The sequence below is a fragment of the Nelumbo lutea genome, chromosome 4 (genome assembly GCF_056320005.1).
Source record: "Nelumbo lutea isolate HS-2025 chromosome 4, American lotus-T2T, whole genome shotgun sequence".
Classification (NCBI taxonomy): domain Eukaryota; kingdom Viridiplantae; phylum Streptophyta; class Magnoliopsida; order Proteales; family Nelumbonaceae; genus Nelumbo; species Nelumbo lutea.
Window position 1 is genome coordinate 56,372,469 of NC_142687.1, and position 144,179 is coordinate 56,516,647.

Here is a 144,179-nt window from a genome sequence, read left to right on the forward strand (position 1 = left end):
ACCCGACTTTCGAACTATTTAATAAGTGACCTGCAATGCATATTCAAAATCTTGCGCAAGTAAGATCTAAAACTAAACCCGAACAAATGTGTCATCGATGTCACTTCGGAAAAATTCCTAGGCTACATAGTCAGCCAACATGGCATTGAAGCTAACCTCGAAAAGATAAAGGCTATCTTGGACATGAAGCCCCCTCGCAAGATAAAATAAGTTCAAAGGTTGAATGGCCGAATATCTGCCCTGAGCCGCTTCATGTCCAAGTTGGTAGATCGTTGCCTGCCTTTCTTCAAGGCCATTAGGAAAAGTAAAGACTTTGAGTGGACTAAGGAGTGTCAGTCCGCCTTTGACAAACTAAAAAGTTATCTGACTAGCATCCCAGTTTTGACCTGGCCCGAGGAGGGTGACGTTTTAAAGTTGTACCTCTCTGCAAGCAACGAGGTAGTCAGCTCGGTACTAATAAGAGAATTAGACCGAGTCCAACGACCTATCTAATATGTGAGGAAAGTTTTGCAAGGTGCTGAAACTAGGTATCCAGAGATCGAGAAACTGGCATATGCACTGATCGCAGCAACTCGAAAACTTCGACCATACTTCCAAGCTCACACAATCGTCGTCCTTACCAATTAGCCTCTGAGGCAGGTACTACTCAAGCCCGAAGTGTTAGGAAGGCTGACGAAGTGGGCTATAGAGCTCAGTGAGTACAGCATTCGGTACGAACCTCGAACAATAATCAAGGCCCAAGCCCTACCCGACTTCATGGCAGAATGTACTTTCAGCACCACCACGCCTGAACTGATGAAGATCAAGTAAGCGGAAGAAAACTCCACCAGTGCGGAACCAGCCCCAATTAGAACGAAGTCAACCTGAGACGAGGAGCCTTGGATCCTCCACGTAGACGATTCATCGAACCAACAAGGAAGCAGAGTCGGAGTCATCTTATATGGTCCAGGCAAAGTAAAGCCTTTGTACGCACTCTGCTTCGAGTTCGCGGCATCCAGCAATGAAGCGGAATACGAAGCACTAATAGCTGGACTCATGCTAGCAAACGAAGTACAAGCGAAGCACCTCATCATTTGCAATGACTCATAGCTCGTGGTTAACCAGGTAACCGGCGATTATGAAGCTCGTGATCCCACCATGGCCGCCTACCTTGCCAAGGCCAGGGAAGTTCTAGACAACTTCCAATCGTACTACATCAAGCAAATTTCAAAATCTGAGAACGTTGAGATCGATGCCTTATCTCGACTAGCCAACACAAACAACAACTCCATGAGGACCGTGTTTACAGAGAACCTTCCTCGGCCCAACATTCTCGGGGGGGCAGAGGATGTAGCTCCTATTACGCAAGAAGAGCCGAGCTGGATTGACCCATTCGCGAGCTACTTGCTGCACGGGACCCTCCCTGTAGATCGTAATGCAGCCAGAAGGGTAGAGCAACAAGCAGCGAAGTACGTCATTATAGACAGGTGGCTGTATAGAAGATCTTGCATGCTCCCCTACTTGAGCTGCTTACGACCCTCAGAGGCCGAGCTCGTTCTCCGCGACACTCATGGAGGGCTTGTGTGGCGGACACTTGGGGGGCAGGGCCCTCGCTTAGAAAGCATTGCGACAAGGATACTACTGGCCAACGATGAAAGCGGATGCACTCGAGCTCGTCAAGAAATGTGATAAATGCCAGAGGCACGCCAATATCCATCATCAACCCGCTGCCGACCTGAAGAACCTAACTAGCCCATGGCCCTTCGCACAGTGGGGAATCAACATTCTTGGACCATTCCCACCAGCGACAGGACAAAGGAAATTCCTGGTGGTAGCAGTGAATTATTTCACAAAATGGGTAGAGGCGGAACCCCTAGCGACAATCACAGCTTGAACGGTACAAAACTTTTTTTGGAAAAACGTGGTATGCCTCTTCGGTCTACATCGAGTGTTCATCTAAGATAATGGCAAGCAGTTCAAGGATATCAAGTTTCAAGATTGGTGCACCGAGATGGGGATACAACAGAACTTTACCTCAGTAGTGCACCCTCAAGCGAACGGGCAAGTAGAAGTCACAAACAGGGCTATATTGTGTAGACTGAAGGCCCGCCTAGCCCGAGCCAAAGGATTATGGGTGGACGAACTGGTACTATGGGCCTATCGAACCACCGTCAAGACTGCCATAGGCGAAACCCCCTTAAATCTCACCTACGGCACAAAAGCAGTAATCCCGGCTGAAATCGAGGTGCCTATGCTACAATTAGAAGCATACGACAAAGAGGCCAACAATGACGAGCTCCACACCAACCTCGACCTGATAGAAGAGGTACGGGACCTCGCGTATATTCAAACCGCAGCATACCAGCAAAAGGTGGCTCAATACTATAACAACCGGGTCAGGAAGCAGCACTTCCATGTAGGCGACGTGGTCCTCTGGAAAGTAATGGTACCTGAGCTCAGAGCGGGTAAGCTGGGGCCGAACTGGGAAGGTCCCTACCGGGTAAATCGAATACTTGGGGAAGGTACATACGAGCTCGAAACGTTGGAAGGAAAGTAGGTACCCCGAGCCTAGAACATTAGCAACCTAAGGCAGTACTACATGTGACCGATGGCATGGGCAGACTAAGTCCCAGTTGCCTCTATGGCATGGGTGAGATAAGTCCTAGCCGCCTCTATGGCATGGGCGAACTAAGTCCTAGTCGCCTCTATGGCATGGGCGAACTAAGTCCCAGTCGCCTCTATGTCATGGGCGAACTATGTCCCAATCGCCTCTATGGCATGGGCGAGCTAAGTCCCAGTCACCTCTATGGCATGGGCGAACTAATTCCTAATCGCCTCTATGGCATGTGCAAACTAAGTCCAGTGGCCTCTAGGGCATGGGTGAACTAAGTCCCAGTCGCCTTCACGACATGGACAAAGCTTATGAGTGGACTCTGAGTCACTCCCCAAGCCTAAGGGCTACAAAACCGAACTAACGATGGCTTCAAGCAAAGTGTAAGAACTCACCGTCTCGCCCGCTAAAGTAAAAAGTGCAGACAACTCGTGGCAAGAAACTTAGGAAAATCTTACTAAGGTTACTCTTACTACCAAGACCGGTAGAACTGATAGTTTGGGGTAACTCGAATAATTCAGAGTGACTCCCACTTCGGTTACCCTCGTTTGTTGCCAGCTCAGCAGCTCGACGGCTCGGGTAACCTATATACGTATGACTTGGATCAGAAAGGAACCATTCTAAGCAAAAAAACAATATTTCGTCAAATACTGAGGTTCTTCATAAAAGACCAGGCCTAACGGCATGGGAAAGTACATCAGAAAGAGAAAGAAAAAGAGGAAAAAATCAGGCTCAACCACCCAAGAACATGCATCCAGAGATCAGAAAAGAAAGAGAGAAGAATCAAGAAACACCCCAACATCAAGGATCCAGCACCTCCACGTCCTCATCGGTCTCCTCAAGGGAATCGGGTTCTTCCTCCTCCACTGCATCCGCCATCTCAGGGGCCAGGCCCTTCATGGTAATTCCGTCAAGACTAAGGTCAGAAAACTTCTTCCGGACCAAATACCGGCAGAGCTTGAACCCCGAGCGGTAGGAGTTAGTGTCGTACTCGACCTGGAAGTCACGAAACTCTGAGGACTCTTGAAGCGGTCCACGGCCTTGACCCATTCCTCCTCCATGACAGCATTAAAGGTTTGAGCTCGTTCATGGAGGGTGGCCTCTAGACTTCGAACCTCCTAACAAAGGCGCTCCCTGTCCTCAGCCATCCTTGAGGTCCCCTCCCTGTAACGGGCGTTCTCCTCCATCAGCCTGGAGATCTGCGCCTCCTAGTCCTGAACGAGCTGCCCCTGGGCCTCGCTCCCCTTCTTGACCTGGAGGACCTCACCCCGGGCTCGGTCTAGCTCGCGATTGAGCCTCCGCACTTTCGTCTTTTGGGCGGTGGCATCCCTGGAGTGAACGGTCGTCTGATAGGCCATGGCATGGAGGGCAGAGTTCAACTGCCAATAGAGAGCCAAGGTAACTAAAAAAAAAAGAAAAAGGGGGGGGGGGAGAAGAATGGAAGGTACTTACCACCATACAATGAGTGAAGGCCAGCCCCAGAAGCCGCCTAGGGTGTATATTCGACCACTCCGCCATCTCCTCGTGGAAGATCGATTCCCGGCTCCTCCGCGTGGCCAAGATGGGGTTGGTGATACTCTCATCACGCCCCTCGATGGGGAACACCGGCATGGCAGAGGGGCCGGTCAGTGTAGGGGTTTCTCCTTCACCGCCTTCCGCGGCTAGCTCCTCGGGAAATGTGGGCGGGACCTCCGGTGGTGGAACAAAAATGGGTCCACAGCCTCGAACTCAATGGCCCTAGAAGAAGACGCTTCGTCCTGGCGAAACCTCTTCGCCCTACGATGGCCCCTCTGGGAGTTCGACAAGAGGCGACGTGTGTCCATGTTCGACATTGCAACTACAAAAGCAAAGAGGTGTTAGCCCAATTCAAAAAAAACCCTAAAGGTAACCTACCGGGGCTTAGGCCGGCTTGCACGAACTTGTCCTCGGCCAAGTAATCCACGCAGAGGAAGCCGATCTTGGCTCAGGATTGTAGCGTTTCCCACGTCTTTGGTTCAAGCTACCACCCAGATCTTGGATGTTAACCCTCGAATGGGTCCCTCGGGATTACGGACTACAAAGTAGCCCCGCTTCCAGGCCGGGATCCTGTTGGGCAACCCATGGAGGAGTTTGAAGCCAGGATGGGGGGAAAAATAATAGAAGCGCCTATTTGTAGGGGCTCCGGGAGAAGCATTCTTGATCGACAAGATAGAGGCAAAAATATCGAGAGAGAGAGAGAGAGAGAGAGAGAGAGAGAGAGAGAGAGAGAGAGAGAGAGAGAGAGAGAGAGAGAGAGGAAGACAATACTCGAAAAACAAAGAAATAGCTCCAAATAGAATTTGGGTGAAACTAGTCTATGGTGACATTAAAATGAGTGAGAACTTCTACTATCAAAGGGTGCAGGGGAAGGCGAAGACCAGTCGTGAGCTGTTCCTCGAAGATCACAATTTCGTCTTGACCGTGCTCTCAAGGATAATTACCAGTTGGAAGGCTGTAGATAAGCTCCCTAGGGAGGTCGTATTGAAAGACCAGGGCCCGAAGTCTCTCCATCAACATAGAAGAAGGACCGAAACTGTCTGGCTCCCGATTTCGAGAAGTGGAAGCCAGGTTACCAAAAGCTTCCCGAGTCTTTGGAGACTGCCCCTCGGGAAGTTCCCGAGCTCCCCCCGAGCCCTCGGGGGCTTCGCCCTGACTGTCAGCCCGAGAACAGACACCATCATACGGATACCCAGACATAATTGAGTAAGGCTGGAGGGACTCACCAAAGAAGACAAGCTGAAAAGAACGACACAAATGGAAGGAACTCGAGCAAGCAAGGCAAAGGCACGACCTCAGAGCCGAAAGCAAGGATGGTTAGTACGAAAAAATGAGATCCTGGGCCCTCCTATTTATAGCCACTGTGCCTGAAAAGCAACGACCCCGATTAAAATGATCCAACGGCCCACAGCAAAACCAGTTGCACGTTCTCCGAGACCAAAAAACAGTTTAGCGTGTTTTTTGGCACCCGTAGGATCTATAATCGCGTGACGTCCGCGCGTACACCTCACGCGGTCCTACAAGACAGTTTGAACTGCGGGTCAAATCCGCCCATCACTTCATGAACTTCCCACGCAAGGGCAAAACCCTTGCTCAAGGAGTGGGGGGCAATTGATGAAGGGTGATTTGACCTGACCCCTAACTAGGTGACACGTGGACATGACTCGACGCAGGTAACAACTCACCAAATATCAGCTCGCCACAAAGCGAGTGACGGGTTGTCGAAGCCCTCAATTAATTATAGTCCCACAATAAAATTTTTGTAATAACAGTGGTACTAGGTCGAATCCCACAGGGAGCTAGGGAATAATTTCTTAGCTGAATGCACAATATAATAGAGTGGGAAAATTAAATAACTAAATTTTTAAAAGAATCAAGAAAGCAATAGCAATATCAAACAAGAGAAATTAGTCTTACCAAATTCTGATTCAAGGGTTTGGATTAATCAATTGGCCATCAATCATAGGTAAACTTTGGCAATCTTGCAATTCAAGCATTTAACCTTAGATTTATTAGGATAGCCATAATTGTGTTTTCCTAAATCAGCTTACCAAACCCAGCATTTGATTAGCACTTATCACTAATCGACTGGTATGATAGTGCTCCATATTAACTAGTGATAGCATTAAACTTTGTGAAAACAGTTAAACCAAAATAACAATAATTGAGATAGCCGCAATTATCGAATATTGTTCCATTGATTCCCTTTAGGTTAAAACATGTCAATACATTGGTCAAAGGCTGTCACAAACAATTGACCGAGAAAGATATTAACCTAATTGCTACTTGTACCACTATTCATGACAATTACGGATCACCGAACCATGGATAGCAGTAGGAAAATCAACATTAATTAATTTGTCAGACTAATTGACATTAACATCCATAGAGACTAAGCACAAGAATCAATGAATACTTGAATTAAAAAGCAAGAACTTGAATTAAATACAGAACCTCAAAATGACACAATCGAACATCCCCCCTTGAACCAGAAAGAAAATCTTAATTGCTCATGATTTTCGAATCCTCCATGCTCTGATACTCAGAAGATCGAATTGATTTTTCTTGATTGAGTGCTTTAGTGATTGAGTGATGATTTTTTGATTGATGCCTAAAGCTAGTCCCCCCCCCCCCCCCCTTTATATACCTTTAGGAGGAGGGGTTCTCTCCAACTCCCTTTAGGAGATTAACTTAAAATTAGAAAGTCCTAATCCTATCTACTTCTATCCTATCCTATTTAGTAATCTCAATCTCTTATCTTTTTAGGATTACAATTGAAATTTAAATCTGATAGGACTCCTCATTCTTGAATTCGAGTTGGGCTTCTTTAATAACTTGGGCTGCTACAGGAATCTTCTGTGTATTGGGCTTCAGTTGTGAAATGGGCTTTGCTACGAACTTGCTCCGACTTCGGGCCCGATTTTGTCTTTGATGCGGATTGAATCTGTCAAAACCCAAAACATAAAAGTTGTGGGCCTATCCCTCATGTTCTAGTTCATCTTGAATTACCCAAATCGAAGTTCGGAATAGAGAATTATGCCCAGATTACTGAATGGTGCCGAAACTGTGAAAAATCATCCAATTAGCATTGTTTTCTTCCAATCGCCTTCTTGCTTACCCTGAATCGAAATACAAGATTAATGAGTCCAATTAAGTGCTAAATTAATGAAGAAGAGTGAATATTTGGGGATAAAAATAGGGTACTTTTTAGTCTCATCACCGAGCTCGAGTGTGCCCATGTCCCAAGCTGCACTCCAAGCTAAGCTCACCTCAGCCCGCGAACTTGTTCACTCCAGGCCCAAGCAAGTGGGTCATCCCGAAGACAACTCGCCTCAAGTAGAATCATTTCGGCACGTCACCGGTAGCTCGCTACGGAACCTGCTACAGAGTAGCTCGCAACGGGGTAGTTCACTGTAGGGTAGCGCGACACCCAACGAGAAGCTTCTTATCTGACAGAACCGTACCTGCCGCACTACTCCCACTTCCTTTGTTTAGCGGCGCAGCACCTGCAGATTCAGAGAACTGCGCTCACGTCTCTCGACAGGCGACGCAACGCCTGCCGATTCAGAAGGTTGTACACACGTCTCTCGACAGGTGGCATCGCGACCTGCAGGTTATCTCCTGATTGGCGGGACCGTACCAAGCAACGGTCACTGTAGCCCACCTGCCTTCAGTCCTGACAATAACGGTCAGCCACCTCGAGACATTTCCTGACAAGCATATCCAGCCACAGTGGGGATACGTGGCCAACTCAGCCGAACTCGTCGGAGCATCGGTATATAGACATTTCAACTCCCTAGGGACCGATGTATCGCATATTCACCACTCTCTAGCTTTCTCATATTCTTGCAAACCTATTCTCTCTCAGCTCGCTACCGACTTCTAACTTAAGCATCGGAGAGTCCCCGCCGGGTACTCAACCCCGGGCCCCTTCATCCTTCTTTCAGGTATCTCTTGTCCGTCGCCAGTTAGAAGCCTCGTCACTTCTAGCTAGGAGTGGCCGGATTGCGCATCATCAATAGTCATTAAAGATCACATTAAAACAATTATGAAATGACTTTTATAAATAGTATAGTATAGATAGTAATATAGATAATTGTAAAGCTTATAAATGGTAAATTAACTATTCTATATTCTATATATTTATTATACATGTATAATTTAAAATAATTATCTTTTTAATTTTTTATCATTTTATAATTTCAATCACAATAAAATATGCGAATTAAATTCGAATTTAATATCTTAGAAGCAAAAAAAAAATCGAATTTAATATCCGAAGTTTGATAATAGGATGGATGCCCATGTAGTTGGATCCGATCCGATTACAGCCCCCTCGGAGTTCGAATGATCTTCCCCTGCTCCCGCTTCGGACTGTCACCTAACGTCCCCATGCAGTATGTTACGTGGAAACAAGGGAGCGGGAGAAACTCAGAACGAAAAGAACTCATTAAAAGTAAACACGCCCCGCCCCACGAAAATAAAAGGAGGAGAGAGAGAGGGAGAGAGAGAGAGAGAGAGAGAGAGAGAGAGGACGAGGAGGTGGTGAATATTTGATTTTGACGTTTGCCTCTTTGTCTGGATCTCTTATTTGAATATCTGAGAATTCTCTGTCTTCGAAGCGGAGATTTAATCAAAACTCTCATTAATTTAATGGTAAATTCAAAGTTCAATTCGATCTTCCATTTCTGACGGATTGATTGCTTTTTTTTTTTTTTTCTCTCCCAAAATTTTGTTCTGTTTTATTCATTTATTTTCTAGATAAGGATTTCATCGATCTCAAGTTTATTTTTTGGGGTTTGGTCTCTTGAATTACCTTCAAAACTCTGATTTTGGATCATTTTGACAGATGGACAAATTCCGTTGACGTAATTTTGATAGTCTTCTTTTTGTTGGTCCACTTGCTTGAATTTGTAACGGTTCTGGAAAATTCGAATGTGTGGATGCTTTTTGGTTTTGCCCGGAATCGGAAATTTGAGGGAATTGTAGGTTAGAGGTTGACGTTGTTGTGCGGGTAATTTGAATGTTTTCCAGGTCATTTCTATACTTATAGATTCCTATCCGCAGAGATTTTAGTTATCTGGTGCTTCTCAATTGTGTTTATTTTGATATTTAGTTTGTTACTTGATGGTTTTTGGAAAGCTTGACTATCTATCTCCGATGCATTTTATTGGGGTCAGTTTTGGGTGTATATAGATAAAAAATAAAGATAGATTTGTTGGATGATTGTGGTTTGAAAGCAGACAGATGAATAGCCGTTTTCGTGACGTTGGGAGGCCTTCCCCAGGTAAGCTTGTCATAGTTTGTATTGTAGGCATGTTAAAGATCTGATTAAGTGATTTTTATATATTTTTTTAGGAAATCTCTATTTACATTATGATCCTTCATTTAAATAATTGTTTAGTTTCAGAAATTTCTGTTTAAGTTATAAAATCTTATGAAATATGATCTTCATAGAAGAAAAATGAGGTTCATTTTGAGGATGACTTTTAGAACAGAGGTTTTCATTAGTCCTCTATGTTGGAATTGTTATGTTTTTGATAGAAATAGAATTAGCTTTCTGAAAGGGAAATTGATAGTGGGATTAGTAAAATTCATCAAATTCTTAATCTGTGATGATGCTTTACTAGTGAAGTTTGCTAAACTCATTTCTTATATGGTAGGAATATTTTGTTCAAGTTAGATTAAATTATCAAGGAATGTCTATTTTAATATTGTTCAATTTGCTTGCTGAAAAAAACTGTTATCTATTATTTCAACTCGGTAATTTCTTTGCAACCAAAGAAGAATATTAAAGTTTTGAGAAATGGCTGTCTTATCTCAAAACCATCTTTCCTTCTTGTATATGCTTTTGCTCTTACCAATATTTCTTTCTTTTTGTTCTAGAACATATTATAAAAAAATTGTGAGGAGGAGCTGATGGGAAAGAACTCTAGGGAGCAAAATCATATAAATTAATTGCTTGAAGAATGAACTTTGTAGAATTTCTATTTCACTTCTCTAATGTTTCGCAAGCTTTTAGCATCTCCCCTCCTATTCCTCCATCACTGGAAACAAATGAAAAGAAGAAGACAACAAAGAAAGAACAAGTAGAAAATAATAACAAAATACTAGTTAATAACTCTGTACTTGGGACAGGGAACATATTCTGTTTGAGATCCACTATCCAAGAAGAAAGAACAATTAGATAATAATAACAAAATACTAGTTAATGACACTCAGGATTGGGAACATATTTTGTTTGTGACCTACTATCAAGCCTATGCCTTGAAGCATTTAGGCTGAGATTTTTATTTGACTTGGGAGAATAACTTAGGTTGGTTTTAATAAAACAACCCCTTTTATCTACAAGAATGAGACTCAAATCAATGTAATGTCTTGAAAGTCTTTCTTGGTTTTGTATTTGAGTAAACTAAAATTAGATTTAATATATTAATAAAGGATATGAACCAACTTTTTAACTTAGTTACATTGGGATCTATACCACTATAATATATTTTTCTTTTGAAGGAAAAGTTGTGTACCACTTTTTTAGTAACAAGTTAAGCATGTATTTGAAGAAGAACCCTTCTTGTCTAAGGGCTTTGTTATTGGCAAAATTTTCATTTATTCATAAATTCCTTGTATTATTTTTGTCTTTTGTAAGCATTTGTTTTCTACATCATAAAATATAAGCTATTTCTAATTTCTATGATCCAATTTGGTCCACTTTCTGTACAGGTAATATAAGAAGATTAAAAGAGCTTCAACTTAAAAGTGAAAATCGTTTTTGTGCAGATTGTGGAGCTCCAGATCCAAAATGGGCGTAAGTCTTAATAACTTGAAAATTCTAGCTTCCTGGTTATTCTAGTCATCGTTGAATAGGCTTCTAATTGTTTATGGTTATACATTCATCTACATCTCTACCAATGATGGTTCCACTGATGAGTAAATTTTTATTTGTTTCCTTAATTGCCTTTAAGTAATGTGTTATATTTTTCGATTTTTGTGTAAATTCTTTTAACTTTTCAAATGGTTCGGATTTCTGTCTCGTTAAGTACACGTACCCATACTGAGAATAGTTATCGATAAAAGTTATAAGGTAAGAATTTGCCTTCTAACATTTAGGATAATTTCCAAGGCATCAAGGCGAGACTAGGTGATAAGGGGTGCCTTGTCACCTAGTCACCTAGGTGGGAGCCTAGGTAAAAACATAGATTTTAGGGTAGTTCCCTAGGTACCATAATAATTATTCATAATTTTCATAAGAAAAGAAGTATAAAGTTCATATTAAAGTATAAAAAATCAACATATTCATTAGAAGAAAAAGAAGAAGGAAAATAAAATTCAAAAAATATAGGGGTCGAACCCTTATTTCTGTTATATGGAAGAAGAAGAAGAATATGTGGAAGAAGAAAATGTGCTGATCAGATAAAATTTTAAGTTCTTACTTATTGGTTCAAGTTTTGAAGTCTTTGAACAAAATGATTATTTTAGTTTAGTAATGTCTATTTTATAATTATAATCTCAAAAAAGTATTTTATAGTAGGAAGTAAAAAACTGCTTGGCGAGCCTTAGAGGGCGCCTTGTCACCTAGGCGTTGCCTTAACGACTATGAATTTAGGGTACCACATACATTTGTGACAATTACTACTATTCCAATAACAGTAATTGCAATAGTTGCAAATGTCCCCATGTAAAGCACGACCTTGTCATCATTCAATCTTTTGCTTTTCTTAAACCTTAGCAAAGTATTACATGCATGAGTTGAAGTTCTAGAGCCAATACGCTAGGATGTGGAAGTGACCAACATATTGATCCTTTTTTTTGACCAACAACACAGAAAAATATTTTATTAATTAGAAGAAAACAGGATTACAACAAGAAGTTGTGAAAGAAACCAGCTTTAGAAGCTGCCCCAATACAAATTACATTTGAGCCCGAAACATATATGTTCTATGTACCCCTTGCTTGGCTAGGCTATCTGCCAAGTTGTTGGCAGTTCTCCTCACCCATCTCACTCGGATTGACATGTCCTGTGACGGCCATTTGAATTTCCTGAAATCATTCCTCAAATGCCAAGACACCCCCTCCCCCTTAACTAGTTACTTAACCACAGTTTTTGAATCTCCCTCAATAATCAGCCTACTAACACCCAATTCTTTTGCCTTCTCAACCTCATAAAATGCAGCCAAAAACTTTGATCTTGTCACATCACCTTGCTCCACAGGGTCGGATATAAAGCAACTATATTCCCCTCTTCATCCCTAATGGCCCCCCTATACTTGAGGGGCCCGAATTACCCAAACAACTCCATTAAAAGTTTAGTTTCTTCTATCCAATTATTGGGGGAGACCAAGTCTCAACAAATTGTCTTGTCATTGAGGATTAGCAATGACACCCCAAGCTTTGAAGAAGTCTTCAATCTTAAAATCTAAGAAGAACTTCAAACTCTTTGCTGAATGTGCCACCCTCAAGGTAATTATTTCTACCAAGGCTTCCTTGCTCCTTTCCTTTTCTTCAAATATTCTTGCATTTCTTTCCTCCCATACAGTCCAAAGTAATGCTGCTCTAGTGCATCTCCACAAAGTCCCACCCCTCTTTTTTGTACAGATAATGCCAGTAGCGCTAAACAAACCATCCAACCTATCAGTAGTGGACCATCTACAGCCAAAAAGAGAAGTAAACCATTCCCAAAGAAAGCTAATAAAAGAGCAAGAGATTAGAAGATGAAAAGCAGTCTCACCATTCAACTTACAAAGAACACATTAGTTGGGGGATGAACAGCAATTTGGTCCTTTTCTTTGGAGTAAATCAAAGGTATTAATGCAACCATGAAACACTTTCGAACAGAAAGCACTAATTTTAGGAGGAATAGGAGAACACCAGATCCTTGACTGAGAAAGAAGAGGAAGTAGAGGTGGATACCAAAGAATGTAACAAGGACTTACAAGAGTAACCCATCGGAGTTAGGACCCTAGACTCTAGAATTCGAGTCACCTTCATTGAAGAAATTCTCTTCAATCTAGAATCCTAGCCTAAGTATTTCATAGGCCAATCTCCTTTCTCGCAACCTTGGGAATCTATCATGCTCCTCAAGAGATTCTCTTCAATGCTGGTTTCAACCACTAGGCTCTTTGACCAGTTAATCCTCAAATTAGACAATCTCTCAAAGAGTTTCACCACTAGCTTCAAATTTTCCACCCCCTCACTACAGTCTCCATCACAAAAAATTAGAATATCGTATGCAAACTGCAAGTGAGTGATTACAAATATTATCTCTCCCTATTGACCAGCCTTAAGCAGTTGCAAACAATTTGCTTAGAACTTTAGCAACCAAAGTGAATAGAATGGGAGAGGGGGGTCACCCCTATCTAAGTCCACGAAAGCCCTCAAAGAAATTCTACACCGTCTCATTAACAATGATTGAGTAGTGACTAGACTGCAAGCAACCCTTAATCTATCTACATCACAAATCTCCAAAACCACACCTCCTCAATATATCAATTACGAAATTCCAATCCACCAAATCATAGGCTTTCTCAAAGTCCAATCTGACAGCCACTACCTTTATCTTTAATCTTTTTTGGGCCTGCACACATTCATTAGCAATGAGAATTTGATCAATGATCTGCCTAATCTTGAACGAAGCCCCTTGAGACTACGAAACTAGTGGGGGTATCACTTTCTTAATCCTTAAAGACAACACTTTTTCTATAACTTTGTAAATATTGGTGACTAGGCTAATGGGCCTAAAGTCACTAGGCCGGATAGCATTGTTCTTCTTTGGGATCAACACTAAGAAAGTAGAATTCATCCCTGAGCTGGTTACCACTCTTCTATAGAATTCATTAAACACTCTGAGAAGATCTCCTTTAATTATGTCCGAACAGTCTTGATAAAATGCCATTTTGAATCCATTATGTCTTGGAGCTTTTGATCTATTCATAGAGAATATTGCTTCCTTGATCTCATCCTCTTTAAACCTTCTTTCTAAAATTTTTCCTTGTGCCTCCCCCAAAGTCTCCCAATCCAAGTCTTCAACCAACCACCTTTCATTTAAAGGCCTTTTATAAATGGACCTGAAATGCTCCAAAAAGCCTTTGCAATCTTTGTCCGGTTTGTAACCTCATTTTCCCCACCATTAGAGAGTTAATTGAGCTCTTCCTTCTCCTTCCATTTACAATGTCATGGAAAAATTTTGTTTTACCATCCCCTTCTTTGATTCACCTCTCTCTTGATTTTTGCTTCATACTTATTTCCTCTCTTGGCAAAGTTTCCCCAAGCTCCTTCTACAAAGATCACCTCAACTCCCTATCACCCTCATCAAGAGAACCCACCACTTCCATGCTATCAATTGCCTCAATTTGAGAAACCAATTCAGCATTTTTCTACTCCAATCTTCTGAACTTCTCCCTATTCCACTCTCTAATTTCCTTTTTCATCAGCTAGAACTTTTTTAGGATTTTTTGGCCCTCTCACAATGATGATTGTTCCAAACTATTCCACCAAACCTTAACCTTCTTTTTGAAATCAGAATGAGTGAGCCACATGTTTTCAAACCTAAAAGGAGTTGGACCACCCTCACTACTCCTCTAAAATAGACAAATGGGATAGTGGTCCGAGGTGATTCTAGGTAGAGTTCTCCCAACTAAACCTGCCCAATGTTCTTTCCAATCTAGAAAAACTAGAAACCTGTCAGGCTTGGACAAAACGGGGCTTTCTTGGAGGTTTGACCAAGTATAACAAGATTGTTCCAATTGAAAATCTCTCAACTTAAATTCCTCAATAAAAGAATTAAACTTTTTTGTGCTTGATGTAGTCCTTTACCTACCTCCAATTGACTCACCCACAAAATTGGTAACATTAAAGTATCCCCCAACACACCAAGGCCCTTCCAAAGACCACTCATGTCCCCTAGATCTTCCCACGATTTCCACCTTTCTCTATAAGAAGTTGGTCCATAGACATTTGTGAGAACCCATTCAAACCCATCTTGCAAGTACCTTAACTTGATTGACACTAAGAAATTGCCAATTAAGTCCTCCATAGGTAGAATTGCGTCTTCTTTCCAGATAGTTATTATCCCCCCCGAAGCACCCCAAGAAAGAGCAAAACTCCAATTTATATTCCTCTCCCCAAATGCTTCTTATCCATTTCCTATTGACTACCTGAATTTTTTATTCTTGGATCAATACAAAATCCAGTCTTTCTTTCCTCAACACCTATTTAACTACTCTCCTTTTTGTGACACTCCCTAGCCCCCTTTACGTTCCAATTAATGATATTCATAATCATAGCAAGAACTGAACCCAATCCCTCTCCTCTATAGTCCTCCCTTCCTCTTACCTCCTCTAGCACTAAACCCCTTATCCCCTTCCACATCAGCAATAAGTTTCTCCACTTCATTTAGCTTTCTTCTCCTCTTTCCTCCCTTTTCTTTGGCCTTTTTTTTTTTTGAGGTTTTCCTTAACTTTCTCCATTTTCAAACCCATCTTGTGAGCCAAATCCATCACTGGGTCTTGTACATTCTAGGTTTCCCCACTCCTTGTATTCCTTTCTGCCTCATTGATTTCTTCCTTCTCTCTAATTGGTTCCTTCCCCAACTCCTTCCCTCTCATTCTTTCCACAGACTAATTCTCTTTTGCAGCCCCTAATTCCCCATCCAAACCCAAACCCACAACTTCTTTGGTTACCTGCAACCTATTTTCCCTAGTCTCCATAACAACCAACCCTCCTTCCTTGTCTCCAACCGGTACCTTATCAACAAGTTTTCCTCCTTCACCGAACTCCTTTTCTATAGGCACTTCTGTTTTGGAATGGTAGAATACCGATGTATTTCATTCTATTGCCAATTGGCATATTTATACAGTAAGCTGCTGCAATAAATAGAAAGAAGAAAAAAATAGAAAGAAAAGAAAATAGAAAGTAGAAAAATAGAAAGAAAAGAAAATAGAAAGTACAAGAATAGAAAGAAAAACTTTCTAAATCAATCCTTCCACAATCCTAGGAATATATACAATTCTATTTTTACACAACTACCAAATATAAATCTACAAGTAACCCCTTGTTTTCCAACACTCCCCCTCAAGCTAGTGAATAGAGATCCTCCATTCCCAGCTTGGCTATAATTCTTCGAAAGTCTGTACTATTGAGCCCTTTAGTAAGTACATCGGCCATTTGTCCTTTTGCAGACACATAGGGAGTGCAAATCAACTTGCTATCCAATTTCTCTTTTATGAAGTGTCGATCAATTTTGATGTGCTTCGTCCTGTCATGTTGAACAGGATTGTGAGCAATATTAATGGCTGAGTTGTTATCACAATATAGTTTCATAGGCTCTTCTCGTGAAATCTTCAGGTCTTCTAGAATTATCTTCAACCAGAGTAATTCACACACTCCTTGTGCCATAGCCCTGAATTCTGCCTCTGCACTTGACCGAGCCACTACATTTTGCTTCTTACTCCTCCAAGTGACTAAGTTTCCTCCCAAGAAGGTACAGTAACCGGAAGTGGATCGTCTATCTACTGGAGATCCTACATAATCAGCATCTGTATATGCTTCAAGAGCCAGTCCCCCATTTCTTCTGAATAAAATTCCTTTTCCTGGATTGGCTTTCAAAGAGTGCAGAATTCGATGAGTAGCCTACAGATGAACTTCTTTAGGATTATGCATAAACTAACTTATTACACTTACAGCGTATGCAATATCTGGCCGTGTATGTGCAAGATATATGAGTTTTCCAACCAGTTTTTGGAACATTTCCTTGTCTACACTTGCATTCTCGCTGGCTTCTCCAATTTTATGATTGGGATCTATAGGCGTGGAAGCTGGTTTACATTCCATATTTCTTGTTTCTCTCAAAAGATCAACAACATACTTTTGTTGAGAGATAAAGATGCCTTGTTTAGAATGTGTTACTTCAATTCCGAGAAAATACTTTAGTCTCCCCAAGTCTTTTATCTCAAATTCTCTGGAAAGGCAGTTTTTCAATGCTTCATTCTCTTTTTTATCATTCCCAATAACGATTATATTGTCCGCATAGACTAATAATGCAGTAACTCCCCCTGAGGCTGTGTGTTTGATAAACAATGTGTGGTCACCTTGACTTTGCTTGTAACCTATACTAAGCATCACCTTTGTAAACCTTCCAAACCATGCTCTCGGAGATTGTTTGAGTCCGTATAGTGCTTTCTTGAACCTACAAACTTTGTTCCCCTTAATTCCTTCTCCAAAACCCGATGGAATGTCCATGTATATCTCCTCTTCTAGATTACCATGGAAAAATGCATTCTTTACATCAAACTGTTGCAAATCCCAATTATAGTTAGCAGCCAAAGACAGCAACACCCTTATTGTATTCATTTTATCTACTGGGGCAAAAGTTTCCTAATAATCTACCCCATAAGTCTGCGTATATCCCTTGGCTACCAGTTGTGCTTTGTACCTTTCTAACGACCCATCAGATTTGTACTTAATTGTGAACACCCATTTACATCCTATAGTCTTCTTGTTTCTTGGTAGATCCACAATTTCCATGTGTTGTTCTTTTCTAGTGCCTCCATATCCATTCTCATGGCTTTTCTCCACTCCTTATTAGAAAGTGCCTCGGCTAGAGTATTAGGAATTGGAATGGTGTTAAGGCTAGCCAGAAAACTTTTATGGGATTTAGAGAATCTTTGGAACGACACAGATTTGGCTAAAGGGTACAATGGGTGTTTGGTACATTCTCTGGTTCATTTTCTCAGTGCAATAGGTAGGTCATATTCAGACCGTGAAGGTGCAGGTTCAGGTTCTGCATATCCCTCAGTTCTAGGATTAGGAGTTGAATCTTGGACTTGCACAAGTTGAGGATCTGGATTTCTTCTCCTAGAGTAAACCTGCATATATCTCACATCATCATGCACATCATTGGTGGGGTTAACAATGTCTGAATTTGGTTCAATGGTCGGGTTGCTTGACTCTTGTTGAGACTCGGGAATGTGGGGCTCAGAGGTTGTGATTCTTGACGGTTGGATGACTGTGAGGAGGGTAATACATCTAAGGAGAGTAGATCTGAGGCCTTATCTTCCATTAATGAGGGCTCCCACTGAAGATAAGGTTGAGTGAAAAAGGATTGTCCCTCCTCAAATGTGACATCGATGGAGGTGTAGAATTTTCTGGTGACTGGATGATAACATTTATAACCTTTCTAAGTTGGGAAATATCCCTAGAAGCACACCTGATTGCTCGTGGATCCAATTTTTCCTTATTATGGACATGAACAAAGGCAGTGCAGCCAAAATTTCTTGGTGTGAGATTATTTGAGGTTCAAATATAAGGGTAGAATTGAGAAAGGACTTGTACTGGGCTTCGGTTGTCAAGAACTTTAGATGGTAGTCTATTTATGGTGTATGCAGCAGTAAGGACAACTTCCCCCCAATATTGTTTTGGCACCCAGCTTTGAAAGAGAAAGCTCGGGTGGTTTGCAAAAGATGGCTATTTTTCCTCTCAGCTATCCCATTTTGTTGGGGAGTGTTAACACAGGAGGATTCATGCACAATGCCTTCTTTTTGAAAAAATGGGGGCAAATTCTGATTAAAATAATCTGTAGCATTATCAGATCGAAACCTTTTAATTCTCACACCAAACTGAGTTTGGACCATGTTATGAAAGTTGGGAAGAATGGCACCCACATCAGATTTAGACTTAAGAAGAAAGATCCATGTGACCCTAGTGCAATCGTCAATAAAGGTGACAAACCATCTAGAACCAGTAATGTTGGGAATTTGAGAAGGGCCCCATATATCCGAATGAATCAAATAAAAAGGAGTTGAAGATCTTTTATTGCTGATTGGGAAAGAAACCCTTTTGTGCTTAGCAAGTTCACAAACATCACAATGAAAGGTTTTAACATCAATTCCTTTAAACAAAGAAGGAAGCATTGTTTTTAAAACAGGAAATGAAGGATGACCGAAACGGAAGTGATGATGCCAAATTAAATCTTTATTGGAGGTAGATAAGAATGACTCGTGTATGACATGCATAACAGTGTGAGATGGTTTGCTGGTTGCTTCAAGGTAGTAGAGTCCATCCCTTTCCTTAGCAAGTCCAATCTTCTTCCCCGAAACCTGGTCCTAAAATACACAGTAAGAAGGAAAGAACACAACATTGCAGTTCACATCCTGGGTGAGTTTATGTATAGAGATAAGGCTAGTGGATAACTTAGGAACATGAAGCACATTTTTGAGCAATAGGGATGGAGTAATTTGAATATTCCCAATCCCTGCCATTGTGGTGAAAGAGCCATTAGCAACAGAAATTTTTCTATTACTAGGACAGGGTGTATAGGTGAGAAAATGTAGTGAAGAGGGTGTCATGTGGTCAATAGCTCCAGAATCAAGAATCCATGTAAAAACGCTACCCGAGGCATGTAATCCTAGAGATAAAGACTTACTTGAGAGAGCAAGAGAGGTGGAACCACTTCCTGGTTTCAAGGATTTCAGGAAGCTCCTTAGCCTTTCAATTTCTTCATCATTAAATGGTCCCTGACTTGAGTGTTCTTGCTGCAGGGTTGTGGAGACATTATGGGCCTATTGAACTCCTTTTGAAACTCATCGATTTCCCCATTCCTTGCTAGATGTGGGAGGTTTCCCATGAAGTTTTCAGCACCGATCTTTTGTGTGTCTGGGCTTCTTGCAAAAGGTGCACTAGAGGTTATCGTTAGAGTCACGGGTAGTTGTGTCACGAGCCAAGTTGTTATTGTTCTCACCCTTTGAACCACTGTAACTTCCTCCCCTTGCCGCCATGGCTGAGCCTTCGGGATCTTTAGGCTCAAGCATGATTCCACGGCGGCTTTCCTCAGCTCTGACAAGGGTTATGACTTCATTCAATGGAGGCACTTCTTCTTTGCCAAGAATTTGTATTCGGACCTGATCAAATTCAGCATTCAGTCTGACCAAAAAATCATACACCCTATCTCTTTCAATAAAATTCTTCAAGATCACAGCATCATCAGGGCACTGTCTCAAGAACCCGATAATGATCAAGCTCATGCCATAAATTTTGCAGCAGATTTGCATACTCTGTAACACTTATTTTCCCTTTTTTGGCTGCCGCTGTCTTCACTTTGACCTCATAGACACGAGCAGCGTCATGAGCTTTGGAATAGGTTTGTTGGACAGCATCCCAAATAGTCTTTGCAGAGGGAAGAAACATACAAGTATCACTGATCTCGGGTGTCATTGAACTCCACAACCATGACATAATCATGGAGTCCTCTTCATCCCAAGCATCAAAATTTGGCTCGCCCAACTTTGGCCCTGTTCCAAGAAGGTGACTAATTTTTCCTTGAATGGTCTTCTTGATCAGAGTTTTATCGCTGTCGATGGCTATAATGGCTTCTTGAAGGAATAAGAGAGAAAATAGGGAAAGAAAGAAGAGGGAAAAATACTTGAAATCACTTTAGGGAATGGGAATCACTCACCGTAGTTTGATTAAGCTGAAGAAAACTCAATATAATTCATTTCCGTTGTGTAAAACGTCCATACATATTTTATAGATTCTAAACTCAATAATAGTTGTGAGCATCAGAGAACGGTTCACTTGAGCTGGTTTGGAGTTGTTGAACAAGAGAAGAGAAGAGGAAGAGAAAGAGAGGATAGGCGAGAGGACTGAGAGCCCAAAAGAATACTACAAGCGAGTGCAGTATGTTATTATTTATACTAGGCTGGTCGTACAACATAAAATATGAAGAAATTACAAAAGTACCCTTGTGGTACTAAACATGTGTACAACAACATCTGTCAACACTTCCCCTCAAGTTGGAGCATAGATATCAATCATGCTCAACTTGTCACAGAGATCATGATGTCTAGAATGGTGAAGCCCTTTTGTAAAGATGTCTGCAAGTTGGTTCTCAGTGCTGACATAGGGAGTACATACTTCGCCTTTGATGACCTTCTCTCTGATAAAATGCTTGTCAACTTTGATGTGTTTTGTTCTATCATGTAGCACTGGGTTAGAAACAATGTTTATAGCTGCTTTGTTATCACAGAATAGAGTCATAGGCTTGTCCACTAGGAAACCCAACTCACTCAACAGATTCTTTATCCACATACCTTCAGCTACTTCGTGAGCCATTGCACGATATTCAGCTTCATCACTGAATCTAGCCACTACATTTTGCTTTTTACTCCTCCATGCAACAAGGTTCCCTCCTATGAAGGTGCAGTAGCCACTAGTAGACTTTCTGTCACTTCGAGATCCATCCCAATCTGCATCTGTATAAACTTCAACTTTCAAATGCCCATGCCTTTGAAATAACAAGCCAGCACCAGGAAACTTTTTTAGATGTCGAAGGATTCTTTCTGCTGCTTCAAGATGAGTGGACCTACGTGCATGCATGAACTGACTGAGGACACCAACAACATAAGCAATGTCTGGACGAGCCATAGAAAGATATAACAATCTCCCTACAAGCCTCTGAAACTGTTTCACATCTTTGAGAGGTTCACCTTGGCTGTCACCTAATTTATGGTTGGGGTCAATGGGAGAGTCAACTAGCTTCACTCCCATATTTCCAATGTCCTTAAGTAAATCTAGGACATATTTCCTTTGGGAAATGAAGATACCCCTCTTTGATCGGGCAACTTCAATTCCAATGAAGTATCTAGGAGGTTCTAGATCCTTCACTTCAAACTGAGTGGCAAGGAAACGCTTCAACCTTTGGATTTCATCCTTCCAGTCACCAGTAACAATTATGTCATCCACGTATACTATTAAAGCAGTCATTTTACCTTCTCCTCTTTTCACAAACAGTGTGTGATCTGATTGACATTGCTTGTATCCTTTCCGCTGAACCGCAACATGGAATTTGCTGAACCAAGCTCTTGGTGATTGTTTCAGCTCGTATAAAGATTTCTTCAACTTGCACACTTTCTGTTCATTGCCTTGAGCTAGAAAACCAGGGGGTTGAATCATGTAAACTTCCTCTTCAAGGTCACCTTTCAAGAATGCATTCTTGATGTCAAGCTGATGTAGATCCCAATTTAGATTAGCAGCAAGAGAGAAAAGAACTCTAATAGAGTTCATCTTGGCAACAGGGGCAAAAATTTTTGCATAATCAACTCCGTACACTTGAGTAAACCCCTTTGCCACTAAGCGAGCTTTATACCTCTCAACCGTTCCATCAGCCCTATGCTTGACAGTGAACACCCATTTACATCCAACTGGATCCTTTCCCTTAGGAAGGTCTACAAGTTCCCATGTGCCATTTTTATGAAAGACATTGATTTCTTCCTTCATGGCATTTGTCCATTTAGGAAATGAATAAGCTTTTGCCACATTCTTGGGGATAGGGACACTGTCGATAGAGGTAAGGAAAGCACGAAATGAGGGTGAAATGTTCTCATAGAAATCAAAGTTGGAAATGGGATGTTTAGTGGTGCACAATCTAACACCTTTCCTGTGAGCAATAGGAAGGTCAAGGTCATTAGCAGCAGAGGTATCAATTTCAATAGAATCAAGAACATCATTGGGAGCCAAGTTACCTGAGTGGGTATGATCCTCCCCCGAGGAGTTTGATGGCACTGGAGGTACAACTTCTAGATTCTCCATAGCTCTTGAATTTGGTTGGCCTTTGTGATGACGAAAGAAGACACGAAAAGGCGGAGGATCAGGAAGAGAAGGAAGCTGAACTAGTTTCTCCTCGAGCCTACACTCCCCCCGAGGAGAAACAAGAAAGAAAGGCTCATCCTCAAAGAAAGAAACATCCATGGAGATATAGAATTTCCGAGAAACAGGATCAAAACAACGGTATCCCTTTTAAGTAAAGGAGTAATCAAGGAATATACAAGGAATAGCACGAGAATCCAATTTCCCACGGGTGGGAGACAGATTTTGGACAAAGCACCGACAACCAAATACATGTGTAGGAATGGGAAGAAGGGGGGCCTTAGGAAAGAGAAGCTGATATGGGGCTTTGTACTCTAACCAACGGGAGGGCATACGGTTAATGAGGTAGGTTGAACAAAGAACAACTTCAAGCCAAAAACGTTTAGGGACATTCATATGGAGTAGTAAACCCCGAGCCACTTCAAGGAGATGTCGGCTCTTCCATTCAGCCACACCATTTTGTTGTGGTGTTCGGGCACAAGAGCTACGGTGAAGTGAACCACACGAAGCAAAGAACTCTGTGAGATCACTATGAAAAAACTCTTTCGCATTGTCTGACTGAAAAATTTGGATTTCAGTGTGAAATTGAGTGAAGACCATCCGCTGAAAATCTTGGATAATTTTTGGTACTTCCTCCCTGGTTTGCATAGGATATACCTAAGTATATCTAGAATAGTCCATCAATGAGGGTAATGAAATAATTGTAACCACTCTCAGATGGTAAAGTAATAGGGCCCCATACATCAGACTGAACAATGTGAAAAGGAAATTCAGATTTACTATGTTTTTGAAGAAAATGAGTTCTACAATGTTTACTTAACTGACATATTCGACAAGAGAAATCTGAAACGGACATTGACTTAAACAGTTCTAGAAATACAACTTTTAAAGACTCAAAAGACAAATGACCAAGGCGACGATGCCATAAATAAACTTGACTCTTACAGGACTGACTCATAGACTCTGTAACATGAAGACTAGCCTTATTCTCCAGCATGTAAAGTCCATCAACCATACATCCCCTACCAATCGTTCTCCTTGAGGCTAGATCCTGTATCACACAATGAGAAGGGAAAAAGGTCACTGAGCAGTTTAAGGAATTAGTAACACTACTAACAGAGAACAAATTAATGGGAAATTTTGGAACATGTAGGACATTAGAGAGGGTAAGGCCAAGGGGAAGAGAGATTGTTCCTTGACCAGCTATGGAAGTGTATGATCCATCAGCTAGTCTCACCTTGTCTCTTCCAGAAAGAAGGTGATAGGTTTGAAAGTAAGAGGACGTACCAGTCATGTGTTTTGACGCTCCAGAATCAATGATCCATGGAGAGTCAAGGGTGTGAGAAGCAACATGGAAAGCTGTGGCAGAGTTTCCTGACGTAGATGCAAATGAGGTTGAGGGAGGAACATCCATCTGACGAATTGCTCTACCATAGAGCTCTAACTGGTCACGGAAGGAATTCATAATATCCTCCCTCGGGTCAGATCCAGAGAGATATGTCTGAGCCACAGTAGGGATGGAGGGCTGATTCTCCCGAGTAGCCATGTTGGCCATGTTGTATTTTTTTGTACCTTGCTGTCTGGACCTTTTATTCACATCTGAACCTTGCTTCTTATTCAGATCTTGAGCCCATTTTGGTTTCCCATGAAGATCCCAACAGGTATCTTTGGTGTGTCGGGGTTTCTGGCAATGAGTGCACCACAATTTGTCCTTATCTTCCGTTTTTTTTTCTGGAGATCTCCTTTCCTGGAAGAAGATCCCACATCCCCTTTTACTGCCAACACAACTGCATCCCCACCAGGGCTGTTCATCAAATTCCTTCTACTCTCTTCATATTGTACAAGAGCATAAACTTCCTGAACTGATGGAAGATCCTTAGAACCGAGAATCTGTATTCTGATAGATTCATACATAGGATTCAAACCATGTAAAAAGGCAAACACTCTTTGCTGGGAGACAGGTTTCTTGTACAGTTTTGCATCCTCGTCACACTTCCAATCCACATTCTGGTAATGGTCTAACTTCTTCCAGACAGAAGTCAAGTCAGAGTAATATACTGATAAACACCTCTCCCTCTGTATACAAGTAGATGATTCTGCCTGCAGTTGATAGATCTTGTCATAGTGTCGCAGTTCTGAATATGTAGATTTTGCTTGTTCCCAGATCTCATTTGCAGTTTCAGCCCACATGAAATTCTTCCTTATTTGAGGTTGCATGGAGACCAAGAGCCAAGACATAACCATATTGTTCTCCTGATTCTATCTATCATATTCGGCACTCCCAGAGTGTGGTTCTTTAATTTTCGCATTAATATAGCCTATCTTCCCCCTTGTAGTGATGTATAACTTGATCCCTCTTGACCATTCTAGGTAATTTAAACCATCAAGAGGGACAACAGCCATAGGAAAGGATAGGTTACCACCACCCCCACTCATTCCATTTAGCATTGAAGAAATTCCAGATGTGGCAGAATCTTCACCACTCATGATTTTAGGTTTAAAAAAAAAAACAGCACCCAAAGAAAGGAGCACTGCCTCACAGAGCTGTTACAGAAGGCACCAGGCACTTCTTGACCTTCAGCCCACTAAAAAGACTGCTATTGCAGCACACAAACAGGTCCTTATGACCTACAGTTTCATAGGGATACAAGAACAAACACTACTGTAGCAGCACGTAAACAGATCTGTATGACCTACGGTTTTACAGAGATCATACGACCCCACAACAGAATGGAAGGTGCAAGGTGAAGTTCACCACACACCTAATCGGCAGACCTGGTACAGTGCCAACTTCAGGGCAGCCGAACAGTCAATGAGATCAAACTAAAAGGAAAGAGCTACTTCAGTCCATCAACAGGGTAGCCGAAAAGCAGTAACACAAAAAAGGAACACCATAGTCGAATATTAGGGCATCAACAGTCCATCAATGGGTGCAAAGAAACACAAAAAAAAAAAAAAACTTCAGTTGAATACCAGGGCACCCGAACAGTAGATGAACAGTAGATAATACCTTCTTGAACATCAGATGATAGCCTCTCTATGAACCAGAGCTTTATCTACGAACATCAGATGATATCCTCTCTACAGCCGAACAGTCAATGTTGGCAGACTTCTTTGAACATTAGATAGAAAACTCTCTATAACCAGAACTTTTTTTCTGCGCTAGAAGATGAAAAGTTAGGCAGGCATCTTCTTGCTTAAGGTCGAACAGCAGATGGATACGGCTGGGAGATGAAGAGACTGACTGCTTGACATTGAAGGATGAACAAATCAGATTTGCTTGACATCACCCTTCAGGCCTGGACGACTTGCTCTAGTACCATGTTGAGCAAGAGAAGAGAAGGGGAAGAGAGAGAGGAGAGGCGAGAGGACTGAGAGCCCAAAAGAATACTGCAGGCGAGTGCAGTATGTTATTATTTATACTAGGCTGGTCGTACAACATAAAATATGAAGAAACTACAAAAGTACCCTTGCAGTACTAAACATGTGTACAACAACATCTGTCAACACAACATCTGTCAACAGGAGTCACCACCCATCAGTTATGGAAATGGAGGCGATAGGACCTTTGAGACTAATTTTCAAAAAAAAAAAAACACTTTGATCCGATAGTGACTCCAAAACCCAAGGCGATGTTACAACCCATCTGGGTATTTCTTGGATGGGAGAGGGAAGGGGTTAGGCACCCCTCTCCTGGGTCTAATAGGTGGGGCCCACATGGTAACACAAAAAAGCAAATATTCAAGTGGAATAATAAAAGAAAGCAAACCCAAGAACATACCAACACCAAAGAAAAAGAAAAAAGGCTACCTATTTATGTTAGTATCTATATTTATTATTATTATTATTATTATTTAGCTTTTTTAACCTTTCTCTTTTTATTTTTATTATTATCTATTTCATTTCATTTAGTTTTTTTGTGTTATTTTCTTAAGGGATCCTATTCATTTATTTGTTCATTGTTGACTCACTAAACTCTCTCTCCTCTACCCCCTCATAATTTCTTATGCTTATTATCATTTTATTTTGTTTATTGTTTATTTTCCTTTTTTATCAACATTCTAAATCAGTAGCTTATTCTATCTCTCCCCTCATCCACACTCAGAAACATCAATTTGGATTCCCTCTGCTAGCTCGCTCACTTTTCCCTTTTCCTTACAAGCTTTTACCCCTTGCTACCACCTTATCATTTTTTATATCATTTATTTCAGATTTTCCTTTGATAGATTGAGTTTCTCCATCTTTCATTACAAGTGACAGATCCAAACAACCATTCAAATTGATCACAAGAATAGGAGTAACAGAAATCCATATCTGATAACAAGGGAAGGAAAATAGCACAAATTCTAAATCCATATCTGATATAACAAGCAGAAAGTAGCCTCTCAAGATGAAATGATGAATAAAAAAACATGATGGTTGGATCAATAAGAAGGCATCACAACAAGATTAAGCTGGTGCCAGAGGATTAGGGGCTGGCTCAGCGGTAGCCTCACCGCCAACTCCGACCATTTAATCCTGATAATCTGTACTATATGCCGCAAAGGGGCATTCTTGTCTTTTCTCTTTCTTTTATGTTTTGGTAACCCTACTATTTAAATTAAAAAGCTGGCGCTGCCAGCATAGGTCTTTTTTGGCTCTCATGCTTTCCGCCTCTCCTTGCTGAAAACATGGTATCAGAGCGGGTCGGTGCTCTGTCAAATCTCCTCACTGCATCGGCTGAAGGATTGCTCTGTTCTTTCTGGACTGAGAATGAAGGAAACAAACTCGTTCTGGACCTGAGAACTGTTCGTCTGTTTTTTCCCTCTCATTTGTTCTGGGCTGAAAACAAACTCAAGTGATTCCAGAAATTGCTGATAACTGGTTGATTCTTCCTAAGAGGTCGGTTGTTCCTTTTTTGTTGCGTTTTCTTCTTTGTCTTGGACTGGTAAACCCAGAATTCTCTCGGACTGAACATGGAGACCTATTTTTGAACTTTTTTCTTTTGGTTCTTGGTGTAGATACCAAAAACAAGTTAAGGTTTTCCCCAACCAGATGATATAAGTTGGGTTTAACCCCTTCTTTGTGGGTCGGATGATCCAGAAACCAAGTTTCTTGTGGAAAATTTTATAGGTCATGAGTGACCGCTGACTGGTACAGCAATAGTTCACTATGTTTGTGACCAATATTAGCCTTGGGGGGATCTGTTACACCTGTGAGAGTGTTCAGGTGACCAGCATAGCAGCAGAATACCGATGGTTGTGGCTTAATGTTAGCCTTGGAGACCTATTTGACCTGTCAAAGTGTGTTTCTACATAAGCTGAAATTGGGTTCTGATTGTTATCACTCAGAATGAGGGCTGTGAATTTCTCTTTGTGGGTGTGTATCGACTGAAATCATGAATGCTGAAGATTCTGCAACTTCAGGAACCACCATGAATCAAAGTGGAATGAGTAGTGGTCATGACTCCATGAATTTCCCAATGACTATTACCCCGTTGGATGGTAGAAATTACCTAGCATGGTCTAAGGAGATGTGGCTGTATATCACAGCCAGGGGTAAGGCAGGATATATTAATGGGAAAATAAAGGAACCTAGGGCTGGTACTATCGAATACGATAAGTGGGACCAAGAAAATTGCATGATTATGTCCTGGCTTTTGACATCCATGTTACCATCCGTCAAACAGAATTTTATGTGGGTCGAGACAGAAAAAGAAATATGGGACCAAGTGCAAGCAACTTATTTAGAGTAGAAGCATTATGCTAGAATCTACCAGCTACAAGCAGAATCTTCGACATGTAAGCAGAGAAAAAGGAGCTTATCAACCTATTATTCTGCTCTCACTTCAGTTTGGAAAGAACTAGACTATTATAAGAACATTGATTGGGAAAGTGAAAATGATGCTAAAGCATATGAAAAGTTAGTTTCACAGCAAAGGGTGCTCGCTTTCTTTCTGGGTTTGAATCCCGTGTATGAACCTATTCGTGTTCAGATTTTGGGCAGCAAGGATCTTCCGTCTGTCCAAGAGGTTTATCCACTTGTTCAATCTGAAGAGAGTAGGAAGTTTGCCATGAATCCTCCTAAGGGGGAGACTATTGCTCTTGCTGTAAGGGGTAACATTGGGGCACCAAGAAAAGGGGAAAATGAGAAAAAGACAGATGATAAAGACAATCTGTGGTGTACTCACTGCCAAAAATCTAGGCACACCCGTGAAATCTATTGGGAATTGAATGGGAAACCAAAATGGGCATAGGAATTGGGTAAGAAATCAGCACAATAACCAAGCAAGAAGCCACACCAGAAGAAGTTTACTTAGGCTAACTTGGCATCTCATGAACATCAGAGTACTTCTCAGGGTTGTCTCCCTTATTCTGACCCAAAGAAGATATTATCAATTCCTTCCGTGACCATTTGGAGCAATATGGTAGGGCTCTCATCAATGCTGATTCTGGACCCACACCTACTTCTTTTGCCTCCTCTTCAGGTAATTCTGCCTCAGCTTTCCATGTGTCTACTGATAACCCGAAATCCCCTTGGGTTATTGATTCCGATGTATCCAACCACTTGATTGGTAAGTCAACCTTGTTTCAAACATATTCTCTTATCTCTGGTAGAGATAAAGTGAGGTTAGTAGATGGAACATGGTGGATGGTCTCTATGTGCTAGAGAACAAAGTCGGTCTTTCAGTTTCAGAGTCTTTGTGTTCATTGTGTAAGAGTTAGATTATTTTGTGGCACCACCGTTTAGGCCATGTGTCTTTTGAGTCTTTAAAGTTTTTGTTTCCAGATTTGTTTAAGTCTTTGTCTGTTAGTGATTTTCAGTGTCATGTGTGTCAACTGAGTAAACATTGTAGAACTTCATTCCCTTTACGTAATAAAAGATTAGAATTTCCTTTTCACATTGTGTATTTAGATGTGTGGGGACCTGTTAATATTCCAATTGAGAATGGTTACAAGTATTTTATTTCCTTTGTTGATCACTTCTCTCGCTACACTTGGGTTTATCCTATGTATTCATGGGAGGAAATTCCTAAAATTATGAAAGACTTTCAGTGTATGGTTTACACCCAATTTCAATTGGAGATCTGAATCTTTCAATCAGATAATGCCAAGGAATTGTTCCATGGAGACCTCACAAATTTCTTTGCAACCTGCGGCTCTCAACACAGGAGCTCATGTGCCAAAACCTCACAACAAAATGGGGTTGCAGAGAGAAAAAATCGACATTGTTGAAAGTGTTAAAATAATTGATTTTATGTTTGTTAGGGTCTGTTTGGCTGATTAAATCCTTTTTTATTTTAATTTATTATTGTACTATCACTTAGTAGGGGCACAAGGGCCATTTCCCTTCTTATTTTTTCGCCTTATATATTATAATGAAGCTGGCGCCGCCAGTACTTTTCCATTACCTCAACACTTCTTCCTTCCTTCTCTTCTCTTCTCTCCTCTTCTCTTCTCTTCTCTTCTCTTTGCTGTAACCTTCAATCAGATTTACTGTCAAGATGGTATCAGAGCATGGCCATTGAATTTGGGCGATCGAGTGTCTTCTCCAAGCTGCTGAATCTGGGCGGAACAGAGTAGTACATCTTGGTTGTTTGAATTAGACCTGCAACTGGTACCGCCCCATTTTTTTTTCTTTTCTTTTCTTCTCTTCCCTTGGTCGTGTACCAAGAGGAAAACGAATGGACCTGAACCACTGTGTTGGCACACCCTTGTGAGGTTTTTCCTCTGTTTCGGATCATGTGATTCTGTACCTGTGAAAGGCTGTTGTAGGTCACGCATGACCTGTTTTCTCTACTTGTTGGCTTGATGCCTTGTGTGTAAGGATCTCCCCTTGTGATTATTGCTTGTAGACCTGCTGAGAAAACTAGTAGGCTGGGACTGCTACTCCGTACAGGTCTGAAAATCAGATCTGTCATCTTGTTTATTTTGGAAATTGGTGCTGGTCTTGTGCTCAAATTAAGTCCAAAAACTGCAGTGTGGGTGGACTAATCACTTGTTGTGTGTGGAGTTTTTTGTTCTGATATAAGGAGGGATCCTAAGTTGATGTTTTTTGATAAAAAAAAATTCTGTGTTGACCATGTCTTTTGAGAATTCTGCTACTTCAGGGATTTCTGGAAATCAAAATGGGGTGGGGGAATGGATATGAGTTTCCCCATGGATGTCTTTCCTTTTGATGGTCTGAATTACCTTGAATGGTCTAGGGGAATAAAACTACATCACTGCTAGGGGAAAAATAGGATACATCAATGGGAAAGTGAAGGAACCGAAGAGCGGAAGTGCTGAATATGATAGATGGAACCAAGAAGATAGTATGGTGATGTCTTGGTTCTTGGTTTCCATGCTGCCACAGGTGAGAAAAACTTTTATGTGGGCTGAAACTGTTTGTGAAATATGGGAACAAGCAAAGTCCACCTATTCAGAGCAGAGACACTATGCCAAGTTATACCAACTGCAAGCCGAATTGTTCACTTGTAAGTAGAGAGAAAGGAGTCTCTCGGTGTACTATTGGGATCTGACATCAATATGGAAAGAACTTGATCATTAGCAGAATGTTAACTGGAAGTGTGATGAGGATGCAAAGGCATACAAATCACTTGTATCTCAGCAATGGGTATTTGCCTTCCTTTTGGGGCTGAATCCTTCATATGAGTCCATTAGGGTGCAGATCTTGGGAAGTAAAGACTTGCCATCAGCTCAGGAGGTTTATGCCTTGGTTTAGTCAAAAGAAAGTAGAAGAAATGTGATGAATTCTTCAGAGGGGGAGCCAGTTGCTCTATTTGTCCGGGGAGGTTCAGATACTAATGTTGGAGGTGGTTCTAAGAAGGGTGACTCTCAGAAGAGAACAGATGATAAGAGTAAGCTTTGGTGCACTCACTGCCAGAAGGCAAGACACACCAGAGATACCTGCTGCGATCTCCATGGAAAACCTAAATGGGCATAGGATTTGGGTAAGAAGCCAACAATTGATCAGGGCAAGAAACCAAGTTAGCAGAATTAGAAAAGGTATAACTCAGCTAATATGGCATCTCAACAGATTGGTCCCTTGGTAACTCAGGAAAGGCATCCCAATTCTGACCCTAAGGAAGAGATCATCAACTCCTTCCGTGACCATTTGGAGTTATATGGTAGGACTCTTCGCCAGATGGATACTGGTCCTACTCCTACCTCTTTTGCATCTGCTTCAGGTAACACTGCCACTGCCTTCCATGTGTCGTCTCGTACCTCTGACAATGCATATTAGAATTTATTAGAATTTATAATGTATTTCTATTTACTAGTGTGAAATAAACATATTAGAATTTATAATAAATCAGCATTAAAAATAATAAAAGAAAATATCAGATAACCTTGTAAAAACATCAAAATGCATAATAAATCAGTAAATTGTCATTTACTAATTTGTTATCGATCTTAGATTCATAGCTTTATATAATGGTTAGGAATAAGATAATAGTGTAGAAACATGTATTAATGCTTCTTTTATCATTTTACAAAATATCATTGCATATTTTCACATATTTCATAATATTTCCACAATGTCTCTAATTTTTACAATATTTCCCCTCGATATTTCCGACACTTCCGACATATGTCCTATATTTTGGTAAGCGGCATTTCCATCGACATCGACATTTTAAACCTTGATAGGTCCCCTCATCAGATCCTCTTCCCTAAAGCTCCTCTATTTCCTATCCCTATGCGGGTCTTTGGATGTAAATGTTTTGTTCATGATCTCTCTCCTAGTCGTGGTAAGCTTGATCCCAAAGCTATTGTGTGTAATTTTCTTGGTTATCCCCTTGCTCAGAAAGGTTATCGTTGTTTTTGTTAGAATACACAAATCAGGGGTATTTTGGTCATTTGGGTTTATCTATTTGAGAGTGAAAGGTCAATTTTATTTAAGTTTAAGTTATGTGTCCCATCACTTATGAGGGACAATATGGTCTTTCTTGTAACTATGTTATTGGAGGTAAATACAAGTGGGTCGGCTAGATGTGGACTGATTTTTCCTAATCTGGCCGACCCTTCTTCTCCTCCTTCTTCTCTTCTTCTTCTTTCTCTTCTTCTTCTCTACTTTAACCTAGAATAATAGGGATTTTACATGGTATCAGAACAATAAAAACTAGTTCTCTTTTCCTTTTTTTTTCTTCTTTCCTCACTATTTGTCTTCTTCCTGGGTTCACCGCCAACCATTTCAGCTTTCTTCGATTTTCTTCTAGCCTGAGTTGAAGCTTGACAAGAGGCCAAAAAGGAGTAGTCGTTTTTGTAGTTTTGGAGGTGAGTATGCCTCCAGTTATTGTGGTGGTGGTCGTTGAGGTTGTGTATTAGTATGCATATCAGCCTTGTTCTCTGTTTTTACCTCATGTGTGCTGAAAGTAGGGCTTTTCGACTGCTGAAATTCATGACAGCAGTGGTGTGGTGGTGGTTGTACTGTGTTGAATGGTGTGTGGATGCTTCTGAATAGTTGAAAGTGAAACCTTGTGTCATGTGGTGGTGTTTATACTGATTTCTGTGTTTGATTTAATGATTGAGTGATTTCAGCTTTTGTGTTTGATGTGCAATGTGTATTTGAAGAAGTTGGTGGTGCTGAAAGTGAGATAAGTTTTGTGGAAGTGCGTGAGGTTGTGCTGAATATTTGAAGGTGAATTAGTTAAGATGGCATCGATTGGAGAGGGGAATGACAATAAAATAGGAGTTATGATTTCTCCAGATTACCTAAATGTTCAAATGACATCTATTTAGTTGAATGGTGAGAATTATGTGTCGTGGGAAAAATCTATGGAGGTGTTCTTAAAGGCCAAGAAAAAAGTAAAACATGTAAGAGAGGAGAAACCCTCCTCTAATTCTCAGGGGTTTAGTGACTGGGAATAGGAAGGTGCACAAATAATGACATGGCTGTGGAATAGCATGGAACCAAAAATTAGCGTGAACTTTATGTTCCTAGATACAACTAAAGAAATCTGGGATCATGCTAAGAAACTGTACTCCAGACAAGACAATACAACTAGGGTGTATTAGTTGTACCAAGAGTACTTTAATCTGAAGCAAGGCAATCAAAGCTTGGAGGAATACTATGCAAGTCTGAGGAATATCCGAAATGAGCTCAATGTGTATCATCCTCTGACACAGGATGTTCAGATTCAGCAACAACAATGTGAGCAACTTGATGTGACAAGGTTTCTAGTGGGTTTGAAGGCTGAATATGAGCCTGTCCGAGCACAAATACTGGGGGGGTCTGCTCTTCCCTCACTTGAAGAAGTTTTTGCCCATCTTAGGAGGACATCTATTGAGTCTATAGAGCATTCTTCTCTCTCAGACAGATCTGGTTTTGTGGTGACTAGAGGGGGAGGCCGTGGAAATAGAGGTGGTGGTGGTGGTGGTGGACTTCCAGGTAATCGTGGTGGTCCCATGTTTAACCGTGCTGGCGATTGGAGTGGAGGTCAGGACTCAGGGGGAGGTCGTGGTAAAGAAAGAAGTAATGCCCCTAGGAAGTGTACACACTGTGGATTAGAGGGGCACACGGTTAATTTCTGCTATGATTTACATGGTCCACCCAACACTTGGGCTAACCATGCTGTGACTAAGGGTAGTGGTACAATTACTGATAGTCAGCATACTGACCTGATCCCCTCCACATCTACTGCTGTTTCTGGGAAGGAGATGGTAAGTGTACCCCGTGCAGTATATGAGCAGTTCCTTCAAACATCTCAGCAGAACACAGCTACCCTTGCCCATTCAGGTATGGCTTGCTTGGCTTCCAAGCCCTCACACTGGATCATTGACTCTGGAGCCTCAGACCATATGTCTGGGACTCCTAATGTATTTTCTTCTCTTTCTCGGTCCTCCACATCTCAAACAGCTACTCTTGCTAATGGTTCTACATCTCTCATTTGTGGTGTTGGAGATGTTGATCTCTCATCCTTGTCTTTATCATCTGTTTTATATGTTCTCAAGTTCCCTTTTAACCTTATGTCTGTTAGTAGATTAACCAAGTCACTTAATTGTTCCATAATCTTTTATCCCTCTTGTGTGTTTCAGGATCTCAAGACGGGGATGAAGATTGTGGAGCGCATGAGGCAGGTGGATTGTATTACCTTGATGGTGGTGGCCCTCCAGTAGCTTTTTAGTCATCTCTTACTCCTCTTCAATGGCACTGCAGACTTGGTCATTCTTCTCTCAAGGCTCTGAAGTTGCTGGTTCCTTTCTTGAGTCATCTTTCATCTTTGGATTGTGAGTCATGTTAGCTTGGGAAACATCATAGTCTCTTTTAGTCCAAGAGTTGATAGTCATGTCTTGAGTCCTTTTTCTTTAGTTCATTCTGATGTCTAGGATCTGATCAAAGTGATGTCATACAATGGCTATAAGTATTTTGTAATTTTTGTTGATGACTTTTCAAGGATGACATGGATTTATCTTATGAAAGATCGCATTGAATTGTTTTCTATTTTTCAAAAATTTTATGCTGAAATATGTACCCAATTTGGTGTTCATACTAAAATTTTTCGCTCCGATAATGCCATAGAGTACACCTCAATACCATTTCAGCAATACTTAGAGCACCATGGGGTAATTCATCAAACTTCTTGTGCTTACACCCCACAACAGAACGGTGTAGCTGAACGGAAAAATCGAAATCTCCTTGAAACTGCTCGGTCTTTGATGCTTAATATGAATGTCCCAAAGCATTTTTGGAGTGGTGCCGTCCTCACATCCTATTTCCTCATCAATCGGATGCCCATGTCCATCCTTGGAAGTCAATCCTCCTTCTCGGTGTTGTTTCCCACCTTGTCTCCGTTTCCTCTCACCCCAAGAGTCTTTGGATGTGTTTGTTTTGTTCAAAACTTGGGGCCTGGTTTAGACAAGTTAGATGCACGAGCTACTAAGTGTATCTTCATTGGCTACTCAAGGACTCAGAAAGGGTATAAGTGCTATAACCCTAACTTCCATAAGTCATTTGTGTGCTCCGACGTCACCTTCTTTGAATCAGTTCCTTTTTTCTTAGATATTGTGGTTTCTTCTCCTTCCTCCGTAGTTCCTCTTCCCGTCTTTGTTGCGGATCCCCTTCCCGTGGTTTCGATTCCAGTTGCAGATTCACCTCCCATGCCAGTTACTACTGAGAGGCCACCAATCAAACAAGTGTATACTCACAGAAGAACACCGGCCCCTCCTCCAATTCAGCCCTTGTCGACAGATCCTGTCATTGCTTCAAGCCATGGAAGAGGAGCTCTCTGTTCTACAACACAATCACACGTGGGAACTGATTGCTCTTCCTCCTAGTAAGCATGTTGTTGGGTGTAAGTGGGTCTACACAGTGAAGTATCTTCCAGATGGCAGTGTGGAGCGATTGAAGGCCAGGTTAGTGGCCAAGGGCTATTCTCAGTTGTATGGTGTGGACTATATGGAGACATTTTCTCTTGTGGCTAAAATTGGTTCAATTCGGGTGTTGATTTCATTATCTGCTATGTATGATTGGCCTCTTGTGCAACTTGACATAAAAAATGCTTTCCTACATGGTGATCTCATTGAGGAAGTGTATATGGAGCAACCGCCAGGGTTTGTTGCTTAGGGGGAGGATGGTAAGGTTTGTATACTCAAAAAGGAAATTTATGGACTGAAACAATCTCCACGCGCATGGTTTGGCAGGTTCAGTGAAGTAGTGAAAGACTTTGGGATGACTCAAAAGATGGGAAATTCTGCTAGTGGTGTATGTGGATGATATTGTCATAACTGGGAGTGACAGTAACGGGATTGATAGGTTGAAGAAATTCCTATAGGACCACTTCAATAAGAAAGATTTGGGTAAGCTGAAGTACTTCCTGGGAATAGAAGTTGCAAGGTCAAGGCACGGAATTAACTTATGTCAAAGAAAATATGTTCTTGACCTACTTGAAGATATAGGACTGTTAGGTGCTAAACCAGCAGAGACTCCTATGGAACTTAATGTCAAGTTGAGTGTTGATGCAGGTGAAGAGTTTGATGATCTTGGAAGATACAGGAGGTTGGTGGGAAAGTTGAGTTATCTGATTATTACCTGATCAAATATATCATTTGCTGTGAGTATGGTGAGTTAGTTTATGCAACATCCTCGGATTCCTCATTGGGAAACAGTTCTAAGGATTGTTAGGTACCTGAAGAGTGCTCCAGGTCGTGGTTTGCCATACCAAAGTGGAGGGACTCTTGAAATAGTAGGGTATACAGATGCTGATTGGGCTGGTTCTATATCAGACAGGAGATCAACTACAGGGTATTGTACCTTCCTTGGTGGCAATCTTGTAACTTGGAAGAGCAAGAAACAAACAGTGGTGGCAAGGAGTAGTGCAGAAGCTAAGTACAGAGCTATGGCTCATACCACATGAAAACTAGTATGGTTGAAGAACTTGCTACAAGAGATGGGGTTCTCGGTTGACAAACCCATGAGACTATACTGTGATAACCAAGCTTCTGTTCTCATCTCTTCCAACCCAGTCTTTCATGAGAGAACCAAGCATATTGAGGTCGATTGTCACTTTGTGAGAGAGAAAGTGATAAGTGGAGTGATAACCACATCTCATGTGAGCTCAGGGAATCAGTGGGCAGATCTCTTTACAAAGGGATTGTTTCGGGGCAGAGTAGATTATATTTGTGACAAGCTGGGACTATATGACATATACTCTCCAGCTTGAGGGGGAGTGTTTGAATACACAAATCAAGGGGTATTTTGGTCATTTGGGTTTATCTATTTGAGAGTGAAAGGTCTATTTTATTTAAGTTTAAGTTATGTGTCCCATCACTTATGAGGGACAATATGGTCTTTCTTGTAACTATGTTATTGGAGATAAATACAAGTGGGTCGGCTAGAGGTGGACTGATTTTTCTTAATCTGGCCGAACCTTTCTTCTCCTCCTTCTTCTTCTCTTCTTCTTCTTTCTCTTCTTCTTCTCTACTTTAACTAGAATCGAATAGGGATTTTACAGTTTTAAGCTTGTGTCAAAAAAATACTATCTCTATGGATGCCTCTTCTTTGAAGATGTCCCCTACTTTCCTGTTTCTCCTCAGGGGGAGATTAGAATTGAGGAGAAACAGAGTCAAACTCAAGTTTTGTTGCCTTTTATTTCTGATCCTCCTCCATTTTGTCTTTCGGAGATTGCACTACAAAAATCAAGGCCAACAGAGTTCAATTGCCATAGAGACACCAGAAACTATGCCACCAATGCCATCAGAATCTTAGGGGCTAGATCCTTCACCTCACCCAAGTAAAGTACTACTGTTCCAGTTGATGTTCCTGAACCTATTGATATTGACACTTCAAGTTATGATCTGAACCTCCCTATTACAAAAAAAGGAAGAGTGTCAGATCATGCACTACACACCACCCCATATCTCATTTCTTGTCCTATGAGAATGTCTCATCTTCTTTTCGTGCTTTTCTATCTACCATTGATAGTGTTCCCCTTCCCAAGAGTGTTGTAGAGGCCTTATTTGTTCCTGAGTGGACAGATGCAATGAAAGAAGAGATCAATGCTCTTAACAAGAATGGAACGTGGGACCTGGTAGATCTTCCTAAGGGAAAGGAGCCTATAGGGTGCAAATGGGTGTTATCTATAAAACATAAGGTAGATGGGTCTGTGAAAAGGTACTAGGCTTGGGTAGTTGCAAAAGGTTTCACATAGGTGCTTGGAGTTGATTATGCTGAGACTTTTGCTCCGGTTGCAAAAACGAGCTCTATTCGGGTTCTTTTGTCTTTAGCTGCAAATCTTGATAGGGAGCTTCATCAACTTGACATAAAGAATGCCTTCTTGAATGGTGATTTGGAAGAGGAAGTGTATATGACTCAACCCCCGGTTTTTGTGCTAAGGGAAGTGAACAAAAAGTCTGCAAATTGAAGAAATCTTTGTATGGTCTAAATCAATCTTCGAGAGCTTGGTTTAGCAGGTTTCACCAGGAAGTTCAACAGATGGGTTTTAAGCAGTGTCAATATGATCACACACTTTTTCTAAAGAGGGAACAAGGGAAAACATCAGCCTTGATTGTCTATGTAGATGATATTGTCATCATTGGAGACTGGGTCTCAGAGATTCAAGATTAAAAAATTCCTCACTACACAGTTTGAAGTAAAGGATTTCGGGAACTTGTGCTACTTCCTTTGTATTGAAGTTGCTCACTCTCAACAAGGAATCTTCATTTCCAAAGGAAGTACACCCTAGATCTCCTAAAGGATACAGGGAAGCTAGGAGCTAAACCTTTTAACACACCTATAGATGTAAATCATAAACTTGGGGATTGTAGTGGTGAGCCCTTGAAAGATCCAAGGCAGTACCAAAGACTTGTGGGCAAGCTTCTCTACCTATCCATGACCAGGCCTGACGTTGCATATGTTGTGGGTGTCCTCAGTCAGTTCATGCATGCACCCAAGGAGGCACACCTAGAGGCAATAGACAAAGTTCTTAGGTACTTGAAGAAATTCTCGGGGATAGGTTTACTCTTTAAGAAGCATGGGCACACGAGAATAGAGGTGTACATAGATGCAGATTGGGCCAACTCAGTGGATGACAGAAAATCCACCAGTAGATATTGTGCCTTTGTTGGTGGAAACCTTGTTGCTTGGAGAAGCAAAAAACTGAGTGTGGTGGCTAGGTCAGGTGTAGAGGAAGAATACAGGGCTATGTCACATGGAGTTGTAGAGTTACTGTGGATCAAGAACCTATTGAGTGAATTAAGATTTCCTTGTGATGATCCTATGTCACTCTACTGTGACAACAAAGCTGCCATTAACATTGCAGCCAACCTAGTTCTCCATGATAGAACCAAGCATATTGAGGTTGACAAGCATTTCATCAGAGAGAAAATTGAGAAGGGGCAAGTGTGCACTCCCTACATTAGCTCTGGTGAACAACTTGCAGATGTTCTTTCTAAAGGATTATGCTCACTATGGCATTATGATCTTTGTGCAAGTTGGGGATGATTGACATCTATGCCCCAACTTGAGGGGGAGTGAGGTAATCTGTACTATATGCCGTAGAGGGGCATTCTTGTCTTTTCTCTTTCTTTTATTATGTTTTGGTCACCCTACTATTTAAATTAAAAAGCTGGCGCTGCCAGCATAGATCTTTTTTGGCTCTCATGCTCCCCTTGTTGACCACTTGGAAAACACACAAAAAAAAAAAAGAACATAAAGAAAGAAAATAAAAGAAGAAAGCAAAACATCAAAAAGGATGACAGGGTTAGGGAGGAGAGGAAAACTTACAGGAACTAATTCACTAGTCCCATCGGCTTTCTTCTCCTCCCTCAACCTCTAGCCAAAGTCAAATACAAAATATTAAAACAAAGAAATGAACTAATTACAGGGGGGGTTACTTGATTGTTTTGGTTTGAAGCAGATCGCTGATCTGAGATGAAGGCTTTCATTCCTGCTTCGGCTATGGTTCTATTGCCCTCGAACAATCACCACTTCGAATGGTCTGGTTTGTCGGTCAGTGGAGGCAAAAGATACGTTTGGTCGAGCTTCTAGTCCTTCCATGGATGATAGCAACTCCCAACGTTAACTGGAGGATCTTTGCTCTGTCTGCACTATGGAGTCGATGTTGAATGAGATCAGTGATCGAGTGGGACTGAAAGTAGGTAAGAGGGGATGGAGAGGGAAATACTACAATTGAAAGGGACAAGGATTTAAGCCAGAACTGAGATGAAACCTGTCTTCTAACTCCCCTATTATTTGCCGAAGACAATGAATGGTGGTAACTGGAGAAAAGAAAAACATTGATGAATGAGATGGGGCAAGAGCTATATGGAAGGGAAGGGGAGAAGAAGATAGATATGTATGGGGGAGGTTTTCTTCCGTTGTTCATCGAAGAAGATGATGAATAGTGGCGATGACGGTAAGAGTGAGAAAAATTAGAAGAGAGAGAGATTGAAAGAGAACGGTTGAGAGGGGGTGTCGTCGTCGCAGTGGTTCTTCGTTCTAAGTTTGAACCAAAGGAGGTGAATAGTGTATTAGGGTAAATTGAAAAGTTTAGTGGGGAGATAGTGGCATTTTTGTAATTTTTGGGGAGTTCAGGGGGAATTTTGTAAATTCGGTTCAAAACCAGTACAAGGGGGTTCAGGTCGGGTTTCTAATCCAATGGTGGGTGGTTTTGGGTAAAAAAATGGAGGGTTGAGATGGGTCTGACCACAAAGAGTGGGTTTGTATGTGGACCCATGAGATTGGCCGAAATGGAATCTTTTCAGATGAAGGGGTAAATTGGGGTATTTTGGCTAAAATTTGGTAGGGTGGGGTTTTTGGACATTCTAGGTTAATTGGTGTGGTTGGATTGGGCCAATTAGGCCCGGATCGGGTAGATCTAGAAAGCACCACTTCGATCAATCTAGGGCTTCAAAATAGAATCTTGATGCGATGAAGGGGGAAATAAAGGCAATTTTGGGTGAAATTTCATAGGGTAGGGTTTTTGGAAGTCTGAGGTGATTGGTAAGGTCAAATTGGGCTAGCTGGGCCCAGTTTGAAAGGATTTGGTATCTGGTCAATCTAGAGTCTTAAAACGGAATCTAGGTGTGATAGAGGGGTAAACAAAGGTGTTTTGGGCTGAATTTTTATAGGTGAGTATTTGGAGATGTCTAAGATTTGATGGTGATGTCTAATTAGTCTTGGAGGGTTAAGATCGTAGGAATTTGGGTCAAAGGGATGTTCCAAAACGGAATCTTGGTTTGATGGAAGGGAAAATGGGAGAATTTGGGGTTGAAACCTTATGGGCAGGTGTTTTGATGTATCTGGAGTTTAACGGTGTGGTTTGATTGGTTCAGATGTGTTAAGAGCAAGGGAATTTGGGTTCTGAGTGTTTAGGCTAATGAGAGGCATCGAAATGGAATCTTCGCTTGATGAAAGGGGTAAATGGAGGAATTTTGATTTGAGATTTGTTGGGTAGGTATTTTGGGAGGTCTTGCTTTTAATGGTGGTGTCTATTATGAGGATTGAGGTGTAGACGGGGGTTGATTGGGGTCATTAAATTGGTATCGAGCATATTTAACGTGGATTTGGGGGCTTTTGGGCAGAAGGTTGGGATTGTTAAGTTTTTGGGTGTTTCGGAGAGATCCAAAGGGGTTGATAGGGCGTTTAGGGTAATTTGGAGGTTTAGGTGGTGGATCGAGCAAAAATCGGGTGCTGACAATAGTCTTAGGAGTCAAGCTGTTAGACTCAATAATCCTAATAGGACTCAAACTAAGTTGTCATATCCTATTTCAATTCGAAGAAGACTCAATAACTCTAAGGGCCTGTTTGTTTCCTCTTAACTCTTATCTCTTAAGAGGAATCTTTTAACTTTAAGAGAAAATTGGGTGTTCGTTTCATCTTATCTCTTATTTCTTAAAGTGCAATTTTATAACTTTTTGGTTTCCAATGATACCCCCAAAATGACAAATAAAAACTCTCATATATAGGGTCAAAATGGATATTTAATAATTTTCAGAATTCAGAATTCAAAACAACATTCTCTGCATTTAGATACCTCTTAATGTAATTTATTGCACTTTTAGATGCCAGACGTCAGAGTAAACGAACAAGCCGTAATCCTACATATGCAATGACTCTGAAATTTTAAACATAAAAAAACTATAACTAGGCAAATTAAACATTATCGATGGACCCCAAAGAAAATTGCAAAATGACAAAAATACCCATGCTGTCCAAAAATATAGAAATACATAAAGTTCAATAAAATTCCAATTTTTCCTCTTCAGTCCCTGCATCGCCCAATGGGATGCAAGTGGGTGTATATAGTTAAACACCGGGCTGATGGCTCAATTAAAAGATATAAACTAGGTTGGTGGCAAAAGGGTACAACCAAACATATGGATTTGACTATTGGGAGATCTTTGCCCTGTAACCAAAATGAACTCAATTCGAGTGATTATGTCTCTTGCTGCTCTCCATTCATGGCCTCAATACTAGATGGATGTGAAGAACGCCTTCCTCAATGGAAATCTTCAAGAGGATGTTTACATGAATCTTCTCCTAGTAGCAAGCTTCGCTAACAGTGAGGGGAGGGTTTGCTGTTTGAAGAAATCCCTTTATAGGCTCAAGCAGTCTCTTAGAGCTTGGTTTGCCAAATTTAGAAAGGCTGTTCTCAGGATTGGGTTCATTCAATCACAAACAGATCATACTCTTTTCATAAGAGGAGTTAATGCTCTAGTGGCTCTATTGATAGTGTATGTTGATGAGATTATTGTCATCAGAGATGACAACTCTGGAATAATCCATTTCAAGTCATTCATTGCTTAGGAATTGAGGTAAAAATCTTGGAAATCTCATGTATTTGTTTGGAATTGAACTAGCAAGGTCAAAGGAAGGGATCTTTATTTTGTAAAGGAAGTATGTATTTGACCTCCTTCATGAGGTTAGCAAGTTAGGGTGCAAGCCAGTTGAAAATCCCATCTACCCCAATCATAAACCAAGTGTTGATGAAGGAGAAATTCTTCTAGACGGGTATTTTCCAAAGATTAGTTGGTCGGCTTATGTAATTGTTCTTGACCAAGCTTGATATGTCCTATGGAGATCCACCTCTGGTTATTGTACATTGGTGGGAGGTAATGTTGTGTCTTAATGAAGTAAAACACAATCATTTATAACTCAATTTAGTATAAAGGTAGAATATAAGCTATGACTCATGGTGTATCTGAATTACTTTGACTAAAGACCTTGTTATCTTAGATTGGAATTTAGATAACAAGGTCAATAGGATTCTTGCCTACTTAAAGGGGTGCCCATGCAAAGGAATGTTGTACTCCAACCATAGGTAGTTAGTCAACAAGATTCTTGCCTACTTAAAGGGGTGCCCAGACAAGGCAATATTGTACTCCAACCATGGGAATCTCAAGGTTGAGCCTTATACGGAGCTGATCAGGTAGTTTCTGTGGATAATAGGAGATCCACCTCTAGTTATTATGCATTGGCGGGAGGTAATGTTATGTCTTGGAGAAGTAAAAAGCAATAAGTTGTAGCTCAATTTAGTGTAAAAGCGGAATATAGAGCTATGGCTCATGGTGTATCCAAGCTGAAGTTTTAATGAGACTATATTATGGTAAGCAAGCTGCAATAAACAATGCTCATAATCCAATCTAACACGATTGCACAAAACGCATTGAGGTTGGCAAACACTTCACTAAGGACAGGATAACAAGTAGAGAAATATGTGTGCCTTTTGTCAAGTTAGAAGATCAACTTGTTGATAGTCTTACCAAGGTCTCCATAAGCCAAAGCTTGATAGAAACTTAGGCAAACTGGGCATGATAAATATCTATGCTCAGCTTGAGGGTGAGTGTTGAGATTATGCATTATGTCTAGGGGCATTATTGCCTTTCTTTTTGATTTTATTTGGGTGACTCTCAACTGTAGCATTTGGGACTTCTCCTTCAATCTCTAGTTGAGAAATCTCCATCTCCATGGTTCAGCTACCCTTGGTTCTTCAACAAACTCTCGGGCTTCTTTCATTATTGATGTAAGTGGAACTTGTACTATGTGAACTTGTAATTTTGAATTGGTTCCAATTGAATTTTCAAGGTAAAGTCGAGACTTACTAAAATCTACTACAATCAACACATTTGCATCTTACACCTGAATTTCTTCAAGATGTTCCATCTCTTTCTCTTCTTGATAATTAACCTCAAGCTGACCATGGGTGTTGGAAGCTCCTTCTTCAACAATTCCTATCTTTTCTTGGCTTGCACCCTCTTGATCTTCAATATTTACACCACAGTTTTCAAGGTGTCTAGGAAATTCACTGGGGCACCTAGTCGCCTAGGTGATAAAAATATTATAGTATAAGAAACTAACTTTTGGCTGGTTCCCTAGTTTTATATACCATTTAGCATGTATATTGATTGAAAAACTAGTAGTTCTCTTTATTAAGAACATTAAATTTCCTTTAAAAATGTGGCAAATCATTGCATCTAAAAATACAAATCTTTTGCATATATTAATTTCATTGTTTTAAAAAATAGTACTTGTTGGTTCGGCTGTCTTAAATTTGTATGTTTATCTTTGTTGGGTCTCAAGTCATTAGTTATTGGGCCTTAGTTACTGGGCCTAATCTTATTTAGTGTTTATTTTTTGACTAGGTGTCCCATCACTAATCAGGGGCATTCTTGTTTATTTATGTAACATTATGTAATGCCCTTATATATAATAGATTAGGGCTGGCTGAGTATTATTCTGCCGCCCATCTCATTTCATCTTCTTCTTCTTCTTCCTCTTCTTCTCTCATTCGACAGCCCTATTTCAGCAAACATGGTATCAGAGCACTGATCTTTCGACTGGTTACAGCAGCCGCCTCTTCTTCTACTCGGAGGTAACTCTCCCATCTTTCTTTTTGGTTGCTGCAAAGAAACCCTAGGGTTGGTCGTAGAACACAGCTAGACCTACATCTAGGGTTTCCCTTGGTTGTAGGGCCCAAGGGGAGTTAGACCTAGAGGCTGACGCCCTAATAGATACAGTACAACAGATTGTAGCCATTCTATCTGTGTAGAACAGATCTAGGCGGAAGGACTAATCTCAGCAGTCCTAGAACTGTTCGTGGGTGAGGTTATAACTTGCGATAGCAGTTCTTAGCACACAGTAGAAGCCAAGACAGCAAGTTGTAGGCTGCGGCAGCAGTATTTAGAACACAGCAGAAGGTAGCACAACAGAGTATAATCTGTGACAGCAGTAATTAGGGCACAGTGTGCAGTGTAGTACTCAGTGTTTCAGCTCTGTGTCATGTTCTCAGGACTGAGTTTACAGTGCAGCAAGTTCCGTAAGTGTGAAACAGTTCTCTATATATTGCGTTTACAGTCTTGACATTTACAAGTAAGTGAAGATGTCTTCCATATTCGGGGAAGTGTCTTCTAGAGATGTTAGGGCTTGTGGGAGGTCTCCTAATCTGGAGAATCCAAATCTGCATAGCCTACAGATCACAAGTGTGTTGTTGGATGAGTACAACTTCAGAGAATGGTCTGTCTCAGCCATGCTTTTCATCACATCCCGTGAACTCACTGGTTACTTGGACGAGCAGAAGAAGGAACCAGAAGTGGGGAGTGCTGAATATGCAGCTTGGCGCAAAGAGAATGCTACAGTTATGTCCTGACTACTTGCTTCAATGACTCCAAGAGTAGCTAGGACTGTTCAACATTTCTCCACGGCTGCCAAGATATGGGAAAAAGTTTCTAAAACCTATGGGCAGAAAAAGAATAATGCCAGAGTTTACAGACTGAATCAAGACATTGCTGCCTTGAGGCAAGGAGATATGAGTGTTGCAACATATTTGGCTACACTAGGACTATGGGAAGAGTTAGATCACCACCTTATTATTGATTGGGAGAGTGCCGGAGACAGAAAAGCATGACAAACAAATTGAAGAGGGTAGAGCATTTAAGTTTATGGCTGGCCTAGATCCTATATATGAGAGCATAAGGTCCCAAATTCTGGGAAGGGATGAAATGCCAGACTTACATCATGTTTACTACCTTGTGAGGAATGAAGAGGTGAGAAGAAAAGAGATGCAGGTTGATACTCAAATAAAACTAGCTGAACAGTCTATGGAGCATTCGGCCCTAATCTCTACAAATCAAAGGGGAAACAGGCACTCTGACAAGAGACATCTGAAGTGCACCCACTGTGGAGGGTAAAGGCATGTGAAAGAGACCTGTTGGGTTCTCCATCCGCATCTGAAGCCAACTGCATTGAGGAAAGATAAGAAGCATTTGAAGGGTCAATCTGCAAGTGTGGATTTGGCTACGAGTCAAAGTGATGATGGTTCAAAACACTCATCTACAGTTACTTCCTCTTCCATGAGACAGAATACTAATTCCCCTCGAACCGGGTCCTTGGGTTTTACTGCCGATGAGGTAGAGGTACTTAGTCGGGCCCTAGCCTGTCTAAGGACCAATTCTCTTCCATCCTCCTCCGTTGCCAGATCAGGTATTGTCTCTGCCTTTAGTGCAACTAGTACTATTGATCCTACCTCTTGCATTATTGATTCTGGTGCAACCGACCACATGACACACATGTCTTCTCTGTTTTCTTCCTATCATTTAATGTCTGGCCAAGATAAAATGAGGGCTGCTGATGGTTCTCTCTCTACCATCTCTAGGAAAGGAGTGGTTGACCTAAGCAAGGACCTCTCACTAAAATTTGTCTTGCATGTTCCCAATCTTTCTTCAAATCTTTTATCTGTTTCAAAGCTTACCAAAAATTTGAATTGTAGCATAACGTTTTTTCTTACTCATTGTGTCTTTCAGGATAGATTGACGAAGAGAACAATTGGGAGCGGTCATGAGTGTGGAGGTCTCTACTACCTTGATGCAGACATCAATTCGGCCTTGCAGACATCTGCTACTTGTAGTCAGTCCAATGTGGAGTCAATAGCCAAGTTACATCTGTGGCATGCTAGGCTAGGTCATTTACCTTTTTCATCATTGGAAGTGTTGTTTCTAGAATTATTCAAAGGTGTTTCAAGTCAAGAGTTGGTTTGTGAAGTCTGTCAACTATCAAAGCAATATAGAACTATTTATTCAACTTCAACTAATGAAATTCGAGCTTCTTTTGACTTAGTCCACTCTGATGTTTGGGGCCCCTCTCCCATTATTTCCGTTGATGGCTTTCGATACTTTATCAGTTTTATTGATCACTATTCTCGATGCACATGGATCTACTTATTAAAAGCACGAGAAGAAGTGTCGCGGGTAACCATGACATTTTGCAAAATGATTGAAACACAATTTGGTACGAAGGTCAAACAATTCAGGTCAGATAATGCTGTAGAATACTTTGAAAGGTCACTGAATCTGTTTATGGAGGATGCTGGAATGATTCATCAGTCATCTTGTGCTAGTACCCCCCAACAGAATGGGGTTGTTGAGCGCAAGAATAGGCACCTATTGGAGACTACTCGAGCCTTACTATTTCAGCACAAAGTTTCAAAAACCTTTTGGTCTCAAGCAATCCTTACTGCATCATATCTGATAAATCGAATGCCATCCAAGGTATTGGGGATGAAAACTCCTTTCTCTGTTCTTTGCCCTCATCTTCCTGATTTTTCTCTTCCACCGAGAGTCTTTGGTTGTGTATGCTTTATACATGTCAAGGATCCGAAGAAGACCAAATCGGATCCTAGGGCTACAAAGGGAATCTTTTTGGAGTATTCCCCTACTCAGAAGGGATACAAGTGTTATGATCCAGTCACCAAGAAAAAATATGTCACAAAGGATGTGGTATTCTTTGAGTCTCAATCCTATTTTCACTCTTCCCAAAATCGTCTTCAGGGGGAGACTAGTGGGATGGAAGAGGATTCTTCTGTTCCCCCATTCTTTGTACCTCTCTCGACCTCAAGCCTTCCATCTTCTCCTCCTGATCCACCTAGTTGTGGTATCCCGGGTGAATCTAGTGAGGCTTCCATTGTACCAACTACTACTAGTGATGTCGCAAATATTATTGAAGACTCCAGCAGGCTGCAAAGAGATATCAGAATCACCTACAACAGAAGGAAGAAGGGTCATCTAACTCATGACAGCGACCAATTGGACTCGGATCAACCTGTCTTCGAAACTCAAGGTAATCCTATCAGTTCCTCTGACTTGGATCTTCCTATTGCCCTTCGTAAGTCTACTCGTTCTTGTACTATCAGATACCCCATTGCTGATTTTGTGTCTTACTCACATTTGTCTTCTCGTTATTGTTCTTTTGTGTCTGCTCTATCTTCTGTGCATGTTCCTACCAGGTATTTTGAGGCAGTATCTGACCCAAAATGGAAAGAGGCTATGGACGAAGAAATGAAAGCCTTAATGAAAGCAAGGACTTGGGAATTAGTGGATCTACCAGAAGGGAAAGGCATTGTTGGATGCAAGTGGGTGTTCACTGTGAAGCATAGGGAGGACGGGTCCATTGAGAGGTACAAGGCTAGACTGGTAGCAAAAGGGTTTACTCAAAAAGAAGGGATTGTCTACAAAGAAACCTTTGCTCCGGTGGCAAAACTCAACACTATCCGAGTTCTATTATCATTGGCTGCAAATTTCTCATGGGAGCTACATCAGCTGGACGTGAAGAATGCTTTCTTGAATGGCGACCTGCATGAAGAAGTGTTCATGGATCCTCCACCAGGTTATGGTTTTGGCAAGAAGGTTTGTAGACTGAGAAAAGCCCTATACGGTCTGAAGCAGTCCCCTCGAGCTTGGTTTGAGAAGCCATGTGGGGTCATGAAGAGAGGGGGTTACACTCAAAGTGGGGCAGATCATACCCTATTCATAAGGAAGAGAAATGGCAAACTTACGGCACTTATTGTCTATGTGGATGATATGGTAATTACAGGGGATGATCAGGAAGAGATTAAAAGACTAAAGGAGTTTTTGGTTGCTGAATTTGTGATCAAAGATATGGGCCAACTGAGATACTTTCTTGGGATTGAAGTTGCAAGATCCAAAGAGGGCATCTATATATGTCAGCGGAAATACATCCTTGATCTTCTTCAAGAGACAGGCATGATGGGGTGTAGGCTAGCCGATACTTCAAGAGACAGGATTGAAGTTGCAAGATCCAAAGAGGGCATCTATATATGTCAGCGGAAATACATCCTTGATCTTCTTCAAGAGACAGGCATGATGGGGTGTAGGCTAGCCGATACTCCAATAGAACAGAATCATGGTCTACAGGTGTCAATAGGAGAGGACTACCTTGATAAGGAAAGATACCAAAAGCTGGTGGGGAAGTTGATTTACCTATCCCTCACTCGCCCTAACATTGCTTATGCTGTACATGTTGTTAGTCAGTTCATGCACACTCCTAAAATCCCTCACATGAAAGTTGTGGAAAGGATCCTCAGATATTTGAAGTCTTTCCCGGGGAAAGGGATTCTGTTCAGGAAAAACAGTAAAATTGAAGTTGAAGGATATACTGATGCAGATTGGGCTGGCTTTGTTGGGGATAGGAAGTTTGCTTTTGGGTACTGTACCTTTGTTGGAGGAAATTTAGTTATATGGAGGAGTGAAAAACAAAATGTGGTTGCTAGATCTAGTGCAGAGGCCGAGTACCGAGCTATGGCTCATGGTGTTGCTGAACTCTTATGGCTTAAGATCCTGCTTGGTGAACTTGGAATAAAGATTGAGTGCCCTCTCAGGTTGTACTGTGACAACAAGGCAGCCATCAACATTGCAAATAACCCAGTGCAACATGATAGAACGAAACATATTGAGATAGACCGTCACTTTGTTAGAGAAAGAATTGTCTTAGGAGAACTCTGCATTCCTTATACTCTCTCCGAGATGCAGATTGCAGATGTTCTGACTAAAGGGCTAGCTACAGTGAAATTCGTGGACTTACTTGGCAAGCTAAACATGATTGACATCCATGCTTAGCTTGGGGGGAGTGTTGGTTCAGCTGTCTTAAATTTGTATGTTTATCTTTGTTGGGTCTTAAGTCATTAGTTATTGAGCCTTAGTTACTGGGCCTAATCTTATTTAGTGTTTATTTTTTGACTAGGTGTCCCATCACTAATCAGGGGCATTCTTGTCTATTTGTGTAACATTATGTAATGTCCTTATATATAATAGATTAGGGCTGGCTGAGTATTATTCTGCTGCCCATCTCATTTCATCTTCTTCTTCTTCTTCCTCTTCTTCTCTCATTCGACAGCCCTATTTCAGCAAACAGTACTATTATAATAAGTATTTAATAGAGCAATTTCATATCAATTAGCGGCTAAAGAATGGTACTAACTTTATATGATAAATACTCAAGATGGAAGTAAAATAGAAAAAACAAGGATGGGGTTTCTGTTTTATTTACTTAGAGAGAGAGAATAGAAAAAGAACTCTTTATAATTCTATTCTTTCTTTCCTCTTTCTTTTTTTCTTTTTTCTTTTTTCTTTCTTTCTTTCTTTCTTTTTTCTCCTCAAAATCCTTTGATCTTTTAAATTTCAATAGTAAAACAATAAAACAAAGTATAATTGATATATATATATATATATTAAATACCATATAATAAAATGTATTAACACATACATTGATTAGATACGGAAAAATGATATTATAAAAGGCGTCTGCCTTGTCATTTTTGTCGCCTAGGAGGGTTCTTAGTTGCCTAGAAGGGCACCTAGTTGCTAAAAGTCAAGGTGTTTGGGCAAAGTGCCCAGCCAAGGGCGTCTAGTTGCCTAGGTGACGCCTAGGTTGGTGCCTTAACAATTATGATTTACACCTTCTACAGGTTGAAATTCTTCATTCACAACTTTATCTCTAGAATGTGCATCAACAAGCAAGAAATTATCTCTTCTTTATCTTCAACTTTGTACTTTCTTCTCATTGGTTTAAAATTCATTGTTGTAACCAAATGCTGCTTTTCTATTTTTAGTGCCAACTCAAAAGCATGATCTAAGTCATGAATTTAAATTGTAGACACAATTCATTCTTGATATCATCCCTTAGTCCATTCACAAAATGAAATAATTTATTCCTTTAATTTTTTGTAATGTCACATCTAATATATAATTCATCAAACTTATGCAAATATTCAACTACAAATGAGATACCTTAGTTGAGATTAGTCAACTCCACATATAGATCATCATGGAAGTATCGTGGAATGCACTTTTCTTGCAAATACCTCTTCATCTTGCCCATGTAGTAATAGGACATCCACCTTTGTTTTCTAGTCATTGCTCAGCAGTTCTCCATCATACTTTAGCATGACCTACAAGCTTCATGTGTGCAAAGCTAAATCTTTGTTTCTTTAGACATATCATGTTAGTCAAAATATTCTTCTAGTTCTACAACCTAATCAGATAATGCTTGTAGGTCTTCGTCTCCCCTTGAAATTAGATATTTTCCTTTCTCTTCTAGCATTCTTGAAAACATTACTCCTATGGCTGGCATTTCTAGATCTATTTTCTTCCACCAACTTCTCATGTAAGATAACTATAGACCCTTCAGATGGGATTCAGACCAATAACTTTAGTAGAAAAAATTAAGATTAAAGAAAAAGTAGAGAAGAAGAGGAAGACAACAAGGAGGAAGAATTGAGAAGAAAGGAGAAAGAAAAGACGAGTTTGATAATCCCCTCTTTTCCCCTACTAATCTTTTATTAAACTTACTTAAGTTACATAATTTACAAGACTACCCTTAAGTAGGTGTCCACATCAGCAATATACTTAGAAAACATAAACAAGTGCTGAAGGCCCAATAAGAAAAACATAACAAGAAAGAATTAATAAGAAAGACACTAATGGGCTAGGGCCCATTTGGCCCAGTCTCTCTACACTCCCCCTCAAGTTGTGCATATATATCAATCATACCCACCTTGCTTATATAGTGACCAACTTTCCTTTAGGAACACCTTTTGTCAAAACATCAGCCAATTGTTGTTTAGAAGCAACAAATGGTAGACTGACTTCTCCTGAGGTAACTCTCTCTCGTATAAAATGCCTATCAACTTCAATGTGCTTAGTTCCGTCATGTTGAACAAGATTATGTGCAGTGTTGATAGCAGCCTAGTTGTCACAATATAACATCATTGGCGTCTCTCGGTCTGTACCTAGTTCTTCTAAAAATGATCTCAACCACAAAACTTCAGAAACTCAATATGCCATTACCTTGTACTCCACTTTAGTTGAGGATCTAGCCACCACAGACTTCTTACTCCTCCATGATACATTGTTCACTGCTACCATAACACAACAACCTGAAGTGGACCTCTTATCATCAATATATCCGGCCTAGTCAACATTAGTTTATGCTTCCAGCTTCATGTGTCCATGCTTAGCAAACAAGATACCTTTCCCTAGAGTCCCTTTTAGATAGCAAAGAACCCTCTCAACAGTTGCAAAATGTGTATCTCTAGGAGAATGCATGAACTGGCTAATTACACTAACTACATAGGAAGCATCTGGTTGAGTCATGAAAAGGTATAATAACTTCCCAACTAGTCTCTGGAACACTCCCTTATCAGTCAATAGTTCACCATCAGTAGCTGACAGCTTATGATTTAGGTCTATAGGAGTAAAATTAGGTTGAGCACCCAGTTTGCCAGTCCTTGCAAGAAGATCGAGAACATACTTCCGTTGAGAAATGAAGATACCATTCTTAGATCTGGCAACTTCAATTCCCAAGAAATATCTGTGTAGAGGAGATGGGCCGAATGGCCCATAAACTGTCATTTCATGTTATGTTGTCTTTCCCTCTGTAATGGGCCTTATTTTGGGCCCATACTCTGTAATGTTCTGTTTTTGTAATTTCTTGCCCAATCAAGGGCCTCTCTATAATATTTCAAAGATTAACTTAATAAAATGTTTAGAGTGTTAGAGGGAGGTTTAAGTTTGAACCTCTCACTCTCTAACTCTCATTGCCGCCAGCTCTCTCTCTCTCTTCTTCCTCTTAATCATCTCTTGTTTGTTTATTTTCTGGTTTGCAACTAATCTCAAGCAGTTCCATACATCAAGAGGACTGTTTTTCAACTTGGTATCAGAGCGGGCCATTGCTTGGCGTGACCCTCATGTGGTTCTAGTTTAGCCAACTACATGAGGAGGTTCTAGGGATGAAAGTTTACAGTCATTCGCCTGGTTCTTGGAGGTCATTGGAGGGTGCCCAAGTCTTTGCACACTTGGAGAGGGTTCGGTGACCAGGAAGAATCAGAGAGCACGGTGTTCGGCCTGATTTGAAATCAGAGAAAAGGATTTCGAAGTTATCTTAGAGAGCAAGGTGTTCGGCCTGGTTTGAAGTTCAAATTAGAGATTCTCTTACTGTAAGTTTTCTCAGTTTTTTGCTGGGATTTTTTTTGTTGCTTGGGAGGATTGTTAAAGCATTCAAAGTAGCACATAACCCTTTCTACAGCAGCTAGATGAGTATCTCTTGGGGAATGCATAAACTGACTAATAACACTTACTGCATAGGAAATATTTGCGCTGAGACACTCCTTTATCAGACAAAGGTTCACCACTTGTGGTAGAAAGCTTATGATTAGGATCAATGGGAGTGGAGATAGGTTTAGCTCCAAGTTTACTAGTTTCAGCAAGAAGATCAAGGACATATTTGCGCTGAGATATGAAGATACCATCCTTAGACCGAGCAACTTTAATGCCCAAGAAATACCGAAGATCTCCCAAGTCTTTGATTTCAAATTCAGAGTAGAGAAATCCTTTTAGTTTACTGGCCTCTTCAATGTGACCACAATGTCATCAACATAAACAATCAAGTAGGTCACCAGAGAGTCATTTCTCTTCAAGAACAGTGTATGATCAGATTGTGTTTGAACGTAGCCAAAGGAGACAAGAGCAGCCCAAAATCTCTCAAACCAAGCCTGAGGAGATTGTTTGAGACCATAAATAGATTTGTGTAGTTTACACACCTTGCCTTTCATTTCTTTCCCACACTCTTGGAGGTAGAGACATATAGACCTCTTCATGTAGGTCTCCATTCAAGAAGGCATTTTTAACGTCAAACTGGTGTAGGGGCCAGTCAAAAGTAGCTACTAGAGAAAGTAAAACCCTGACTGAAGTCATCTTATCTACAGGAGCAAATGTCTCAAGATAGTCAATGCCATACATTTAGGTGTAACCCTTAGCAACCAACCGAGCCTTGAACCTCTCAACAGATCCATAAGAGTGATACTTAATGGTAAACACCCATTTACAATCCACTGTTTCCTTCCCTTCCGGCAAGTCCACAATATCCCAGGTATGGTTCTTATGCAATGCATCAAGTTCAGTCATCATAGCATCCCTCCATTCAGCTTGAGATAATGCTTCCAGTACAGACTTGAGTATCACATGGGAAGAAACAGATGCAAGAAAGGAGTAGGAAGGGGAGAGAAGGCTGTAAGATAAGTGTTTGGAGATACAGTGGGTTGTACACTTCCGCTTGCCATTGCGAAGAGCAATAGGAAGGTCAAGGTCTGGGACAGTCAGAGATGTGTCAGTAGAGGGCTGACCTGTTTCCTCAGGAATGATGGGAGTGGCAAGATGCTCTGCTGAAGGAGTGGAAACAACCTGCACATGTCTGAATCTCTGCCTTTGGTACCACCTTTGGAGAGTAGGAGCAGAAGGAGGAGGAGGAGCAGGGATATCAAAGGTAGGTCCAGTGGAAGAGGTGGACACCCCATGATCGGACTCACAAGGGATGGGAAGAGGAACAACTGGAGACATAGCAAAGGGCTCACCAGATTTCTCCCCCTCAAGAGGAATACTAAAGAAGGGAGTCAACTCGGCAAAGGTGACGTCCCGAGATACAAAGCGGGTGCCACGAACTAGATCAAAACAGCAATAGCCCTTCTGTGTGGAAGCATATCCCAGAAACACACACTTATGAGCCTTAGGTTCAAACTTGTGCCTTTGGTGACTATGAATATGCACATAGCAAGTACATCCAAACACATGGAGACGAAGAGGAAAGAGATCCTCATCCGGGAAGAGAAGACTAAAAGGAGTTTTAAAGCCAAGGACCCGGGAGGGCATACGGTTGATCAAAAAGGTAGTAGTAAGAACAACATCTCCTCAAAACTTTACAGGAACATGGGATGCAAATAAGAAGGATCTGGCAACCTCAACCACATGCCTGTTCTTTCCACCACCTCGTTTTGTTGTGGAGTGTAGGAACAAGAACTTTGATGAATAACCCCAAAAGTTTCAAGATAGGTGGAGAGGGTTCTCTCAAAATACTCCTTAGCATTGTCAGAGCGGAATATTTTGGTACGAGTATTAAACTAGGTGAGGATGAGTTCATGAAAAATTTTCATAATAACTGGTACTTCATCCCTGGATTTCATGAAATAAATCCAAGTGTAACGCGAATAATCATCAATAAAAAGGACAAAGTACCTGTAACCCCCCATGGTTGGCATGTGATATGGCCCCCACACATTAGAGTGACCAATATGGAAAGGAGAAAGTGATCTTTTATTGCTAATTGAATAGGAATGTCTACAATGCTTTGCCAGCTCACATGATTCACAATGAAGACTCGATAAAGACACTCCTTTAAACATATCTGGGAACAGATGACTCAAAGCAAAAAAAGACAAGTGACCAAACCGAAAATGACATAATAAAATTTTGTTAACAGACTCAGACACGTCTGACTCTAAGGCAACTCCATGAGGTGGTCCAAAAGCTTGATCCGGTGTGTCCAGCAAGTATATTCCATTCGCTTCATGGCCACTCCCAATCATCCTCTGAGACTGCAGGTCCTGGAAAACACAATGAGTGGGAAAGAAGGTTATGTTGCAATTCATGGACTTTGTTAAGCTACTAACAGATAAGAGGTTTGTGTTAAGCTTAGGGACATGAAGAACAAAAGATAAGAACAGGGTATCAGAGGTCTTTATATCACCTTTACCAGAGATGGGGGCAAGGGATCCATCGGCAAGGGATATTTTCTCTTTCCCAGAGAGAAGGTGATATGAGCAAAAAAGGTTAGATAGACTGGTCATATGGTCTGATGCATCGGAATCGATAATCCAAGGGATTTTACGATTACCTGAAATTGAATCATGATTTGCAGAAGCACGAGTACCTAAGTGAGCAAAAGCCGATGAAGATAATGTATTGTTGGAAGGGTGAGCTGAAGAAACTGTAGCTTCCAAGTGATTTAGGAGCCTCCCATACTTCTCAAAATCCAGCTTCATTGTAGCCAACTGCTCAATGATTGATTTCTCTTCACTCTCCTTACTTCCCCCTTGAGGTACTGTAGCAGCATTAGCAGTCTTGGGTTTTCCCACCTGACTGCCCTTCTTAGGGTTATTATTGTTCTTAAATCTATCAGGGAGAAGTCCAGGATGAAGCTTCCGGCAGGTGTCCTTTGTATGTCGTGGTTTCTTGCAATATTCACACACCTGCTCTCTTTTCTCAGTAGGGCCCTTTGGTTTCATTCTCGCATGTGCAAAATGTTCTATAGGTGGACTTTGCAACTGAACCTGCCGCCTGCTCTCCTCACTACTTATTATAGCATATGCTTGTGAAAGAGAAACCTCATCCCTGGCCAAAATATTATGTTTGATAATATCAAACTCAGGGTTGAGTCTAGTGAGAAACTCAAACACCCTATTTCTCTCCACCAAATTTCTATAAATTGCAGCATCCTTTTTACTCTCCCATACCACTATCTCCATAACATCAATTTCTTGCCATAGGGATTTTAGTATAGAGTAGTAGATTGCTACGCTCTTCTCCCCCTGTCTCAGGTTTTTCACATCACTTTTCAATTTGTACGCTCTGGCTACATTTTCTGTGAATAGGTCTCAGTTACACTGTCCCATATCTCCTTAGCCGAAGACATCCAGAGATAGTGCTGGCTTATATGGGGTTGCATAGAGTTGACTAACCATCCAATAACAGTATAGTTCTCTTGCATCCATTTTTCAAATTCAGGGTCTGTCTCTTCGGGTTTCACCTTACTGCCTGTGAGATACCTCGGTTTTCCTCTACTACAAACATAGATTTTTATAGATTGTGCCCAAGAAAGATAGTTCGTCTGATCTAGCTTAATTGTGGTAACACCAGTCAAAATGGAATCTACTGAGGCAGGTTTATAAACCGGCACCTGCTTGAACTCTATAGAGGAGATGGGCCGAATGGCCCATAGGCTGTCATTCTATGTTATGTTTATGTTTTTCTCTATAATCGGCCTTATTCTGGGCCCATACTCTTATATACTCTGTTTTGTAATTTCTTGCCAATCCAAGGGCCTCTCTATAATATTTCAAAGATTAACTTAATAAAATGATTTAGAGTGTTAGAGGGAGGTTTAGTTCGAACCTCTCTTCTCTAACCCTCTCATTGCCGCCAACTCTCCCTCTCTCTCAACTTCTTAATCTTCTCTTGTTCATTTTTCTGGTTTGGCATCTAATCTCAAGCACTTCTATACTTCAAGAGGGCTGTTTTCAACTTGGTATCAGAGCAGGCCAGAGCTTGGTGTGACCCTCATGTGGTTCTAGTCCAGCCAACTGGATTAGGATGTTCTAGGGCTGAAATTTTAAAGTCATTCACCTGGTTCTTGGAGGTCATTGGAGGGTGCCCAAGTCTTTACACACTTGGAGAATAGTTCGGTGACCAGGAAGAATTAGAGAGCAAAGTGTTCGGCCTGATTTGAAATCAGAGAGAAAGGTGTTCGGCCTAGTTTGAAGTTCAAATAAGAGATTCACTTACTATAAGTTATCTTAGTTATTGTTGGGTTTTTTTTGTTGCTTGGGAGGGCTGTTAAAGTATTCGAAACCCTACTCCATTCTGCCCTACTATTCGGCTGTTGCTGAACTGATTCAACTCAGAGATTTATGGGTTATTTTGGAGTGCAGTTCGGCTATTGTTGGACTGTCAAGTTGCTGAAATTGATTTGGACTCAGTGGTACTAGTCTAAAATTCTGTCCAGCTTTTGTTTTTGGACCTATACGAAACATTATTGAAGTGGTTCCTACTAGTTAACTGTAGGGTGCTAACTATTTGTCAAAAGGCCTCTTAAGGATTGTGGACTATTATTTCTTCTCTTTGGGACAACGGTTGTTGGGGACCTGGAAAACTTTGTGTTTGGAGGTCTGCTGGTTGTCCCTTGAAGGCTGAAATAGTATTTCTTACTCTAGAAAGTGCTGCCACCGAGCTGGACTGTCATGGTTATCAAGACTGAACTGTTTTTGTGAGCTGGTTGTTGTTGCCGATTCAGCTCAAACTAAGTTCATCAAGATTCCCTGTACCTTGGAAAACTTATTAAAACCCTAATTGGAGCCTTTGCATGATGGATTTCTCGGACCTTGAAAGCAAGAGTGCTACTGAATATGGACAGACTTCGGGAACCCCAACCGATTCTATGTTGGCGGTAAATACAGTTAAACTTGATGGGACCCTACTTGGCATGGTCACAATCAGTGAAAATCTATATTTGTAGCAGAGGAAAATGGGGTTTTATTTCTGGGAGCAAGAAAGCTCCCACAGAGGATGATCCATCTTATGAGAGATGGATGCAAGAGAACTACACAGTAATTGGGTGGCTTGTGAATTCAATGCAGCCACAAATTAGTCAACACTATCTTTGGATGAACTTGGCTAAGGAAATTTGGGATAGTATTGCAGAAACCTACTCCCAGAAATTGAATGTTTCCAGAGCCTATAAACTGAGGAGTGATGTGAAGAATCTAAGGCAGGGGGAGAAATCACTTGTAGCATACTTCTCAACCTTGAAATCTCTATAGCAAGAGATTGATCTGATAGAGGCTGTGACATGGGATACCCCCAATGATGCTGAAACATACAGGAAATTAGTTGAAAGGAACAGGGTCTTTGAGTTCCTAATAGGGCTGAATCCTGAATATGACATCACAAAGCAGAACATTTTGTCCAAGGAAAGTGTTTCATTGTCATAAGCATATGCTTTGGTCAGCAGTGAAGAGAGTAGAAGGCAAGTACAGGTTCAAGGAGTCAGCACCAATGATCATTTTGCAAATATGGGAGTTGAACCCAAACGGGTTACAGGAGCTCTCAGTGGCACAGGAAAGAAGGCGGTGGTCTGTGAATATTGCAAGAAGCCGAAACACACCAAGGACAAGTGTTGGAAATTGCATCCCAGTCTTGTCCCTATCCGATTCCAGAAGAAGAATGATAGTAGAAAGACAAGAAGTGCACATGCAGCCACAGGTACGGATATAGAGGTTGAGTCTATTTGTGCACAGTTGACAGCCATGAAAGCTGAGTATGAGAAGTTTGGAAAGATGATAAGCCAGTTTGAAGGTGTAACTTCATCATCCAACCCTTCTAGAAGTTCAGCCACCGCCGCATTTGTTCACTCAGGTATAAGAGTTTCTACTAACCATGCATCCACCTTAGGTAATCCCAAGACCCCTTGGATCATAGAATCAAGTGCTTCTGATCACATGACCAACTTTTTCATTTTGTTTGTTTCATATATTTGCTTCCTGGTCGTGACAAAATCACCTTAGCTGATGGTTCTCTTGCCTCTATTTCTGCAAGGGAACTGTCAAGCCTACAAACTCTTTACTCTTATCTTCCACTCTTCATGTACCTAAATTAAATACCAATTTATTATCTATAAGTAGCTTGACCAAGTCATTGAATTGTTGTGTAACTTTTTTTCCTTATCACTGTGTGTTTCAGGATCTGGAATCTCAGAAGGTGATTGGGAGTGGCCATGAAGCGAATGGAATATACTTGCTCGACACTCCTGGCCAATGCCTTGATCATCCCAAGAATGCTGCCTTTGGTTCTACTTCTTCAGAGTCTGTCAGTTGAATTATGTTGAGTCATTGTCGTTTTGGTCATTTACCTTTTTCTGCTTTAAGTCATTTACTTCCTGAATTGTTTAAGGGAGTCAGTGTGTCCAATCTCAATTGTGAATCATGTCAGTTGTCAAAGCATTGTAGAAACAATTACCTTGTAAGAAATAAAATATCTTTTTTTCCTTTTCATATTGTGCACTTTGATGTGTGGGGGCCTTACCACTTATCATCTATGGGGGGCTATAGATATTTCATCCTATTTATTGATGACTTTTCTAGATTTACTTGGATATACCTAATGAAATTCTGTGATGTAGTCCCAAGACTTGTGAGGCAATTTCATGAGCTTGTTTTAACTCAATTTGATACCAGTATTAAGGTTTTCAGATCTGACAATGCAAAAGAGTACTTTGAGAAGAGCTTATCCCTGTTTCTCTCTGACATGGGGGTTTTTCATCAAAGCTTATGTGCTAGGACCCCTGAACAAAATGGAGTTGCTGAAAGGAAAAATAGACATATTGTTGAAGTTGCAAGAAGCCTTTTGTTTGCCTCACATGTTCCTACAAGATTTTGGGGTGATGCTATTCTTACTGCTACCTATCTTATAAACCGTATGCCGTCTAGGGTTTTAGGGTTTAAATCCCCCTTCAGTCTTCTTCATCCAGATAGGGATATTTTTTCGATTTCTCTTCGTCTGTTTGGCTATATTTGTTATGTTCACATTCCAAGTGCCCAGAGACATAAGTTTGAACAAAAAGCCCACAAATGCATCTTCCTTGGTTATTCCCCCACACAAAAGGGTTATTGTTGTTTTGATCCAAAGACTGGCACTCGACATGTCTCTATGGATGTTACCTTTTATGAGCTTTCTTCTTTTTATGGTTCCTCTTAGGATGGACATTATCAACAGGGGGAGAGTCTGTCACAAGTATTTGCTCTTCCTCTTCCTGTCCCAGTTGAGTCACTTGACAAGTTTGTATCCTCACAAAATGAATCAAAGGAGGATCAACCACTTCATTCATCTTGCCCTAGTGCTCTTATTTCTTTACCTCATCGTCCTACCCATAATCCCAAAGTGTATCAAAGGCAAAGATCCAGGAATGAGCAAGTTGCTTCCCTTACAACAGATGAGGCTCATACACTCCCAATCACAGATGAGATAACTGGTACTGCTTCAACCCCTTTGAAACCATCATTCCCAGATCTTGATGTCCTCATTGCTGTTAGGAAAGGAAAGCGGAAGTGCACTACAAACTGCATTTCCAAACACCTTTCTTATGATCTACTTTCTCCTTCATACTTTGCCTACCTCTCTTCAGTTGCTTCTAACCCTATTCCTAGGTCTGTGTTAGAAGCTCTTGGGATTCCCGAATGGAGAGATGCCATGAAGTCTGAAATGGATGCTCTACACAAAAATGATACTTGGGAACTGGTGGATTTGCCTGAAGGGAAGGATCCAGTTGGATGCAAGTGGGTCTTTACCATTAAATACTGGGCCAATGAGACTATTGAGAGGTACAAGGCCAGACTGGTTGCAAAAGGCTACACACAGAAATATGGGATTGACTACTTAGAGACCTTTGCCCCTGTTGCCAAGATGACATCTGTGAGGGTTCTTCTATCTTTGGTAGCTCGCTTTGATTGGCCTCTTTATCAGTTAGATGTAAAGAATGCATTTCTGAATGGTGATTTACATGAGGAGGTCTATATGTCTCTCCCTCCAGGAATGTATGGGAAAGATATACAAGGGAAGGTATGCAAGTTGAAGAAATCACTTTTTGGCCTCAAACAGTCTCCTAGAGCCTGGTTTGAGAAATTTAGAGCTGCACTTGCTAAATTCGGTTATGTTCAGACACAGTCAGACCATACTCTCTTTGTGAAGAAAAGTGGATCTCTAGCAGTGTATCTCATTGTGTATGCTGATGACATTATAGTGACTGGTGATGATGCCTCAGGCATTCGGGCCCTGAAGTCTTTCCTTCGCACAAAATTTGAGATTAAGGATCTGGGTGAGTTGAAATACTTCCTTGGCATAGAAGTTGCTAGATCTAAGGATGAGATTCTTATCTCTCAGAGGAAATATGTCATTGATTTGCTATTTGAAACTGGAAAGATGGGTGCTAGACCATCCATTGACACGAGTCACAAACTTTCAGCTTCGGATGGAACATTTTTAGAAGACAAAAGGGTCTTTTAGAGACTTCTTGGGAAGCTCCTGTACCTGTGCATGACTCGGCCAAATATTGCATATGCTGTCAGTTGTATTAGCTAGTTCATGCATGCTCCCAGAGATACTCATATGGCAGCTACAGAACGAATTGTGTTATCTGAAAGGCTCTCTAGGAAAAGGAATTCTATTTACCAAGCATGGTCATTTGAAGCTTGAAGCATATACTGATGCTGATTGGGCTAGAAATATTGATGATAGAAGATCTACTTCAGGGTATTGCAGTCTGGTGGCTGGTAATGTTGTCTATTGGAGGAGTAAGAAACAGTCAGTTGTGGCCCGATCATCCGTAGAAGCAAAGTATAGAGCCATGGCACATGGAGTCTCTGAATTGTTGTGGCTAAGGTCCTTAATGGAGGAGCTTGGGATTGATCATGACAAACCAATGATGTTGTACTGTGATAATCAGGCTGCCATCAACATTGCTCACAACCCAGTACAACATGATCGAACCAAACATATTGAGGTTGATAGACACTTTATTCGAGAAAGAGTCTCTTCCGGTGAAGTGTGTCTTCCATTCATTGCTTCTGAAGGACAATTGGCAGATTTCCTTACCAAGGGTATTTCCATAGCAAGGCTTCAACATGACACTGGCAAGCTTGGCATGATTAACATCTATGCTCAGCTTGAGGGGGAGTATAGAGGAGATGGGCCGAATGGCCCATAGGCTGTCATTTTATGTTATGTTTATTTTCTCTGTAATGGGCCTTATTCTGGGCCCATACTCTTATATACTCTATTTTGTAATTTCTTGCCAATCCAAGGGCCTCTCTATAATATTTCAAAGATTAACTTAATAAAATGATTTAGAGGGAGGTCTAGTTTGAACCTCTCTTCTCTAACTCTCTCATAGCCGCCAACTCTCCCTCTCTCTCAACTTCTTAATCTTCTCTTGTTCATTTTCTGGTTTTGCATCTAATCTCAAGCAGTTCTATACTTCAAGAGGGTTGTTTTCAACTAACTCACTTCCGTATGTCTCCATTAATCAAACGGAAATCAAAGAACATAAATTTTGACTATGTAAACTTACTTGAAGTCAAACCAGAACTCGGGTGCTTGAAAAACTAGGGTTTTACTCCGTCCAGCAGATGGGAGGAAGAGAGAAGATGCTATCGCACCTACCAGACTAACCCAAACTCTTCCAAACCTGAACCGCCCTCCTTTAGCAGTCACAAGACACCTTCCAAGCACAGAGCGCCACACCCGAGCTTCACCTTTCCTGGTAACCTCGAAAATCTCTAGTGTGCTAGGGTTTCGGGCAGCAGCAGAACAACATCACTTCTTGGCAAAATCTAGCAAGAACCTAAACTCTCCAAACCCTTCTACCAACTAGGCAAGTGATTCTCTATACTATAGAGAACCTATCTCTCCATACACTCTCTTCATTTTAGAGTGTATAGGAACAGAGAAAAAGAAGGAAAAGGAACTAAACCCGCTCTGATACCAAGATGTAAATCAGTCCTTTAATATCAAGATTAAATTTAGTGATTACCAGAATAAAAACAAGTCTAAATAACTGTACAAGAGAAGAAGATGGCGAAGAGAAGGAGTCGAATAATTCTCCATTCTCCTCTAACCCTATTTTATTAAGATCTAAAAATTTCATGATGACAAGAATGCCCTTAAGTGGGCGGCCAGCTTGGCAGTTACATAAAGAAAAATAAAACAAGAATAAATAACAGGCCCATTAAGTTTGGCCCATCAACATAAAATAAAAGATATTACAAGAGAGGTTGTTAGGGCCCATTCGGCCCAGTCTCTTTACATCAACCTTTATAGACCTAACTAAGGTCAGTCAAGCACTTAAAATCCCGAAACTAGGGTTTCACTATACTTGGCCTTTGGGAAGAAAGAGAGAAGAGGTAGCTGCTCAAACTAGAGCAATCCAAACCACTTTCAACCGCAGCCGCCCACTTTTGGAGATAAAAAGGAACCCTCCAAGCCTTGAGCGCCAAACCCAAATAGTCTCTTCAACCTGCAACTGGAAACTCTCTAGTCGGCTAGGGTTTTGGGAAAAAAATTCTGCAGTCCCACTTTCTTGGCAATCTGCAGCCAGATTTTGACTCTACAAACCCTCTGCCAATTAGGCAAACAAGCTCTCTGAATGATCAGCAATTTATCTCTCCATACACCTTTCAGTTAGAAAAAAGTGTATGGGAAAAGAAAAGAAAAAGAAGAAAGATGAAGGGAGACCTGCTCTGATACCAAGATGTGATTCAAACCAATAAATTTAGTAGAAAAAATTAAGATTCAAGCAAAAGAAGTAGAGAAGAAGAGGAAGACAACACGAAGGAGGAAGAATGGAGAAGAAAGGAGAAGAAAGGAGAAAGAAAGGAGAAAGAACAGAGGAGTTCGATAATCTCCTCTTTTTCCCCACTAATCTTTTATTAAACTTACTTAAGTTACATAATTTACAAGACTACCCTTAAGTAGGCGTCCACATCAGCAATATACTTAGAAAACATAAACAAGAGCTAAAGGCCCATAAAGAAAAGCCCAACAAGAAAAACATAACAAGAAAGAACTAATAAGAAAGGCACTAATGGGCTAGGGCCCATTTGGCCCAGTCTCTCTACAATATGGTTCAAAAATCTGATCATCATTGATTATAGATCCATGAGATTGTTTAGAAGATACCTTAGGCCTATAAAATCGGTCACTTTGTGAGAAGATGGTGACTAATTATTAGCTATGATACCAAAACTGATGTAGTAGGGCTGAAATAAACTATCATAAGACAGAAAGAGAGGAATATAGCAAGAGAGGAGAAAGGGTCAAGAAAGAGAAAGAGAAAGAGAAAGGGAAAGAGAAAGAGAAAGTTTTGTCATGGAGAACTAGGTATTGTCTACAGTTTTGGACTCTTTTAGAATTGAACCATTCAATGGTTCTGACTTTAAGAAATGGAGACAACACATATTGCTTACTTCAGAACAAATAGGGGTGGCTTTTGCTTTAATTCAACTGAAACCTTGGGTTGTCCATGCTGACAAGGAGGAACCAACCCATTCTACAGTTTTGTCATGGAGAACTAGGTAATGTCTACAGTTTTGGACTCTTTTAGAATTGAACCATTTAATGGTTCTAACTTTAAGAAATGGAGACAACACATATTGCTTACTTCTGAACAAATAGGGGTGGCTTTTGCTTTAATTCAACTGAATCCTTGGGTTGTCCATGCTGACAAGTAGGAACCAACCCATTCTACTATTGTTGGGCCTTCATCGTAGGCTGATAATCTTTGCAAAAATTATATACTGAATGGTTTGTGAAATGAAATATACAATGTTTACTACAGGTATGTATATGGTTTTAAAATTTGTAATACCTTAGACAAGAAATACGCTTTAGGAGATGCTGAAAATAAAAATACTAGTTGAGACTTGTGCGATGCATGAGTTTTATTCAGAAGAATTGAGGAAGGATCTTTATGACATTTTCAATTAAAAGGTGTTCATCTAAATCCATTTTAAGCATTTTATTGGGTTATGTCTAGTTTATTAGCGACCACAATTCAAGTTGCTCTAGATAAATCTGTATTATATTTTTTTATTAATTTTTAAAATTTTATGGTTGGTATTTATTTTTTGTATTATTTTTAGGTAAATTTTATTTTACCAAAATATTTTTTTTGTTTGTAATTATTTTGAAATAAAGATGGTTATGGGTAAATTTGGTATTTAAAGAAAACTAATACATTACATCAACATTTATATTTCAAGTGTTAACGGAAGGAAAGTATCTGCACCTTATTTCAAAACAATATGGGAGGCTTTTGTTAAGGTCAAAACATATAGAGGGGAGGTTAGGATTGTTAGAAAATCCAAGGAGGTTTATATAATTTTCCCCATTTTAAATAGAATTTAAGTTGATTTTGAATTAATTAAACTATATTTAAGTTTAATAAAATTAACCTTATTAATTTTTTTATTAATCCTTATTAAATTTAACTAATTATATAAGTTTTTATTTTTCAATGGAATTTAAGTTTGTTAGTAAAAATTATTTATAAAACTAATTATTGTTAGATAATTTTGTATTAGTTTTATATTAATTTTAGATGGATTATTAATTTCCCATTTATCTTATTACTTTTTATTAATTAATTTTTTATTTTATTTTTATCAATAATAATAATAATTAATAATTAATTTTATCTTATTTAAGTAATTTAATAAATTATTTTTTTACTATGGTTAATTAATTTTTATTATTTCAAATGGAACATAAATGGTTTATACTTTTTATGATGTTTTATTCAATGCTTTCAACTCATCCTTGACTTAGATGGTTGAACCATTCGAACCATCACTCGACCTCTTTCTATTTCTAGGTTTCCTAAAAGCTATTATTTTGTCAAAAAACATTGATTTGGTCAAAATCCATTCAACCATTGATCCTTTTGATGTAATCATTGGGTCATGGGTTACAATATACAATGTATTAAAAACTTCTAGAGGACTTAACTTTGTGCTTAGTTGTCTTATTGAGGTGACCTTTTATTTTGAGTAACTTTTCACAATCTTTGCAGCCCCATACAAAAAGAAACTTATTTTATGGTTTTAAATTTCAATTTCTGGCTTTTTCATTTATAAAAAATTAAAAACTAAAATAAAAAGTATGAATTGAACTTAAAATAATAAACACACAAAATGTAACTATATCATTTTATACATATATAGATGGGTGATGTTTCATGGTTTGATTTGTCCAACCTGGATAGTTGAACCGTTGACTTGTGACCTAGAGGCAAAACTATTCAGCCTCCAAGTCAAATTTTAAAACACCGGTTTTATTTGTTGAGTGAATTAAATAATATTTATCTTTTAAATTGAAGTAGATAGATTTAGCCTAACAATATATCATTGAATATCTCCATTTCAATGAAATTATTTTTTATTGATAATTATAATTTAATATAAATATATCTAATGTGTATAATATTATAGTTAAATTGAAATGGATATAGATATAGATAAATTTATATTAAATTATAATTATCAATAAAAATGAATTCTAAGAAATTATAATTGAGTTAAATTATAATTATACACATTAGATATAGATTAGATAAATCTATTATGAAATTTAATGGAGTAATGAATTGAAGAGAGAGATAATGACATGAGTTATTGAAGGAGAGAGCAATTTTTTAAAACGTGGAGGCGTGATGCGAGGTTTCGACCACCTAGAGGCATGAGATGTAGTTCAGAATGTAAGAGGGGTAAGCCTCCTTAAGAGGAGGGGGGTTTAGAGGAAGAAGGAAGATGAAGGGGGATTTCATTTTCTCTTTATTTTTAATAAAAATCTATTGTATTAAGAAGAATAAAGATGCACAACACTAGTTGAAATGGGGGGTCTTTTCGATGCCTTGACAACTATGTTATACCTTACAACATGCCGCAGCCATAACAGGAACACAACAGCCTGTGTGAAATACTCACAAACGAAAATTTGATGAAATGGGAAAAATTCTTAAAAGTTGAATGATTTCAAATTAGGAATTAAATCATTGGAAAAAAAATCCAAAGAAAAACTTAAAAGTTAAATGATTGTGACATAGGAATTAAACTGTCATGTGAGGAATGGACATGGTTGTTCCTTCTGGCACCACCAAAACCAAGCAAAACTTCCATCAAATTAAATTATTCAATGATGACAATTTAAATAAGAAAAATGTGTGCAGTGGACTTTATGGGAAAACAGGTAAAGGCCAAAAGTTTTCATACCATTGCAAACTGTAAACAATGGAAGGAGGTACCATCCAATCACCTATTCGAGTAAACAAACGATCCTCGTCTCTCTTCTTATTCTCAAACACAAATGAAGATCAGATCATTCACCTCTAAATAAATTCATAGAAAATGAATAATCCTCTATTATTATTCATTCCTTAGCATCTCCCCTGTCTCTTCTCTGAACCCTCTTCTCCTTGTAAAAGAAAAAGAAAAAATAAAACAAAATAAAACAGAGCTCTCTGTCTTTCTGTTTGGTCCGTCTCTCTCTCTATAGCATTATCTGCAATACTGTGAGCAGGGTAACCATAGGTGGAAAAATCAGGTTTGTGATAAAATGTATGATCGATCACTTATCATGTGTAAATGGTCCCAAATGTTTCACTAACGGGCTATTTGTGTTAAGTGGGGACACCAAGAAGAGTATATTTAAGTGGTTTACCCAATATGTATTGGACGAGTTGCAATAATGCTACCGACACATTATACAAGGTTACCTTCTATAGAAATACATTCTGCAGGGTATAACCTGTTTACCATTTTATTAATTGTTCTTTCCTTCCACTTTATGAATCATCCTGTAGAAGCATATTTAGTAGTTTGGATGTATATGTCCATTTGACTTGTCATCTGGAAAATGCTGTAATAAAGTTTCTTATATTTGATAAAAATGTGTTAAAGAATCTTTTAAAATACCTTTTCAGGTCAGCAAATATTGGAGTATTTATATGCTTGAAGTGTTGTGGTGCACACAGAAGTCTTGGTACACATATCTCAAAGGTATTTATTATGGGTATTTCTCAGTTAAATTATGATACGGTTAAATGTCATTTTCATTTCTTTTCCACAGAAAAGTTTTTCGTGGTATGGAAATCTAATCTTTGAGTCCTTTATATGGAGACTTACCAACTGCAGAGAAGAGAAGGATAGCAATTGCCCAATATAATTGGGATGGGCATAGAAGATGTACTAGCCTATTGACAAATTAATAAATAAATAGGATAGGCATAGGAGCAGTTGCAAAATGTGGTAACCCACATTTGTTTTATTCCATATTCAATTTTGACTAGTAAAATAAAAAAAAAAAATCAGCTTGTCCATCGTTCTATAAGCTTTCAGCGATTTGATTCTTTTCATTCTTCTTTTTAGATGGCAATTGCCCATAAAATGACTATGAAGGAAAAAACACCATACTGTCAAATGTAGTGGTGCGCTGGCTGGTAACAAACAACTAAGGATTATGGGAGTATATGTCCGTAGTGGAAGAGATAAAATCTCTGTCAAGGGATTAGAAGCCGCAGTCCAATGGATAAAAGGGTCAGCTACTGCTTTGCAGAACCACTTTCTAAGTGTTAAAGTGAGCCAAATAAGGGTAGTTTAGTCATCTTATCTTTGTTAAGTTGTATGCTTATGTGGCAGTTTTATTAGAGACACTCTGCCCCACACTTAAGTAAGGGCAGTTTAGTCTTTGTAGAAATTATTAGAGACTAATTACTATTAAGGGGTCGACTGATAGGGTTTACCAATCAGATTCAACAGTCCCTTCTTTTCCTTCTTCTTCTTCTCTTCTTCTTCCTCTTCTTCTTCCTCTTGCTGGTTCGGGATACTGTAGCAGCAGTCGAAACACTAAGCAAGGAATTTCTGGGCTACTGGAATGTACAATTTTCTTATTTTTTTTTAAAAATTCAGTTATCCATTAAAAAAACTATCCTGAAGAAACTTGGATTGAGTAAAAGTTTTGTGTTTGTTATTTGGTTGGTTTTTCCTTGTCTTATCGAGAGATACCTTATACATATTGAGAAAAATGCACATTTGCACATTGGGTGCATTTGAAGATAACTAAAATTTGGGAGAAATTTAGTGACACAGAAGCACAATTAATGAAAAAAAAATCCATGGAGAAATAAATGAGTTTTCCAATTTCTACATTTTTAGGTGATAGAGATACTGGTTTCTTTATGAGCATTTGAATTTATTTTCAAGTTTTTTTAGTGTCTTGGGAATATGTTTTTTAATTTACTATTCTTAGTTGTAGAGATGTAGATGTGTGAAGGGTATTATTGGAGTTTCTTTTGTATTTGGACGAATGTGGGTATTACATACTACGTATGTGCATTTATGACCTTTTGTCCTTTTACCATAACAAATAAAATATTATTTGGGAGGGTCACCGGACAAAGTCCTAACCCCATTCTACCATTCTTCTTCTCTCTTCAACTAATCTTAACGCATATTTCCTTTCCCTTTTGCCTGTCCTAGCAAAAGTGACAAAGAGACTGGAGACACTCCAAAAGAATTTCTTGTGGAGGGGTTGGGAGGAAGAAAAGAAGATTCATCTTGTCAACTGGGAGCAAATCTGTCTTCCTATGGAAGAAGGGGGACTGGGTTTAAGGAAAATTAAGGTGACTAATTTGTTTCTTCTTAGTAAATGGATATGGAGATTTTCCACAGAAAGGGGAGCTTGGTGGAGAAACCTGATAGCCACCAAGTTTGGGGTAGAGTTGGGAAACTGGAGATCAGGAGATACACTTCCTAATTGGGGCTGTTCTTTATTGAAAGGTATATTGAGATGTTTTCTCATGTTTAGAGAGGATTTAAGCTTCAATATAGGCAGAGGAGACAGAATAAATTCTGGAAGGATCCTTGGTGCTTGGATTACCCATTGGCTGAAGGTTTTCCTCTTCTTTATCGGTGTGCCACCAGTCAGAATGCTTCAATTGCTAACTCTTACACCATCTCGGGTAATGAGGTGATCTGGGCTCCACAGTTCAGAAGTCTTTTTGATTGGGAATTGGAGGAAGTTATGAGATTGCTGGAAACTTTACAAACTCAGAATATTGACTGCATTCAGGACGATCAGTGGGCATGGAATTGGTCTAGAGAGGGCAACTTCTCAGTAAAATCAATGGCTAGAAAACTCAGTAGCAGAGCTGCAGTGGGGGCTTTTCCTTCTAAGCAGATTTGGAACTAAATTAGTCCCTCAAAAGTGAACTTCCTTGTCTGGACTATGGCTTTGAATAAATTCCTGTCCAGAACCTACCTAGAAATAAGAGGTTTGCAGATTTCTAATAACTCTTGTTCTCTGTGTGAATCACACCCAGAAACTACTGATCATATTTGTATTCACTGTCTGATTGCTGCCCAGGTGTGGGACCATTTCCTACAGGCTGTGGGGGTTTGTTGGGTCATGCCAAAATCTGTGAAGGATCTGTTCTGCAGCTGGAAGATCAGAAATCTGAAGAAAAAAAGGGAAGCTAGTCTGGAGTACTATCCCTGCTGCCGTTCTCTGGGCAATCTGGTCTGAGAGAAACAACAGAATCTTTAATCAAAAAGTGAAAAGTCCATAGAGGAGATGGGGCAGGTGGCAGTCAGAAAATTGATGTCCTGGATTTCTGTCACTCCAGAATTCAAACATTTAAATATTTTTCAATTGTTGAGTTCTCAGTCGATTTCGTGTTTGTAATGGGGGGCGACTCCAGTCCTGCCCTGTCCTTGGCAGGTTTCTGTTTGTATCTTTAAGATGCCTAATAAAATTACCTTACCTTTTCCAAAAAAAAAAAAAAACTCCTTCGCTTTAGAGCATTATCTTGCCAAAAAAAATTACCTTACCTTCTCAAAAAAAAAAAAGAACACCTTTGCTTTAGAGCATTATCTTGATGATTTGGCTCCTCTTTATCACTATTAGCATGCTGATGTCATTTGTATGGACTAAGGACATTAGCAGTTATATCAGTTAACTCTACCTTGGATAATGAGAAGGATTATACGAGGTGAAAGCTATTGATTTGTGGAGTCTTTTGGTGCAAATGTCATGTTCAGAAGATGAAATTTAGAATTATTTGAGACTTTTTTTGTAGGAAATAGGTTAAAAATTTTTACTTTTGGACAGACCTAGGAATTGGTTGGAACATTCTTATTTTCTTCCTTTAAATTAAAGAATAAAGAAACGTGAGAAGGAATCACTTAAGAGAAGAAAAACAACAAAACTCCCTTCCAACCAAAGCACCACACCCAATCCTCATGATCATAAAACAAACAAATAAAATTTGATTTTCCATTTGAATCACAAGTCAAACAAACAAAAACTGATCTTCAACCTTTCAACTACATGACAAATCACTAAGTAGTCGAATAGGACTGCAATCAGTCCTAGGTATAATGAGTAATAAACAAGAAAAAGAATGAGAAAGAAAAAGAAAAGGAGAAAAGGAGAGAAGAAGAGGAGAACACGAAGAGGAGAATTCAGAGAATGTGAATTGACTAGTATTGTCGCCCCACCCATCCTTTTATATTAATAATCAAAATAAAAGTAAAAGGGATGAATTACCCCTACTGCTTACATAGACGGAAAAAGAAATAATAAACTACCAAACTGAAATAACTAACTGTAACTAACTACTATCATAAACAAGTAACAGTGGGGACCACATTAATGTTCTCTACACACCCCCTCAAGTTGGGAATAGATGTTTGTCATTCCCAACTTGCATAGATTTGCTTCTAACTTTGTCTTTGAAATTACCTTAGTGAGAAGGTCTGCAAGTTGCATGTTGAAGGTGATATATAGAAGACACACTTCTTGAGAAGCAACTCTTTCTCTGATAAAGTGTTGGTCCACTTCAATATGCTTAGTTCTGTCATGTTGTATCGGATTATGGGCTATATTAGTAGCAACCTGATTGTCACAATACAGCATTAGGGGCTTCTAATAAGTAATACTCAACTCCTCAAATAGGGATTTCAACCATAGTACTTCAGCCCCACCATTTTCCATGACATATGTTCAACTTCAGCACTGGAGCGAGCAACAACATTTTGTTTCTTACTCCTCCAAGAAACAAGATTACCTCCTACAAAAGCACAATATCCAGAGGTAGACCTCTTATCATCAACACACCCAGCCCAATCAGCATCTGTGTAAACTTCTATTTTCATGTTACCATTATCCTTGAATAGTATACCTTTGCCTGGACACCTCTTCAAATATGCTAGTATCCTCTCAATTGCAAGTACATGAGTAGTTCTAGGAGAGTGCATATACTGGTTGACAACACTGACTACATAACTGATGTTTGGTTGTGCGAGACAAAGATAGAGAAGTTTTCCAACTAGCCGTTGTAACATAACTTTATCTTCAAGAGGCTCCCCACCTTCTGCACTGATCTTGTGATTTTGTTCAATAGGTGTGTTAGTAGGTTTAACACCCAACTTCCTTCTTTCTTCCAATAAATCAAGAACATACTTTCTTTAGGAAACAAAAATCCCATGCTTAGACCGAGCTACCCCAATACCCAAGAAATACCGTAGCTCTCCCAGGTCTTTGACCTCAAACTCTTGATGAAGAAGTTGCTTAAGAGACTCAATCTCACGGGTATCACTCCCTGTCACTACAATATCATCCACATATATAGCAAGCAATGTTAAGGAATAATCCACTTTCTTAATAAAAAGAGTGTGATTTGACTGGGCTTGCACATAACCAAAATTTTCAAGAGCTTGTCTAAATCTATCAAAGCACGCTCTGGTAGAATGTTTCAATCCATAGAAGGCCTTATTCAGTCGGAAAATCATCTTTCTTATTTCTGCACGATAAAATCCAGGAGGCAACTGCATGTACACTTCTTCTTGCAAATCTCCATTGAGGAAGGCATTTTTAACATCCATCTGAAACAAAGGCGATGAGTAACTAGCTACAAGAGATAATAGAACTCTAATAGTGTTCATCTTGGCTACTGGTGCAAAAGTCTCCAAGTAGTCTATGCCATATGTCTGAGTAAATCCCTTTGCAACTAATCTAGCCTTATACCTTTCAACGGAACTATCAGCATTATACTTTGCAATAAACACCCATCTACATCCAACTGGTTTCTTCCCTTTAGGTTGATCAACTAGCTCCCATGCATTATTCTTCCTACACTGTTCTGGGAATGGGAATAGCAGCAATGGATGCCAAAAAGGTCTTGTAAGATGAAGAAAATGGTCATATAACAAGAACTGGAAAATACAGTAAGTTGTAGGTGAGGTACACCGGCGTTTTCCTTTACGGACTGCAATGAGAAGGTCAAGGTCATCCAATGGAGGTGAAGGCTCAACAATGGAAGGTAACTTGTCTGTAATGGGAGATGAAGGAACTGTGGTACCTGGATCTGGATTCGTAGAAGGAATTGGGCTGGCCTGGACTGCTGATGACTGAAATCAACTTGCCTCCACTGTTTGTGATAAACTCTTAAATCCTGGCACCTCTAACAGCCCTCGTCACTACACTCCCCTTCAGTGATTGGGACAGGTAATGGAATTTTCGATGAACGAACCTCCACCTCATTACTCTCTCCTTGAGAAGAAACCCTAGGATGAATCCCGACCTCACTACTCTCCCCATGAGGAGAAACCCTAGGATAATAGGGTACATGCTCAAAGAAAGAGGCATCCATAGTAGTAAACCTCTTCCTAGAAGTAGGTTCATAGTAGCAATATCCCTTTTGAGTTTGTGCATAACCAAGGAAAATGCATTTTGAGGCTTTAGGATCAAATTTGGAACGATGAGGTCCAAGGGTTTGAACAAAGCAAATACAACAAAAAGTTTTAAGAGGAATGGTCAACAACTCTTTATCAGGATATAAAAGGGTGAATGGAGTTTTCATGTTTAGAACCTGTGAAGGAAGTCGGTTGATGAGATATATAGCTGTATGAATGGCATCCCCCTAGAAACGTATAGGCACATTGGAGTTAAACATAAGGAAATATGAGGCTAATGGTTTTGCAAAATACTCTATTCTTCCAGTATGTGTCTATTCTTCCTCTTAGCCACCCCATTTTGCTAAGGTGTATGAGGACAAGTACTCTAATGGATAATCCCATGGTTAAGGAAATATGAGGCTAATGGTTTTGGAAAATACTCTTTCACATTATCGGATCTGAAAATTTTGATTTTGATCCCAAACTGGGTTAAAATCATCTGATAAAAGATCCAGGTTAGGGTAGGAACCTCATCTCGAGAACGCATAAGGTACACCCATGAAAAACAAGTATAGTCATCAACAAACAAAAGAAATATCTATAGGATCCCCATAGTAGTAATATGATAAGGTCCCCAAACATCGGTATGCACAGTTTCAAAAGGAATATTACTTCTTTTATTACTCAAAGGATAGGTTGGTTTACAATGCTTTGCAAGTTCACAACTTTCACATTTTAAATTGGACATCTTGATAGACTCAAAAAAACTAGGAAACAAGCTTTTCAAAGACCTAAAAGATAAGTAACCTAACCGGTTATGCCAAAGCATAACTTGACTAACAGATTGAGAAACAAAAGACCTCCCAACTTCACTATCTTCCCCATGTGAGCTCCCTCCAAGTAGGTGGATTCCATTCGTCTCACGGCCAATCCCAATCACCTTCCTTGTCTCCAGATCCTGAAAAACACATCGATCAAGAAAAAAGGTTACTGAACAATTTTGGGTTTTAGTGATGCTACTGACTGAAAGCCAGTCATATGATGTCTCCCTTACCAGAAAGAAATGGCATTAGACAATTTGATGTCTCCCTTACCAAAAATGGGAACAAGAGAGCCATCAGCAATAGACACTTTGTCTCTGCCAGAGTGATAGGTGATAGGTAGTAAACAATGAGGACAAGCCAGTCATATGATCAGGTGCACCTCAATCTATCACCCAACAAGGTTTAGTGTTATCTAGGGCTGAGGCATGATAAGCTGAGGCCTGTGTACCTGAATGAAAAAATGTTGAGGTAGGAGGAGCAGCTGTTGTGACTGATGGCTGAGATAATGGTGCTGAATTAACAACTTCACTCTCCAACTGAGTCAGAGCAGCCCGGACAACAGCTAAGGTGTCTAGGGATGTAACTCTTGTGCCCGATGAAGTTGCACCATCAGTGGTAACAACCACATTGGCATTTCCCCTTTCATTTCTGAGTTTTGCTGGAACTAGATGTGGATGTAACTTCCAACAAGTGTCTTTAGTATGCTTAGGTTTCTTGCAATGTTCACATACTAGGTCCCTTTTGTCTTCCTTCTTTATATATCACCCCCAAACTTTGGTTTGACTGCTGCCTAGGCTGATTCAAAAGGTTGATGCTACAACATGACCTTTCTCCTACTCTCTTCACTGTGCACAAGGGAATAGGCTTGTGATAAGGTCACACTTTCTCTCGTGAGAAGTTGCTGTCTCACAATATCATATTCAGAATTCAGACTAGTTAGGAATTCAAACACCCTATTAGTTTCAACATTCAACTTGCTTTCTGTAAGTCTGTGCATCCTTCTGACTCTCCCACTCAATCGTTTCTAGGTGATCAATTTCATGCCACAAGGATTTCAAAGTTGAGAAGTAGACTAAGACTGGTTTTCTCCTTGATTAAGGTTATTAATTTCACATTTCAGCTCATAATCCCTAGCAACATTAAGAGGTTGGGAGTAAGTTTCTTTCATGATGTCCCAAATTTCCTTAGCTGTTTTTGCCCATAAGTAGTTTTGGCTGATGTGAGGCTGCATGGAGTTGCACAACCATGTCATAACCAAATAGTTCTCTTGAACCCATTTGGCATAGGTTGGGTCATCCTTGGTTCCTTCACATCCCCCAACAAAAAATTCAGTTTCCCTCTACCCCCAATTGCCATCATGGCTGATCTGAAAAGTGTTCTCAAACATATTACCAGAACCACCAGCCCCCAAAAAACCTTCCCCTTGTTTCTTAAACTCCATTGTTGACAGCCCCTCTCAAAAAATAGGTCAAAAAACCTTTTTTTTTTTTTGTACTGAAATAGGTTCGGCCACCACCCAGAATTTGCTAACACTTGACCTAGAAGGATGAAATAGGTTTGGCCACCACCCAGAAATATTGAATTAGGTTCTTTTAGTTTCCAGACAGCAAAATCACTCAATCTTGGATGATGAAACTGATCCAAAATTGGCAACAGTCATATACTTTTAGGGTTTCAATCCTAGAACTGATCGTAGGTCAAGAAGGAAACCCTAAAACTCAGGAGAGAACTAAATATCTTGCAACTGCACCTCCCAATTTAATAAAAAATAATTCTTTTCAGGTTTGATCTCAAGAACAAGTATCAACTTACTCAAAAAGGTCTATCCGTCACCTTCAAGCCTAGGTCTGAACCCTAAAACTGAGATTTCTTTCCTTCTTCTGATACTTCCTGATTGCTGAACACTCTCCAAGGCCCTATGAACCCTTGGGCATCAATTGCACACTGCCAGCAACCTCCAAGAACCAGTCGATGATTTAATCTCTGCTGAAACTTCCAACCCTAGGAAGTTCTCATGTAGTCGGCCTGATTAGACTAACATGAGAATTCCTAGGTTAGCTCTGATACCAAGTAGTCAAATAGGACTGCAATCAGTCCTAGGTATAATGAGTAATAAACGAGAAAAAGAATGAGAAAGAGAAAGAGAACAAGGAGAGAAGAGAAGGAGAACATGAAGAGGAGAATTCAGAGAATGTGGATTGACTAGTATTGTCACCCCACTCATCCTTTTATATTAATAATCAAAGTAAAGTAAAAGGGCTGAATTACCCCTACTGCTTACATAGGCAGCAAAAGAAATAATAAACGAATAATAAACTACCAAACTGAAATAACTACTAACTGTAATTAACTGCTATCATAAACAAGTAAATAACAGTGGGGACCACATTAATGTTCTCTACACACTATATCAACTAATGCCAACCTCGTCCAATCTCCTAAACACCAAAATCAAAAGACAGACGAAAAACACCAACACCAAACAAATTACCCTTCATAACATTGTAAAATTTTCAGTAGCATGGGCAAGATCCTCTTTACTTCTCATAAAAACTTTCTTAGATTTCTTCACCTTTTTGTTAGGACAAACCCCAAATAGCCCCCCTTTCAGACTGGCGAAGACTTTTGAAACCTGAATGGGATGCCTCTTTTATTCCTTATTTGAAACCTGAACAGGGTTCCCTCTTGGGTGTTGGTTTCAAAACTCCATTGAATGTGTTGGGTTGAGTGATTATTTATCAGTCTATGTGTTAGTTCTATGGTCTGTTATGGGCCTTTAGTTATTGGGCCTAAGCTTGTTTTATTTTGTACTGTCTAAATGTCCCATCATTAATCAGGGGAATTCTAATCTTTTTCTGTAACATCTTAATGTTAATAAAAATATTAGCTAGCTTCTAGGGCCGGCTGAGATAGTATTGTTGCCCATTCACTGATCTCTCATCTTCTCTTCTCTTCTCTTCTTCTTCTTCTTCTTCTTCTTCTTCTTTTTCTCCTTCCTAGTTTCTCCTTTTTTTCTCTCTTCTATTCCTTTTTTTTCTCTCCTTGTCTTGGATACTGTGAAGAAGCCCTAGGACTGATCGTAGACTACAGAAAGGTCTGTGTCTAGGGTTTCTCTTTGGGTGTAGGGACCAAAGAGAGTTTCCCCAGACTGTTTATGCCCTGTTAGTTGTTCTGCAGTAGTAGTAGCCATTCGGGTACTAGAGAGATCTGTGTAGAACAAATCTAGGAAGGAGGAATGAGTGGACAGTCCTAGTTGTTGTCTGGGAGTTAGAACAGAATGCAGAAAGTGTTTATAGCCCAGGTTTGACTTCCAGAAGTGTTGGATTTGTTTACAGAAGCTACTCTCAGTCCAGACCTGATTACAGGGAGTGTTCCAATCCAGTTACAGATTTGAGTGCAGAGGTTGCTTTCAGTTCAGTGGAAATCTTTATCCAGTTGTATAGCTTCTTCTAACATCCATTGAGTGTGGGAAGGACTCAGCAATTACAGAAAATCAATCTCAGCAGGGTATTGACTGTTTTTCAGTACAGTAACAGCTCCAACAGGTCTTAAACGTTGTCTTTCTCCTTGAGGTTACAGCTGTAGCCTGTAGGTTGCTGTTAGAAGTAGAATATGTCCATAATATCAGGAGAAGTATCCTCTAAGGACAAAAGGACTGGTGGGAGATCCTCAAACCTTGAAAACCCAAATCTGCATAGTCTGCAAAGCACCAATGTGTTGTTAGACAAATACAACTTCAGAGAGTGGTCTGTTTCAGCCAAACTTTTTATTACTTCCCGGGAACTTATGGGTTAGATGGATAGAAGTAACCCAAAGAGGATGATACTGAATACTCAACCTGGCTGCATGCTTCAATTACTCCAAGGGTAGCAAGGATTGTTCAGCACTTCCCTACAGCCTCTAAAATTTGGGAGAAGGTGTCTAAAACCTATAGGGCCTCTGATCACATGACTGGGACACCAGGTGTGTTTTCCTCCTTTTCTCCAACCTCTACATCAAATGATGTTACCCTTGCCAATGGATCTACTTCCCCCATCTATGGTGTTGGTAATGTTAGCACGACTCTTTCTTTGACTTCTGTTTTATACGTTCCCAAGTTTCCTTTTAATCTTATGTCCGTTAGTAAACTAACCAAATCCCTCAAATGTTCTATCACATTTTATCCTTCCTCTTGTGTTTTTCAGGATCTAATGACAGGGAAGAAGATTGGTGGATGGCATGAAGTTGGCGGATTCTATTATCTTGACGGTGGTGGATCTACGGTTGCACTTCAAACCTTTTTGACTCCTCTTCAGTGGCATTGTAGACTCGGCCATCCATCTCTTAAAGCTCTCAAGCTTCTTGTTCTATCATTGTGTCATCTGTCGTCTTTGCAGTGTGAGTCGTGTTAGTATGGGAAACATCATCGGGTTCCTTCAGTCCTAGAGTTGATAGTCGTATGTTGAGTCCTTTTGGTTTAGTTCATTCAGATGTTCGGGGTCCAACCAGAATTGAGTTTTATAATGGTTACAAATATTTTGTTATCTTTGTTGATGATTGTTCAAGAATGACATGACTTTATTTAATGAAAGAAAGTAGTGAATTATTTTCCATTTTCCAAAAGTTTCATGCTGAAATGCATACACAATTTGGTGTTTCACTTAAAATTCTTCATTCCAACAATGACAGAGAGTATTTTCTTTTTTCATTTCAGCAATACTTGGACCAACATGGTATTATTCATCAGGCATCTTGTGCCCACACCCCTCAACAAAATGGGGTGACTGAGAGGAAGAACCAACACCTACTTGAAATAGCTCGGTCTCTCCTTCATCATATGAATGTTCCTAAACGTTTCTGGAGTTATGCAGTCCTGACTGTTTGTTTTCTCATTAATTGCATGCCCTCATTTATTCTTGATGCTCGTTTTCCATTCTCTATCTTATTTCCCACTTTGTCTCCATATCCTTTGACTCCTAGGATCTTCGGGTGTGTGTGCTTCGTTCAAAATCTTGGTCCTAGGCTAGACAAGTTGGATGCTTGTTTCATTAAATGTATCTTCCTTGGCTACTCTAGGACCCAGAAAGGGTACCCTATTACTCGAAAATCCTTTGTGTGTCCTGATGTTACATTCTTCTAATCAGTGCCATACTTCTCCTTCTACAAAGGTTCCTCTTCCTCTTCCAATTGATAATTCCGTCCCAGTGGTTCCCATTATGCCTGAGTCTACACCTTCCCCAATGCATACTAAAAGATCATCAATTCATCAAGTGTATACTCATCGACAGATGCCAACACCTCCACCACTTTCTACTCCGGCGGCTGATCCAACTCTTCCACAATCGGACTGCCTTCTGATCTTGACCTTCCTATTGCATTGTGGAAAGGTAAACGTAGTTGAATGCTACATCCTATATCCAATTATGTTTTTGTATCTCACCTTTTTGCTTCCCATTGTGAGTTTATTACCTTGTTGTCCTTTATATCCGCACCTAAGGATGTTCAAGATGCTCTTACCTCACTAGGGTGGCGAAAAGCTATGGAAGATGAACTCTCTGCTCTTCATCACAATCATACATGGGAACTCACCAATCTTCCCCCAAGTAAACATGTTGTTGGTTGTAAGTGGGTGTATACTGTTAAGTATCTACTAGATGGGAGAGTGGAATGCCTAAAAGCCCGTTTAGTTGCAAAAGGGTACTCTCAACTTTATGGTGTAGACTATGTCCAAACCTTTTCTCCAGTTGCAAAGATTGGCTCGGTACGTGTGCTGATTTCCTTAGCTGTCCTACATGATTGGCCTCTCTTTCAGCTTGATATTAAAAATGCCTTTCTCCATGGTGATCTTCTAGAGGAAGTTTACGTGGAGCAACCACCAGGGTTTGTTGCTCAGGGGGAGGATGGTAAGGTGTGTAAGCTCAAGAAGGCGATCTATGGTTTCAAACAGTCTCCCTGTGCTTTGTTTGGAAAATTCAGTGAAGTGGTGAAGGAGTTTGGAATGAGACAATGTCAAGTTGACCATTCAGTATTTAGCTATGACTTCGTGGCCGGGAAGATCTTGCTAGTAGTGTATGTGGATGACATAGTCATAATTGGCAGTGATAGAGTTGGAATTGATAGATTGAAGACATTCCTACAAAATCACTTCCAAACAAAATATCTTGGGAAGTTGAAATATTTTCTAGGTGTAGAAGTTTCTAGATCAAAGGAAGGCATCAACCTCTATCAGTAGAAATATGTTCTTGACTTGTTGGAAGAAACAGGGTTGCTAGGTGCAAAACCAGATGAAACTCCCATGGAACTGAATGTGAAGTTGGGAAGTGACACGGGTGAATTGTTTGATAATCCTGGAAGGTATCTCTTTTGTTGTCAGTGTGGTAAGCCAGTTTATGTAGAATCCTCGGGTGCCTCACTGGGATGCAGTTCTCAGAATTGTGCGGTATTTGAAGGGGACCCCAGGCCGTGGGTTACTATACAAGCCAAGAGGTCATCTTGAAATAGTTGGGTACACTGACACAGACTGGGTTGGCTCTATATCAAATAGGATATCCACTATAGGTTATTGCACCTTCCTGAGAGGAAATCTTGTGACATGGAAGAGCAAGAAGTAGACTGTTGTAGCAAGGAGCAGTGTAGAAGCAGAATACAGGGCCATGGCACATACTACATGTGAACTAGTATGGTTGAAGAATCTATTGTAGGAAATCGGGCTTTCAATAAGCAAACCTATGAAGCTATACTGTGACAACCAGGTTGCAATTCACATCTCATCCAACCCAGTTTTTCATGAGAGAACTAAACACATAGAGGTAGATTGCCACTTTGTAAGGGAAAAGGTCATCAATGGTGAGATAAGTACTGAGCAAGTGAGAACAGGTGATCAATGAGAAGATCTGTTCACAAAAGGGTTGTGCTTGGGAAGAGTGAGCTATATATGTAACAAGTTGGGAGTATATGATATATACTCTCTAGCTTGAGGGGGAGTGTTAGAGTCGACTAAAGAGGAGTAATTTGGTCTTTTCCCCCTAATTAAGGTGTTAACTGTATTTCTCCACATATGCAGGGGCATTTTAGTCTTTGTACTTTATTTTGTCATGTTTAAGCATATGGCCGACTGGGTTAGACGAATAGTCTTCTTAGTTCGACACTATTCTTCCTCTCTCTTTTCTCTCTTTCCTCAATTCGGTTGAACAACACTAACAGAACAATTCAAGAATTTATAGACTAACCCAAGATATTGTTGCCTTGAGGCAAGGGGATATGTCTATTGCAACTTATTTTGCAACCTTAGAAGGACTATGGAAGAACTAGACCACCATCTTGTACTTGACTAGGAAAATGCAAGAGATAAGGAGAGGCATGATAAACAAATAGAAGAAGGTAGAGCTTTTAAGTTATTGGCTGACCTAGACCCGACATATGAAAGTATAAGATCCCAAAGAACACACCTACAGTTGCACCTCCTCCAATGGGACAGACCACTAGTTCCTACACATCATTTGATTTCATAGCTGATGAGGTAGAAATTCCATGCTCGGCTAAGGAACAATCCCCTTGCATCCACCTCTCTTGCCAAATCGGGTACTATCTCTGCTCACAATGTGACTGGTCCCATAGTATCTAACTCTTGGATTACTGATTCCGGGTGCTACTGACCATATGACACACATGTCTTTTTTATTTTCTTCTTATCATTTGATGTCTGTCCAAGATAAGATAAGAGTTGCTGATGGTTCCCTCTCCATCATTTCTGGAAAGGGGGAGGTTAACCTTGGCAAGGATCTTTGTCTTAAATCTGTTCCGCATGTTCCCAATCTTGCTTCAAACCTATTATCTATTTTTAAGCTTACAAAAATTTAAATTGTAGCATAACATTCTTTCCTACTCATTGTGTCTTTCAGGATAGATTGACGAAGAGAATGATTGGGAACGGTCATGAGTCTGGAGGTCTCTACTATTTTGATGAAGACATCAATTCAGCATTACAGTCATCTGCTTTCAGTGGTTGAGATAATGAGGAGTTGGTAGTTAGGTTACATTTGTGGCATGCTAGACTAGGTCATTTATCTTTTTCTTTGATGCAAGGATTGTTTCCTGAGTTGTTCAAGTGTGTTTTGAGTCGGAGTTTGGTTTGTGAAGTGTGCCAGTTGTCAAAACAATGTAGAACTCTTTGGTTTGTGAAGTGTGCCAGTTGTTCAAGTGTGTTTTGAGTCGGAGTTTGGTTTCGAGTTGGAGGATTCATAAATACCTCCTCATTTATCTTTTGTTCATGTTCCTACTAGGTACTCAGAGGTAGTGTTTGGCCCAAGGTGGAGAGAGTTAATGAATGAGGAAATGAGAGCCTTAGTGAAGGCCAAGACTTGGGAATTAGTGGATCTACTAGAAGGTAAGAGCACTATGGGATTTAAGTGGGTATTCACTGTGAAACACAAGGAGGATGATTCCATTGAAATATATAAGGCCAAACTAGTAGCAAAAGGGTTTACTTAGAAGGAGGGGATTGACTATAAGGAGACTTTTGCTCCAGTTGCAAAACTTAATACAATTTGGGTTCTTTTGTCTTTAGCTGCTAATTTTTCTTGGGAGCTACATTAGTTGGATGTGAAGAACGCTTTCTTGAATGATGATCTACATGAGGATGTATTTATGAATCCTCCACCTGGCTATGATTTTCATGGGAAGGTATATAGGCTAAGGAAAGCATTATATGGGCTTAAGCAATCTCTTTGAGCATGGTTTAATTGTGGGGCCATGAAGAAAGTGAGATACACTCAAAGTGGTGCAGATCATTCCTTGTTCATAAGGAAACAAGTAACATGCTTTCAACTCTCATAGTCTATGTGGATGATATGGTAATTATAGGGAATGATCCAAAAGAGATAAAAAGATTGAAGGGGAGTTCTTGGCATCTGAATTTGAGATTAAAGATTTAGGCCATCTGAGGCACTTCCTTGGAATTGAAGTTGCAAGGTCACAAGAAGGCATATATATATGTCAAAGGAAGTATGTTCTTGATCTTCTAGAGGAGACATGTATAATGGGGAGTAGACCAATCCAATAGAGTAGAATCATTGTCTCCAGGAATCGGTTGGTGAGGAGTTCGAGGATTACTCTAATAAAGAAAGATACTAAAAGCTGATGGGAAAATTGATATGCCCATCTCTTACTCGACCATATAGCTTATGTAGTGCATGTTAGCCAATTCATGCATTCTCCCAAGATTCCTAACATGAATGTCATTGAAAGGATCCTTAGGTATTTGAAGACATGTCTAGGGAAAGGAATTTTGTTCAAGAGGCACAATAGACTTGAAATAGAGGCATATACTAATGCTAATTGGGCGATCAATTGGAGATAGGAAGTCTACTTCCGGATATTGCATATTTGTTGGGGGGAATTTGGTTACTTGGAGAAGTACAAAGAAAAATGTGGTTGCAAGATCAAGTGCAGAAGCTGAATATTGGGCTATGGCATATGGTGTTGCAGAACTATTATATGGCTTAGGACCCTCCTAGGTGAGCTTGGGGTGAAAGATGATGGTCCTCTCAAGCTGTATTGTGACGAAAAGACTGCCATCAACATTGCAAATAACCCATTGCAAATAACCCATCAACATTGTCTCGGGCGAACTTTGCATTCCTTATACACCCTTAGAGATGTAGATTGCTGATGTTTTGACAAAAGGACTGTCTTTAGTGAAGTTCCTAGGCTTACTTGGCAAGCTAAACATGACTGACATCCATGCTTAGCTTGAAGGGGAGTGTTGGGTCGAGTGGTTAAATGTTGGTGAGCTTATTTATCAGTCTATGTGTTAGTTCTATGGTCTATTATGGGCCTTTAGTTATTGGGCTTAAGCTTGTTTTATTTTGTACTGTCTAGGTGTCCGATCACTAATCAGGGACATTGTAGTCTTTTGCTGTAACATCTTAAAGTTAATACAAATATTAGCTTCTAGGGCCAGTTGAGATAGTATTGCCAGCCATTCTTGTATTATTCTCTAGAGATGATGTTTTCCTGTTTGTTTGAGTATTGGCAGCACTTATTTTGTCCACATTTTGGGTCCCTATAGGTCTAAGTTTATCCAAAATTGCAAATGTGTTTACTTGGATTATGCATCAAATCAAAAGGGTACTACTGTTATGATGTTGTTACTGGGAGAAAGTTTGCATCTCGTGATGTCACTTTCTCTTTGAGTTTATTCCTTTTTTCTCTCGGTCTTCAGCACAAAGGGAGAGTAGTCAAGGTGAGATTGAGGGAGTGTTTGATGTGTTCCTTTTCTAGTTCTTATTTCAGAATATTCTTGTTTCTCTTCTTAGGCCAATTTTATTTGTTTCTAACTACATTTGTGATAGTCCTGATGGATAGGTACAGGTGCAATTTAGAAGAACGAAGACTACTAGGCCTCGATCAATTTTATTTGCATATAAGTCTTTTCTTGCTTCTATCTCTTTTATATCTATTCAACTTAATGCAACTGAAGGAAAGTAGTAATGCAAGTTGAGATGGATGCACTATTAAAGAATGGTACCTAAGATGTAGTGGGGTTGCCTAAAGGGAAAACTCTTGTTGGTCATAGATGGGTCTTCACTGTGAAGTACAAAGTAGATGGAAGTATAGAAAGATATGGGGCAAGGGCCATGAGGCTGGTTGTGAAATGATATATGAGATGTCTGGATAGATTATGGAGAGAATTTTTTCTATTGTAGCTAAGATGACTTCCATCAAAATATTAGTCTCTTGCTTCTCATTCTTCTTGGCTACTCTTCTAGCTTGATGTGAAGAATATTTTCCTAAATCAGCGTCAAGAGGAAGGTCAACATTGGAAGAAAGATGTTGTTTGTGAATACTACAAGAAGCCTAAACATACTAAAGATGCCTGTTGGAAGCTGCATCCAGAGCTTATACCTTCTAGACTCAAGAATGCAAACTGTTGAGTTTGGCCGATTTTAAGTTATTGGGCCCAGCCTTTTATTTTTTATTTTTAAGTTGTTAAGTTAGGAAGTTATTGGGCCTTAGGCCCATTAGTTTATGTTATTTTAAGTTGTGGCTGTTCAGCTACTTAAAGTAGCCGCCCTACTAAGGGTATTCTTGTAATCTTCCATTCTTTTATTTTAAGTATATAAATCAGGAGGGGTTGGCGACCAAACCAATTCAATTCTGGCAACATCCCACTCTCTTTTCTTCTCCTCTCTTCTTCTCTACTGCTGAAACCTTTCAACTTCTACTTTTCTTCACAAGGCATTCATCTAAAACTGTTATCAGCAATTTCTACTTGGTATCTGAGCAGGTCGGAAGTTTCTTGAGCTGCTCTATCATTCAGCCCTAGATCGGCCGACTGCATGGTGATATGAGAGGCTGATTGAAGACCTCAGGTAAGCCCAGTTTTTGGATTTTTTGGTGGATCTGTTTTGCCCTGTAGCTGGTCTAGGGTTTCCCATCAAATTCAGGAAGAACTAGAGAAAGGGGGAGAGTTCTATTTTTGTAGGACTCTTCAATTTGGACCTAGGAAGTGGTGCCCTAATTTTTTAGGGTTCCTTGGAGTTTTTTGAAGGGGGTGGTTCAAGTCCCATCTGTTTTGGAGGCCTCTGGAGGGAGCGGATGTTTTTTCTCTCTCTTCTTCCGTTCCGCGAAAAGGGAATCTTTTGTGGAAGGACCACCTAGGGTTCTAGAAGGGTGTGTGTGGTGCCTAAAAGGGATTATTTCTTTTTTCTTCATCCCAAAGTGATTTTCTAACCCTTTGTTGGGAATAATGGAGGGTCACGGAGTTGAAAACAAACCGGGAAGTGAAACTGGACAAGGGAGAGGAGGTGTCAAAGACTTTTTCGAGGCTGGAACCATCACTACAGTTAAGTTGGATGGTACAAACTTTTTAGAATGGTCACAATCTTCAAAGTGGCCATTGGTGCTCGTGGAAAGTTGGGGTATATCACTAGTGAGGAAGTGAAACCCGAGACTAACAGTTCCCGGTGGGTACAGGAAAATTATATGGTAATGACTTGGTTGTGCAATTCTATGCTGCCCCATATAGGTAAAAATTTTTTGTGGGCAAATACAGCTAAGGAAATTTGGGATGGGGTTGTAGAAACCTACTTATAGAGTGAAAATGTTGCTAGTGCCTATCAGTTGAGGAACCGAGTTATTGTTACTAGACAAGGAGATAAATCTATTGTTGTTTATTTTTCGGCCCTTAAAACCTTATGGCAAGAGATTGACCATTTGGAGACAGTGGTTTGGGAAACCACTAAGGATGTTGCTGCCTACTAGAAACTCTTAGAGAAGAATAGGGTTTTTGAATTTCTTGCTGGTCTCAATCCCGAGTATGACATTGCAAGGCAACATACCCTTTCCAAGGATAGTGTTACTCTATCTCAGGCATATGCCTTTGTATCAGGGGAAGAGAGTAGGAGGAATGTGATGATGAGGAATTCGGGTCTCGAACAGTCAGCCACAGCCAGTACTGTGAAACCTAAACAAAGTGGAGACCAGGGTGGTAGTGAAAGCAGGAAGGAAGATAAGAAGGATCTGGTTTGCGACTATCGTAAGAAGCCTAAACACACGAGAGATACCTACTGGAATCTTCATCCTCACCTTGTGCCGAATAAACTCAAAAGCAAGAAGGGAAATGTTAACAAGGCAGCCACTGGTGACTTACCTAGCCCCCCTACTACAACTACTTTGGAGTCTGTTGCAGTTGCTGCAGTGAGGGCCTGAACTTGAGAGATATGGGCAGTTACTAAACCAGCGAGATACAGTCAGCCCTAATCCAGTAACAGGTGGACAGATAGGTACATGTGGTGGACATTCTACATCCTTTGCTCATACAGGCAGTTCACATGCCACTGCAAACTATGTTTCTAATATAGGTAAGGAGGTACCTCCTTGGATTATAGATTCTGGAGCCTTAGAGCACTGACCCATAGTTCCATTATTTTTTCTTCCTTCCAACTCTGTTTTGGCAGAGACAGAGTTTCCACAGCCAATGGATCTCATGTTCCTATTGAAGATTAATCAGTTTTATGTTGTTTTTCTTAGTAGATGTTTTATGTTAGTTGTTAGATAAGAGGTGGGGACCACAGTAGTTACGTAAGTCCAAATTTTATTATGTTTTTGAGTCTTATATATGTTGTTTTTTGTTTTGCCACCCTATAAGGGCATAGTTGTCTTTGTACTGCTCTTTTATTTTTAGTATAAATAATAAGTGAAGGGGGCGGCCAAATTATTGCTCTATTTTCTTTCAAGATCTCTTCTTCTCTTCTCCTTTTCTCTTGCTTTTCTCTTCATGAAATCACTTTCTGTTCATATTTTTTTAGTTCAACAGATTTCTACTTTTACATTGTTGGGAAGGGGTCTGTCAAGATTACTGATTCCATTTACCTACCCTTTGTCCTTCATGTTCCCAGATTGAGTACTAACTTGTCATCTGTTAGTAGTTTGACTAAGAACTTGAATTGCTTAGTGATTTTTTCTCCTAGCCATTGTGTTTTGCAAGATTTGGTTTCAAAGAGGACGATTGGGAGTGGTTGTGAGGTAAATGGAATCTACCTCTTGGATGCACTTCCTCATCATCAGAGTCATCATGTTAGTAGAGATTTTGAGTCAGAGCTTGTGGGTCAGATTATGCTTTGGCATAATTGTTTCCGACATTTGTCTTTTTCTTCTTTGCGTTTCTTATTTCCGAAGTTATTTGAGTCTGTTAATTTGTCTATCTTAGAGTGTGAAAGCTGTCAACTTGGAAAACATTGTAGACATTCATTTAAAGCTAGTAATAAAAGGTGTTCATCTGCTTTTAATGTTATTCATACTGATGTGTGGGGACCATACCATCTTCCTTCTATGGGTGGCTACCGATATTTTCTTTTATTTGTGGATGATTTTTTTCGGTATTCTTGGATTTACTTAATGAGATCCCGTAATGAGGTACCATCCTTGGTTCAACAGTTTCATCAGGTGGTGCTAACACAGTTTGGGGTACGAGTGAAGATGTTTAGATCAAACAATGCTAAGGAATATTTTGAGAAGAACCTTGCTTGGTATCTGTTAGAGTATGAAGTTATCCATCAGAGTAGTTGTTCTTACAGTCCACAGCAGAATGGTGTAGCAGAGAGGAACAACAGACACATTATTGAGATTGCAAGAAGCATGATGATCACATCTACTGTTCTAGTTCGGTTTTGGGGTGATGCAGTTCTCATAGTAGTCTTCTGGATTAATAAGGTTCCCTCTCGTGTACTTGGATTCAGCACCCCATTCAGCTTCCTTTTTCCTGAGGGGGAGATGTTCCACATCCCTCTCAGGGTTTTTGGTTGTGTTTGCTTTGCACATTTCATGGTCCTCACCGCTCGAAGCTTGATCCAAAGGCAAAGAAGTGTGTTTTTCTTGGGTATGCAGAAAATCAGAAAGGGAACTGTTGCTATGACCTAGTCTCTGAGAGTTGGTATGTTACTATGGATGTCACCTTTTTTGAGTCCACATTCTTTTTCTCGAAGGGTTCTTTTCAGGGGGGAGAGTTTTGGGGAAGTGAGTAAGCAGTCTATTCCTCTTCCAATTCCAGTCCCTATGTCTACTCTTGTGTCTGATCCTCCTATGTCACTTATCCTACCACCTCCCTTGCATCCTGCTTCTCAGTGTTACTCACAGCAGCACCTACAACTTCACAGGGAGGTTGATTCCACTGCATAAGAAGCCACATCACTTCCTATCGGTTCCTTCAAGACTTCAGATTCAGCTGACATGTTCTTAGGTATTCCTCTTGATCCCTCTAATGTTTCAGTTCCTATTGTTTCTACTAATCCCATTACAGATGACCTGGACCTTCCTAGTGCACTCAGAAAAGGGAAGAGAAAGTGTATTGCTCATTGTATCTCACAGTACCTTTCCTATAGTGGACTTTCTCCTTCTTATCGAGCTTTCCTTTCTTCCCTTGACTCCATGTCTATACCCAAGGGTGTCAGTGAGGCTCTCTCCAAACCTGAGTGGAAGACAGTTATGTAGGAAGAGATGGAACCCTTAATTAAAAATCAGACATGGGAGATTGTTGATCTACCAGAGGGCAAGGAGACTGTTGGATGCAGATTGGTTTATACAGTTAAATACAAGGCAGATAGAAGTATAGAAAGGTATAAGGCCAGTCTGGTTGTGTGACGATTTCAGTTTCAGATCTTGATGTAGAAAAGAAGTAAAAGAGAGAGAGAGGGAGAGAAGAGGAGAAATCGAAGAAGAAGAAAAACTTGTTTGAACCCAAGAGAAGAGAATAGTTCTCATTCTCTCTTAGTTCGACCAGGATATATAGATTACTAAAATGAATAGAAAAAGACTTTTATGCCCCTATTTAAGTTGGGACACATCAACACTCACTAAAAGAAATAGCACCATATTAATAAAACCTAATTGACTATTCTACCCTTCTTTACTCGACACTAACACTCCCCCTCAAGCTAGAGAGTATAACCATATAGTCCCAGCTTGTTACATATGTAATCCACTCTTGCCCAACTCAACTCTTTGGTGAACAAGTCTGCCCATTGACTCTCTGTATTAACATATGATGTACTTATCATTCCACTAAGAACCTTTTCTCTCACAAAGTGACAATCAACCTCTATGTGTTTTGTTCTCTCATGAAAAACTAGGTTAGAGAAGATGTGAACTGTAGCTTGGTTGTCACAATATAGCTTCATCGAAGTGGTAATCGAGTACCCCATCTCCTATAGGAGATTTCTCAGCCACACTAGTTCACAAGTTGTATGTGCCATGGCTCTATATTCCGCTTCTACACTACTTCTTACCACCACAGTCTGCTTCTTGCTCTTCCATGTCACCAAGTTACCCCCAAGGAAAGTACAATAACCTGTAGTGGACCTTCTGTCAGATAAAGATCCAGCCCAATCAACATATGTGTATCCCTCTATTTCAATATTTCCATCACTCTTATATAGAAAGCCACAACCAAGAGCTCCCTTCAAATACCTTACAATCCTTAGGACCACATCCCAATGCGGAACCCGAAGATTCTGCATAAATTGACTCACCACACTCACTACAAATGAGATATCTGGTCGAGTGATAGTTAGGTAGTTTAGCTTTCCCACCAACCTTCTATACCTTCCTGGATCTTCAAACTCCTCACCTGTATCACTGCTCAACTTGACATTCAATTCCATGGGTGTTTCCACTGGTTTGGCACCCAATAAGCCTGTCTCCTCCAATAGATTAAGTACATATTTCCTCTACTACAAATTAATACCATACTTGGAACTTGCCACTTCTATCCCTAAGAAGTATTTTAATTTGCCAATGTCTTTTGTTTGAAAATAATCATGCAGAAATGTTTTTAACTTGTCAATCCTAGGCCTACCACTGCCAGTAATAACAATATCATCAATATAAACCACTAACAAAATCTTCCCCGCATCAGAATCATAGTTGACTACTAAATGGTCAACCTGACACTGTTTCATGCCAAACTTCTTTACGACTTCACTGAATCTGCCAAACCAAGCGCGGGGGGACTGTTTAAGTCCATAAATAGCTTTCTTGAGCCTACACACCTTACCATCCTCCCCTTGAGCAACAAACCCAGGTGGTTGCTCCATATACACCTCTTCAAGAAAATCACCATGCAAAAAGGCGTTCTTAATATCAAGCTAAAACAAGGGCCAATCATGTATAGCAGCTAGGGAGATCAAAACACGAACAAAACCAATCTTGGCAACAGGAGAGGTCTCTATGTAGTCAATACCATATAATATAACTGTTAATAACCCTTGGCAACCAATTGATCTTTCAATCTTTCAACACTACCATCAGGCAAATACTTGACCGTATATACCCACTTACATCCTATAGTATGCTTACCTGGGGGAAGAGTGGTGAGATCCCACGTATGATTATGAGCTAGAGCATAGAGTTCTTCCATCGCCTGACGCCAACCCAGAGAGATAAGGGCTTCCTGGACATCCTTAGGAATAGAAACAAAAGATAACAACGAAACAAATTGTCGATGGGAAGGAGATAGGTGAGAAACAAAAACATAATTGGAGATAGGATGAAAGGTACAACTACGTTTACCTTTTCGCTGGGCAATGGGAAGGTCAAGGTCAGAAACGAGGGGTGATGGTGTTGCGGAAGTCACTTCTGGATCCGTCGACGGTGAAGAATCTGGAGGGGCCAGTGCATGTTGATGCGTATATACTTGATGGATAGGTGGCCGTGTAGGAGGAAGTGGCACCGGAGGTGAAGACTTAGGCGCAGTTGGAACAAGAGGAATGGGGTCTGTGATAGAAACTGGAAGCAGAAGGAAAGGAGAGACATCTGACCCAGAAAAGAACGGAACCGACTCAAAGAAGGTAACATCGGGACACAAAACAACGCTGAGAACTAGGATTGTAACACTTGTACCCTTTCTGGGTCCTAGAATAGCCAAGAAAGATGCACTTCGTAGATCGTGCATCTAGTTTGTCTAGTTCGGGACCAAGATTATGAACAAAGCACACACACCCAAAAACCCGAGGAGTAAGAGGAAAATGAGACAATGTAGGAAACAAAACAGTAAAGGGAGATTGACCATCAAGGATGGACATAGGCATTCTGTTAATAAGAAAGAAAGATGTAAGCACAACATCACTCCAAAAACGTCTGGGTACATTCATATGGTGCAATAGGGATCAAGCGGCTTCTAAGAAATGGCAATTTTTCCGTTCAGCTACCCCATTTTGTTGGAGGTGTAAGAGCAAGAGGTTTGATGAATAATACCATATTGTTCTAAATATTGCTGAAAGGGTGTATAAAAATATTCTCGGCCATTATCTTAACGTAGGATCTTAATGTGAATACCAAATTGAGTGCTGATTTCAGCATGAAATTTTTGGAAAATAGAAAATAATTCACTTCTTTTTTTCATAAGATAAAGCCATGTCATCCTTGAATAATCGTCAACAAAAATAACAAAGTACTTGTATCCATTGTGTAACACTACTTTATTTGGACCCCAAATGTCCGAATGGACCAAAGAAAAAGGACTCGACCTATGATAATCGACTCTAGGACTGAAGGAAACCTGATGATGTTTCCCATACTGACACGACTCACAATCCAAAGTAAAAAGACGACTCAATTCTGGAACAAGTTGCTTAAGTTCTTTAAGAAACGGGTGCCCAAGTCTGCAACGCCATTGGAAAGGGGTGAGAGACGACTGAAGAGCTATTGAAGAACCACTAACACCACCACCATCAAGGTAATACAACCCACCAACTTCATGCCCTCCACCAATCTTCATTCCCGTCTTGAGATCGTGAAATACACAAGATGAAGGGTAAAAGGTGATAGAGCAATTAAGAGACGTGGTCAATTTACTAACAAACATAAGATTAAAATGAAATTTGGGTACATACAAAACTGAAGACAAAGATAATGAACCAATTTTAACATCACCAATACCACTTATGGAAGAAGTGGAACCATTAGCAACAGTGACAGTGTTGGTCGTAGAGGATGAAGAAAGTGAAGAGAACACACTTGGAGTCCCAGTCATGTGATCGGAAGCTCTAGAATCAATGATCCAGTGGGAGGGTTTGGATGCCAAACAAGCCATACCTGAGTGGGCAAGCGTAGTTGTACTAGGCTGAGAAGTAGCCTGGATCAACCACTCATATTCAATACGAGAAATACTCATCATCTCCTGTCCGGAGGCATCTATAGGTGAAGGTGTCAGACCGGTTTGTTGACTCCCTTATTCCATATCACCACTTTCCATTGCATGATATCCCCGGGATGATGGTGGGCCATGTAGATCATAGCAAAAATTAATAGTGTGCCCATCCATACCACAATGCGTACACTTTCTCGGACCATGATTATGTCTTCTACCACGAGCTCCCCCTGAATCTCGACCGCCAACACACCCACCACCATGACTGTGCATGTGTCCACCTTTACCACCACGGCCTGGCTGGCCCTGATGAGTTACTCCTCTACCACCACAGCCACCCCCTCTAGCCACTACAAGGGCAGTCCTATCGGATATGGTTGGGTTCTCTGGAGAAATAACAGAAATCCTCCAGAGACGGGCAAACACCTCCTCGAGAGAGGGGAGGGCAGACCCACCTAGCATCTAAGCCCTCACTAGTTCATATTCAGGCTTCAATCCCACTAGAAATTTGGTTACATCTAGCTGCTCTCTCTGTTGTTGCTGAATTTTAACATCAGATGTAAGGGGGTGATATGCACTCGACTCATTCCTCAAATTTCTCAGACTAGCATAATACTCTTCAAGACTCTGGTTACCTTGCTGCAGACTAAAATACTCTTAATAGAGCTAATATACTCTGGTGGTGTTATCCTGTCCTAAATAAAGCTTCCTTGCATGATCCCAAATTTCCTTGGTTGTGTCTAAGAACATGAAGTTTACACTAATCTTAGGTTCCATACTGTTCCACAGCCAAGTCATAATCTGTGCATCTTCTTGCTCCCAATCACCATACTCCTGGGAATCAACTGGGGGTTTTTCTTCTCTTATATGCTTTGCTTTTTTCTTGGCTCTGAGAAACACTTCAACAGATTTGGCCCAAGGTATGTAATTTTCTCCATTCAATTTAATTGAGGTCATTTGTACATTCAAGTAGTCTTGGGGGATCATAACTGACTTATGTTCATTATCGCCCATGGCTGTAATTCTGTTTTTGTTTGTTTCAACTTGCCTTACCCAATAACCACTACACTGTACTTCACTCCTCAAGTTAATCACTCACCACCATATGACTGACCATTGCTGAAACATACATTGTCACAGGTTTCAGCAATGTTAACCTCTACTATTGTCTCTTTCGGCACCTCACAAACACATCACACACGAGTACCACACATCTGAACTTGCTACCATACGACTGATACTAAGCTTCACTTACCACACATCTGCACCTACCACACATCTGCACCATACAACTGATACTAATCTGAACCACACATCTGCACCTACCACGAAACCTACGGTTGCAGCTCTCTTCGTTCCATTGAGTAGAGGGTTCTCTACCAATCACCTGAAACCACAGCTTTACACCCAACCGAACACATTAAAAACTCCAAAATGAAGATATGGCAACTCCTTTTCAGCCCTTTTTTCGAAAATCCAAAAAAAAAGAGAAGAAAAATGAGAGATTACGAATAGAACAGATCTGGACCGACTTAACCTGGCTCTGATACCATGTGACGATTTCAGTTTCAGATCTTAACTTGATGTAGAAAAGAAGTAAAAGAGAGAGAGAGAGGGAGAGAAGAGGAGAAATCGAAGAAGAAAAACCTGTTCGAACCCAAGAGAAGAGAATAGTTCTCATTCTCTCTTAGGTCGGCCAGGATATATAGATTACTAAAATGAATAGAAAAAGACTTTTATGCCCCTATTTAAGTTGGGACACATCAGCACTCACTAAAAGACATAACACCATATTAATAAAACATAATTGACTATTCTACCCTTCTTTACTCGACACTAACAGGTTGCAAAAGAGTACACTCAAACCTGTGGCATTGATTACTTAGAGACCTTTGCACCAGTTGGAAAGATGACTTCTGTTCGGATCCTTCTCTCTCTCTGAATGGGGATTTGCAAGAAAGAGTGTATATGGATCTTCCTGTTGGTTTCTACAGTGATGCTGAAAAGGGGAAGGTATGTAGATTGAAGAAGTCACTTTATGGTTTAAAACAGTCTCCCAAAGCATGGTTTGATAGGTTAAGGAAGGCTTTGATTGTTTTTGGCTACACTCAGACTCAATCAGGCCATACTTTGTGAAGCGGATGGGGTCCTTGATGTTAGTTCGGATTGTTTATGTGAATGATATTGTAGCTACAGGAAATGACCTGAGTGAGATTGACAGTTTGAAGAAGAATCTGCATAGAGAATTTGAAATTAAGGATCTTGGGGAGCTGAGGTATTTCTTTGGCATTGAGGTTGCAAGATCAAAGCATGGAATTTTTATTTCTCAGAGGAAGTATGTTTTGGACTTTTTACAAGAAATAGGGAAACTTGGAACAAAGGCAGCCAGTACTCCCATTGATCAGAATCATAGAATTAATGCACCAAAAGGTGAGTTGGTAAAGGACATTAGAAGACATCAGAAACTTGTGGGGTGGCTGCTATATTTATGTATGACAAGACTAGACATCTCCTATGCAGTGAGTGTGGTGAGTCAATGCATGCATTCCCCACGAGTACAGCATTGGGAGGCTGTTGACAGGATTCTTGCTTATCTGAAGGGACACCGAGGCAGAGGTATACTATTTGCTTACCATGGACAGTTGAAGCTAGAGACTTATACAGATGTTGATTGGGCAGGATATCTTGATCATAGGAGATCTACATCAGGAGTTTGCACTCTTATTGGGGGTAATCTAATCTCGTGGAAAAGTAAGAAACAGACAGTTGTGGCAAGGTCAAGTGCAGAAGCTGAATATAGAGCCATGGCACATGGAGTTTCAGAGCTTCTCTGGATCCGTTCCTTGTTAGGAGAGATTGGTGTTGAGGCAGAAGAACGTATGATGTTGTACTATGATAATCAGGCAGCAATTAACATTGCCCACAACCCAATTAAGCATGACAGGACAAAGCACATTGAAGTGGATAGACATTTCACAAGAGAAAGGGTGACTTCAGGGGAAGTTTGTCTCCCATACATTACTTTTGATTTGTAGCTTGCTGATGTTCTTACAAAAGGTGTTGCAAGGAACAAGTTGGAGCATGATCTACACGGCCGATTTTAAGTTATTGGGCCCAGCCTTTTATTTTTTTATTTTTAAGTTGTTAAGTTAGGAAATTATTGGGCCTTAGGCCCATTAGTTTATGTTATTTTAAGTTGTGACTGTTCGGCTACTTAAAGTAGCCGCCCTACTAAGGGTATTCTTGCAATCTTCCATTCTTTTATTTTAAGTATATAAATCAAGAGGGGTTGGTGGCCAGACTAATTCAATTCTGGCGACATCCCACTCTCGTTTCTTCTCCTCTCTTCTTCTTTACTGCTGAAACCTTTCAACTTCTACTTTTCTTCACAAGGCATTCATCTAAAACTGTTATCAGCAATTTCTACTCAAACAGTGGGAAAAGAAATGAGAATGGGAAATGTTGAAATGAAAATGTACCTCCTCACAGAGTGAACAGAGGGGCAGGTGAGAAGTCAGTGGGAGAGCAACTAGCACCCATCAAGGCCGAGTATGAGAAGTATGGCTGAAGTGCCATCTCCTCCTTTGTTCTTCTTACATCTTCTTCTTTCTATGGTGAATATTTCAAATAGTGTCCAAGTCTGAAGAGGAAGTCTCTACTTTCTTGAAGTCTGAATACAAGTCAGATTTAGAATCCAACTACGAATTGGAAGTTGCTATCTTGGGTCCATAAAAGAGTTGTAACAGGTCTTGTAGAAAACACTATTCTATATTTATTGTTTTTCCCCACTAAGGACTGAATAAAGAATTTTTTTTTCTATTTTTGTCATAGATAGCAGTTATAGTAGAAGTGATCCTTGCTTCCTCTTCTATTTTCTCTTGTTAATACTTGTAGCTTAAGTCTATTGTTGCATAGATGCATTTTTGTAAATTTGTTTATAAGCAAATAGGCATGTACATATTCAGGAAGTTTCTTGGTAACATTGTCAACCATATAATTCTTAATATGGTTAACAGAATGTATAATATAAATTTATGTATGTATAAATGTATTTATGTACATTTTCTTATACAGGAAACAATCTTGATAACATTGTCAACCATATAATAATTAAAATGCCTTGCTGCCACTATAATTCAGGTTTTATCTGTGGCATTAGATGAATGGTCTAATGATGACATTGACGCCATGGTTGAAGTTGGTGGAAATTCTTCAGCTAATGCAATCTATGAGGCTTTTATTCCTCAAGGTTACTTTAAGCCCAGACCAGATTCAAGTCATGAGGAACGTATGAAATTCATCAGGTGAATGGTTTCTGACCACAGAACTCTCTATCTTTCTCTCTCAAACTTATTTCTGTTATTTATTTTGTTAGCAGGATGGTTTAGGAAAAGCTTTATGTGATGAGTTCATTAAACTAATTTCTGTATCATGATGGACATACAAGTTCATATTCCCTATTTCTTATAGTGTGGCAATCTCCTATGATGAATTAGATCACTTAATAGTAATCTTTTATGGATGGACTTTGTCTAGAAAATTATAGTAAGCATACAGATAAAAGTGTTGTTTCTGTCCTTGTATATGAGTAGTTTATTTCATTATTCTCTATCTTTTCAGTTGATTCACATTTGTCTCAACCCCTCCTGACACCCCAGATAACCAGGACAATCATTAGCTTTTTTTAAACCTCAAACTTTACTCCAGGTGGAGGGGGCCACCTTAAAATTTTATTAAATAATGCGCTATTTTCAGAGAATATAGGGGAGGATGTAGCCCGCCTTGTCCTAAACCCGAATACAATACACTCATTGCACTCATAAAAAGAAAAAAACCCAAAGCTTATTTACAATGCAGTTTAGGAAGAGATGTAGCATCATCAATAAATAGAAACTGAATATGACATGGAAAAGAATTCTTGGAATCAAAAAGTAAACTATCCGCTACTGCATTCCCTTCTCGGAGAATGTGGGTGAAATCAATCTGCATGTCAACCATTATGCAATGTCATCGATCCATGTGAGAATAGTCCATTGGGGTGGGGAGGATCCTGAGAGCATGGTTCAAAGTATCGTTACATATCAGCCTGTATCAGCCGATATGTATCGTTCCGGGACCCTTTCGATATGCCTCTACAACGGGTGTATCCGGGGTCTGACCAGTTCAGGGGATGGAGGGGTCCTAGACCGTCTCCCCTGAACCAGTTTTGAAAATAAAATAAAAAAAAGGTAAAAAAACAAGTATCAAAATGCCCGATACGCCCCTACCGGTGTATCGGGCGTATCGATATTTTGAACCTTGCCTGAGAGGACCTGAATTACTACCTTGGAATCGCTATCAACAAGTCTTGTAATGCCCAGAGACTTGGCAAAAAATATAGCATCACGGATTGCTCTGCACTCAGCCACAATGTTGGTCATGAGACCACAGAAGGAAGCAAAAGCAAACATAAACTGTCCATATTCATTGCTGAAGATACCTTAATCTTCAGATGACAAGTCTGGCTTTTGGGTGTCAGGTCTGCATAACTCTAACATTCAAAGTTTCTAGAATCAGCTGTTCCACGAAACTTGGTCCGTGTTTGGGATTGGACCAATGAGTTTCATGAAACCATTTCAGCACCTTCAAGATTACAATGCATGCTGTTTCAGACTGGCCTTCATATTTACCTTTGCACCTCTCTTTCCAGATCTCCCAGATAATGAAGAGAAGGGTAGAAACAAAGATTTCTTTCACCTGAGAATGGCATCCCCTACCTTTGTTTAACCAGAAGAGAATTCTGTCCTTAGCCAACTGAATTTGAATGTGTGGGATGCCAAGCATGGTACTAAATGTAGTCCAAACTTTAGAGGCTAGTTTGCCAAAAAATAAGAAGATGATCTGTAGTCTATATTCTCTGGTTAGCACAGCAAACACAAGCTGAAACTAAAGGAAATAAGGAATGCCAAGGCCTTGTATACTATCATCTGGGGGAATATTCCCTCTCAATAACTTCCAATCAAAAAAAGATATTTTTGGGGGTATCCTTTTATTCCAAACCAGAGAACACCAAGACGTAGGAATGCCTATTTGATGAAGAGAGCTCCATGCTGACTTACATGAGAAGGTGAGATTCCAAAGCCACACATCCAAACCATCTTTAATAGTGACCAGTAGAGAAGTAAGATAAGCCAAAATATGAGGCAGAAGATTATTTTCAATTCTATCCCAATGCCAAATTCCATCTCTGTCTAAAATATCATTGATTTTCAAACCAGGATTTGAGAGGGGATTGAGCGCAAACCTAAAAAGAGGCTCATTCCCCCACCAATTTTCAAGCCAAAAAGAGATATTACCAGAAAAAGATATGCCAAGTGCTGCAATTAAAAAAATAATCAAGCATACCCATGGTAGTTTTACAAGTTGAGGAGTCTTTGTAGTCTCCCTGCAAGTGCCATTTAGAATAAAACTTTGCTCTGAAGTAGTTGGCCCAGCAGCTATCTTGTCTCAAAACTCGCCATAGCGATTTCAGTCTATTGACTTTGTTGAGATCAGCTAGACTTCTTATACCTAAATCACCCTCTTCCATAGGCTTACAAACATTAGAGTGATTTAAAAGGCACACCTAGGTGCACAGGTGAGGTGCATTAGCGCATTAGACAAAGCTCCGAGAACCCCCTATTTACTAATGTTGTTCATTCATTCATCCTAATAAAATATCTTCTTAAAAAGCAATTAAAATTATAAAATCATTGTTTTTGTGTGAAAATTAAGAATATAAGACCCTAACATGGACTTGTTTGGATTTGCCTCGAAGGGTGTGAGACAAAGGCGGTTTGTAGAATGAGGAATGTAATATGTTTTACATCACATTAGCTACTTCAATCAATGCAATTGAGGAAAAAAAAAGAGATTGTGGGTTACATGCTTGAAAATGTTTTATATGTTTGATTTTATTTTTAAATTTTCATTTGACTACACTTTACATGTTACGTTTATGTATTTAATTTTAGATAATAGGTTTTATAAAACATTAATTTTAAAATTTAAGTTTATATTTTTTATTAATATTATGTTTAATATTTTTTATTTTTTTGCATTTTTTGAATTTTTTGACACTTTTTTTATTTTTAGCATTTTTTTGTATTTTTGTGCCTTACTTCAAAAAGATGCCCATCTCGCCTTGCACTTTTAAAACATTGCATTAGACCAAGTAAACCAACTATGTTTGGAATCTTCCTCAGACCCGGTCCACAGGAAATGCTTGAATTTGTGCTCCAAGCTTCATATGATAGACTTAGGAATATCAATGGCCATTAACAGGTGCATCGGCACTGAGAGGAGGCCATGCTTTAACAGAATGATTCTTCCTCCAGTTAAGAGTAATTTCCCCTTCCAGGATTCAATTTTTGCATTTATTTTCTGCATCAAATTATCAAACATATATAGCCTTGCCTTGCCTTTGTGGGAGGGTAACCTCTTGGCACATCATAAATCAGATCTAGATTGTTAGTAACTGAGAAAACTTCTGCTCAACACCTCTTCAGCAATGATAAAAAGGTAGGGAGACAAGGGGTCCCCCTACCTAAGGCCTCTGGTGGATTTAAAGTAGCCATGCAAAGTGCCTTCAACTTTAATAGAGAACCAGCAACTGCAGACAACTTTGCAGGTCATAGAAATCCAATCATTAGAGAAACCAAATTTAGATAGCACCATAAAAAGGAAGTTCCAATCAAGCCTATAACAGGCTTTTAACAAATCCAATTTAATGATAACATTATTTCCCCTAACTTTTACGACCAATCTCCTGAGTCAACTCCTGAGCAAAATTGATGTTATCAAGGATGTTTCACCCCTTGATAAAACCAACCTGCTGAGGGGAAATTAATTTGTGCCGAAGGCCACTAAGTCTATCAACCATGATCTTGGAGATAATTTTGTAAGAGAAATTACAAACACTGATAGGTCTATAATCAGAAAAAATTTTGCGGGTTCTGGCATTTAGGAATTTAGCAAATATAAGCAGAAGTGTAACTCAAAGGGAGATCCATACCATTGAAAACATCTGTAATAGCTGTCGTAATGTCTTTGCAAATGATATCCCAACAAGAAGTGTAAAAGTATCCGGTGAAACCATCGGGGCCAGGAGCCAAATCCTTACAGAGAGAGAAAACTGCCGATTTAATTTCCTCAGCTGTAGGAGAGAGGAGAAGCTGTAAATTCTCCGTTTCTGTCATAGTAGAGGGAATAACATCAAGTAGGCCTTCAGGTATATGACACTGTTCTGCTGAGAGAATATTTTCAAAATACTGGATACCCTCTGAAATATTTTGATCCTGAGTAAGAGGTTTCTGGCCAGTGGGCCAAGGTGAGATATGTAAAATATCAAGAAATAAACTGATTTTAAGTATTTTTGGTGATTACTAACATAATTTCAGTCATGTTAATTATGTAGATCTAAGTATGAGCTTCAAGAATTTTTGAAACCAAGCCTGCGGATTGTCTCACTTCCTGCTGCTACTACGAGGAGCACTCTCCGGAGTACTCTTTCTAGAAAGATTATCGACACTTTTCGAAGTTCAAACACATCAACTGAAATGGTAATTGCTTACTAATATAATAGTTCTTTCACTCTATATGTGGCACTGGATGCAGCCACTTCTATATGTGGCACTGGATGCAAGTCACATCTTGCACAAATTGAATAACATTGTTTACATTTTTCCTGAGGAAATTATGATTTATATAAATCTAGAACACAGGAAAAAGATGGTATGGTATTGTTTTCTTGATAGAGCACAATTTCTAGAGAGCATTTCTTGCTGGCCCCATATAGTTGGGGTTAAGGTTGAGTTTAGCTGAGCAACACAAAAAAGAGAGAGTGATAAAAACCAATTCACTGTATTGATATCTTGCAGGTGTTTCTGTATATGCATATTATAGTGGGAATAGTGGTGAGACATTCCTACTGTATGGTCAATCTATGCTGTTTCTTATTCCACATCAACAGATAATGAAATTAACTCAACATGTCATAAACTCAACTATGTGCTGCAGAGCTGTCCCTATGTGAGATTAATCATCCAAAACATAGTTTTTTATTTTTCAATAGAGAAAGTTCTCAGAGTTTAGATTGGATTCATGGAAAAAAGATTTGAGATTGAAATTTTCCTGGGGATTACAGGGTTAGTGGTGATGAGAACATGGAATATTCTTGTTTGCATAAACTGTTTTCTAAATGACTTGACTAGAAAGCAACACTGGCTATTATGCATGAATTTTGATTGCTTTAATTCTTATACTTTTGAAATTGCAAACAGGATGGTATGAAGGAATTCATTGGCTTACTCAAGGTCAAAGTCATAAAAGGCACAAATTTGGCTATTAGAGATATGCTGTCTAGTGATCCTTATGTTGTCCTGACTCTTGGGAAGCAGGTTAGCTGCTAGTTCTATTTCATTTCTTATCCTTTGGGTCAACTGTGGGGATGGTATATGATGCATTACACATAAATCCCATTCATGTATTCGTGGACTTTGGACTATTTACTCCATGTTCTGAATAGTCCAAGGAACACATTAAATCTGATGATTATTGTCATTTGATTGGGGTCAAACAGTGGATCCACATTTGTTATATGTCACTACGTTTGTTGCTCTTTTTGTAACCCGGTGCCATTAGCTAGAAAGTTGTTATTTCATTTTCAGTTTGTCATAATTCTCTCTTATAATAAACACTTGGAATTTCTGTAGAAGGCCCAGACACAAGTAATAAATAGCAACTTGAATCCAATTTGGAATGAGGAGCTCTTGCTTTCAGTTCCTCAGAGTTGTAACGCCATAAAACTGGTGAGCCTCCATTAAGTCTTGGATTTTACATTTGTTCCAAAATTCTAGTTTCCATAAAAGATGCATCTCTCTATTCTCTTACAGTTTTTAGTTTGCTTCCTCTATTAAAACCATATTTTTTACATTTTTTCCTTCTCTTGCTGCATCCATTGAAACCATATTCTAACTAGTGTTTTTCTTCAACTAGAAAATGAACTCATGAAAAATGATGGATACTGATTCTACTATTAATACTTCAATGATACCTTAGTATGATACTTTTAATGGGGGCTCTTTTTCCATATAATCAAATGAATGGTTGCTTTTAACACTTTGTTCCTTTTCCTAAATATTGAAGCATTTATATTAGGAGGAAAAGGAATGTATATCGATTGAAAAAAAATTAAAAACGGAACCTTGTGTTTACCTTTAGATGGGCATTATATATTTGGTATACAAACAAGCTGAATTCCTTAATTCAGATATGAGTACAGATCTAAAACTTAACAGTTTAAGAGTAAATCAACTGAAAACAGTGCAGAAAAGAGCAGGAAGAAGAAGAAGAAGAAGATAAAGAGTTGTAAGTTAGAGGTTTCCATATAGCAACAGTATAATAAAAGGCAGCCCACATTCTAATAGACCAATTCTATTCGAGTATGGCATCAACTAGATAATTTTGATCCTTCATCACCCTTCTCCAGGAAGTCAAATTTGGTTGGGCCTATTAATTGTACAATGTGGAAGATGATTGGTTAACATATTTCTATAGATAGGCTTACCTCCGAACCTTAACAATCAACAGGAAAAAGAACTGGGAGGGGCTTTCCTCATAACCTCAATCCCTTTGTTTGGTTCTACTCATCCAGTAACCATGGGCTTTGTTTTTAACCACCAAATAGAAAGTTCAGTAAGTTTGAGATTAAGAACTCTATTTTCGATTGGGATTCTGAATAGGAGATACCTCGCCTGTACTGTTGATTGGAAGAACTTGACCAGCAGACAGTTTTATCACTGATATTCTTTTGCTATGTTGATATATTCTACTCTTCTCTCTAGCTACTGATACCACTCCTCAATGATCATATTATCTCACTCTCATTGGTACAAATATGAGATATCTGTATCAAAATCTTTTATAGGTTTGTGGTATAGAATTGAGAGAGCCATAATGTAATAAACAAAATAGAAAATAAAGAAAGTGGAAGAGAAGAGAAGAAAAGAGAAAAGAGAAAGGAGAAGAATGAGAGACAAAGCTAACTGACCTGCTGGGAGAAAATTCTGACTGACATGTATACACACACACACATTACTACCCCTGTTATGTTAGAATCTAAGTTGTGTTCCCCATCACTTATGAGGGGCAATATAGTCTTTCTTGTAACCAAACTTATTTTGAGATAAATACAGGTGGGTCGACTAGAGAGGACTGATTTTCCTCATCTAGCCGAACCCTTCTTTCTCCTCCTTCTTCTCTTCTTCTTTCTCTTCTTCTTCTCTACTTTAACCTAGAATCGAATAGGGATTTTACATGGTATCAGATCAATAAAACCTAGTTCTCTTTTCCCTTTTTTTCTTCTTTCCTCACTGTTTGTCTTCTTCCTGGGTTCGCCGCCAACCATTTCAGCTTTCTTCGATTTTCTTCTAGCCTGAGTGGAAGCTCGTCAAGAGGCCAAAAAGGAGTAGTCGTTTTGTGGTTTTGGAGGTCAGTATGCCTCCAGTTACTGTGGTGGTGGTCGTTGAGGTGGTGTACTAGATGCCCTCTATTCTGTGATACGAAGAGGGCTGTTTGTGGACAGGTATGAACAGTTTTGTTTTTTGCCCAAATAGTGGATTGTAAATGCTGTGTTTTGGTTCAAAATATTTTTTTGTGGAGGTTTGAAGTGATTAGTATGCATATCAGCCTTGTTCTCCTCTGTTTTTACCTCATATGTGTGCTGAATGTAGGGTTTTTCGACTGCTGAAATTCACAACAGCAGTGGTGTGGTGGTGGTTGTACTGTGTTGAATGGTGTATGGATGATTCTGAATAATTGAAAGTAAAACCTTGTGTCGTGTGGTGGTGTCCATACTTCCTTGTGAGGTGAGCAGATTTAGTTGAAAATGTCGTCAACCAGAGATGGTAGTGACAACAAAACTGGGGTGATGATCTCTCCAGATTATCTAAATGTTCAAATGACATCCACTAAGCTGAATGGTGAGAACTATGTGCCTTGGGCCAAGTCGGTGGAGGCGTTCAAAGGCCAAGAAGAAGGTGAAGCATGTGAGGGAGGAAAAACCTTCCTCTAACTCCTTAGGGTTTAGTGACTGAGAGCAGGAGGATGCTCAAATTATGACATGGTGGTGGAATAGCATGGAGCCAAAAATCAGTATGAACTTTATGTTCCTAGATACAGCTAAAGAGACCTGGGATCATGCTAAGAAACTGTATTCCGGGCAAGACAATACAACTAGGGTGTATCAATTGTACCAAGAGTACTTCAATCTGAAGCAAGGTAGCCAAAGCTTGGAAGAATACTATGCAAGTTTAAGGAATATCCGAAATGAGCTTAATGTGTATCATCCTCTGACACTGGATGTTCAGGTTCAGCAACAACAACGTGAGCAACTTGATGCAATGAGTTTTCTGGTGGGTTTGAAGGCTGAATATGAACCTGTCCGTGTACAAATACTGGGGGGGTCTGCCCTTCCCTCACTTGAAAAAGTGTTTCCCCATCTTAGGAGGACATCTATTGAGTCTATAGAGCATTCTTCTCTCTCAGACAGATCTGGTTTGGTTGTGGCTAGAAGTGGAGGCCATGGAAATAGAGGTGGTGGTGGTGGTGGTGGTTGTTGTGGACTTTCAGGAAACCGAGGTGGCCCCATGTTTAACCGGGCTGGTGGCTAGAGTGGAGGTCAAGACTCAGGGGGGGCCATGGTAAAGGAAGAAGTAATGCTCCTAGGAAGTGTACATATTGTGGATTAGAGGGGGACACTATTAATTTCTGTTATGATTTACATGGTCCACCCAACACTTGGGCTAACCATGTTGTGACTGGGGGCAGTGATACAGTTAGTGAAAATCAAGAAATGGATCAGACTCCCTCCACATCTACTGGTGCTTCTGGAAAGGAGATGGTGAGTGTACCTCATGCAGTATATGAGCAATTCCTTCAGACATCTTCTCAGTAGAACACAACTACCCTTGCTCATTCAAGTATGGCTTGCTTGGCTTCCAAGCCTTCACACTAGATCATTGACTCCGGAGCCTCGGACCATATGTCTGGGACTCCAAATGTATTCTCTTCTCTTTCTCAGTCTTCCACATCTCAAACAGTTACTCTTGCTAATGGTTCTACATCTCCCATTTGTGGTGTTGGTGATGTTGATCTCTCCTTATCTTTATCATCTGTTTTATATGCTCCTAAGTTCCCTTTTAACCTTATGTCTGTCAGTAGATTAACCAAGTCACTTAATTGTTCTATAACCTTTTATCCCTCTTCTTGTGTGTTTCAAGATCTCAAGACGGGGATGAAGATTGATGGAGGGCATGAGGTAGGTGGATTGTATTACCTTGATGGTGGTGGTCCTCCAATAGCCTTTTAGTCGTCTCTTACTCCTCTTCAATGGCACTGCAGACTTGGTCATCCTTCTCTCAAAACTTTGAAGTTGCTGGTTCCTTTTTTGAGTCATCTTTCATCGTTGGATTGTGAATCGTGTCAGCTTGGGAAACATCATAAAGTCTCTTTCAGTCCAAGAGTTGATAGTCGTGTTTTGAGTCCTTTTTCTTTAGTTTATTCTGATGTTTGGGGTCCAATCAAAGTGATGCCATACAATGGCTATAAGTATTTTGTAGTTTTTGTTGATGACTTTTCAAGAATGACATGGATTTATCTTATGAAAGATCGTAGTGAATTGTTCTCCATTTTTCAGAAATTTTAGGCTGAAATACGTACATAGTTTGGTGTTCATATTAAAATTCTTCGCTCCGATAATGCAAAAGAGTACATCTCCACACCATTTCAGTAATACTTAGAGCACCATGGGATAATTCATCAAACCTCATGTTCCTACACTCCACAATAGAATGGTGTAGCTAAACGCAAAAATCGACATCTCCTTGAAACTGCTCGGTCTATGATGCTTAATATGAATGTCCCAAAGCGTTTTTGGAGTGATGCTATCCTCACATCATGTTTTCTCATCAATCGGATGCCCATGTCCATCCTTGGAAGTCAATCCCCCTTCTCCGTGTTGTTTCCCACTTTGTCCCCGTTTCCTCTTACCCCGAGAGTCTTTGGGTGTGTTTGCTTTGTTCAAAATTTGGGTCCCGGTTTAGGCAAGTTAAATGCATGAGCTACTAAGTGTATCTTCCTTGGTTACTCCAGGACTCAGAAAGGGTATAAGTGCTATAACCCTAACTCCCATAAGTCATTTGTGTGCTCCGATGTCACATTCTTTGAATCGGTTCCTTTTTTCTCAGACATTGTGGTTCCTTCTCCTTCCCCTGTAGTTCCTCTTCCTATCCTTGTTGAGGATTCTCTTCCCATGGTCCCCATTCCAATTGCAGTTCCCCCTGTAGTTCTTCCTCCCGTGCCAATTACTACTGAGAGGCCACCAATCAGACAAGTGTATACTCACAGAAGCGCACCGGCCCCTCCTCCAATCCAACCCTCGTCGACAGACCCTATGGTTGCTTCTTCTCCCTCGGACCTTGATCTTCCTATTGCCCTATGGAAAGGTAAACGCACTTGTACTTCTCATCCTATTTCACACTATGTTTCTGTTACTCACCTTTATGCTTCTCATCGCAACTTTATATCATTGCTATCATCTGTTTCCATTCCCAAGACTGTCCAGAAAGCCCTTACCTCCCCAGGGTGGTGGCAAGCAATGAAATAGGAACTATCTGCTCTACAACACAACCATACGTGGGAACTCACTACTCTTCCTCCTGCTAAACATGTTGTTGGGTGTAAGTGGGTCTACACAGTGAAGTATCTCCCAAATAGCAATTTGAAATGATTGAAGGCCAGGTTAGTGGCCAAGGGCTATTCTCAATTGTACGGTGTGGACTATATGGAGACATTTTCTCCTATGGCTAAAATTGGTTCAGTTCGGGTGTTGATTTCCTTAGTTGCTATGTATGATTGGCCTCTTTTGCAACTAGACATTAAAAATGCCTTCTTGCATGGTGATCTCATTGAGGAGGTGTATATGGAGCAACCACCAGGGTTTGTTGCTCAGGGGGAGGATGGTAAGGTTTGTAGACTCAAAAAGGCAATTTATTGACTGAAACAATCTCCACAAGCATGGTTTGGCAGGTTTAGTGAAGTAGTAAAAAACTTTGGGATGAAATAGTGTCAGGTAGACCATTCTGTGTTCAGCCATGACTCAAAATATGGGAAAATCTTGCTAGTGGTGTATGTGGTTGATATTGTCATAACTGAAAGTGACAGTAATGGGATTGACAGGTTGAAGAAATTTCTACAAGACCACTTCAATATGAAAGCTTTGGGTAAGCTGAAGTACTTCCTAGGAATAGAAGTTGCAAGGTCAAGACATGGAATTAATGTCAAAGAAAATATGTTCTTGACCTACTTGAAGAAACAGGGTTGTTAGGTGCTAAACCAGCAGAGACTTCTATGGAACTGAATGTCAAGTTCAGTGTTGATGCAGGTGGGGAGTTTGATGATCCTGGAAGATACAGGAGGTTGGTGGGAAAGTTGAATTATCTGACTATTACCCGATTAGATATATCATTTGTTGTGAGTATGGTGAGCCCGTTTATACAACATCCTCGGATTCCTCATTGGGAAGCAGTTCTAAGGATTGTCAGGTACCTAAAGGGTGCTCCAGGCCGTGGTTTGCTATATAAAAGTGGAGGGCCCCTTGAGATAGTAGGGTATACAAATGCTGCTTGGGATGGTTCTGTATTAGACAGGAGATCAACTACAGGGTATTGTACCTTCCTTGATGGCAATCTTGTAACTTGGAAGAGCAAGAAACAAACAGTGGTGGCAAGGAGTAGTGCAGAAGCTAAGTATAGAGTTGTGGCTCATACCACATGTGAACTGGTATGGTGAAGAACTTGCTACAAGAGATGGGGTTCTCAGTTGATAAACCTATGGGACTATACTGTGATAACCAAGAAGCTGTTCACATCTCTTCCAATCCAGTCTTCCATGAGAGAACCAAGCATATTGAGGCTGATTGTCACTTTGTAAGAGAGAAAGTGATTAGTGGAGTGATAACCACATCTCATGTGAGCTCGGGAAATCAATGGGCAGATCTCTTTACAAAGGGATTGTCTCGAGGCAGAGTAGATTATATTTGTGACAAGTTGGGACTATATGACATATACTTCCAACTTGAGGGGGAGTGTTAAGAGTTCACAGAACAGGGGTATTTTGGTCATTTGGGTGTATCTGTGTGAGAGTGAAAGGTATGTTTTATTCAGGTCTAAGTTGTGTGCCCCATCACTTATGAGGGGCAATATAGTCTTTCTTGTAACCAAAATTATTTTGAAATAAATACAAGTCGACTAGAGAGGACTGATTTTCCTCATCTGGTCGAACCCTTCTTCTCCTCCTCTTCTTCTTTCTCTTCTTCTTTTCTACTTTAACCTAGAATCGAATAGGGATTTTACAAGTTACGATTAAGAATTTGAGTATTCTTTTTATGCTAATGAAATGTCAGAAGTACCCTTCATCATCAATACTACTTACAACATAAATAAGCATGGAACTCCACTTGTTAAACATATTACACACTTCAACACTCCCCTAAAGCTGGTGTATATATATTATATAGACCTAGCTTGCTAGTAATGAACCCCATATATACACCGGCTTGAACAAAGTGGGAAAAAAATGGAGAGTAACTTCAAAAATAGAGTAACCATATCACAATGCTGAATCTTCTCTTGAACAACTTGGAGATCAAAGTGTAATCACTGAATAAGCTATGACCCACGGAGTAACATAGTTACTGTGTGGATTTTACATAAATATGTATCTGTTACATGCATCTACCCTTTTATCTGGATGGATCGTGGACCTCTTCTAAATTATTGCCTTTTACATCCACGCAGTAGGCAAATAGTTTACCTTCAATTAGGTATCGTTCTTGGTACATATCCTAGGTGAAAATTGATCCGAGGAGACGCTATTACCATCCTCATCTTTGGAGACAATTTATGTAACTGCATCTATTTGTAGACTGCTTATGAAACAATAGCCTTAACTTTTGCGGAATTCATGTAAAACATGTGTTCTATCTTACCTCCGAACACCATGATACAGGAAGTGTTTGATTATGACACCTTCTCAGCGGATGACATTATGGGGGACGCTGTGGTTGATATCCAGCCATTGATCACAGCTGCAACTTCGTTTGGAGATGCAAGTAAGTTTGCAGATATGCAAATTGGAAAATGGTTAAAATCACATGACAATGCCCTCATCGATGATAGTTCCATTAACATTATTGATGGAAAGGTGAAACAAGAGATGGCACTCAAGCTTCAAAATGTGGAATGTGGAGAGCTAGAACTAGAGTTAGAGTGGCTGCCTCTGAACAACTAGCTTCACCAATGTTAATTTGTCCATACCATCTATTATTGAATAGTTTCTGAGTTATTTATGAAATATAATATTTGTCTTATGTATTCGCTGTTTTTTTTTCCTTAAATATATTCGTTTACCTTTTCCTGTAAATGCTATTTATTATTGTATAGAAGTGCATTCTTTGAATTAATTATAAAATATAATATTTGTCTTTATGTATTTGCTTTTTTTTATTTCCTTTTCATGTATTCATTAACCTTTTCCCTGTAATTTGCATCATTGTAGAATCTTTTCTTCCATAGTCGAACTCGGCGTTAGCGGTTGCTTTAGTATGGTCCCTTTAGGCCAAATTCAAAGCAATATTTGAAGACTTATTTCATTAAAAAGAAAAATGCATATCATGATGAAGATTCAGGATAGAGGAAATCTAACCAATTCAGACATTGTTGTTTTGTGAAAAAGGGAAACATGGAGAGGTGGAATGGCCTGGTTTTAGTGGCACGAACACGGTTGTTAGGCCTGACTAATTCTTTCTAAGGCCATGTTTAGGAGTGCTTAAAAATAAGTGTTTATTTGGGCCATTAAGCACTTTGTATTTGAGACATAAGTCTGAAATAAGTGCTTATTTTAAAAATAAGCGTTTATTTTTTAAGCCCAAATTTTCAGGTTTTTTATAGTAAGTGCTTATAAAATTTTTCTTCCAAAATTATTCCTATTTGAATTTTAAAATACTAATAAAATTACCCCAATTAAATTTTATAAAAATACTTTTATGCAAGGTTCAAGTATTGACACGTATCAGTTCATATTGGCCGATATGTATATCGTTCTGGGAGCTCCCTGATATGCCCCTTTAGAGGGTGTATCGGGATTTTGACCGATTCAGGGGGTGGAGCCTTAAACCGTTCCCCTGAACCAATTTTGAAAAAAAGTATCGATATCGCCGAATATGCCCCTAACAACATATCAGACGTATCGATATTTTGAACCTTGCTCTTATGAAAGCACTTTTACAAAAGCACTTCTATATAAGTACTTTTACAAAAGCACTTTTAAAAAAGTACTTTTATGAAAACATTTTTATGAAAGCACTTTTATGAAAGTACTTTTACGAAAGAACTTTTATAAAAGTACTTTAACGAAAGCACTTTTAGAAAATAATTTTATAAAGTCCTTTCGTAAAAGTACTTTTGTAAAAATGTTTTCATAAAAGTGCTTTCGTAAAAGTACTTTTATAAAAGTTCTTTCATAAAAGTACTTTCATAAAAGTGATTTTGTAAAAGTGTTTTCATAAAAGTGCTTTTGTAAAATGCTTTCAAAGTGTATATTTTGAAAATTTAAAAGAAAATGAAAGATAAAATAATCACAAATGATTATTTAAGTGTTTATTAGAGAAAAAACTATCAAACGCCCAATATAAAATAAGCACTTGAAAAAGTTGGGTGCCAAATACAAATAAGTGTTTATTTGAATGAAAAAGTTAGGCCCCAAGCATGGCCTAAATTGAACTAAGTAATAATTTTACATCATAATTATTATGTTAAGGTACACGTCAGGAGTTTGTTGGATCAAAGAAGTATGAAATCTATACATCATTTTTTCCCCTTGTTGATTCCACATCTATGAGGGAGCCTCTATCATAAAATCCATTAATCAATATTGTGAAGCTTTTGTAAATCTGAGATCTATTTTAGTAGAAGTACGTGCTTAAGGCTGAAAAAAAATCATGGCCAAATAGCTAAGCCTTAAGCTTACCTCTAATCAGGAGCCAATCTTGGGCTTGTCTCTCACCAAAGAAAATCTAAAAGGGAGCTGTTTGGTTATAGTAGTGAGAGATTCACCCAAAGAGCAATTAACTTGCAATCTTCTTTCTCTTAGGCTAGAAGATAAGTCTTAATCAAATCAGTGGTGGAAGTAATTCCTTCTCATGCATTGTCTTGTTTCTTAATCCTAAAAGAAATTTGCAATTAAGGCTAAGTTTGGAAAGAGTACAAATACAAATATGTAGAGTGCAAAACTATGTATTTTTTGGTATATTTTGTATGTATTTGTATTGTACATACTTTAGTGAGACAATCAACCAACTAATCTTCAGACCTCACAAAAGGTAATCTTTCCATTGATAACTCTTTCTCTAATGGAGTGCCTTTAACTTTCATATGATTTTTAGGATCTTATTGAATTGGATTGTAGGCTATATTTTTGGCAGCTTTGTTGTCATAATATAACATTATTGAAGCCTTAATTTGTACTCCCATTTCTATCAACAAGCTCTTCAATGATAACAATTTAGAAACTCCATGAGCCATAAGTTTGTACTCTGCCTCTATACTACATTGGGCCACAACAGATTGCTTCTTCTCCAAGATACAACATTACTACCCACCAAGGTACAATAACCAGAAGTAGAGTGCCTATCATCAATAGAACCAACTTAGTTAACACCAAAATAGGCTTTAACCTTGAGATGCCCATGATCAGAATACAACATTCCTTTTCCTAGACACCACTTCAAATAGGCAAGTGTTCTATTCATTACTTGCATATGAGAAGATCTAGGTTATGCATATATTAACTGACCACACTCACAGCATATAATATATCAGGTAAACATAAGTAGAGAAGACGACCAAAAAGTCTTTGAAACACACCTAACTAGAGTTTTAGTTGGTTTACAATTTTCTTACTTCCTAAAGCAAATCAAGAACATATTTCCTTTAAGAAATACTAGTAATTAAGCACATGTGTTGCACGTGAGAATTTTTTCTTCATACTAATTACTTGAAGTTTAGATATATCATAGTTGTTGCCACGCGGTTTGGCCGAGGGCAATGAGGTAAATTTACTCTTCAAGTTTTGAGCATGGTACAAGGACTTCGAGGCTTCGGAAGAGGTTGACCGAAGCCGAGGACAGTAAACCGAGGCAAGGACTACAGTAGTTGAGGGCTACGGTAGTCGAGGACTACTGGCTGAGGCGAGGTCCCTGGCGACCTGAGGCACTGCAAGACAGAGAGTGTTAGAGGTCTCGGGGTGGATACTCGAGGTGGAGGCTCCGATGTTCAAGTTAGTACGAGGTGTGGAGTTGGGGAGAATGTGAGAGTGCTCCTGGAGAAAGTCCTTGGATGCACCAAATCTCCCAGAATTAATGCTTGGTAGATAATATGCGTACAGGAAGTAAATGAGTGAGTAAATGTTGGAGTTACACTGTTCTGACCCCTTTTCAAGGGCAGTTACCTCTTATTTATACTCGAGTGTGTTGGTGGTAGGTAGAGATAAATGCCTCGGATGAGAGTCATACGAGGTCAGACTGCAGGCCCTGGCGGTACGTCAAATAGTTATGTGATTGGCTCTGTACAAAGGCAACAAGGTCGCCTACCGTGGCTAACGTTAGCAGGCGTTAGTGGGCTGGGCCAAGCTAACCCACATCACTTGCCCCCCACTCCTGAGACCGAGGTGAGGCCTTGGCTTTTGCCCATAATAAGGGTGGTCGTCAAAATGAAGCTTCGACTTCGGTCATCAGGAATAGCAAGAGCGAGGGTTGCTACAGGCGGGCCTTTCGGTTCGCTCGGTGGGTTGCTACGGGCGGTCTCTACAGCTCACCCGATGTTGTTTCACCTTCCGAGGGGATGCGCTAGGAGGTACGGTGAGACTGGTTTACAAGAGCGAGGGACTCCCACGTTCGTTGAATCTACATTGATCTGAACCGTCGTTTCGTTTTTTGAGGGATTGCTCTAGGGGGCTCCCGTGACCGTTGGATCTGCGCCGATCTGAACCATTGCCTTGGGCATCATTTCGTCTTTCAAGGGCCTGCACTAGGTGGCACATCGCGGTTGGATGGCAGGAGTGGATTAGTTTTAGTCGTCGGATTTGGAGAAATCTTGGCCATTCATTTTCATTTAAAAAGGGGCCCTAGCAGTGCCTTTCTTCTCCATTTGGACTTAGACCCCCTTGCTCTTAAGTGAGCGCAACTCCCTAACTCCCAAGTCTCCATAACTCCTTTGCCCCTTTCTTACTTCGGGACACTCCATCATTTTTAGGTAATCTTGCGATGTCGTTTTCAGACTCTGGTCCCGAGTGCCATGAACTCCCGAACATCTCAGAAGGGAGCTCTCTTGCAACCTCCTCTCCCTTATCTTCTCTAGGTTCCTTAGTTGTAGTCCCCCATCGACGGGAGGTGGCTGTTTTGAGGGAGAGACTAACCTTGGGGGGTAACGAAGGCAGTCGTCGGGGACGTGACTCTCCTCATGAAAGCGCTGCATCGGCGTTGCCAAGGGAGCCTGAGGGATCTCCTCTCTGAGGATGATACCACGAAACTCTTCACTGGACTAGTAGGGGGGAGTGTTGCCCGAAGGGTGGTTGATGCAGGCGTCCCACATTCGGAGTTTGATAGCTCCTTGGACGTATGCCAGGTTAAATCCCTGGTGAAGAGGTTCCATATACCTCGATCTTATAGCTTGAGGGTCCCTGATATGGGTGATAGGCCGTGGACCCCTGAGGAGGGGGAAATCTATATCTACCAGCAATTTTTAGAGTCTGGTCTTAGGTTTCCCCTCCTGACCTTAATCTTTGAACTGCTAGAGTGGTACGACATCACTATCAACCAGCTCATACCTAACGCCCTCAGGACCATCATGGCAATGATGGTGTGGGCTCGACTCAGGGGCGTGGAGTTGACGTTGAAACTATTCCACATCATGTTCATGCCGAGGAAGCACACTTCCGAGGCCAACATGTACTACTTCCACCCAAGGAGAGGGAAGTCGGTGCACAACCCCTCTTCCGTTCATGGGTGGAAGGACATGTTCTTCTACGTCTCCTGCCCCAAGGGCTAGTGCTTCAGGTCTGATTGGGGGGAGGCCCGGGTCGTCATCGAGAGATGTCCCCCACCGCTCTAAGATGAAGAGGCTGCAACAATGGCTCATCTACTTGTGATGGGGACATTCCAAGCGAAGCCGTTGGTGGAGGAGGTCCCCCTAGTCTTCGTTGGGATTAGCCCAGTCCCCCCTCGATAAGAGAGGTTTCGTAGATAGTGTGTCTTCCACGTTCCTTTCTTTTTCTTTTTGCTGATGTGCTAACTGCTTTCTTTTGCTTTTTCATAGAAGTGCCAATGGACGTCAAGGAGCGCTTGCTGGCAAAGGCCCAAGCAAAGCAGGCCGAGAAGAAGACCGGTGAACAAACATCGAAGAGGCCTGGCAACGAGGTTGCCCCCCTACCCCAAGAAAGGGGGGGATTCGCAAGTACTCGCCAAAGGGAAGCAGACGGTGGTGGCACCGAAGAGGATGGTGGAGTTGCCGAAGAAGCCCACCACCGGAGGGGAAGTGCCTAAGAAGCCCACCACTAGGTAAGAGGTGCCGAAGAGGACCACGGAGGGGCCCAAGGTGGGAAAGAAGAGGCATGCTGAAGATGCACTGAGGTAAGATGTTCTTCAATGCTTCACCGTGTGTATGTTCATTTTATTTGTTTTTTGTTTTTGCTGATCGGTTTTGTGGCAGGCCTATCTACACTTTGTGGCTTGGGGGACCGGACAAGGCTTGCCATGGGCTGCGTCAACAAGGCCGAGAAGGAGAAGAAGGCCGCGGAGGAGAAGCTCCAGAAGGTAACCGTTGCCGCTGAGGAGAAGCACCAGAAGTTCCACAAGGCGCTTCTGGACAAAGAATCATTTCGGGACCGCCGAGAAGTTCAGTTGCAAAAGGCACGACAAGGGCTCTCAAAAGAGCAGATGGAGCGAGTAAGGTTGGAGAGTATCACCACAGAGGTGGAAAGATGGACTGCTGAAGCCCTAAAGAGAGCTACTGAGGCCCTAGCTTCGGCGGAGAAGTCAAAGAAGGCAGCGGCCAAGGCAATGGAGACGTACAAGAAGTCTTCCGATTACCTAGACGCGTTGGCGAAGTACGCTTCACCATCTTACCTCGACGGCATAGAGGACACTAAGACAACACTCCTATTGGTGCTACCGGATTTTGATGTCCAGGGACTGCAGGTGATCCCCGACTCTCCTGTCGAAGACATCGTTCCTCCTCTGGTCCATGACGAGGCGCAGGCGTAGACTTCCCACCTTGTCACTGAACTCACCAGTAGGTCCTCGTGGACCAGGCTTTGCACCAGGACCCCTAAAAGATGATTGTTAGTCAGGCGGGAATCCTCCCTTCTTATTTTGTGTACACTGTGTTTTGTGTATGTTGTTTCTTTCCTTCTTCTCTCTTTTCTTTTCTTCTCTCTCTTTTTTTGTATATGAGAGGTCCTTGCCCATCCGAAAGGTTGAAACTACGATACACAAGGCACATACGATTCAGCCGCAACATTCGTTTATTTGCACGCTCATCTCGGCTTGTCTGAATATTGGAAGCCGAGGTGAAGCTCGCTTGGCCTCTAAGTCCCGTGCTATCTCAGGCAAGGCCAAAGAGACCTGGCACTTTGGCCGAGGTCCGGGGCCAAAGTATGCCGCCGAGGTACTTGGGTGGATGAAGAGCTACAGCGGAGTAGCACCTTCGGTCTGCAACTCCCTTGACTAGTTCTTACCAAGTGATCTCTCGGGGGAGGCCGAGGTGTTCCATCGATGAAGTTGAGGGCTCTGCCTTGTTTTCTTTGTGCTAAATGTAGATAGCCGAGGTGGTCACCAGACTCCAAGGTGACAAGGTGACAAGGTGAAGTGAAGAGGAACTTTGCTTCATTCATTCATTACTTTTATCAAAAGGTTACATTCATATGTAATACATCTGGAGGTTCTCCAAGTTCCACGTCCGAGGGATGGGTCTTCCATCTAAATTTTCCAGTTGAAATGTGTTGGGGCCAAGGGCCTACTTGATACGGTAGGGGCCTTCCCAGTTGGGGCCCAGATTCCCTACTCCAGGTTTGGGAACCATGACCTTCCTGAGGACAAGGCCTCCCTCTTTGTAGTGTCTTTCTTTTGACCTGGAGTTGTAGTAGCGGGCCACTCACTACTGATAGGCAGTCATCCTTATCTATGCTTTCTCTCGGCCTTCTTCTAGTAGGTTTAGATTTGCTTTGAGTGCCACGTCATTCCTATCCTCAGTATACCCTTGGACCCGAAGCGTTGGTTGGCCAATCTCCGTTGGGATCACTACTTCCATGCTGTAGGTCAGACTGAAGAGAGTTTCTCCCGTCGTTGTCCAAGGTGTGGTTCGATACGCCCAGAGGACGCTGGGTAGTTCATTGGCCCATAGGCCTTTAGCTCTATCCAGCCTAGTCTTTAGCCCGTCCAAGATGGTCCTGTTTGTGACATCGGCCAACCCATTCGTCTAGGGGTACCCCATCGAGGCGTACTATTGCCTGATGTCGAAGGAGGTGCACCATTCTTGGAATTTAGCATCGTCAAACTGTTTTCCATTGTCCATGACCAACATGTGGGTAAGGCCGAAGCGAGAAATGATGTTCTTCCAAAAGAAGCTTTGAATTGCCCCCGCAGTGATAGTGGCTAAGGGCTCAACTTCTACCCATTTAGTGAAGTAATCCACAGCAATGACGAGGTACTTCCTGCCTCCCGTAGCCTAAGGGAAGGGGCCGAGGAGATCCATCCCCCACTTGGCGAAGGGCCAAGGGCTGCTGAGGGCTGAGAGGGTGGTCACTTGTTGATGGCAGAGGTTGGCATGTCTTTGACATTGATCACATTTTCGCACCAGCTCGGCTGCATCCTTGTGAAGTGTTGGCTAGATGTACCCTTGCCTTAGAGTTTTCTGGGTTAGGGTCCAACCGCCGAGGTGATTGTCGCAGATGCCTTTGTGAATATCCCAGAGCACGTTCTCGCCCTCCCCCTATGGAGGCATCGGAGGTAAGGCAACATGAAGGACCTCCTATACAACTTTCCTTCTAGCAAAGTGTAGTGCGTTGTCTGTTGTCTGAGTTTCCTGGCTTCGTTCCTGTCATCGGGTACCCTTTCTGTCAGTAGGAAGTCAATGATAGGATTCATCCAAGACGGTTCGACTTCCATGGGTAGGATTTGGATCTCTTCTATGGAGGGTCGGGCTAGTCTTTCCATGCGCACAATGTGGTTGAGGGTCGCATCCGAGGTGCTCACCAATTTGAAGAGGGCATCAGCTCGGGAGTTCTCGGCTCGTAGGAATTGCTGCAGAGAGAGGCGTTGGAAGTGGCATGCCAACTCTTGAACTTTGACGAGGTACTTAGCTATGCTTTGTTCTCTGGCCTCGTACTCACTGTTGACTTGGTTCACCACCAGCTACGAGTCGTTGAGGACTTTGACGTGCTTGGAGACGAGGTCTCAAGCGATCTACAACCCCACCAAGAGGGATTCGTACTCGGCTTTGTTGTTGGATGCAGGGAACTCGAATCTCAACGCATACTCTATGACGGCATTGTCGGGGGTGAGGAGAATGAGGCCCGCTCCACTCCCTTTGGCATTAGATGAACCATCGACAAAAAGTCTCCACGCGGGGGGGACCTCCTTGGTCGGTGGTGCTTCTTCTGGCTCATCTTCACGAGGCTGGCTGAGGGGCTTGCTAAAAGTCCTTTCTGCTACAAAGTCAGCCAAAACTTGAGCTTTGATCGTGGGCCTCGGCTGGTACTATATGTCAAACTCCAACAATTCTATTGCCCACTTAATCAGGCGTCCTGAAGTCTCTAGCTTGGCGAGGATGGCCCTAAGGGGCTGATTTGTTAGGACTACTATGGAGTGGGCTTGGAAATACAGCCTGAGTTTTCTGGCAGAGGTGACGAGGGTGTAAGCTAGCTTTTCCACTTTGGGGTACTAGGTCTCAACGCCGTTGAGGACCTTGCTGACATAGTATATGGGTCTCTGAACTTCGTCATCATTCACTATGGCCGAGCTAACGGCCTCGTCCCTGGATGATAAGTATAAATACAAGGTTTCTCTTTAACACCGGTCAAGCGAGGAGTGGGAGTGAGGCAAGGTACAGTTTAAGCTCGTCGAAGGCACGTTGGCATTCTTCCATCCACTGGAAATCTTTCAGCTTCTTGATGGCGTAGAAGAAGGGAAGGCGGCAGTCTGCCAATTTCGACATAAAGCGGTTGAGGGCGACTGTTCTACCAGTGAACCTTTGAGTCTCCTTCACTGACCGAGGAGGTGCCATGTCTAGTATGGCCTGTACCTTGCTTTGGTTGGCCTCGATTCCCCTTTGAGTGACGACAAAGCCTAAGAATTTCCCTGAGGTAACCCCGAAGGCACACTTGCTCGGGTTGAGCTTCGTGGGTCGGGTTGGGTCGGTTTACTGGGGTTTTCCCAACCGACTCGACCTGGTGGGGTTACCTGAGATGGAAACCAAAACCAACCTAGTGTTAAGTGATGAACTTACAATTTATCTATAATTTTTGAGGACTTTAGCATGGATTTTTATGCCGGTTTTATTAATTTTTGCCTTAATTTAGCTTAATGCTAAGAATAAGTTCAGGGATAATCAATCCAAGAAAAGGAAGGAAAAAGGCAAGAAAAGAAGGTTCAAAAAGACCAATTTCAGTCCAGCCCGGTCATGGAAGCAAGAGAGAGCACTTCGGCCCAAAAAGAGCAAGTGAATTCCTTGAGAAAACCCAAGAAAATAAAGCCTAGCTATGAAGAGAATTCGGCCCAGCAAGGAAGGCCCATTTTTAGCCCAAATAACAGCCTAGAGTGTAGCCCACATGAGCTCAAAAGCAAGCTAAGTTGTAGCCCAAATAGCAGCCCAAAGGGAGCTAGGGGCGGCAACTTCTAGGAGTTTCTTGAAGAGAAGGAGGGAGCACTCTAGAAGGTTCATGAGGGGTGTAATACACCCCATTCTAGAGGCTTCAAGAAGGGGCAAGAGCCCCCTTGAAAAACTATATAAGGAGGCCTCTAGGAGGGGAGAAAGTTGTTCAATTGCTTGAGAGGAAAGCTCTCCCACTCTTAGAGGTTCGGCCACCTTGAGAGAAGAGAAGAGAAGAAGGCTAGGCGCAAGGAAGAAGAAGAAGAAGGGCTGAAGGAAGTTCAAGACAAGCAAGCTAGAAGAAGAAGGTGAGTTCGAATTGAGAGTTTGTGATTCAAAGATCTTCTGTAATAAATCATTTGTAGTTTCATTCTCTTTTGATTTGAATTCAGTTTCTTAGTTATATGTTCTTTCTTCTTTCTCCTTGTTTCCATTCTTCCTTGATGTATTTCAGCTTGTAAAATTTCAGTTCAGCAATCTAATTCTTTTTTATTCATTCAAATGGTCATGCATTGTATTTGAAGTTTCTTGAATAAGGGTGTGATTGTAGATTAATTCGGCCAACTAACCTTCAAAACTCAGATCTGAATTCTCAGATCTGAGATTGCAAGATCTGAATTGCTTGAAAGAGAATTCAGATCTACAATTTTCAGATTGGGCGAATTAATCTTCAGCTTGGAATTCCTAGAGTGCTTGAGAGAGACTCTAGGAATTCAGATCTACTATTCAAGAACTGAATTGAGTGCAAGGTTAGAGATAACTTGCACAATTCAGTTGGTGATCAATTCAGATTTGAATTGATGCCTTAGAAGTGTTTGAAGAAATGCATGCATGAGGATTAGATTCTTGCTAGAGATAGAAGAACCGTCACTCATGCATAGGATGAACATGCACTTGAGAGAGGCTGTTCATGACCTTGGGGTTTCACCAAACCAAGGCTCAATCATGATTCATTCGAATGATCCAAATTGATAGATTGCTGAATTCTGAGATTGACATTTACTGCTTACTCTTCTAACCTGAATTGAAGGCAATTGGACCAATGATTTAGATAGATTTTAATTTAGGATTTCTTAGCTTTCATTAGAGTTTTGATTTATTTGTTGATCAGATAAGAAATGTTCAATTTAGTATTGGTAATTGTTTCCTAAATCCTCGTGGGAACGATACTTCACTCACTACTTTATTACTTGAACGGCTAGTGCACTTGCTAGTGTCACAATGAGCCACACATCAAGTTTTTGGCGCCGTTGCCGGGGATTTAGAGAAGCAATATTAGGAAACATTGAGCATTCTTAATCTGATCTCATTCAGCATTGCATTCATAGTTGGGTTAATTTGCTAACTTTTTCATTTCAGCTTGGACTGCAACTGCTGTACTCATGTAGTTATGTTTCTTCTTTCTTAAGTAGATTACTCTCTTTTTCTGGTTTCAGTTTCATTTTAATAAAGGCATATTTGATTTCTATTCAATCTTGGTGTTGTTCCTTTCAAAAAGAATAAAGAAAAAGAAAAAAATTCACATAAACATGAGTGTTGCAGATCTGAGTTGCATTCGGCACTCAGATCAGCAGATTTCAGATCTGCAGCACTCAGCCGAAAAGAGTTGCTTGTGTTTCAGATTTTATTATTCTTTTCTTTCATTACAAAAAGAAAAAAAAAACAAATGAATGAAAAAAGGGGGAGATCTTTTGAACAACCAGAGGAGCAATTGAGAATTCGGATCAGAACTCAGATCTGAGTTCAGATCTGAATTCTGCTATTGCAGATCTGCAACAGTTCAGATCTGAGTTCCTCTGAACTCAGACCTGAACTGATGAAATTTTGAGGGGAATTGGGTGTCATCACCACCCCAATTCACCCTAGGGCACTTCTGCTATTCCCCAAAAACAATTTGGTAGCAATAACTGAAGGTAAGGCAATTGAGAATTCAGATCCAAACTCAGACTTGAGTTCAGATCTGAATTCTGCTGTTACAGATCTGCTCAGTTCAGATCTGAATTCCTCTGAACTCAGATCTGAACCGATGCAAGTTTGAGGTGAATTGGGTGCCATCACTACCCCAATCCACCCTAGGATACATCCAACCTGCCTCAAGGGTGAATGGATAGCAAGGAATGAGAGAAATTCAAATCTGAAATGCAGTTGATATGATGTGAGGACTGAACTGATACAGAGCATACTATGAATTCTGGGTGGACTGAATTCTTGGCTTTACCCACTTGTAACCGAGCTACATTAGCTAAGGAGGTGTATGTTTGGATTGAATAATTGTTATGCCTCAGATATTTAAGAAAAATTAGCACTTTCCAAGTATTTCTTTTAGCATTCAGATCTGTAGCAGGGCTGCTATAGTGCAACAGTTAGCAGACCTGATTTCAGATTTCTACAAAAGTTGTATGGGCCGAATAGCTTGCAATACCAAACATTGCAGACCCAATTTTCAGGTCTTAGCAAGTGTTTGATATGCATCAGCTATACAGGTTTGAGCTTCAATTGTAGAGTTTTTAACCCAAGCCTAACTCAGGACTGGTTTTAGTTTATTTCAGATCCTTTTAAATTTTTTTTTTTCAGATCAGATCTGATTTCAGCCCTAAAGCATCACAGAATTGATTTCAACCTTAATGGATGTATATTGTAGTGTATACCAATGAGTGTGTATGAGATATCCAGCTCAGATCTGAATTATTATTTATTAGTTTCTCTAGACTAACAATACCAAAGACTTGTAGATCTGAACTCAGATCTAAATTGGGTCTGAATTCAGATGTTGCAATCGATGGATGTAGATAAAGGAACCTTGAATAAGATGATTGGTTTAAATCTGCTTTTAGTATAATCGGCTTCATTTATTCATGATAGGATGTAGGTTTTGTATTCCAATACTTCACTTTACATTTTCAGTGTGATAGGATTAGTTATTTATTTTCTTTTGTGAATATTGGCATTTTTATTGCTTTGACTTTAACAGTTTATGACAAGCAGACCTGAACTGGAAGAGATCCTTTACGACCCGGAGATTGAACGGACTCTCCGTGTCCGTTTGAGAGCTGCTAAGCAAGTCAGACAAGAAGCACAAGAAATGGCTGAACAAAGAACTATGATGGATTATGCCAAGCCTACCCTCACCGGGACTGTCTCTAGCATTATCAGGCCAACTATTGCTGCCAATAACTTCGAAATTAAACCGGCCATAATCCAAATGATACAAAATACGGTTCAGTTTTGTGGTATGGCCCATGAGGATCCGAATGCCCATATTGCTAACTTCATGGAAATCTGTGACACCTTCAAACACAATGGGGTAAGTGATGATGCCATCCGGCTGAGGTTATTCCCATTTTCTTTGAAGGATAAAGCCAAAGCTTGGTTGAACTCATTACCGGCAGGATCTATAGCCACATGGGACGAAATGGCCAGCCGTTTTCTCTCTAAATATTTTCCCCCTTCTAAAACTGCTAAAATGAGGAATGACATCACTACTTTTTTCCAGCAAGAGGGGGAATCTTTATATGAGTCATGGGAACGATACAAGGAGCTGTTAAGGAGAGTTCCTCACCATGGCCTCCCCATTTGGCTGCAAGTGCAGACTTTCTATAATGGTCTTACTGACTCAAATAAGACCATATTAGATGCTGCAGCCGGAGGATCCATAAATAATAAAACTCCTGAGGTTGCCCATGCACTTATTGAGGAAATGGCAGCCAACAATTATCAATGGCATTCGGAAAGGACTCAAACTAGGAAGCAGCAAGGCTTGCATAATGTTGACACTTATACAACACTAGCTGCACAAATAGGAGCACTCAGTAAAAAAATAGATGAAATGCAGATAGCTGCCATGCATGTGCAGCCTCTTAATTGTGAATTGTGTGGGGGAGGCCACATCAGTACAGACTGCCAAGTTGGCAATCAGTTCAGACCATCTACTGAACAAGTTGACTATGTCAGCAATTCGTCAAGACAGCAGGGTTACCAGAGTCACCATACTTTTCATCCAGGATGGAGGGGACATTCAAACCAGTCCTGGCCAAATCAGCATATTTCCAAGCCGTTCCACCAGACTTATCATCAGCCTGAACTGAAATCCAATTTGGAGGAACTGATGACAAAATTTATAGCAGGTGCAGAAACTAGGTTCCAGAACCAGGAAGCTTCAATCAAAAACCTGGAAAACCAAGTGGGGCAATTGGCACAATTAATCTCTTCCAGACTGCCGGGAACTCTTCCAAGCAACACTGAAGTGAATCCACGAGAGCAGGTGCAAGCTATTACCTTAAGAAGTGGAAAAGAGTTGCCTGAGGTAGAAAAGAAGAATTGGGCTGAACCCAAGGCAGAAACAAGCCTTGGAACCAGACAACAGAAGACGGAACAACCAGAAGCACAACAAGGGATGCACCAACAACCACAAGTTCCATTCCCTAACAGGCTGAAGCAACAAAAATTGGAGAAGGAATTTGGTAAGTTTCTTGAAATATTTAAAAGTTTACATATTAATATTCCTTTTGCTGATGCTTTAGCCCAGATGCCACACTATGCAAGGTTTTTGAAGGAATTATTGGCAAACAAAAGGAAACTGGGAGATGTGGCTACAGTTGCATTAAATGAGGAATGTTCTGCTATCCTTCTGAACAAGCTGCCTCAGAAACTCAAAGATCCAGGGAGTTTCACTATTCCTTGTACCATTGGCAGTTTAAAAATTGAAAAAGCTTTATGTGACCTGGGAGCTAGCATCAATTTAATGCCATATTCTATCTTCAAGAAATTGGGGTTGAATGAACCCCAACCCACTAGAGTGGCATTACAATTGGCTGATAGATCCATTAGACATCCTAGGGGGATCATAGAAGATGTGTTAGTTAAAGTTGACAAATTCATTTTTCCAGTTGATTTCATTGTGTTAGACATGCAAGAAGATGTGGAGGTCCCGCTTATCCTAGGGAGACCTTTCCTGGCTACTGGGAAAGCAATGATTGATGTCCAACAAGGACAACTCAGCCTTAGGATACAAGATGAGGAGATAATTTTTAAAATGTCTGATGCTATGAAACATGCACCCTCTAGTGATGATTCTTGTTTTATGATTGATGCCATTGAATTGACAATTGATGAATGCTTCCAGGTAAGTAGAATAACTGATCCTCTTGAACTCTGCCTCCAACAGGGAGAACTTGAAGAAACAGAAAATGAAAAAATAAACCTCATGATAGCATACCTGAACGATAAGCCTCAATTCAAGGGAAAGGGGTTTCTTAAATTAGAGAACTTAGGCAAATTGCCCGGACCATCAGGTAAGCCATCACCCCAAGAACCCCCCACCCTTGAACTGAAGCAATTACCATCCCATTTAGAGTATGCTTTCCTTGAGGAACCATCAGATCTCCCCGTGATAATTTCCGCAGCACTGAATCCCTTACAAAGAGAAAAATTATTAAGAGTGCTGCGGGAACACAAAAATGCTATAGCTTGGAAGGTAGAAGATATCAAAGGCATTAATCCATCAATCTGCACTCACAGAATTTTGATGGAAGAGGACAGCAAGCCTTCCGTTCAGCCCCAAAGGCGCCTGAATCCCAACATGAAAGAAGTGGTAAAGGCTGAAATAATTAAGTTGTTAGATGCTGGGATCATTTATCCTATTTCTGATAGTTCTTGGGTAAGCCCTGTGCAAGTTGTGCCCAAAAAAGGGGGTACGACTGTTGTTCCAAATGAGAAAAATGAACTCATCCCTACTAGAACCATTACCGGATGACGTGTGTGTATTGACTATAGAAAATTAAATGAAGCCACCCGGAAGGACCATTTTCCTCTCCCATTTATGGATCAAATGTTGGAGAGGCTAGCCGGGCATGAGTATTATTGTTTCTTGGATGGATATTCAGGGTATAACCAGATACCAATTGCACCAGAAGATCAAGAAAAGACCACCTTTACTTGCCCATATGGAACCTTTGCATACCGAAGGATGCCCTTTGGGTTATGCAATGCCCCAGCAACCTTTCAGCGATGTATGATGTCTATATTTTCTGATATGGTTGAAAAATTTATTGAGATCTTCATGGATGATTTTTCAGTTTTTGGCTCTTCATTTGATGCATGTTTGAATAATCTGGAACAGGTGCTTACTAGATGTAAAGAAACACATCTTGTGTTGAATTGGGAGAAATGTCATTTTATGGTGCAAGAAGGCATAGTGCTTGGACACAAGATCTCTCAAAGAGGTATAGAAGTCGACAAGGCCAAGGTGGAGGCAATTGAAAAATTACCAACCCCAACATCTATTCGTTCTTTGAGAAGTTTCTTAGGACATGTCGGTTTCTATAAAAGGTTTATTAAAGATTTCTCAAAAATTTCCAAGCCATTATCTACCTTGCTTCAGAAAGAAGTGCCTTTTGAATTTTCAACTGAATGTCTTCATGCTTTCAACATCTTGAAAGACAAATTGATCCATGCACCTATCATGATAGCACCAGATTGGACCCTCCCATTTGAATTGATGTGTGATGCGAGTGATTTTGCTATAGGAGCTGTTTTATGACAAAGAATGAACAAACATTTTCAGCCAATTTACTATGCTAGCAGAACCTTGACTGGACCCCAACTCAATTACACCACCACAGAAAAGGAGCTGTTAGCAGTAATATTTGCACTTGATAAGTTTCGTTCATATCTGATATTATCCAAGGTTGTTGTCCACACAGATCACTCGGCATTAAGGCACTTGCTTACCAAGCAAAACTCAAAACCAAGACTGATCAGGTGGATCCTTTTATTGCAAGAGTTTGACATTGAGATTAGAGACCTGAAGGGTGCTGCAAACCTGGCTGCTGACCATCTCTCCCGGTTGGACACGGTAAGCTCAAAAGAGGAGATAACCAGCAACATTCGAGAAGAATTTCCGGATGAGTAGTTGTACTCAATACAGAAATACTCATATCCTTGGTATGCTGATTTTGCTAATTATCTAGCTGCACAAGTCCTTCCTCCTAACCTTTCATATCAACAGAAAAAGAAATTCTTTTCTGATGTAAAATACTATCTGTGGGAGGAACCCTTTTTGTATAAATTGTGTGCAGATCAGATCATAAGGAGATGTGTCCCCGAGGAGGAGATGGAGTCGGTACTCCAATTTTGCCATGATAAAGAAGCAGGAGGTCATTTTGGAGCTAGTCGCACGGCAGCCAAGGTTTTGCAATCAGGTTTTTATTGGCCCACACTCTTCAAAGATGCCCATCGGTATGTGTCCACATGTGACAAATGCCAAAGATCGGGAAACATTTCCCGACGGAATGAAATGCCCCTTTCCAATATTTTAATCTGTGAAATCTTTGATGTTTGGGGTATAGATTTCATGGGACCTTTCCCGAATTCTTTTGGGAATAAGTACATCCTCGTTGCAGTTGACTATGTATCCAAATGGGTAGAAGCCATGGCTTTACCCACAAATGACTCAAGAAGGGTAGTACACTTCCTAAAGAAGCTATTCTCCCGATTTGGCACTCCGCGAGCTATAATTAGTGATAGGGGAACTCACTTCTGCAATAGCCAATTTGAGAGGTTAATGCAGAAATATGGAATTACACATAAATTAGCTACCCCTTATCACCCTCAAACCAGTGGCCAAGTGGAGTTGGCTAACAGGGAACTCAAAAGAATTCTGGAAAAGACCGTAGCATCCACCAGAAAAGATTGGTCCATCAAATTAGATGATGCATTATGGGCATACAGAACTGCATTTAAGACACCTATTGGCATGTCCCCCTACAGATTGGTCTTTGGTAAAGCATGCCATTTACCAGTTGAATTGGAACACAAGGCCTATTGGGCTCTTAAATTCTTAAATTTTGACATTCAGGCCATAGGGGCTAAAAGGCGGTTGCAATTGAATGAATTGGATGAATTCAGACTTACCACCTATGAGAATGCCAAAGTTTATAAAGAAAGAATAAAAAACTGGCATGATAAGAACTTGCTGAGACGGGACTTTTATGTAGGCCAACAGGTATTGTTATATAATTCCCGTCTCCGCTTGTTTCCAGGTAAGCTGAGATCCAGGTGGTCTGGACCCTTTACCATTTCACAGGTTTTTCCCCATGGGGCTATAGAACTCACCCACCCGGTTCAGGGCACGTTTAAAGTAAATGGTCAGCGCCTAAAACCATATTTAATGGGCAGTACTGTACCCCCTCCATCCACTGTTTATCTAGATAACCAATAATCTCTTATGCTTGCTCATGAACAAGTTAAGGAATCTTTTTGTCATTTATCTTTTTAGAATATTAGTTAGTAAAATAAAGATCTTTTTCTCAAAATTCCAATTCTTTAAGGACTCAGTTCATCATTTTCTTTTCTTCAGTTTGCTCTAGCAAGTGTGACTCCCTAACACTACGAACATTGAGGACAATGTTCATCTCAAGTGTGGGGGAGTGAGCCCGAGGCTAGGGTATGGGGGTTGAAACCATGCACCTCATGCACCCCAACACACATATGCAAGCAATGACATCACAAAAAAAAAAAAAAAAAAAAAAAAAAAAGACTGGAACCCCTCAAGTTCATTACTATTTATTTGATGATTTTTTAAGAAGGAATTCAATGAGTTGAGGGAGACTGATGTACTTGTTAAGTTTTTATTCTTGTGAATGACCCAATTTGATTTATGCAGGAGAAAAGGGGAGCTGAATATGCCTTTCAGCATGACTAGCCCTAACTTCCTTCATGTGTATGGAAGCCCTTGATTTCATTGTTAATGGTCAAGAGAGCTAGTGCACATCTGAAGTGCTAATTCTTGAGGTTCAATAATTGCAAAGAAGGACAAAAGCCCAAATTGACTCCGCTATTCTGAGCTGAATAGTAAAACTAGCAGCTTAGAACATGAGTCCTATTTACCTACCTCAAACAAGTGACCAGTGTGAGATGGAGCATAAGATGCACTCACACCAAAAAAAAAAAAAAAAAAAAAAAAAGAGAGAGAGAAAAGTGTGAGATGGAGCATAAAATGCACTCACACCGAAAAGAAAAAAAAAAAAGGGTGAGATGGAGCATAAAATGCACTCACCCTTAGAAATAAGTAATTGTGGTGACAACCGAGGTTCAAAGGGGCACTCTAAAGTTGAACTCTCATAGAGATTTAGTTACAGATGTGAAACTTAGTGAAATTTGATTATTAACCTTGACAATTAAGGAGCTGATTTATATATGAATTAGGAGTGAAGGCTAGACTATGATGAAATTCATATTCTCCTTTCCTCGGATCTGATACATATCTTAAATGGTAATTTACAAGAATAAGAGTTGAGCACTTACAAAAGTTCCCCGACTACTCAATGCATTTCTATCTAAAAAAGTTCTCCAGGTAAATGGTGAGAACAGAAGGGGGGAATGTTAAGTTTATGGCTGATGTCTTTGCTTGAGGACAAGCAAAAGCTTAAGTGTGGGGGTATTTGATGAACTTACAATTTATCTATAATTTTTGAGGACTTTAGCATGGATTTTTATGCCGGTTTTATTAATTTTTGCCTTAATTTAGCTTAATGCTAAGAATAAGTTCAGGGATAATCAATCCAAGAAAAGGAAGGAAAAAGGCAAGAAAAGAAGGTTCAAAAAGACCAATTTCATTCCAGCCCGGTCATGGAAGCAAGAGAGAGCACTTCGGCCCAAAAAGAGCAAGTGAATTCCTTGAGAAAACCCAAGAAAATAAAGCCTAGCTATGAAGAGAATTCGGCCCAGCAAGGAAGGCCCATTTTTAGCCCAAATAACAGCCTAGAGTGTAGCCCACATGAGCTCAAAAGCAAGCTAAGTTGTAGCCCAAATAGCAGCCCAAAGGGAGCTAGGGGCGGCAACTTCTAGGAGTTTCTTGAAGAGAAGGAGGGAGCACTCTAGAAGGTTCATGAGGGGTGTAATACACCCCATTCTAGAGGCTTCAAGAAGGGGCAAGAGCCCCCTTGAAAAACTATATAAGGAGGCCTCTAGGAGGGGAGAAAGTTGTTCAATTGCTTGAGAGGAAAACTCTCCCACTCTTAGAGGTTCAGCCACCTTGAGAGAAGAGAAGAGAAGAAGGCTAGGCGCAAGGAAGAAGAAGAAGAAGGGCTGAAGGAAGTTCAAGACAAGCAAGCTAGAAGAAGAAGGTGAGTTCGAATTGAGAGTTTGTGATTCAAAGATCTTCTGTAATAAATCATTTGTAGTTTCATTCTCTTTTGATTTGAATTCAGTTTCTTAGTTATATGTTCTTTCTTCTTTCTCCTTGTTTCCATTCTTCCTTGATGTATTTCAGCTTGTAAAATTTCAGTTCAGCAATCTAATTCTTTTTGATTCATTCAAATGGTCATGCATTGTATTTGAAGTTTCTTGAATAAGGGTGTGATTGTAGATTAATTCGGCCAACTAACCTTCAAAACTCAGATCTGAATTCTCAGATCTGAGATTGCAAGATCTGAATTGCTTGAAAGAGAATTCAGATCTGCAATTTTCAGATTGGGCGAATTAATCTACAGCTTGGAATTCCTAGAGTGCTTGAGAGAGACTCTAGGAATTCAGATCTACTATTCAAGAACTGAATTGAGTGCAAGGTTAGAGATAACTTGCACAATTCAGTTGGTGATCAATTCAGATTTGAATTGATGCCTTAGAAGTGTTTGAAGAAATGCATGCATGAGGATTAGATTCTTGCTAGAGATAGAAGAACCGTCACTCATGCATAGGATGAACATGCACTTGAGAGAGGCTGTTCATGACCTTGGGGTTTCACCAAACCAAGGCTCAATCATGATTCATTCGAATGATCCAAATTGATAGATTGCTGAATTCTGAGATTGACATTTACTGCTTACTCTTCTAACCTGAATTGAAGGCAATTGGACCAATGATTTAGATAGATTTTAATTTAGGATTTCTTAGCTTTCATTAGAGTTTTGATTTATTTGTTGATCAGATAAGAAATGTTCAATTTAGTATTGGTAATTGTTTCCTAAATCCTCGTGGGAACGATACTTCACTCACTACTTTATTACTTGAACGGCTAGTGCACTTGCTAGTGTCACAATGAGCCACACATCATTAAGCAAAACCGACCTGGTCGGTTTGAGTCGGGTTGGGTCAGTTTTGGTCGATTTCAGTTTTGCTCCTGTACAAAAAGGACATAAAAGCCTAGAAGGAAATATCTATTCTGAAAACTGAAAACTGAAAACTGAAGTTTTTAAGATATTTTTTGATATATTTAAAAAGTTAGAATTAGAATAGAAGACAAAAGTTATCAAAAAAATAGAAAGTCAAACTGTTTTGTAGAAAGAAGGCTGAAATTTGTATATTTCAAGAAACTTTCTAAGTTCTAATCTAAGTAAAAAAGGACACCTAATTCTAATTGTAATTTCCTAATTGGTTGCCTATTTGCTGTAAAAGACTATAGAAACTAGGATAGAGACAACTTAGTTAAATAGGAACTAGAAGACTAGGTTAGGTTGTAATTAGGAATTAGGATAGAGGCAACTTAGTTAAGTAGGAACTAAGTTGGTTCGATTCGGGTCGGTTTTGGTTTTCACACAAGAAAACCGAAACCAATCCGGACCATCGGTTTATGAATTTGTACAACCCAAAATCGACCGATGCTTATGAAAACCCGACCAACTCGGGTTGGGTCGGTCTGGGTTGGTCGGTTTGGTCGGGTTGGACCTTCTTATGAACAATCCTAGTTGAACTTACGCAGAGTACCAAAGGTCTCGGCCAAGTCTAAGGTGTGCGCTTCGGCCTTCAAGGCTCCTTCACTACCATGCCATCCACATAGGCTTCGACGTTCCTCCCCATCTAATTCTTGAAAATCTTGTTGACGAGGCGTTGGTAAGTGGCCCCTGCATTTTTGAGTCCAAACAGCATCACTTTGTAGCAATGTGTGCCGTGCTCAATGATGAAAGATGTCTTCTCCTCATTATCGTGGTTCATCTGGATCTGGTTATACCCAGAGAAGGAATCCATGAAGCTAAGTAGTTCATACCCTACAGTGGCATCGATGAGGTGGTCTATCCTCTACAAAGGGAAACTGTCTTTTGGGCAGGCTCGGTTAAGGTTTGTGAAGTCAATACAGATTTGCCATTTCCCATTAGCTTTCCTTACCAAAATCACATTAGATAGCCAATTAGGGTAATGTACCTCACGGATGAAGCCGACGTCCGGTAGCTTATCAACTTACTCTCCTATAGCCTTCTATCGCTCCAGTTTGCCGAACTGGTTTAGAGCTCGGGTCCACGCTCAGCTTGTGAGTAATGACCGAAGGGTTAATTCCGGGCATGTCAGCGGCAGACCAAGCAAAGACATTGGCGTTACTTCTGAGGAAACTTACCAGTTCATATAGGCATTCAGGGGGGAGGTTGGACCCGACGCGGACTGTCCTCTCCAGGGTCGACTCATATAGGGGAACCGAGACGAGGTCCTTGGCTGGTTGGCCTTAGCTAGCTAGTTCTTCCCGAGGGTCGAGGCCCTCCAATGATAAGGCCTCCTTCTTTTTTCCTTTTAGCGCCACCACGTAGCATTAGCGAGCGATCTGTTGGTTCCCACAAGCGACTCCGAGATCGTGTTCAGTGGGAAACTTAAGGGCCAAGTGCTAACATGACATGGCTACCCCTAGTACATGAAGGGTTGGTCTTCCCATTATTGCGTCGTAGGGAGAGGCAACCCTCACCACTAGGAACTCATGCATCTAAGTCACCTGGTGTGGCATTGTCCCCACCGTGATGGGCAAGGTAATCTTTTCTTCCGGCCTGGTGACGCTGCCGGAGAAGCCGGCGAAGGAGCGTTAGCTAGTTGGAGCCTCTCTGGTGCGAGCTTCATTCTCTCATAACTGTCATAGAAAATGATGTCGGCTGACGAGATGCTATCCACTAAAATCTTCTTCACCATGAAATTAGAGATGATGACTGCGACCATGAGGGCATCGTCATGGGGGACGAGGCGTCGGCCTCTCCTCTGACAAACTTCTTGAGGTGTCCTCGACGAATGAGGGACTCTATTTCATTCTTTAGATCATGGCAGTCCTCGGTGTCGTGTCCGGTGCTGCAATGGTACTTGCAGTACTTCGTAGGGTTCCCCCTCTTTGGGTTCCACTTCAACTTCGTTGGCCACTTCACGAACTTCTCTTTCCCTATCTGCATTAAAATTTGGGTGCGGGTTGAGTTGAGTAGCGTGTATCCTTGTAGGCCAGGGTGGTGGGCTTCTTGTTGTTTTTGCCAGCATTGTTGTTAGGGTTGTGTTGGTCTCTGGTTTTCCTCTTCTTCTCTGGGGGCCCATCATGGCGCTCGACTGCTCTTGCTTGGTTGTCTCCGACCAAAGCCTCTTCAGTCGCGATGTATTTCTGAGCCTTCTTGAGGAATTCGAGTTTGGTCTTTAGCGGGGTCTTGGCAATTGAGCACTTGAGAGCCAAGACGGGGCGGAGTCCGTTGATGGCCACATGCATGGAGACCATAGGGTCTAGGTCTCGAACTTCGAGCTCTTCTTTCTTGAAGCGGTCGATATAAGACCGTAAGCTTTCACCTAGCTCCTATTTGAGTGACATCAGAGAGACCACACTCTTCTGGCATCGCCTGCTACTGATGAAGCGGGCGAGGAACAGGGTTGTAAATTGCTCCCACGAGCTAATTGATCGAGGAGGAAGTCTGGAGAACCAATGGCGTGCAGCTCCCCTGAAGGTAGCTTGGAAGGTGCGACACGTCAAGGCGTTGGAATAGCCATACAGTATCATGAGCGCTCTGAAATCCTCCAGGTGATCATCGGGGTCAATGCTTCCGTCGTACATTTCTAGTGTGGGAGCCTTGTTGTGTGGGGGGAGAGGCTCCGAGATGATTTCCTTGGTGAATGTGTCCATGCGACTAGCGGAGCTGCCGTGACTGGTTAAGGCGCCGACCCGTCTCTCCTTAACCTGGCGGAGCTCGTCCTTGACAGCCCCAATCTCGGCTCGCAACTCGGCGATCCCTGGATCGGCATGGGCATGGGCCCTACTCTTGTCTTCGCAGACTCGATGGGCGTCGGCTTGGACTCCTGAAAACTCTGAGGCAGGGTCACGTGCTCCTCTACAGGTGCGACAGTCATTCAAGTCGTCCCTGAGGTTTGAGAAGGGAGGTGGAGTGGGATGGCGTTGGTTCTCACCTCGGGAGCGAACTCTAGGGTGGCCAAACTACCTACCATCATCCAGGGGGACCTCCCTATGACGGCGGTGGTGCTGCTTCGAAGATTGATGACTGTCTTCGGACTGAGTGAGCGCACTCTCCCTTCGGTTCGGAGGATAAACATTCCTTTGAGGTGAGTCCAGGAGGCGGTTATTGCTCAATTTGATGGTTCGGCCAGCGGATTACCGTGGCCGAGGGCCGGTATCTCGATGTTCTTGCACTGACCTTGGTCTTCTGACACCCCAGCGGGGCGGTCTCCTTGAGAGGGACCTCCTGCTCGGGGATAAACTTCTTCCATTCATTGGGTGAGGCGGTCCAAACGATTAAGAACGGCTTGAAACTATTCGTAGGTAACCAGGTTTGGGGTGTTCCTGGCTCTCTTCACCATGGGTTCCGAGTTTACAAGGATTTTGGATGATCTTAGAGCGTTATTATTGTTTATCCTGAAGTGGGGGTCATCTTAGCAACGGTTCCCATAGACAACGCCAATTGTTGCCGTGCAATTTGGCCGAGGGCAACAAGGTAAATTTACTCTTCACGTTTCGAGTGTGGTACGAGGACCCCGAGGCTTCAAAAGAGGTTGACTGAAGCCGAGGACAATAAACGGAGGCGAGGACTACGGTAGCCGAGGACTACTAGATGAGGCAATGTCCCTGGCAACCTATTGGTACCCGTTTTTCTAACTCAATCGTTGTCGGAGAAGACGACCCCTTGTTGCCGGTGCTGGAAGAGGCAACCGGGGTTTTTTATGCTTTTTTCTATTGTTTTCTATGCTTTTTTATTGTATTTATATTACATCAACTTCTGGTTGATTTTTATACAAGATTTTTAGGGATTTTCTGATCAGCCTGTATGAAGCTACTACTACTAAACCTTTTGGTCCCACCATCTCTAATGCCTCTAAGGGTGGCAATTGGGTGGGTTGGATTGGGTTTGGTTTGGGTTGAGTTTGGGTTGGGTTCAACCCAAACTCGCTTTAACCCAATCCAACCTGCCCAAACCCATTAATCTTATATTTATGGACATAAAAAACTAAATCTCTCTCCCTTAACAAATAAGTTGGTTATAGCTTGGTGGTTATTGTATTTATTATTTACATAAGTGGTGAAGGTTCAAATCACTTTACATGCATGTTATTTTTACACAAGCGGCGAAGCCATTTGACTATGTTCGGATTATGGGTTTGACCGAACCACTTATGTTCAAACCGGTCAGACCAACTTAAACCACTTAGGTTCAAGGGTGGTTGAATCGTTTAGATCTGGATCAATCCGGTCGGACCGGACCGGACCGATTCAATCAATGGTGGATTGATTTGGAATGGGCCATATCAGGTTTGTGTACGGGTTCAGGATTGGACTGGCTGACCCGAACCGGGTCAATGTAGCTAAACTAGGTTTGTTCTGATTCGGGTCAGGTTGTGTGGATATTGGCCAGAGATGGTTGGTCCAGATTAGGCAAAGCACGTGGAGGGAAAATCATCCCGACCAAAACCATTTCGAATTCAGGTCGACCTAGATTGGCTTGTGATGGGTCGGGTCGGAGTGTGTGAATGTTAGTTGGACCAAACGGTCTAGATCAGATAGAGCAAGCAGCACCGAACCATCCCACCCGGTGTCTATTTGGATTTGGGTTGACCCGGATCAGTATAGGCTGGATTGGGTCAAACCGCATTGAATTGGTCCAGACTCAGGTCAAATTGATTTGAATTTATGTTGGGTGAAGTGTACTGATTGAAGACAACTAAATTTAGTCAATTATTAATAAAAAATTAATACATTAATTATAAATTATTTAATTCAAATGAAGAAAATAAAAAAAAAAAAAGCTAAGGAATTAATACTTATGTCTATAATAGTTAACCAATGGTTATCCACAACCCAACCCAACCCAACCCAACCCATTTAAATGGGTGGATTGGGTGATGGGTTGATCACACAACTTGCCAAATAAATGGATGGGTTGGGTGAATTAGATACTGGGTGGGTTGGGCGGGTTCAGCGGGTTGGGTTAAAAATTGCCACCCTAGATGCCTCCAGCAACATTTGATTTTTCTTAGAGGGTTCAAGGTCTAGCTCTGCAAGTACTAGGTTTGGCCAAGCTGTTTCTGTCATCTTGTTGGTTGTAGCTTCTATAGAGAGCTCCAGATGAATCTGAATAAACAAACTGATTGAATTACAGAGACACAGGTGAGACCATTACGAAGTGATGGAGAGCCTTAATTCACACTTTCTTTCCAATCCCCATCCATTTCTTGCCGGGCAACGTACCAATGGCCAGCACTGATCAGACGAAAAGCAGAGACATTTATTGTTGGACATCCATTTCTTCCTAGACAACGTACCAATCCCCATCCATTTCTTTCTGCACATCCATTTCTTTTCCTACATATATACGTCATAAACATCCACCTTGCCCCTCCAAACAAGAGGAAGAAAATTAGTGGAAGGGACTTTTTCAACCTGAAAAATTAGGTTCTTCTTCTCTGTATAACCACACCACCCGAAAGTGCCTTTTGGAAAATCTCATAGTCCAAATCATATTCATCCACCTTCTTCCCACCAACTCCAAGACGAATTGCCACTGCAACCTGATCCTTACCGACAAAACAATCGAGTTTGCCGGCCAGTTTGTCAAGATCGTCACTAAGAAGCGGAGCACTAGCTAGAGCATCCCAAAAGTCGGCAGGCTCCTCACCCTCATCAATGCTCAGAATTGGACCTTGCGCTCTCTCATAACGGACGACCTGGCAGGCAGCCACTCAACCACTCTAGCACGATAGCTAATTTGTGAAACTAATCAGACGTTAGGGGTTTAAAGCTTACCACCTTCTTTGTCGTTCATTCAACCTGCGCGTGAACAGTCTCCTCTCCTCTCCTTTGTCGTTCCTTCAAGTTGGAGTTGATCGAAGCTTACCACTTACTCGAGCTCCAAGAGTTCAGAAAATTATCATGGAGGTCGGAATGAAAGGCTACGCTTACCACCTGTGAACACTGTGCTCGGAATGAAGGGCTGCGCTTACCACTTCTCTCGATCCTTCAACCTAGATTACAGAGAAAGGGGTAAAGGGAAAAAATAAGAGAAAAGGGTAAAATGGTCCGAAAATTATCGTGAAGGTTAATTTTGGCATTATGAAAATGTTTAAATCGCATCTCACCTCACGTGATGGTTTCAGTGACTTTGAATTAATGCCAAGTATTGATTTGTCGTAAATTGAAAGTTCAGGTACTAGATTGTCACGTTTTAAAGTTTGAGTACTAAATTGGCACTAGGCCTGAAATACAAGATACTTAATCAGAAATTTTCCCTAAAATTAATATTGTGAATTTAATTACAAGAATTTAATGATAAAAAAAATGTATCTTAAATATAGGAATTAATGAGAGAATAGGAAAATATTTTTATTTCTAATTGGTTTTAAAATTTACATCCAATTTCCATCATTGATAAAAATATTTCTTATTTATCATACTTATTATTGTTTAATATGTATATTAAAAATGTTCCCAACTTTTTTTAATTTCTAATTTTTTTCATTTTATCTATTTTTTCATTTTATTATTTAATTGTAGCAACATGGATTAACCCATTTGACCCAAAATGGTTTAATTTCTTACCACCACCTAGATGTAAACTCTACTTTTTCTAGGTCGATTTTAAAAGTATAAGCTTTTATGTTATTGGAATTATTAATTTATTAAGTATGGATTTAATTAATAAAACTTAATAATGAAAAGAAACAAAAATGCAAGGTTTTTAAAACCGACACAGACAATGGACCGATTAGGGGTTCGGTTTTCGTGTCAAACGATTTGACTATTCGAACCAAATGGTTGGCCCGTTCTAACAAAAAAAATAAAAAAATAAAAAATAAAAAAATAGTCAAAACCGTCGAACGGTTCAAATGGTTCAACCGTCTGATTCAACAGTTTTTTACCAAGTCAATGTTTTATGGGAAAATTTTGGTTTTGAGAAAAATGGAACTAGTCACCTATTCGGTTTGTGGTTTTTCTGGTCCAACCGTCCGGTCCGGTTTTGAAAACCATGCAAAAATGACTTAAATATAAGATTCATTGAACATGAATGCAAGTTAATAAATTAAATATTGGATTTATTGAGAAAGAATTCAATGCATTGAATATCATAAATTTACCTCTTTTTAGCTCATTTAATATCAATAACTGATTACCCTATTTGCCATCACTTTTTATCAATCAACTTAAATGTAAAGGGGTAAGTTTTGTCCTAAAAAAATTCAGAAATATTCTTGAGGCCATGCTTGCCCACCACTGAGAGTGAAGTAAATGGTTTTGTTTTCAAATTACTTTTCAAAATATTTGTTTTTATACTATTAAAACCAATATTGTGGATTTAATTATAAAAATTTAATGATGAGAAAAATATATCTTAAACATAGGATTTAATGAGAGAGAATAGGAAAATAATTTTATTTCTAATTGGTCAATTTCCATCATTAATAAAAACATTTCTTATTTATCATACTTGTTATTGTTTAATATGTATATTAAAAATATTCTCAATTTTTCTAATTTCTATTTTTTCATTTTATCTATTTTCATTTTTATTATTTAATCATGGTAACATGGATTAACCCATTTGATCCAAAATGATTTAATTTTTTACCACTACCTAGATGAAAACTCTATTTTTTCTAGGTAGATTTTAAAAGTATAAACTTTTATGTTATTGAAATTATTAATTTATTAAGTATGGATTTAATTAATAGAACTTAATGATGAGAAGAAACAAAAATAACTTAAATATAAGATTCATTGAATATAAATTCAAGTTAATAAATTAAATATTGGGTTTATTGAGAGGGAATTGAATGCATTGAATATCACAAAATTACCTCTTTTCAACTCATTTAATATCAATAACTGATTACCCTATTTGCCCTCACTTTTTATTAATAAATTTAAATCTAGAAGGGTAAATTTTGTCCTCAAAAAAATCCAAAAATATTCTTGACGCCATTCATTCTTTTTAAAGTAGTATATATTTATTTATAATATTATGGAATTATCCATTTGACCCAAATAGTTGAACTACTTACCCACCACCTAGATGAAAAATATGATTTCATTTCTATGTTTATTTTAAAAATATAAAATTTTATTATATTAATAATTATTGTATATGGATTTATTAGTGGAATTTAACGATGATAAACAAAAGTATAAATGTTGGATTCAATGAGAGAGAATGTGATTTATTTAATGACTTAAATGTGAGGTTAAATGAGAGGTAATTGAATGAATTTAATGGTATTCTTTTAATTACATTTTTTGCCCTTGCAATGGAAATGAACTAAATTCAAGATGAGGGGCATTTCAGTAAAGAAAAATTCCAAAAGCCAATACCTCCTCATTCACGCTTTTATAAATATTATAGATAAATGCTCCTTTTAACCTTGTGACCTTAATCCTTAGGACATATCGGAGATTTGCAAGACCCTTAATTTCAAATTCAGTTAAGCAATCTTGAGATATCATCCCCTATGATAACAATATCATCGAAGTATACTATCAACATAGTTGCATTACCATTAACTCTCCTAATAAAGAAGGTATGGTCAACTTGATATTGTGTGAAGCCAATTTTCAAGACTACTTTTCTAAATCTATTAAACCAAGTTCTAAGTGACTGTTTAAGTGGAAAATATTTCCTTCACTTCTAGGGATGTTCACTCTTTGAGAAAGATCCATGTACACCTCATCCTAAAGGTTGCAGTTAAGGAAGACATTCTTAACATCCATTTGATATAAGGGCTAAGAATAGTAGGCAATAAGAGACATAACAACTCTAATTAAATACATCTTGGCTATAGGAGCAATGGTTTCCTAGTAATCAACACCATACGATTAAGTGTACCCTTTCACCACAAAGTGAGCTTTATACCTTTCAATTGAATCATTAGCTTTATGATTCATGGTGTATACCCACTTACATCCAACAAGAACTTTAACATCTAAAAGAGAAACTATTTCCCATATTTGGTTTTTTTCAAGGGTCTCCATTTCCTAACTCATAACATCCTCCCAATAAGGAAACTAGACCTCCTTGGTAACATTATGATGGATAAAAATAGAATAAATGGAAGAGATAGAGGAACAATAGGAGAGTGATAACATCTTTTAGGGGTTCATTGCCCTAAGTAGTGAATTTAGCCCAACCTCTTTTAAGGGTAGGGCCAAACCCTTATAGATTTGTATGTGACCTTTGTGAAGTCCCATGCCATACAATATTAGGCCCAAAATGGCCGTGCAACACTTGGGGATGTGAGAATTTAAGGAAAATGGGCCTAACGCCCATTACTAGTATGATTAATTAAGTTGTCACATTACAACTTAAGTTGTCATGTGAATTGGGTCAGAACTGGGTATGGTTCTGGATATAGAGCACCTATCCTCTTAAGAGGATAATGCCTCTTAAAAGAGTTCAGATCCAAATCAGATTTTGATAATCTCCTAATTAGATTAGGTGAGTGCTCCATATAAGGGGATTAAGAAAAAGAGGGCAAACAAAACTTGTTTTCTTCACTCTCGTGCTCTCTCATCTTTTCTCTTCTCTCTTCTCTCCTAGAAACTCTATCACAACAAAGACTTTTCAAGAATTAATCTTAATCAAATTTTCTTCTAGTTTTTGAAAGAAAAAATTGAAGAATATCAAGCTCACACATTCCATTCGATCCAAGCAAGTTGGATAGAAAATTTACTAAAACAAGTGTTGTTGAACCAGTTTCTCTCGTACACTATGCCATCTTCAGTTGGAGGCCAATTTTGGAACTGTTATTGGGTATGAACTTTCTTTTTGTGAATTGAGATTGTGGTCTCCGTATCAGATACAATCTCCTTTCAATTTGGTGTCAAATCTGGTCCGATTCAATGCAAGATTGATTAGAAAAATTCAGTTTTCAAAATCATCAAAATTCAATTCCCGAGATGGATTAGAAAAATTTTTGAAATTCGCCCAACCATCTAGTATGGTTCAACCATCCATGAGATGGACTCAAACCCTTCCAAAAAAACACATTGGACCAAAATATGGTTGGCATTCTTGGTAGAAGGGGACTTACAACATTCACACTTTAAGGTAACGAGGATTCCCTAGAGGTGTAAAGTGGGTCGTGCTGGGCCAACATGGCACAACCCATGGGTAGCCCGCACTAAAGGCGAGCCATGCCATGCTGACCCACAGGCCATCACGAGCCGTGCCGCCCCCCCCGGTGGAAATTTTGGATGTCAACACGGCCCACAATGCAGGCCCAGGCGGGCCCGTGCTGTGCTACGGGCCTGGGCTGGGCTGGGCTGGGCCATAGGTGGGCCTTGGTCCTGGGCCGAATTGGGCTGCACTGTTTTTATTTTTTTTTATTTTTGATTTCTTTTCTAAGTAAAATTGTAAAACTAAAATATTTAACTTTCCTTTGAACTTTGGGAATTGGGAACTATTTAAAAAATAAAAAAATGAGAAATCTACGTCATCTAACACATAATGGCATAAATGAAAAAAAGTACTTAACCGAACTGAAATAAGAATGATGGAATAACAAATTGGAAGAAAAATAGGAATTTTATTTCATTTAAATTTGAATGGTACAAAGTACAAATACAATGATTGGACCATTGCATACTTGGATGAATCATGAATGAAATATGAAAATGGAATAAATTAATAAAATATAAAAAATATTATATGATTACAAATTGAAAATACAAAAGTACATTGTTAAAAAATTAAAAAACAATATATCAAATAAATTAAATAAAATTAAAAAACTTACAATAATTTGAAAAAATAAAAAATTCTATACAAGTAGTCAAATTCATGAATCATCATTCATGACTTTCATCATCTGCTTCGGCTGAAATATCCGATATAGTATCATACCTTCCCTTGTCTTGTAATTTATCTTCTACATCTAGCCAATCCTTGAAGCAGATGCACATCTCTATGCTCTCATCGTTCATGCAGCTTTTTCTGTCATTCAACACTTTGGTATCTGTAGTAAAACAAGACTCCAATGGAACTGTAGACACCTGAGGGGTTAGTAGATCACGTGCCATGGTGGCCAGAACCGAATAATTTTTTGAATGTTCACTACACCAGGATAAAATATCAAAATTATTTGATCCTTCACCTAAATTAGAAAAATTTGCTTGTAAATAAAAATTAAATTTAGTAAATTAAGTTATTATAGAACTAACAGATTTTTGCCTTCTACTTATTAAATAAAAAAGTTTTTCTCTTCTACTACTGGGCTCAAGGTCAGAAGTAAAAGAAGATGATGAACAAGTTGTAGGAATATTTCCTACAACTTCAGATTCATAGAATCTCTTATACAGTTAGTCATTTCCTAGTCTTCCTCAAATATTATATCATTAGGCCTTTTTAAATTGTAAAAAAAAAATTGTTTATGAGATATACAACTTTCTAACATAGCATAGGTAGAATTCCACCTATGCTTTACATCTAATATAAAATGTTTATATTTTAAACCATAATTTTGGCATAAATATTTAAATTCTTGTTTTCTTGCCCCTCAACTTTTTATATATATAATACAATTTCTAATTTTTGAAATATGAGTAGAAATAATATTCAAGGCATCTTGAATACATAAATTTAAGATGTGACATGCACATCTAATATGAAATAATTTACCATTTAAGCATGGTTTTAATTGAGATTTTAAAATATTTATTGCAAAATTATTATTGCTGGCATTATCAAAACTATTAGAAAACAATTTGTTTTCTATTCCATAAGCATGCAAAGTATTTAAAATACTTGCAGCAATAGCTGGGCCACTACGTGGCCCTTCAAGCCTAGTAAAACTTAAAATTCTTTTATTCAAAAGTCAATTTTCATCAATGAAATGGCTGGTAACACAAATATAACTAATATTAAATTTGGATGTCCAAGTATCCAAAGTAATTGCAACTTTAGAATTAAGATTTGCTAACAAAGAAATTAAATTTTGTTTATATGAATAAAAAATTTGTAAAGCATCAATTCTTATAGTATTCCTAGAAACTTTTTTATATTGTTGGTTTATAGAACTATGCAACCATTTTTATAGCTTTGGATATTCAGCTAATATAAATGGTTGTTCTGCATGTACAATATACTTAGCAAGTTCTTGTCTCATTTTTTCTTGTGAATATTTAAAAGTACCAAAACTAGCCCCCCTCCCCATCTGTGTTTGAGTTGTTTCTCTCCTTTCATCT

At 40.2% G+C, this 144,179-nt stretch overlaps 2 protein-coding genes, 1 long non-coding RNA gene and 1 other non-coding gene across 13 annotated transcripts; 1 reads left to right on the forward strand and 3 right to left on the reverse strand.

Moving 5' to 3' along the window:
* The first annotated feature begins 8,519 nt into the window (after window positions 1-8,519).
* On the forward strand, window positions 8,520-111,346 carry LOC148860726 (ADP-ribosylation factor GTPase-activating protein AGD12-like). Of its 9 annotated transcripts, none has more exons than XM_088986101.1 (10): window positions 8,520-8,761; window positions 8,955-9,139; window positions 9,302-9,392; window positions 10,826-10,910; window positions 68,582-68,657; window positions 97,923-98,086; window positions 102,217-102,361; window positions 103,082-103,198; window positions 103,514-103,609; window positions 110,868-111,346. In XM_088986101.1, the coding sequence occupies exons 3-10, from the start codon at window positions 9,353-9,355 to the stop codon at window positions 111,147-111,149; spliced, it is 1,005 nt and encodes a 334-aa protein (XP_088842227.1). In that variant the 5' UTR covers window positions 8,520-8,761; window positions 8,955-9,139; window positions 9,302-9,352; the 3' UTR covers window positions 111,150-111,346. The 9 variants fall into 9 exon arrangements, with proteins under 9 accessions (XP_088842227.1, XP_088842226.1, XP_088842224.1 ...); XM_088986100.1 differs by having other exon boundaries at window positions 8,523-8,761; window positions 8,955-9,119; window positions 9,286-9,392; XM_088986098.1 differs by having other exon boundaries at window positions 8,539-8,761; window positions 9,286-9,392.
* LOC148860727 (uncharacterized) lies at window positions 31,661-110,982 on the reverse strand. Its single transcript, XM_088986106.1, has 3 exons — window positions 110,848-110,982; window positions 101,815-101,991; window positions 31,661-31,946 (listed from the first exon to the last, which is right to left on the reverse strand). The coding sequence occupies exons 1-3, from the start codon at window positions 110,858-110,860 to the stop codon at window positions 31,774-31,776; spliced, it is 363 nt and encodes a 120-aa protein (XP_088842232.1). The 5' UTR covers window positions 110,861-110,982; the 3' UTR covers window positions 31,661-31,773.
* A 12,895-nt stretch (window positions 111,347-124,241) lies between the features above and the next one.
* LOC148860728 (small nucleolar RNA R71) lies at window positions 124,242-124,348 on the reverse strand. The gene has a single exon (XR_016095209.1). It is a non-coding gene; the product is annotated as a small nucleolar RNA R71 (small nucleolar RNA).
* A 12,411-nt stretch (window positions 124,349-136,759) lies between these two features.
* Window positions 136,760-137,974, reverse strand: LOC148860729 (uncharacterized). Of its 2 annotated transcripts, none has more exons than XR_016113391.1 (2): window positions 137,754-137,974; window positions 136,760-137,674 (listed from the first exon to the last, which is right to left on the reverse strand). It is a non-coding gene; the product is annotated as an uncharacterized LOC148860729 (long non-coding RNA). The 2 variants fall into 2 exon arrangements; XR_016113393.1 differs by having other exon boundaries at window positions 137,757-137,973.
* Window positions 137,975-144,179: the final 6,205 nt, after the last annotated feature.

Excerpts from the sequence above, each read along its gene's own strand:
- LOC148860726 (XM_088986096.1), top strand. Across the intron at positions 98,087-102,216 it reads GAACGTATGAAATTCATCAG|ATCTAAGTATGAGCTTCAAG; the intron begins GTGAATGGTTTC and ends TTAATTATGTAG. Across the intron at positions 103,610-110,867 it reads GTTGTAACGCCATAAAACTG|GAAGTGTTTGATTATGACAC; the intron begins GTGAGCCTCCAT and ends ACCATGATACAG.
- LOC148860727 (XM_088986106.1), bottom strand. Across the intron at positions 31,947-101,814 it reads TATTACAGATGTTTTCAATG|AGGTACGAGACGACACATGG; the intron begins GTATGGATCTCC and ends ATGCATTGTCAG.